General features: G+C 37.7%; 1 protein-coding gene across 2 annotated transcripts; it reads left to right on the top strand.

Moving 5' to 3' along the window:
• Positions 1–33,267: 33,267 nt before the first annotated feature.
• LOC129747536 (T-box transcription factor TBX20) lies at positions 33,268–136,595 on the top strand. Of its 2 annotated transcripts, XM_055741805.1 has the most exons (7): positions 33,268–34,396; positions 52,993–53,177; positions 60,392–60,522; positions 105,632–105,917; positions 116,070–116,314; positions 116,475–116,486; positions 134,800–136,595. In XM_055741805.1, the coding sequence occupies exons 1-7, from the start codon at positions 34,066–34,068 to the stop codon at positions 135,356–135,358; spliced, it is 1,749 nt and encodes a 582-aa protein (XP_055597780.1). In that variant the 5' UTR covers positions 33,268–34,065; the 3' UTR covers positions 135,359–136,595. The 2 variants fall into 2 exon arrangements, with proteins under 2 accessions (XP_055597780.1, XP_055597781.1); XM_055741806.1 differs by lacking the exon at positions 116,475–116,486.
• Positions 136,596–144,179: the final 7,584 nt, after the last annotated feature.

Here is a 144,179-nt window from a genome sequence, read left to right as displayed (position 1 = left end):
TTTCATTGACATGGCTGGCGCCGTTATTGATGTTCCAAGAGAGAGCATCAGTTTTGTACATTCAGAATGAGCTGCTAATCCCAAGCGCCTTTCTTTTGACCTCTGTGCGAAATTGGAGGCCTCGGTCAATCACTTAGTAGCAATCATTGGTGACGTGGAGCTTATTCTACCGAACCACACCAACAATCGTGGATTTCGAAATGTCTTATTTTCATTGCAAATCATTTAAAAATTTCAATTATTTTAATTTTTTAAATCTGTCATTAAAACTGTTTTTTTTTTGCATTTCGGATTCAACGGTTTGAGATGCTGAAAGCTTTCAATAGGAACTAATAGAAGTTAGGAAAACAATTTTTATGGTTCATCGTAACACTAGTCAAAAGTGTCTCCCAATAAATTCCTTCAACCCCTCTCCCAACCAAAATTGTTTTGCTAGGATGCAGAGGTAACCTCGGTCCTAAAGCACAAAATAGATCTTTTATCCTTTTCTCTTTCTTCCAATCTATCTATTGACTACTAGGACGTGGCCGGCGCCGTTATTGACGTTAAAAGAGAGAGCATCAGTTTCGAGCAGTGTGAATGAGCTGCTAATCCCAAGCACCATTCATTTGTCCTCTGATTAAAATTGATGGCCTCGGTCAATAACGGAGTAGCAACCATTGGCGATGTGGAACTTGTTCTACTGAGCCACGCCAGCGATCGTGGACCTCGAAGTGATTGTTATCATAATATGTTTTTGGAACAAGCAATGCATACATTTTCTACTACCATGCACTTCGGGTTTAACGGTTTAAGGTGGATGTGAGTAGTTAATCAAGCTAAGCTAAGCTAAGCTATAAATTGAGTTCTTACTAAGCAATGGAAACCATATAATATGAGAAAGGCGGTTTTCGTACGAATAATTTGAGGCTTTCACTTTAATCTCGGTAACTTATCGGAAAACTGGAGCGAAATGTAACGCTATTGAGATACCGTAAAACGGGGTAAGATTGATCACTTTTTTCAATATGACTCCTATGAACGTAAAACAAACATTTGATTTAAAAAGCGATTTTGTCTTTGTTAGATATTTGATGCTTTGGAATAACATTGATCAGTCTCTATTCTGACAGTTTTAACGAGTTTTCTTGATCATAAAGGAAGCAAAACACCTTTGTAATATTTAAAAATGCATGATAAACTAAGGCAGTTCGTGTGTTTAGGCCGATCAATAATTAGAATCGAAAGATGTTTAATGATTCTGCATAAATGAAGGGACTATTTTTTTTACATTTCTTAAAATTTTAACTACAAAAAAATGAAATTTTGCCTTTATTTAATTCTCATAGCCCTCTCACTGTTCCCCCTTTAATTTTTTCCTTCAAACTCGACCATTTGATAGGGTTTCTACCCTTTTTTCCTAGACTGAACTTTCCTTTTCCTAGATTGAACTGTCACGTGAATCAACCTACTGCTTCTAAACGCTTTGTTTTCATCAGGAAGGGTGTTTGTTTGCGAGCCTTCGAAAAAATAGATATTTCAATATTTTGTTAGTTTTCCGATAATCATTTGAAATTGAGGCCCTTAGAGCCAAAGGGGTATAAGTGCATGAAAGCTTATTTCGAGAAAACACGCTTTAAAGTTGTTGTTTTTGGCCATTTTCCATATATTTTTCGAAAATTTGCATTTTGCTCTCGAATGTAAAAGCATATACCTAAATATGATTCGAAAAATCTGAAAAATCTGAAAAACTGTAGTGAGTATCAATTCAGCAGCGCAATGAATTTCGTTGTGACGCTCAATGCTTTCGACGTCAAATGAAATTTGCTGAGCATCTCATCGAGAAAAAAATCACAAGTCAGATATGTTTTGGTCATCCCTTTACGGAAATCTTCAGCTATTTTTCTCATTTTCTACCCTACTTTTGTATACGTAATAATTGCTGGTAGTTCAATTTAATTTCCGAATCTTTGGAATTTTTCAATGTGAATTAATGCAATTGCTCTTCACACTTAGGCCGGAACAAATTTCAAATCCTTCTTTTGTCACTCGGAGTTGGAACATCGCGAAGGGGGGGAAACTAAAAAATAATGCGAAAAACAAATAAATTGGAATCAATTGCACGAAAACTTGTATGCAACCAAATTGCATACTATATCATTGCATAAAACCTATAGTAAATCAAGTATTTTTTCTATCAAAAAACTAAATAAAATCAAGAATACAAAATGTGAATTAACTTCCATCTTCCAAAATTTGGTTCTTGGTCTTGTAATCTTTCGGATATTTCAATTTGTATTTGAAATTTACTTAAAACACTTCAAACTTTATTTACTCCCCCCTTCGGTATTTTGGAAATTTTGAAGGGGGTGGGGGGGACAAAAGAAGAAATTGATATTTGTTCCAGCCTTATGGGGCGCCAAGTTAAACGACATCAAACGCTTCGATAAATATATCAATTTACGGAAGCCAGGTAAGGATAAAAAGTTTTTGAACATTTTTAATTAAAACAGATGGATTTTAAAACCAGTTTTTGATTTTGTCCATTTATATTAAAATTCAAGAAACAAACAAATTACTTGCTCATCTTAACACAAAATGTATAAAAGGAAAAAAATAATACGATATTAAATTTAATTTTTCTAGGGCTAAGATTAAACCCCCCCCCCCCATGAGGGTCCAAAAAAGCAAGCGAGGTATTCTACTCTAGACTCAAAATTTAAAATTATAATCAAATTATGATAATAGAGCAAAGATATTCAAGAGTAACTATCTGCACTAAAAACTAATGCAAAAACCTCAAAAATCCATCCCGAGTTTAAAATCTGCTACAGTTTTCAAAACTTTCTCGCTGCTTCATAGACTAAAGTTGTCAGATTTTTTTCAGCACGTATCCGGACAAATCCATGCTGTTTTATATTGAAACCTGGCAAAAGCCGGGTGTTTGATTTCAAAATTGTCGACCAAAATCCAGGCAATACCGGGCAATTTTGGTCAAAACCTAGGAATTGCTCATCAAAAATCTATAAAAAAAAAACTTTAAAAAACCTTTCATGATTATTTTTTTGAAACTTGCTGCAAAAAATTTTGGACGCAATATTAAAAAAAAATTACTTCACAATTTGTTTTTTTAGTTTGATTTAAGAATGAGAATGAAAACGAACCCGGGCAAAATCCGGGCTTTTCCAATGAAATCCGGGAAACGGGGCGGACGGGACCTTTCCTAAATTTCATATTAAATATCCGGGCCAATCCGGTTAAAACCAGGCAATCTGGCAATCTGATTATACAAATTCAGTTATGAATATTAAATTTTAAATCAAACCCATTTTGAAGGTTCTGGTTCCATATTCCCATAACAAAAATTATATTTCAACATATTTTCTTCGTATTTCTGATTCTGTATCAAGTTTAGGATTCTTGATTTTCAGTTCGAGTAATTGAAATTGAGAATGGAAAGCTGCTATAAAATCCTGGCTCAAATTCGGTTTTGCATTTCATATAAAATAAAATAAATAAAATAAAATAAAAAGCTTCTCGAAAATCACATGCATTTTCAGTTGATTTCAAATTATAAAAAAAGAAGAAATTTGTTTTATATTCATATTCGAAATTCTTAACCTTTAAATTAAAACATACAAAACTTCTAGGTGGCGATCCTAAATTGAAAACTCAGATTCAGTTTCATCATTTGAAATTCTTATTTTTAACCAGATTCACGAAACAGATAAAAAATCAATCATTGAAATGATGAATGAAGATTAAACCAGCTCTACAGAATTTAAATAATAGATTCATGAATGAAATGAGGGCTCAAAGGCTTGGATAATAAAGTTCTAATCTAGAAGTAAGATTCCTAAATCATATTTTTTGTACATTTCAAAAATCGAATAGAAATTTGGAAACAGATTCAAAGCTCAATTGAATGAGTTTTTCAATCAACTTAAAATAGTTGAGAAATTCAAGAGAACATGAACTTAAAAATTTGCTTGTCAATTCAATTTACAAATATCATATTTTTAATCAGAACTAGCTTGTACATACAATTCAACTGAAAATCACAAATCTAAAGTAGAATTTGAGTAAATTTTCAAAGTTATAATTCCTGCAAAATATCCCGAATTATATAAAAATAAATCATCCACAAAATTTTTATCATGGAATTGATTCTTCATGAAAACATGACCCTGATCTTCACTTAAAAAATCTGCATAAAATACTTTTTTTTTTTAGTGTATTGTTAAACATTATTAATATTGCAGTTTTTAAAGCCTAATTTCAAACTAAAATCATAAATTTAGTTCAAGTTTGCATCGAACATATTTGATCCGAAATGTTTTTATCTCTTTCTGTTTTTTAGTTTGTAAAATTTTATTTATTTTCATCAAAGGTTAGAATCTTAGAATTTGCAAAAGAGTTTAGAAGATTGGGCTTGTTTGATTCGAGTATAGAATAAGTTTTTTTTAAGAAATTGAAGGCTACCCTCAAAAGAACTTATTTAAGCTCAAATGAAATAACTTTGATCTACCAGACTTTTAAACAAATTCAAAAATTTTAACCAACGATGAAAGCAAACTTCATATTTTGGCTTCATTATAAAAATTTAGCTCACGCTTTAGGCTAAGGACCACTGTTTTAAAGTTTGTTTTTTAAGGTTTTTTTAAATGACACTTTATCATCCTTGTGGCATTCGTGTCTTCTCTAAAGCTACGATTTCTTGCAAAAACTATTAATAAGAACTTAAAAATGAATGATCATCTAGTAACAAATATAATTTGTTTTATTTTTTTTTTATTCGTGTGTTGTTGGGCAAAAAATCATAGGTAAAAATAAGTCACCAAACCCCCCCCCCCCCCTCCCATAAGTCGGTTCTTCCTACGGCCCTGTTGTATATTATATTATATTATATTATATTATATTACATTATATCTATATCTATCTATATATATATATAAAAAGCAATTATCTGTATGTTTGTTTGTTTGTTTGTTTGTTTGTTTGTTTGTTTGTTTGTTTGTTTGTTTGTTTGTTTGTCCTCTATAGACTCAGCCGTCTTAAGAGCTAGAGATCTGAAATTTGGCATGGATGCTCATTAGGACCAGGAATGATGAAAAATGTTTTTAGATTTTTGGACGACCCCTTCTGAAGGGGGTCGTCCATACAAGACAAATATTGTTTTCACGTTATTGACGTTATTTTCCGTCGGATTGTGATGAAAATTTGCACATGAGTGTTTTGAGAGACGAGCAATCGATTACAGTTATCAAATTTAGGGTCAGGGGTTGGCCAAAGGGGTCGTCCATATTCACTGATTAATGTTTTTGCGATATTGGTGTTATTATACACCGGATTGTGATGAAAATTTGCACATGAGTGTTTTGAAAGACGAGCAATCGATTTCAAGTTTCGAATTGCGGATCAGAAGTCGGCTGAAGGAGTCGTCCATACCCAACTTTAATGTTTTTGCGATTTTGACGTTATTCTTCATTGGATTGAGATGAAAATTTTCGCATAGGAGTGTTGAGGGACGCTCTTTTGCTTTCAGGTTTCAAATCTTGACTCAGGGGTCGGCAAAAGGGGTTATTATCTGTTCACTGTTTTTACGATATTCTCTTGATTGAGCATAGAATTGTAATGAAAATTGGCACATGGGAGTTTAACAGAAAAGATAATTGATTTCAAGTGTCAGTTTTGGAATCGTGGTCAAAAAAAAGTCCGTCCATGTTAGTTGCTCACTGTTTTCGCGATACTGTCGTGATCATGCATCGGATTGAGATGAAAATGTTCAGATGAGGGTTATAAACTATGAGCAATTGACTCCAGGTAGCATGTTCCGTGTCAAGGGTCGGCGAAAGGGGCGTCTTTATTCACTGATCACTGTTTTCAAGTTGCTGACGTAATTTTACATATAATTTGAAAAGAAAAAATGGCACAAGGGAGTTTTGAGGAACGTAAAATTGGTTTCAATTATCGAATTTCGGGCCATGGGACAGAAAAAGAGGGTTTCATTGAAAGTTCAGTGTTTTGTGCAATAATTTTGTTGGAGGCAGTTAATTGATACCAATTTAAATGTGAAGGTCAAGCAAAAGAGTCGTGCACACAAACAAATAGTACATGTTTCTGCCATAATGTCTAGATTTTGCAACCGATCGAGAAGAAAACACTCTCACATAAATTTTAATAAAAAGCCATTCAACAGTTTAATTTGAATTTCGAGTAATAGTAATAGTAGTGACTTTAAACACTGTTGAATTTTTTCCCCAAAATTGTCGAAAGAATGTTTCGAATTCATTTTCTAAACTCATTTTGACGTACCAATGATTTAAAGCGAAACGAAGTTCGTACGGGTTCAGCTAGTTATATTATATTATCAATCACTATTATATAACATTATATCACATTACATTATATAAAAATTCGTGTTAAAATTTACATTTAGGGTAGGGGCATCTGGGCATCCTCGTTTTACAAAAAGAGCGGGTTACCGTGTATGCTTGTTCCCGTTTCGAATACTGGACGTTTCTCAATTTATGTCAAGGGAATTTGACATGGTTGAGAAAAAATAAAGTATTCGATTACTAGTTGTAAAATAAGGACGCACCCTCATTTCGGAAGCCTGGAGGGCGGGATTATAATTTGCATGCTATCTTAGTTAGTCAACAGCTGCTCGAGACTTTTTCCCTTTCAACCCTGGATACCGTAAGTGCCTCTGCTTACGATTCCATTCCCTTAGAAGTCTCATTGAGTGGTTATGATTGTGTTGCGTGGTAGCAAAGATGGGTTATTTTCTTTGCCACAACCGCGGCGCTGCCGTAAACTCAAGGTGGATACATACATACATACATACATTTTGCATCACGGCAAATGCACGGCTACGCAAAAAGACTCAAATACCAAATAACACTCGAAAATGAGAAAGTCATCATACGTCCTAACTTAAAATCATTCTGTTTAAGTTATTTATTGACCAAATCAAACAAAATTACAACCAAACCTAGAATACGTGTTGCTCAATCATTAATTGTTATTAACTCATTTTTATTTATATTTTTTCATACGACGTAATCAAAACAAAAGAAATATTCATTTGAATGCAAAAATATCATGAAAATGATTTTTTAAAAGTAAAATAAAAAAGTGCAACCAGATAGAAACTTAAAACCGCTGATTGCATTCGAGAGGGAAAATGATATTATTTCTTCAATATATTATGTTTGGTTGACAAATGCATTTTGATGCAATGCAAATGCAGCTTGGATACCAACCGTTATCATAGGAATTGTTGCTTTATTTACTTTTTATTTTCAAATGTAACAAATCTGTTTCTTAACTTAATTATTTTTTGGACAAATAATTATTTTCTTCAATTATATTAAAACTCTACATAGCGGTGTTAGAATTTCAACTTGAAATGAGTTTCTGAATATTCAAAATAATCAAATAACTATGAAAATTTGGATAATTTATATTTTAGCTTGTTGTGATGCCTACGAAATTTGAAATAATTTACTGGCAAGCAAGTCATTGTGTTTTTATAAAGAGTTTTTAGCTTCGTTATTCCGATGTTTCTTTGTCCATGATGAAAAAACATATATTTGGCATCCACGTTTTCAACAAATTTAAAAGCTCATTACTGTGGACAAAACAATTTTATACAATGCATGTCTTCAATCTCCCGAACACATCTCCAGAAAAAGTACTTAAGTATCCAGTGTAGTCAAACACGAGCCTAAAAGAATTATCGTTGTTTATCCAGTAACATAGATAAACAAAACATTGATTTGCAAACTACGTCAAGAAAAAAGTCAAGAAACTAAGTTATTCACTTGAGACAGAAAAATAATAAATCAATTCCTTCCAAATCCTGATAAAACTCAATTTGTAAATGTACGTTCTTTAGAGAGATGTTTTCAAATGTTAAAACTTGTATTGAAAGGTATTTACTGTGTTATTAAAAGTTGTGAGAAGTTCAGTTTCTTCTGAACTGGAACACTTGTTATAGTTCTTATTTTTATTTTTTCAAGAGATTGCGCAAATATTATTTTTTAATTCTGGCATTTCTGCCGGCGAAGAACTGTCATCTTTTTTAAATCGTTGTCGAATTTACTGGATTGCTTTCTTCATTTTCGAGATATGAAAAATTCTTCTTAACGTGGACGTCTTACCCATAGTTTCCACAGATACAGCTAGAGTTGAATCTACCACCACACATCAGTAGGCGAAGTGTGAACAACAGATGGTTTAAGATCGCGCAAAAAAGCTTCCTTAAGAGCAAGTTCACTGGTGTTGGGGAAAAGTGATAGAAATTTTGACATTTTGAAAATTTTACAACGCATAAATGTTTTCAAGATCTTGGGGCGTTGTATTTTTTACAACACTGTTTCTTTTTCAGCCGTTTGTGATAGAAATATTGCTATTTTTGCATCACAGCATGCGAAAATACAACACGTGTTGTAAAAAAACTAGAGGCCACAGATCTTGAAAATGTTTTTGCATGGCAAAATTTTCAAAATGTGCCGTAAGTGTCAAAATTTCTACCACATTTTCCCAACACAAGTGAACTTGCTTTTAACTTAGAACGAATTTTTCTCTGTCTTGCCTTCTCAGAATGCTGTTTTTTTTATTTTTTTAGCCAAATTTTTAATTTTATGAAGAGATTAATCACGGTAATTTATGTTTGTTACTCTATACTCTCATTTCTTCTAACTTTCTCTCTGTCTATAAAATTTCATAATCTTAAGATGTTATAACTACAAAATACATCACCTTTCACCGATAAGGCCGTCAAATTAAGTAACAAACATAAGTTACGATTATTAATCTCTTCATAAAGCTCAAACTTAGTCTTAATAATTAAAAACATCTTTTTCTTTGATTCCTTTTTTAAACTTATCAGACAAGGCTTCTCGGTAAATTTGGAGGAAGTAATTAATTTTGAATTAAAATATCTCACATTTACCTAAAACTCGAAAGGTTTGATAAGTTTTACAATTATTAAGTTCAAATTGTTTAGGCTTCAGTCTCACACGTCATCCAACATACTTTGTAACATTTTGAAGGGCGATAGAAAACAACATTGTATTGCATCCATCAGCCTATCCAATTCTAAGTTAAACGTTACCTATTCGAATCCGAAAACCGTCTTTAATTTGCCTAATTAGGACCGGTGAGCTTCCATCCATAGGGCGGCATCCACTTTGGGGAAAAACTCGAACTTCCTCGACGATTTCCACAGAATCCGTCCGACCGAAACCGTTTCCTTGATGTTACTTTCGCCTTACTTAATCGTCAGACCAGACAGGCCGCCACCGCCATCAGGTTACTGGCTACTTTAGTCAAATGAAGCCATAATGACATCCCCGGAAAAATTAAGACAACAGGCTGAGACAAACACACATACAACAACACATGATCCTAAACGGTTGCAACATAATTGGATCACAAGGCCCATTCATTCATTCATTGCTGGTTCGAATGATGAGCCTCCTGACTTAAGTTGGCGTTTCGAGGGCCCCAGCCCAGAAATCGGGACAGGTTGTACGTATGTTAAGGACTCACTCTGTGACGGGCTGATTTGGGATTTCGATTACTTTTGATTAACATGTTATACCGCTATGCTAAAGCAGCTGTTTTACGGCTTAATGAATGGGCCGGCGCATTCCAGCGGCTACAAATCAGACAAGATGCCGCGGAACCTGACGGAACGAGAATCCTCCCAAGGTTCGGTCTAATTCTGGTTTCGGGAGAACAAATGTCTTTATACATAGGTAGGTGATATTGCAAGGTAAGGCGAAGGTTGAGGTTTATGAGCCACCAAAAATCAACTTCCATGGAGGAAACAACGTGCGGGGGCAATAAAATCTGCCGAAATTATGGGCCTCATTTGCATCTCTTGTTGTTTTTTCCTCCCGTGAAAACAAAACGTTTGCAACAAAAACTGATCGGCTCGATTTGAAATTACAAAGCATGAGAAAACATTCGGGGTGGGGTCATTCCGGGTTGTTTTTATACATTGAACTTTGTTTCAAATATCCAGATGGAAGCGGCTATTTCCGTCGATTATTGTTATGATGGGCAATGATGGGTAGTCTAATTTGGTTTATTATCCGTTGAATGCCGCATTTTCCCCGAATCCGGATGGGAGTGGAAAAGTTCTCAAACAAACCAGCCGAAAACGGAAAACAAACAAATTACTTCAGGAACTGGATTAACGTGTTGGTCTTAAATGGAAGCCGAAGGAAATAAAACCAGCTTCAAACAGGTGCAATGTTATCGGGGAAATAAATCTTAAACATGCTTAACTTGATCCGGAAGTTATCCGCACACTTTATGAATTGAATGAATATTTAAAATTTCAAACTCCATCAAATTGAAACCTACTTTGATAAAGAAAAACTTTCAATAAATGTTTCATCAGTTTTGAAAGAAATGACTTTGATTGGAGGCTGAAGTTTGACATATTTATTGTCTTTTTAAATACTCTCACAGATCTTCAAATCGATCTATACCGTCAAATGGGACAACATGCAACACTTTTCAACTTTTATGGCTTGTAAATCGTAATGTCCACAGATAATCATACCGCTTTTACATCAAAAGTTTTAAGGTTGGTGGGACATCAAATTGACATAATCAGAAAAATTAGTGGTTTCAGCAGTTATTTTTAAATTTACAAAATCAAGCTATTTTCACCTTACTAAGAAAAAGGGGTAAGTTGCAACAAACTTTGTTATAAATGAAAATTCAATGAAAACGTTTGAAAATTTATAGTTTTTGGTATTTAGTTATGTCATAACGCATGAAGCACCAATTGCAGTAATTTTTGGTTATGTTCGAATCAAGTTTTACATTTTTGTTGTCAAAAATGTTTTTAAGGAAAAAACGTAGTTTTCTGCATACATTTAGAGGTAAAAAATTCTACAAAATATTTTATTATCTTAAATCATGTAAATAAATTTTAACAAACGAATAATGCAAAACAATCATATCCTAGGATATGGAAACGGAATTAATGAGATTTAGTTCTGATTTGCATTTTATAGCATTTTGCCCCAGACAGGTTACTAAATCATAATAATATTAATTAAAAAAATTGGTGATTGTCCGAAAAATATTTTTACACCAACAGTGTTGATATAGGATAGTGAAAGCACTATAAAGTTTGTAGGTGATATCAATAAGCCAATCCGTCATACTGGGTAAAGTTTTTTACGGCATCGAAAAATGTAAAAATTTGTACATCTATTGCTCGATTTAAAAAAAAAATTTATGAGAATTAAAAACTTTTAAAAACTCTTTCACGATGTTAAGAACTACGTCATCATTAATTTGTTATCATTCAATGATAACTTTTTAACAGTATATTGGAATGAAAATTGAATGAGTGTTGTGATATACAAATGTTGCATCTAACCCTGCTTTTGCATGATGCCTCGTTTGACGGTACAAAAAATGATTACTGTCTGTGTGTCTGTCTGTCTGTCTGTCTGATCTCTATAGACACAGAAACTACTGAACCGATTTTCTTGAAACTTGACAGATGGGTGCTTTTGATGCCGGGGAAGGTTCCCATTTCCTATTATAGTTTGAGACCCCTATCTCTCACCGGAAGGGGATCTCCAAAGCAAAATCGAAATGTTTGCATAACTTGAGAACCATCAAGCAAACGGTTGCCAAATTTGGGCATGGGATAGATTTAAGCTACGAGAGATATTTCTTTGAATATTTGCTACCACTCCATTTTTCCAGAGGGGAAATAGGAAGGGTGGACAGAGACTCTCCTTCAATTTTAACATAACTTGAGAACTTGTTATGCAAATATAACCAGATTTGGCATATGATGGTATTTGGATATGAGAAATGTTTCAATGGCTATTTAAGACCCTTCCTTTTTCCAGTGGATAGATTTAAAGGGGGAGGGAGGCTTACAAATTTTTTTTTTTGAAAAAAATCGATAGCTATTCGAGCAAATGGAACCATGAATTCGGAGGATATTTGGACAAAAGAAAAGATTCTATGATTTTTTTAGATTCCTTCACACTAGCATTGGAAAGATATAAAGAGGTGAGGTTGCCCATACATATTTTTGCTACCCTGAAAACTGATCAAGCAAGGGTAATCAAATTTGGCATGCGAGGGAAGCTCATCCCACATTTCATTAGAGAAACATAAAGGGGAGAAGGCTCCCATATATTTTTTTTTCATGACTGATTGAATAATCGAGCAAATGGAACTAAATTTAGCATGGGACGTTATTTCGATACGGGAAAAGACTCTATGGTTATTCGAGACCCCTTTCTGATACCAGTAAATAAATAGGAAGAGAAGAGATGTTGAGAGATAATTGGGATATTTGAGACCCTTCCCCTTTTCCATTGAGTGAAATAGGAAGACGAGACGGGAACTTCATACATTTTTGAGGCATACATATCTCTAGAATTAGTCATACAAAATAAACTAACTTAAGTAGGTGGGTTTTTGGGATGGAGAAATGTTTTTAAGCTCATTCGGCAACTCTTCAGTGAGGAAATTAATAGGGAAGAGGAGGGCTCTCAAACATTTTTTGCCTCACTCGATAACATTTAAATGGAATGGGGTCAAATTTGTGAAAGGAATGTACATATATCGAAAATAAAATTTAGGACTTTTCAGTGGGAAGTTTGAAAAAGAATAGGGATGCTCCCTTAGTTTATTTTTCAATAACTTGAGAAATGATCGAGTAATTTTTGCTTAGAATAAATTGGGGAGCGAGAAATGTTTTCTTGATTATTAAACAGGGGGCCTCCTATTATTTTTTTTTAAATGACTTGAAAATTGATTAAGCAAATGGAACCAAATTTAACTCGGAAGAAGAATTTTATCCAAATAAAACATTTATTCTGGCAAAACATAGGAAAAAAATAATAAATAAATACAGGAATTTTATTTTAGATATGAATTAATGATTGGAAAACAAATTTCAGGACAGGTTTTTAAAAAAGAAAAAAAAATCAGAAAAAAGGTACTAGATAATCTCTTTTGTGGAATTTACATCAATTTAAGAAAGTGTAGCAAAGCACAGCAGGCCAGCTAGTTTAATATAATTTTATCCATTTGACAATAATCAAAAACACCCGAAACAAAGCGAGAAAACAATTAGGTTGGAAACCAGTTATTTTGAAGGTTTATGAAGGTATTAATTGAATTTTTCAATAAATAAAATTTCAAACAGTGTTTTTATAACATTTATAAAAACTTGAACGAAACTTAGTCAAACAAATGATTTAAAGTAGGGAGGATATGTCAATTTAATTTTTAAACAGCAGTTATTGTTTACCCCCGCAATAACAAAAAAGTTATTGCGGTTCAAAGATTGTATTTTGGGCGAAATTTCTCTTGCAAAACGCAATGCATAAAAAGTACTCATTGCGTGTTAGATGACAATTGGCAGCCAAAGCATAATCTTTGAACCGCAATAACTTTTTTGTTTCAAGTCCAATCGGGTTGCAATCTTCGAGTGAAATATTTGTATCAGTTTAGACTTTGCACGGTGTGTTTACCAAATGGACTTAAAGAAAAAAAAATACAGTAACGCTAATTTTTGCATGGGTAGAAAGAAGAGCTTTTCATTTCCACCAAAAATTAAAATATTTGGTCGGTGACCCTCCATACAAATTTTTTTTTGAAAATTTTCTATTAAAAATATTTAAAAAATATACATATATTTTAAGTGCTTTTTAAATTCAGAGGTGCTAGTTCTTTTAGTTCTAATTGTCAATATTTTTAAATTGAAATAGTAGCTCAACAATCATATCCTAAGCTTTGAAAAATTTTGAAAGTTATTTTAAACTATTTACAAAGCTATTAAACGAAGGAAATTGCATAACAATATTTTCTTAACCTAAAATTTAAAATCAGCTGGTAAATCCTGTCATCAGTCTAAGAGGGTAAAATTATCTGAAATTATTAGAATTATTTGAAATAATTTGAATCCATTATCTTCCTGATTGTGGAAAGACTTGAGGGAATTTTTATTTAAAAAACTCAATGAATAAGAAAATCAGTTAATACTAGGAACCGCTATAACTTTTATCTGATAACGCTTATCGTGATGCGATGTGGAGAAGAAACGTTTGTTGTTGATAAGAATTCATAGGATTTTACACATCTCCTGAGTCAAATCTTTTAAAATCTTATTCGCATATCAGACTCAATGCAAGTCACTAAAGCAGTTTAATCTTGCTTTAATTTTGCTATTACTTTCTCTTGATGAAATGATCATTAGAAGCCTGGAGTGTTTTATAAAACGTTTTAATTCTATATTTTAAGCCCAATTTAATAACCCTCTTGAACACTGCGATTCTCCAATTTTGTACAAAGAGCAAACATTACTGTTAAGGTTAAATAATCCTAGCTTCTACAGTTTTCAACCCACTTTATTATTATAATAACCTCTGGTTTTATATTGAATAATAAAGGTTTAAGCATTTTATTTTTTATGGATGAATCCAGTTTAAAACTGTGATAATTTGAAATTATTTGAAAAAAATACATTTCTATCTTTTTGTCAATCTTAAATTTACAAAAATCAACAGTATTATTGGCAAAGTGAAATGCAAATGATCGATTGCAAACAAGCCTGAAACGCGTTAGATTCATCATGGTTTGTTCTTCCAATACTTATTTTAGTTATTCTACTGAACACTGCTGTTCTTCTTTATTATTTTTTAGAAAATCAATGGAGCATTAATGTAACAGTTAAAAAATCGTTATTTCTACAATTTTACACGAGTTGTGGTGAAAATCTCTAGAAATCATTAGTATGAATTATCCATAGAAATCCATAAAAATGAAAACTTTAAGATGGACAAATCTGGTCTAAAATCGTCGATGAAATTGAAACTTTTCCTGGAAAAATAAGTTTTTCATCTTTAATTCTTTAATTCAAGTCCGCTGTGTGCGGATTTCGGGTGAATTGTCGAGTTCATTCGAATCTCGCAGGGGGCTTCGACAAGGTGATGGTCTATCCTGCATGATGTTCAACGTGGCGCTAGAAGGTGTTATTCGACGAGTGGTGGGCGAAATGCGGGGCACGATTTTCAACAGATCCAGTCAACTGATCTGCTTTGCCGATGACATTGATATAGTCGGCAGATCATCTGCGGCGGTGGAGGAAATCTACCGCAAACTGAAACGCGAAGCAGGAAGGATTGGGTTGACGATTAATACGTCCAAGACGAAGTACATGCTGGCCTGCGGATCCGAGACCGACCGAATCCGCTTGTCCAGTAATAACAAGGTCACGATCGACGGCGACGAGCTGGAGATAGTCGAAGACTTTGTCTATCTCGGCCCACTGGTGACCGCAGACAATGACACCAGCCGTGAGATCCGGAGGCGAATTATCAGCGGAAGTCGTGCCTACTATGGACTCCACAAGCAACTGCGGTAGAGAAGACTTAGCCCTCGCACGAAGTGTAACCTGTATACGACGCTTATTAGACCGGTTGTTCTCTACGGGCACGAGACATGGATATTGCTCGAGGAGGACCTGCGTACACTCGGAGTATTCGAGCGACGAGTGTTAGGAACCATCTTTGGCGGCGTACAGGAGAACAGAGTGTGGAGGCGAAGGATGAACCACGAGCTCGCGTGACTCTACGGCGAACCCAGTATCCAGAAGGTGGTGAAAGCTGGCCAAATACGCTGGGCAGGACATGTTGCGAGAATGCCGGACGACTGTCCTGCAAAACAGGATTCCGCTACGAATCCGGTAGGAACAAGACGAGCGGGGGCGCAACGAGCGAGGTGGTTAGACCAAGTGGAGCATGATCTGGCGAACGTGGGGTGCCCGAGAAATTGGAGAATGGTTGCCATGGACCGAGTGAATTTTAGGAATTATGTTCTTCAAGTTATGTCGTAAGACGGAATACTATGCAAATAAAATAAAAATAATCTTTAATTCAAATATATCAACAGTATTTAAATTATTACACAAAAATGAAGTTCAGGTGATTGAAAAAAAAATATTCACCTTCAATATGAGGAAAAGTAATTTGAAATTGATGTTATGTAGCCGAAGATGTACGGATTTCAGTGCAATTACTTTTACTTTGAACTAAATTTTACATTTTAAATTCTATTGAAATCTTGTATGCTGAGATTTATTCATATTTGAATCTGAGGTAAAAGAAATTTAAAAATACCATAATTGAGTGGTATCATCCATTTTTTTTTATCTTAAATGCATATTCATATGCATCTGAGCATACAAATATTGTGTAATTAATTCAAAGAACAAGTTTGAAAAAAAAAATTTTTTTTTTAAATATTTCGTTGGACACCAACCAAAGGATTTTGGACTGTTGTTATGTATGTTTTTTTTTTTAATTAAGCCAGAATTAGTTTTCCAAGATATACACATGTGAATATAAATTTAAGTTACATTTGGATGGCACCAATTAAAACGAGGATATTCCAAATAATATATTTCAAATAAAATTTTCATATAAAATAAGTTTAGCAATCCAAATCACTAATCATTCTAGGTGTTGAAATTTGTTTTATGTTTCAGAATGCCAAAAATTTGAATAAAAATGAAAAAAATAAATTTTAAAGAAAAACATTGCAATTCCATAGCACTGGAATAATTTCTCAGATTGAAAATTTATAAATATAGACTATAAATCTTCAAAAAAACAAATCGTATGGGGACTCACCGACCAAGTATTTTAATTTTTCCTGGAAAGGCTAAACTTTCAATTTCTGAGAAAATTAGAGTTACTGTTTTTTTTTTCTTTCAAACATCTTCTAGAAACACACCGTGTTTGAGAAAATTGTTTACAAAAAATGATCGGCTTGTGAAGAAAAATGTGTTTTTATGTAAAGCCAGTAATTTCTGTTCCTCCCGAGCAAAAATACATTAAAATCCAATTCACGTTCGAGACTCCAGCAACCACTCCCCATGGTCAGACCTTTCTGAAATTTGGCATGTGACCTTCGGGTAAGCTTAGAATAAGTTTTGACTTGGAGCGAGTGAGATTTATCATGTGGAAATCTTTCTCTACTATGATTAGTACACTGCAGTTCGTTAAATTATTAAAGAAAAATGCAAAATTATTGTTATGGTAAAGTAACCATAACTTCTTAAATTTTCAACCAATTTTGACAAAAAATAATTTGAAATCTTCGTTTTGAATTGACATTTAAGATCAATAGAAAATCAGATTTTTTAAATTCTACCATCGACTCTAAAACTTTCGCTGAAACAATTTTTTTTCTAAAAAAAATGCGTTTTGTTTATTTTTTCTATCATAAAGTCACTAATATCAACAATACTTTTGATCCTACGGAAAAATGAAGTTCTAGTTAGCAGATAGCAAATTTATTCACCTGTAATATGCAAAAAAGAGACTTTTGACGTTTACAAACAAAAAATATTTTAAATTGTAAATTTAGAAATACAATCCCTCAAGCCTTTTGTGATGAAACTTAAATATTAAGGCATGTGACAGTAGACTGGCCCAAATTTGTATGGGATGATTTTTACAACATTTTTTTCAACGCGGCACCCCCTAGATTGGTGCATTTAGGTGAAAAAATGACTTTCTGAAAGTTTCAGGTCATTTGGCCGAAGCACGAGCTGGCGCAAAGGACTTCAAATTTGTATGAAGATTTTCAGCAAAATGTATGATTGTGATGAGTTATTTGCAATTGAATGTATGATTTTTTTCGCATTCCATCGATATATCGTGAACGGCATATAAGTGGATTACTAGTACTCACTTGATCGCATTGTCACACAATGAGATAAAAGATAGAAAATTTGTATACTCGGCATAGTTGCAACTTTTTGTTATAAAATAAGCTAGAACTTTGCCGGGGACGCAAATTTTATATATTTTATTCTCATTGTGTGACGATGGTATCAAATAAGTGAGATTATTAGCCCATACAGCCCATTTCATATCAAAGAAATGCGACAATCACACATTCAATTGCAAATAACTCATCACAATCCACTCGTATCGCGTCACAATCTTCTACAAACTTGTTTGTCATTATTTAAACTACAATTCCTGAAATTCTGAGCTTTCTAGCATACTGGAAACATGTTTTAGAACACAAAGAGTGAAGGTATGTCGATTTTCTATACATTTTGCTGAAAATCTTCATACAAATTTGAAGTCCTTTGCGCCAGCTCGTGCTTCGGCCAAATGACCTGAAACTTTCAGAAAGTCATTTTTTCACCTAAAAGCACCAACCTAGGGGGTGCCGCGTGGAATATAAGGATTTTTTTTGTTATGGGCCAGTCTAATGTGACAGGTGTTTACTACTCACAATTGTCAACAGAGAGAGCAAAATAAATCTGTTCCCTAACCATCACATTAAATTTCTAATCACCTTGATGATAAAACAATCGTTATTCAAAATTTCATGATTTCGACTCCTAGACGCAAAAATCTTCCAAATCAGTCATCAAAACAAATACGCTAGAAAGTTGATTAAATGAGTTATCAATAGAATCTTTAAATTATTAAAATGTTACCTTCTTCAATTCAAGCCGGTAGCCGTTGACTTAGACGTTATTTCTTTCGTATCTGGAGGACAGACAACAAGGAGTTTACAGCAGCGAATAATTTTCGAGATTTCTGCCCGTACATTCTGGAGTAACACAAGGATCCGTTTTAGGGCTAATATTGTTCACAACATATATAAACGATCTTCCAAGTGTTGTAAATCATTGTACCCTACACTTATTTGCTGACGATATCCAGCTGTATTTAAATAGTAAAGAACGTTATATTTTAGAAACCTATCGGTTAGTGAACCTTGATTTAGAATCAAATAATGAATCCACGAAGAACAATCTGATGACGTTGAACGCATATAAATCGATTGCCCTTCTTTAACTCGAACCGCTTAGCGCAGAAACGCCGTATTTGAAGTCAGGAGGAAATGAAATAGTTTTCGTGGAAAAAGCTACCAGTTTAGAATTTGTGGTAAACAACAAATTAGATTGGGATAGTCATGTTTTAAATCAGTGTGGTGAAATTTACGGAATGCTTAGAAATTTAAAGCTCAAGTCTTGTTTCCTTAACCAGAACATTAAATTGAAACTTTTTAAGACATTCATTTTGCCATATTTCATCGCGTGTGATTACATTCTATTCTAGAAAACTCGAAGGAATGAGAATTGCATTTAATTCATGCGTCCGTTTTTTAGCTTAAATCGCTTAGATCAAGTTACTCATTTACAACATAAATTGCTAGGTTATTCTTTTCTTAATTTTATCAAAGTTAGATCATGTTCAATGTTCCATAAAATCGTCAATACAAAATATCCTTTTTACCTTTTTAACATTCTTCAACCCTTCAATGGGAAAAGGGTGAGAAATTATGTCATACCCAATCATACAAGCACATATTATAATTGCACATTTTTGTCAGAGGGGTAGTTCTTTGGAATTTACTTCCAACTTTAACAAAACATATTTTAAATTTTAGCGCATTCAAAAAGCTATGTTCAATACTATTTAGTTGAATGAATGAACAATCAGGAAAATTCGTCGAATATTCGAAAAAAGAGAAGCAAACCATTGTAAATTTGATAGTGCATTCCATCAAAACTTTAAAGCCACCGTGGCATTAAAAATGACAATTGTCTTACGCCGCTTTTGATAAATAAACTGAACTAAACTAAACTTCTTAAGACGTTTCAATTGAAAAAAATCCTTCTACCATGTTAAAAAAATATTTTTTTTTTACTTTCATATTTTGTACATTTCCAAATAAATTGGTTTCTTAATTCTGAATATTGTGTTCTGTAAACGTATAATTCCTTATTTTTAATACGGAAAACATTGTTTGTTCATTTTGCCCTTTCCAGACTCCAAATTTCAATTGACGGTATCAACATATATATACCTTTAAATTTCAAAGTAATTAACCTACGCTTGAAAATTAATGAACGTTTAACTTATTTTCATTACTTTTATTTTTTTGTTGTGAATCAATCATGATTTTTGAATTTATCTATGGAAAGTTAGGAAAATGGTTAAAATTGCAACTTTAAGGATTCATTTAAATGTGCATCGTAAACAAAGTTAGTGTTTTGGTAGTGTATTTTGAATAGGGCGAATACACCAAATGTTAAAAAATGGAGTTATCGGAAAACAAAATAAAATTTTTGCTGGAAGCTTATGAAGCAGTCAAACTTTGAACGCGTTTTTCTTGAAACAGTGATGTCGGTTCATTTATTTTAAACGAAATTTTTCTTTTTTTTTTTTTTAAACGAACACAAACACATACAGGATCTCAATGAAACTTGCTGTTTCCTCGAAGAGATTCCTTTTTTTTTTTCTTAACTCTAAGCGTACATCTTTCGAGGATATGATGGCTAGCATCTTACAAATGCTAAAACCACCAACCCACCGAAAGTGCCGTGACCGGGATTCGATCTCATACCCCCTGGCTTAGAAGACTTGAATGCTATCTTCTACGTCACGGGCGGCGGCCAAATTATTGTTTAGGTTTATTTGGATTTTTTAACTGTCGTTTGCAATACTTATATATAATCAAAATAAAATGAATTTTTAGTAAGTTGTTAATGTTTTGGTTTAACTTATGTATTCAAAATAATTGAACAAAATAAATATTCAATTTAAGATCCTCCTGGAAGTTTTCTAATTCTTCCTTCAACAGAATTATACAATCTTGTGAGTCAAAAGATAGTTCAGTATGAATGTAAATATTCATATTCTACGTAATACATTGGTTCCCAAAGAATGTCTAAATACGTATTTTATCATTTTTAATTTAAAATTTATTAATTTAAACACTATTGTATTTTGATCAATATCCATTGGCATATGTACATAAACATTTTGTAAATATTTATTTTTGAAATTATTATAAATTTGGAAACATATTTTTCAGCAAGTATCTGTTGATTTAGAAATAAAAATTGGTTTCAGTTTGCTTTAAACAAACCAATTGAACCTCGAAGAAGAGTTTGCTTTCAAATCTCTCAAAATAAATAAATTTAATAAAAATGTGTCAACTACAGATGTTGCACAGTACTAGGTAAGATTTCTATGAATGGAAATTTTCATAATAGTTAAACCCCTTCCTATCTTGAAGATTTCTTTTTTTCAAGTAAAACTATGAGTTCATGAAATTAATTTTACGTAGTAAATCACTTGTTCCAAAAAAAAAAAAAATAAATTCGTCTCGTTTCCGGCTGTATTTTATACTAAATTTTTCAAGGCCTAAGATATTTCATTCTTCGACACTGTCTGACAATCACGAATTGAAACTTATTTTTAATTTCCAATTTCCATGATCAATTTTTCGCAAACTTTTTGAATTGAAACTCAAATCTTGACAAAAAAAACTCTACTTCAACTTTCATCTATTACTTAATTTCTTATTATTTTTATATGAAAAAAATCGTTTTCATCATAACAAATTTATGCACATGCCAAATATTCGTCAAGAAATCAATTTAAGTCTCAATTATATTATGTGTTTCTTGTTCTTCATCTTCTTATTCGAAAGAGTTTTGATAAATTACACTAAGCCAAAAAAAATCGCATTTTTCTGATGTCCAAAGAACTTTAGACCTGATCAATGTTGGTTCCCTGAAATTTTTGAAAATAATTAAAAAGATATTTTTAAATTGCGACCCAGAGATGGGTCTTGACTCAAACATTCAGTCAGCGAAATTTTTTTTTTTTTTTGTAGAGAAATGAATCCAACCTCTCTTGTAGTAGAATGTTAATACATGGGCCCCGAAGAGGCGCAAGATGTGGGTTCAAGTCTCACCGGGAGACAAGGCGAATTTTTTTCGCATGTTTTTCAACATCGATTTTCTCTTATCTAGTCCCTGAAATTTCATCTAAGTTGGATTCATTTCTCTACAATTAAAAAGATATTTAAGGAAAAAATGGTTTTTCTATTTGTTTACTTTTCTCAATTCTGTGAAATTTTGAATTTTCAACGAAGTATTACGTAATGAAATTGAATTTAAGATATTTTTAAAAGCAAAAATCTAATCTTTTTGCAGACATTAGCAAATTGGAAATAAAAAAAAACATTTTAATTTAAACTTTTTCCAGTAATGTCAGAAATACTTGTCTGTTCAAATTAAAAAAAAAACTGTAAAAAACTGTATAATTTTTCAATTTTCATAATATAACGTCTTTTCAGTATTTTTTTTTCCATTTAAGTTCTCAAAAAAAATTATAAAACTTTTGACATTTTCTAAAACATTTTCTTATAGATTTGGCTTCGTTTTCAACTTTTAATTTTTCTTTTCTACAATCTGTTTTTAAGAAATCATTATATCTAGATTTTTAATGAGGAAAACGTATTTTCTACCTTTAATCTTTGACAATAAATTCAGGACTCAACATTTCAATTGACGGCGGCAACAAAGCGCTAAAAAGTTCAAATTATAATGGCGTTGGAAAATTAATGATCGTTTCACTTACTTTTATTGTTTTTATTCATCTTTATCAAGTCGATTTTAACTTTATGAAAAGATAACAATTTTTTGGTAGTATTTTTGATATCTGGAAGAATTTGGATACAAAAAAGAATTTTATCTCTGATTTTCATCCCTGGCACTCTGAAAATCAAATTGAATTATTTCTTTGAAATAAATTCTTTTAGGTAAAAATATTTTTTTTCCTTGTAGAAAATTCGCATTTCAAGTCGTGATTGAATATTATTTAAAAATTTAGATAAAACAGAGAATTTTTCAATCAAATTTTCAATTGAAAACAAATTGAAGAATTGTTAATTAAAATGATTATAAAAAACATTAATTATCCTTTTGCTTACAAATTTTTTATCATGGTTAGTTTTTAACTGAACCGTTTTTTTTTCAAATTTGGATTTAATTCTTGTGTTTATTTTATCCTTTTTTTTATTGCACTTATTCTTGTGTCCAAAGCTTTAAAATTTTGTTTTTATTCGAAACTTTAATCCCAATTCGATTTTCATATTTCGAAAAACATGGAACTTGAAATATTTATTACAGAATAAAGATCATCATTTTGGATTATTAACCAAAACCTACATGGAAATAACATTGATTTGAAACTTTGAATCTGATAAATTTTGGATCTTATCAGTAAAATTACTTATTTTTCCAAGTTTGATGATCACGAGTAAGAAAATGATGTTATAAATCAATTTCCTTATTTATTATGTATTTTGGTTTTACTATTATTTCCGGCTTAATCGGAACTTCGAAAACTGGTCCTTTAATCAGGCCTGTCTCATGTATACATATATCCATTGAATGAGGTTTTAAAAGTAGGTGAGTTATGAAAAGAAAATTTCTATCATCGTTCCTTCATACCATCGAGCCCACTGTATCTTGTGGCAGTAAGTCGAAAAGCTGCTGGAAATGAAACTGAACATACGTCGTCACTTGGCAGGGTGGCAGAAAATTCCTCATCCTCTTTCTCTCTAGTCTTGACGATGACGATGACGTTACTGATGATTTCTTCCGGTTGTGTTCTGCTCTTAGGCGAAGGGACAGACTAGATGTCATTGAATCCACACTAGAAGCAGCAAGCAGGGGGAATTAGACTTTCGGTGATGAACTAGCGATGATGCTCTAGCCTGCTCTCGGAAGTGATTCATTTACTTCGGGGTTTTGTTTCTTTTCGATTTACCGTATCTTCTGATGTGTGTGGCCTCAAAGTATCGGGGCCTAATAAGGGCACGGAAGCTGGAAATGTGCGTATGGTGCTTCTAAATACCAGCTTCGGTTTGCTCTTGGTTGTGGGAATATGTTACACACCATACTCGAGGAGGGTAGAAAAGGTGCTGCTGCTCAACCAAATAATTGGGCATGTTAGATGGCAGCCGGGAACGATTTTTCGGTCCGGATTGGTGTGGAAAATGATACTCGTCACAATTGGGTGCGATGGAAGTGGAATCTGGAAGAAGATGCTGATGAGATGAATTGTTTAGGTGTCAAAGGAGCGGGATTTTTTTGCTTAACGCAAAACTGGATTTTAATTTTGTGTGAAAAACAGTTTTTAGGTCTGTCCTGTAAAAACTGAAAGAAAACAACGAGGTGGTCTCGTAACATGAAACCAGTATAATATTGACATCTTTGAATAGAAGTCAACCTTTTGACAGTTCTTTGATGACATTTCAGTCAAAGAGCGTTGGAAAGTAATTTTCCAAGATAACCTTTCTTCAAATCTTTCCACAAAAAATTGGTCTGTTTTGCACTGAGTGTTAAAGAAGCGATCAGAACTTCAGAAAATTTTTGATTATGATTTTTTCAGGCATCATAGCTGAAGATTCTAGATTTTTCTGATAATGAAATAAAAAACTTCAATAAAAGCTTGAGTACCCACCTTTTTTTTTTAATATTGTTCCAGAAATTTAAATACTTTTCCTTATGGTAACACCTGATAAAAAATAAAGGCGTTTTTTTTTTTTAGATATTGTGATGTTTTACGTCTATTCCCATCCATTTTATTATGAAATAATACAACTGAAATGTTCGACACGAATGCTATAAGGATAGTAAAGTTTTACTTATAAAACTTGAAAAAAAATTGAAATGTACTGTGAGCAAACAAACGTAGATCACTAGCTCTAACATCAAAACGATTGAGTTCAGTTGAAAAAAAAACTCAAATATTAGGCCGGCTGAATATTTGGCTCACTGAATAGTTCAGCTATGAATTCGACCGATAAAACAAATTGTTTATTTATAAAATTTTTACAATAACAAACTTGTCAAATTTTTCAAATGATGTTGCATAATTTATAAAAAATCAAAAAGAAATGTTGGAGAAGCAACAGCGTCATCAAAAACTCAAGGTTTCAATAAAACATCATCGGCGTTCCGTGAATCTTTCACTTTTGATATTTCCGGATTTCCTCATGAAATCGACAAAGAGTTCTAGATAAATGGGTCCAGAAAAGCAAGTGATGTATACTACTTTAAACTCAATATTTAAAATTCTTAACCAAATTTAGATTATTGAGTAAAGTTATTCAAAAGATCCTATTTTAACTCAGAGATAATACCAACACCTCGAAAACTAATCACAGGTTCAGAATCCTGCTTCAGTTCTTCATAATTTTCTTTCTTGTTGATAGAAACTTGTTTTTGAATATTGAATTTAAAATGGAAATTGAATTAATTCCAGAAGATCTGGTGCCATATTATCAAAATTTAAATTGTATTTCTGTTTCAATTTTTCGGATTCGGTATCCAGATTGGAATTTTTTATTTCCGGTTCGAAACATCATTTTATAATAGAAATGAAAATGTTTTGAAATCGTACAAATTTGGTTTTACATCTCCTCCACAATATGATTTATGATCTTCAAATTCACTAGTCTTTTAAATTTTGAAATAATAATTTTCCAAATATGAAAAATAAAATATAATTAGGAACCATTCTGAGTTTGGTTTGATATTTATTCGAAGTTCTAAAACTCAATTCCTTAAATTCCCGTCAAAATAAGTTATAAATAAGTTTTCTGTAGTATTCAAACAATTGTTCTGTAAAAAATATAAAAAAAACTTTCTTTCTGACCTATTTCTTATTTTCAAAATTTTTTAAGAAACTTTCGATTCAAGTGATGAATAATAATGTTTTCCAATTCTTGGTTAATCTTGTGCTTATATAAGTCATGATCATCTATTTTTACATGTTTCAAACATATCATCAAAACTTTAAAAAAAATCTCTTAAACATTGCATCGCTCGATAACATTAATTTAAAATTATCCAGTTAATATTGGTTTTTTTTCACAAAAACTCAAAATTCAAAAAAGAAGATTAATAAAATTTGCCCGAATTTCATATCAATGTTTAGATACGCATAACAGACATTCCGTGAAATTTTGGAATTAATTCTGAGGACTAGGTAATTATGGAAAGGGTAGGCGATAATCGATTGATATCGCATGTTTTTCCCAAAACTTACAATTTCGGTAATTAAGTTTTTAATTTTTTCAGAGCCTTGATGAAGTTGATGAAAGTTATTTTATGTTTTGTTTTTCTCATATATGGACTGAAGTTTTGTGTTTTTCAGAAAATATATTTATTATTTTTGATCTTATCTGTGATTTGAAATGAAAATTTTCAACCTTGGTCTAGCCGTTCGAGATATATTTGCTATTATATGGATAATCTATTTTTTTGGTTTAAACTCCCTCCATGAGGGTCTCAGAAAAACAAGCGAGGTATTCTACGCTACCCTCAAAATTATGAAATCGTAATCAAATTTCGATGATTGAGAAAGGTTCTTCAAAAGCAACCACCCAGACCCAAAACATATGCCAAAACCTCAAAATCCCATCCAAAGTTCTGAATTCTGCTACAGCTTTACAAAGTTTTCTCAATTTTTTATAAAAATTCATTTCTGAATATTGAAAGTTGAATGGCATCAAACTCATTTTAAATGTTTTGGTTCCATATTCCCAGAGCCAAAATGGTTTTTTAATTTTCATATTTCGGATTCTGTATACAGTTTAGGATTCTTGATTTAGAGAAGCTGCTTTGAAATCCAGGTTTATATATGTTTTTGCATTTTGATTCATGATTTACAAAAATCATATGCATTTTCAATGGTTTGATAGTATTTTTTTCTAAGTGGGTTGATATTTGGCTGAAGTTTTAAAACCTTATTCTTATGAATGATTCTAATATAACAAACCTTCAAAACGACGATGCAGAATTGAAAACTCTTAATCAGATTCACCGTTTGATATTCATATTTTAAATCAGATTCATAATTTAAAAAAAAAAACATTATTTAAATGATTAATTCAGATTGAAACTCACATTTAAAGAATTTAAATTAATAGCTTATGAAAAAAGGGTATTAAAGATCTGATCCGAAATCAAAATTCGGAAATTTTTGTACATTTTAGTAAACGATTTGAAATGTTTTAACAAATATAAAATTCTTAAATTGAATTCAGGTGCAGAATTCAGATTCAGAACGCAGGTTCCAAATTCAGAATATGATTTAGCTCGTAAATGAGTTTAACAATCAAGCTAAAAATATAAAATTGACTATATCGTTGAGGAATTCAAGAGATCACAAACCTTTGAATGTAGTTGTCGATTGAATTTAAAAATTTCAAATTTTTACTTACAGTTATTTTGATTACACAACTCAGCAGAAAATCACAAATATAAAGTAGAATTTGAGTTTATTTTTATGTTGGGAAATTTTGTTTTATGCAAAAATAAACTTATTTTCACTTGAAAAAATGCCTTCCATAGAATGATTATACCTAATGGAATTTATTTTAAATGAAAAATATTTTCCGATAAAGAAACATTCATCTTAAATATTGCACAAAATTATTTGTTTTAAAGGTATATTGTTTAACATTATTCATATGGACGTTTTATTGAATGCCAAATTCCTGTCTCAAATCGTAAATTTGGTTGTAAGAGCCAGATTTGAGCCAAAAATTTTTGATCTCTGATTTTTATTTTTGAAAATTAGATTAATTTTCCTCGATATGGTTAAGATCTTCGATCATGCTGAAGATTTTGAATGATTAAGTTTATTTATTTTTAGCATGGATGAAGTTTCTTTTAAGAATTCGGAGGCTTTTCTAAAAACTTCTTTTAAAATCAAATCAAATAAGCGTTACTTAATTGACTCTTGAAGGAATTAAAAGTTTTTCACCATCGATGAAAGTGAACTCCATAATTTGTTACTTAAGCTTACCAAATATTTGTTAAATTCACCATTGTAAAGATTTTAGGACGTATTTTCTGAAGTTTCGATTTAAAAGTTTAATGTAATATTACAAAAATAATGTGTTTTAGGGTTTTGTTTTATTGATGCATTGTTTGAGAAAAACAAATCATAGAATAAACGAATCACTAAACCTCTCTTCCCCTTCATAAGTCGGTTCTTCTTACGGCCCTTATGTATGATGTGACCAAAATTTTAACTCACGATCGTTGGTTTAGAAAACTTGAAAGCTCCCCTCTTTGCCACGGGCTGTGGCATTTCAGGTCTGAATGTGAAACATTTGGTCAAAAGTTTCCTGTATTTGGACCTTCTTCAAGTTTTTCGAGATTTCAAATGATTTTGAGAAACACTTATAGTAGGTTTAGTTAATTTTCGTTAAAGCGATAGGGGTTTCCCTTTAAGCTTTGGCTTAGAAAATTAATAATTCATATAATAATATTTTTTTGTAGAGAAATGAATTCAACTGTGTAAGAAGAAATTTCAGTGACTAGATAAGATGAAAATTGATGTTGGAAAACATGCGAAAAAAATTCCTCTTTTCGGTAGGATTGAACCCACATCTTGCGCCTTTCCGGGGCCCATGAATTAACATTCTACTACAGGAGACAACCTGGCGTATGAAAGTTATACTGGTCGAGTGTCGAAGTCTATCGAAATGAAGGGAATTGTTCTCTCATGTGATCATCATCATTTTCGTGGTCTATTTCTATTCCCATCATTTCATCTTACGGTAGTTGGACTCAAATTTGAACATTTTAAGCTTGATCTCATCCTTCAACCCACAATCCAAAACAAAATTGTTTGCTATGATGCAAAGGTGACCTCGATCCTAAAGCATGAAATTGATCTTTCATCCCTTTTTCTATTCTCAAAATCTTTCGGATGACTAATAAAACGTGGCCGGCGCCGTTATTGATGGTCAAAGAGAGAGTATCAGTTTTCTGCATTGAGAATGAGTTGCTTATCTCAAGCATCATTCGTTTGACCGTTGCGCGAAGCTGATAGCCACGGAATAACAACCATTGGCAATGTGGAATTTTTTATACTGAGCCACGGCTGTCATCATGGTTTTCGAAATGCATTTATTAAAAAAAAAGAGTGAAACTACAGTGATATCATTAATCGACAATTGAAAGAGCAATAAAATTGTTTAGTAATAATCAATTTGTTAATATTGATTGTTTAGCATTCGGGTTCAATGAATCAGGTGAATGTGACTAGTCAACCAAGCTAAGCTAAAAGCTTTTTATTGCAAATAGCGGTATTACAGGGTGAAGGAAGGATAAGAGTTCAGAGTTTGCTTAAGAGTTTCTTAATTCGCTGTTATTGAAATGATTTTTTTTTTCAGTATCGACATTTTGAAGGGTGATACGGTCAAAATTTGGTCAATATCAACTTGAAGAATTTCTTTCAATTTTGCATTTAAAAACCTGAACACCCCTCATTTTGAGGATGTGTGTGTGTAGAATGTTGCTCTTATTTTGAATTTGGAATGCACTCTTCAGTTGTCAAAATGCCGTCCAAGGAAGAAGAGCAGCGTATCAAAATTTTGCTCGCGCATCGCGAAAATCCGAGCTACTCGCACGCAAAGCTGGCAAAATCGCTAAAAGTTGCCAAATCAACCGTTACAAATGTAATTAAAGTGTTTGGGGAACGTTTGTCGACAGCCAGGAAGTCTGTATCGGGGGGAAATCGAAAACTGGAAGCCGCTGAGACGACAAAGAGAGTTGCCGGTAGTTTCAAGTGAAACCCTAACCTCTCTCTCCGAAATACCGCAAATAAGCTGGGTGTATCGTCTACAACCGTGCATCGAGCCAAAAACGAGCCGGACTATCGACTTACAAGAAGTTAGTGACTCCAAATCGCAATGATAAACAAAATACGACGGCCGAAGCGCGATCCCGGAGGCTGTACACGACGAAGCTGACGAAGTTTGCGTGGTAATGGACGACGAAACCTACGTCAAAGCCGACTACAAGCAGCTTCCGGGACAGGAGTTTTATACGGCAAAAGGAAGGGGAAAGGTAGCAGATATTTTCAAGCACATGAAACAGTCAAAGTTCTCGAAAAAATATCTGGTTTGGCAAGCCATCTGTACCTGTGGCTTGAAAAGCAGCATTTTCATAGCTTCCGGGACTGTCAACCAAAAAACTTAAGTGAAAGAGTGTCTGAATAAACGTCTGCTGCCTTTCCTGAAGAAACACGGTTGTTCCGTACTGTTTTGGCCGGATTTGGCATCTTGCCATTACGGTAAAAAGACCATAGAGTGGTACGCCGCCAACAACGTGCAGGTGGTTCCCAAGGATAAGAACCTTCCCAACACGCCAGAGCTCCGTCCAATTGAGAAATACTGGGCTATTGTCAAGCGGAACCTAAAGAAGATAAAAAAAAACTGCTAGGGACGAGCAGCAGTTCAAGGCAAACTGGCTTTCTGCGGCGAAGAAGGTGGACAAGGTGGCTGTACAGAATCTGATGGCAGGGGTTAAGCGTAAGGCCCGGCAATTCGGATTTGGAAAAGCGGAAGCTTTACTGAAAATTTTTCCTGAATATTATACTAAAAAAAGGAATTTAGTTTGATTTTTTTTAAATAAACGATTTCACCTATTTACACGCGTTTTCCCTTGCCCAAATTTTTACCGTATCACCCTTTAGGTCCAAAGTATGCTCTAGGTCCAAAAACAGCTTTTAATATTTTGAATTTCGCGGATTTGGCGGTGTAAGTTAGAAAAAGTTTAGATTCTGGAACAAACTAATGAGGGTAATTATTGCTTTACAGAGGAAGAGGGGGTTGAGTGGATATGTGGTTATGATTCAGCAAAAAATTAAAAGTAAAGTTTTAGAGTGACAACGCTCTTCCGAATCAGTTTAGTGTGTCCAGGGGTTGTTTGCTGCTGGTTGAAGTTCTTGGTGAAAGACGATTTACGGATGAGTAAAACCAAAAAGTTGCGAAAAGTGGATTTTTTCATCACGAATCGTAAATTTATTCAACAACGCTTGTTGAGTTGGATAATTACATCGATTGCTGAAATACGCGTTTTGCAACGAGTTGCATACACAATTTTATACAAATTAGAAACAGTCCCCTGTAAATACATCAGTTAACAAACAAGACGCGCATCTTAACAAATAACAAGATGTGGGTGGCCATGCCAATGGCTAAAAATTTTTGTTCAATAGGTCGTGGAATCTACTTTTGACACTTAATTCAGTGCTGAAAAGTAGCGCTTTTCGATACTGTTTTCAGTGTCAAAATTTTCATTGTTGAACACTAAATTGTATATAACAGAACATTTTGTTAGTGTTTTCAAAACGGCGTCGAAAAGTGTTCCCTTTGGATACTGTTTCGGTATCTTGTTTCTTCAGATTCAAAAACTTGTTTCAAAAGGGTATTTTGTGGTGTTGTCAAAAATTGTATATGTTACTAGTTGCAAAGCCTGAATAATGCATCACTCGCAGTAATTATTCAAATCGGCAAGCCTCGTTAGATAAATTTAAGACTTGTACTGAAAAATGTACATTTTGTAACTTTTCGCATAAACAATCTTTTTTATTTCCATCACAATCATGAAAAAAGTGCTATTCACGACCTTACTAAGTCAGTTGGTGGATTGGCATTGAAAATCCTCACCGGTGGAACTGTGCTTGGAGTTTGTTGTTGGTCTGGTATCCATGGCCATTGCCTTAAGCGGGCCATAGACTACACAAATTGGCCTGTACAAATTCGATGATTCCGCGTCGATTGTTTGATCTATGCTCGCCCACACACTATACAAACATATTTCACGCGAACACAAATGATTGCTGGCGAAAAAAGCAACAGCAACAAAAAAAACCATCTCCACCCCGGCTGGGAGAATGTTTTGTACAAAATATTTCGATCCCGACCGATTTTACTCCAACCGTTTGGGCGCTCATTCAAGCAGTGCCATACACTATGCAAATCGTGCTCACAGCGACAAAATTTCATCGAATTTCATCGCATTTGTACAAATGTTGTGTAGTCTGTGGCCCGCTTTAGACAACTTTAACTGTATCAAATGAGCTTAAAGCTGAGCTAATCAACAAAAAAAAGATTTCTAAACAATATTATGCTAAACTATATTCTCTAAACAAACGTTTTTGGGTTTTGTCTATGTAAAAACTTGATTATTGTCTTCACTTGAGAAATTCAAATCAATGGCGATCTAAAGCAATCTCCATGTGTAAATCTATAGCGCCTTTAACTTTTTACAAAAACTCCATGTTGAGAAAATTTTATTAGATTGAGAATATGTCCGTTCATGATGATAATATTGTGATTTTTTCATTTTATTAACGCTTGTTCCATATCTATAAGGAAAAAAAGTTAAATTCATGTATTTGAGCTATAGAAATAGTTTAAAAGTATTTCTTAAATATGAAGAAAAATAATTCTTCTCAAACTGTTGCTCAGTAAGTTTTCATAAACAAACAACCAGATACGATTGTCGACTCCAAATTTCCAAGAAAACATCTCCAATTTGAACCATGTGTGTGATACGAAAACCGAATCACCCTCCAAATCACCACTAGTTCTAACCTAAAGCACCCACCACCACCGGAAAGCGATGCGACCATCGATCATCGAACAGCTCATCCGCGCGCCGCGCATTACCAATTTCCCCCGAAAGGAAACCAATTCCGTTTAATTGGAAACTGCTTTCCATCAGCATCAGCACCATATTAGGGCACCGTATCGGCCAGAGCGAGATGGCACTACTATCACCACTAGCTGCATGACTAGTCTGTGCAACTCCCGGCAGTGGAAGGTAATTTTTTCTGCTGCGGTTTCACGTCTTTGGCCTGTCACCAACAACCATCGCACCATCGTCATCGTCATTGACACTCACTCACCACAACAGTGTTCCACAACACTCATGCAGAAGAGTGGCTGGAAGAAGGGAGCAACCATTGGAAACCCGGGGGCGGGTAAGCGGGACTGATGATGGTGTAAAGTAAACACACATCGTTGAGGTTAGTTCCGTCCATTGGAAGGGGGTTGGTGGGTGCCTGCCGGGGAACTCATCACCAACACCAATCACCGAGGGAATTTGAATTGTCGGTGGGTGAGTTCTCGGTGGGATGGGTTAAAGTTGCAGCTCACTTCCAGTGAGAGTCTGGGCGCGAGTGTCCCACCATGGATACGAAACGAGTGACTGCGCGAAGAGTACTTCAAAAAGGACACGAAACAAAATGGTAGCAATGAGAGCGGTCACTCTTAGGTCAGATGAGATACGAAAAGAAAAGTGCTAGAGATGAGTGATTGTGTGTGTGCGGGTTTTTGCTTTCTTCTTTGTGCGGATGTTCGTCGAGCGAACTGGTGGAAAGCCGGCAGCAGCTCAGAGCACAGTTGGCTGATGGACGGGAGAACAAAGCAACAAAGCGCAACTGGTTGTTGTTGAGGGGCGGAGCTTCGGTGATGCTCGCTGAGAACAGGTTTTCAGTGCGGTGTACTTGTTTTGCTCCGGATTGCTTCATTCTCACTGCATTCGCATGGGCTGTGTGGCGTGGCGTGGCGTGTAGAACCGGATCGATTCTCTTTTGCTCGGTTGTTTCGTTGGTGTGGTTTGCTGTAGGAGGTTTTTGTGGTGTTGGTGTTCGATGTCGGTGTGTGTACGGCAAGAGGAGGGCTAACGATGGCAAGCTGCTTGTCAGTCTCGTGGAACCAGTTGCAAGGCAGTTGAAGCGATAGCTCGAGTTTAGTTTCGTACTGTTCGCCTGAAGGCTCGTACACCAGAAGAGGTCGTGTCGTTGTTTCGTGTAAGAAATCGAAGTGTGTAGTAGGAAGAAAGGAAGAAAGTGATACTAGAATCTGATTCATTTTTTGTTCTCTTGATGGTGTAACGGCGCTGCTGTTCTCCTGTCCGTGTTGATTACTGTTGTCCTCACGGGGTGTTTAGGTGAACACAGTTGTTGCGGGAAAAAACTAGCGTACGGAGGTTCGTTTTGAAGTAAGAGCGGAAGGCGTGAACGTTTTGCACAAATTTGCAGTAACCCGTCGGTGTTTTTCGCGTGCCTTCAGCAGTGACATGGTGTCGGATTTTCGGTAAAACTTGGAACAAAGTGTTTTCGGGGGCACAATACCCCACAGTGTGTGCGCGAGACGGCGGAAGATTGTGATAATATTTTTCGGAAGATCGGTGTTCGGTGAAAATTGGTCAAAATTGAGAGAATAAAACGAAAACGTGATTCCTCTAGTGAGTTAAGTGGCAGCTCGGGCAGTACTTCAACCGGTCACAGCGCTACCACCCCAAATATAAGTAGCCAGCAACTTTCGGAAGCAGCGGCGGCCTACCGGAAACAGTTGGCCCAGCACGAAAGGATGCTTCTTGATACGCAGAACAATAACACCAACAGTCATCACCATCTCAACCATCTGAACCTGAACCACCATCACCATCACCTCGCAGCGGCAGCGGCGGCAGCGCATAACGGCGGAAGTGCCGTTGCTGGAGCCAACAACAACCACGGCAGTGGACCGATGATGACGGCCAACAGCCGGAATGTGGCCGCTTCGGCAGCGGCCCTGCAAGCGGCGGCTGCAGCAGCCCTAACGGCGGCCAAAGGCGCCACCGACTTCTCGATCGCTGCAATCATGGCACTGCGGGAGGGCTCCGCAAGTCGGAGCCCTCTGGAAGCAGTATTCGTAAGTGGCAAGTTTGTTTTGAGATTCCCTACTAATTAGCCGTAAGTTGGTTTGGGTAGATAAGAAGTGTGATGCTTAGGGGTCAAGGGATTTAGAATCGAGATGCGTTGCTCGATGAGGGGATTCCAAGTATAACTTTAATGACTGATACTGAATTGGTGTAAAAAAGAGCATTTAATTTTATGTATAAGAAATTTCGAACATCCGTTTGAAAATTATGGCTCAACTGTACTTCAGCACTCATCTGTGATGATGTTAACGCATAAAGGACCGCAAGAAATCTTATGATATAGCTCAGTTGGCAAGTCAGTTGCTTTCAAGTCGATGTCCGTGAGCCCAAGAATAAACATCGATCACAGTTGTGCCGGATAAGTTTTTCAATGTCTGTCCGCCAACTGCATCGTTGATATAAGTCGCGAATTATATAAAGATGTTAAAACGACTATCATCGAAAAAAAAAAAGAAATCTCAGCCAAGAATCACCAAAATTCGGCATACTATATCTCAGAATCAACGGGACCAAATCCTACAAATTTGTTATCTTTAAGTTAATAAAATTTTAGTGTTTCATTTGAGTGAATAACTAAATTCATAACATTTGAGTTATGTTTCTTAGAATAGGACACTAGCCGCATGCGTAAATCCAAGAGATCTCGTATTTGGTCTGCAAAGTGCTTTAATTCATCTACAAATTCGACGTCATTTATCACTTGGACAAATCAGCTGCAACTGCTGGAGTAACTAGGAAAATTGATGATAATACTTTACTTTGATAACATTGATTTCTATTATAATTCTTCCATGAAGACTTGAATTTCAAAAAATTAGAATCCTAACGTTTTAATTGAGTTCCTCTAGCATTCTAGATTTATTCATTAAAATTGTTCAGTTTCACAAAATTTTATCTATTTCTACACTTTTCAACTATCTTTTGAAGGTTTCGGAACCATTATAGAATTTTTAAATTGAAATGGTCCTTCTTCATGAACTATATTTTGGCATTTTCACCAATACCTGGAGGATATTTAAATGCTATTTTCAAACGGTTTTATTTGAAGAAAAGTTGCATACAAACTTATAGATGTTTGTTTAGGCTAAGACAACCGAATAATTTCCTATAAATGATAAGAGAAAACATTATAGATTTTTTGAGTAACTCAAAGTGTGGAGGAATTACGAAGAATGGATTTTTACTAGAGCTTTGTTTATGTTAAAGTTATGATTTGTTGATCACACGTGATCCATCAATTTTATTTGGCATAAGCATTAAACACATTTTTTGAGTTATTGGAAACTATCAAAATTTTCTTTGATCTTTTGAAAAAAAAAAATTTAATTTAATGCAATTTAAAAAAATCGAGGCGTTTAGCAATTTACTTACTCGAATTTGAATGTTGCGTTGCGTTGTATATAAACAACGAAAATTGTTGTCGTTTGAAATATTATTTCTCTGGACAACATGTTCTAAATAGATCAAGACACCAAGCTTAAAACTAGTAAAAATAGCAGAATATGAGAATATTTGTTTGTGTGTATTTTATCAATCAACGTTTTGAATCTTTAATTTAAATTTAAATTAAAACAAGAGATGACAACTGGCAAGCGGCGCTTCGAAGCAAACTTATCTTATATTACTTGCTAATGTTTAATTTTTGGGAAAGTATTCGATACAGTTTTTCTTGATTGGTCTGCAACTTTAGGTTTCAATAAATTTTTAAAATTTTCACTGTTCATGTAATTAAATATGCTTCAAAGCCAAATTACTTCAATGGGCACCCAAAACTTCAGGAGCTGCCTATAATTTTTAATGTTTTCTTATTGAAATATACTCCAGAACAAAATTTATTTAATAAGAAATGTCAAACTTTCATTAATTGATCATTTATGTCGACTGAAAACTGTAACATTTTCATTTACAGGTACAATTTCCACCAAATGGACCATAGTTAATGGAAAATTCTAAACAATCGGTTGTTTTTTTTTTTCAAATTAAGCGCATGAGAGTTTTTACAGCCAATTTTTGAGTCATTAAAAGAAAAGTTCTTCAAATTAATGAAATTGTTGACTAATCAAAGAAGATTCTAGTATACATTTAATTCAGGAAGCATGTTTTGAAATTAGTTTAAGGAAAATAATCAAAACTCATATTTTAAAATTCGAGAAATTGATTTACTTCTTTTAAGTTATACATTCCCCAAATTTCCCAATTTAATGCATTGAGGATTTTTTTGTGCATCCTACAATCTTTCTTATTCCAATTTATTCATTTATGATATAATGTTTGGCTTTAGTTTGGAATTTTGTTTTAAGTTGAACTTCAATTTCAATATTACAGATTTCCCTACGCCCTTCTAAGCCGTTGTCTTTACTCTAAGGACTATCGACAAAAATCTTGTTAAGCTTAGTTTTAAAGAAGGAAATTTGTTAAATTTTCTGAATAAAAAAGCAAAGGATCTATAAATGTGTATTAAAAAGTTTAAACAGAAGAAACTTGAAAAAAAAACAAGATTTAAACAAAAAAATCTAACACTAGATACGGTTTTGTTATGGAAAACTGTTAATTAATATTTATTATTAAAAATAAATTGTAACTAGTTTTCCTGAGTCATTGTTCAATTTTATTATCAATTTTGGATTTCACTTTTTCCATAAGGACTTCAAAAACGATTAATCAGGTAATAAGATTTTATTTTATTTTTTTTTTGCTTCATTTGAGAGGTTTTCAGCTACAGGCTGGTTCGCCTCTAAACTAATACGAATTTGATTTTCCTGAAAACAATCAGACAAAACTTAAGAATAGCAAATCTTTTAAGAAGTTTCCACTACAACATTAATGTTTAGTTTATTTTCGTTTAGTGTACTAGTATTTTCAATGTTTAAAGGCACTGACTGATTCTGCGGATGAATTTTAACTTTTTTTTTAATTTTTCCAGTATTTTTAAAAGTAGAATTCATTGACAAATGCAGAAACGGATCCACGATGAAGGTTTCCGAAAAAAAATTCGTGTGTTTGAAAAAAATCTATTATTCTGTGATTTAACTCCAAAATTTTGTGAAAAGATTCTGTAAAGTTTTAGTACGATTTTCACCCGGAAAAAATGGCAAATGTAATTATTTTTTTACATTTAGTATGATAGCAATCAATAAACAGTGTTAATTTTTTTACATTTTCAAGAATTTGAGTCAGAAATCCATAGTAATAAGTTTGAAAATGTTCACACTACTTCAAAAATCTTTGAATTTTGAGAAAAAAATCTGTGTTCTGAGACACGGGTTCTGCAATGAAAATATGCTCAAAATTTTGTGCAATTATAGAACATTCTGTGATATCGGCAACTTTGAACAAGACTCTTAAATCCTTCATAAATTATGTTGAATTCATTGGATTTTTTGTTTCAGTGTCAGACAAAAAACGGAGGAAAAAGTTGTTCAGCAAAAGCGAACAGTTAAAAATCTCTACAATAACTTTAAATTATTTCAACATTCAGGAAACACCAAAAGTGTGCTTTGTGTGTACATCTTGTTCAAAATTCTTATTATTCTCTGTCTTGCGTTGAACATATTAAGTCATATTTTGACTTGGGATTAGACTTTTGACGCACTGTTCTACTCTTAAGATTTATATTCCCTAAGTTGTTTTCAAATTCTGTTGTTGAGTTTTTTTTGTCTTAAGTGATTACTATAAATTAGAAACTCGTGGTTGAAAAAATCCTGCATAAGCATTTTTTTCTTCTATTTGCACTAGAAGCTTGATTCCTCCAAAAAAATCTTTCAAATATACTAAGTTTCATAGCATAAAACAATATTTAGTATACAAAACCAAGAGTTCAAGCCGAGGTAGCGTAGTTGTTAGAGTTCAATTCATCTACGTCAATGTTAATGAAATCGAATCCCGTTCATGGCATACATAGTAAAAGGTTGCCAGAAATTTTATATAGAAACCTGGCAAAATCTGTGCATTAGATTTCAAAATTGACGACCAAAATCCGAGCAATATCCCGGCAATTTTTTTCAAAATACAGAGTATATAATAAGGTTGCCAAATTTTTTTTTACTAAGTGTCTGGGCCGGAAAAATCCAAGCAATTTTATCTCAAAACCTGGTGAAATTCGGGCATTTGATTTTAAAATTGTCGCAAAAAATCCGGATAATATTTCGAAAAATTTGTTCAAAACCCTAAAATTCCTGAACAAAAATCAAGAATTTTTTTTTTAAATATCTTCATCAAAACTTATTGACAGATTTTAAATCGTATTTCAGGCTTGCTGGAAAAATGTTGTTTTGAAGGCATTAGTAAAAAAAAATTAACAACACTTTTTTTTTATTGATTTCTAAATAAAAAGAATGAATCGGGCATTTTTCAGTGAAATCCGGGCAACCGCACCGGCCCAGACCATTCCCAAATTTTGTATTAAATATCCGATCAAACCCGGATTAAACCGGGAAATCTGCCAACCTTTACATAGTTTTCTTTCAGTGGATTGGTGGTTTAAATATTTGTAAGATGCTTGTCATTATATCCTCCAAAGATGTATGCTAAATGCTAAGGAATTAAAGGACCTCTTCAAAAAAACTGAAGTTTCACTGAGATCCTATATGTGTATTTCATTTTTGTAATTTGAAATTTCTTACAAATTCGAGTGAAACATTTCTTTTACCAATACTTTTCGACTGTTATTACATCTTTATTCAGGGACATCTATTGTATGTTTCAAAAGGTTTTGGTAAAAATTGAATATTTTATCAAATTTCACGATTTTTCAAATATTATCGTTAAATGAACGTTTTGAGTTGTTTATGAAATCAATAATCCTTTCAAGAATATTTTTTTAGTATTGAACGCCGATAGAATTAATTTCAAAACAAAACTAAAGAATCAACTGTTTAAAAAAATTAAAGCGTTTGGATATTTATTTTTTAACTTGATATCGGAAAAAGTTTTCAGTTTCCAGCAAATAAAATTGAAAATCAATAACTTATGAATTGATTATCCGATAGATCCAAGAATGTATTTTTTAATGTCACATTTTAACAATATTCATAGCAAAAAATGTAATGCACTTAATAATTGAATTCTGGGGTGGCCCAAAATTGCACTTTGTCTAGGATTCTGGAGGCTCAACCTTTAAATGATGGCTTAGAATGTAAAAAATAGGCTTTCATATGGTGGGAGCTCAGAAAAAACGGTGTTCAGAGGACTCACTGATTCGATTTTGGAAGAAAGGCCATTTTCGACACTAGAAAATCCTCTGATATTGAAAAAGTATCAAACTTATGACTTTAATATTTTTTCAATTTTTCTTTATAATGTAAATTTTCAACTTAAAATTTGTTTGGACTTAAAATTTTTATGCCTTAAATTTAAATTACGCAATACATTGATTTATAGTCTGAAAAGTTTATACAATCCATACAAAATATGAACTTTCAGATTAAGGTTTCAATCATCAACGAATTCAAAAGATGCGAAATAACATGAAATGCAACTTTGCAGAAGAAAGTATATAACTTTAACTTGTTGTTCTATAATTATTAAAATTTTCTGTAGGAAAAAGTCACAATTTTCAAACTTTTGCTAGGAATTGCTTTGAATTATGATGTGGATAAGTTTCAAGCAATCCAAGATCCAAATAGACTACTCATAACAAACTTTTTTATCTTTTTAAAAATTTAAGAGCCACGTCATAATTTGAGACTTTTTATAAACTGGAGATCGTTTTACCCATATTAAGGTAACAGTTTGGTGATCGTGTAATGGATATAAAAAGGTTTGCCATATTGATCGTTTTTATCCGGGTTTTCCCGGATGTTTAATACAAAATTTGGGAAAAGTCCGATCTAGTTCGGTTGCCCAGATTTCATTGAAAAAAGCCTGTGTTATGCCCGGATTTATTCACTTTTTGGCCAAATTAAACCTAAATAACGAATCGTGTAAGAATTTTTTGAAATTTATGTGTCCAAAACGAAATTTTTTTCCTACAAGTTTAATAAAAATATTTAAAAAAAAAATATTTTAAGCCTAAAATTCGATTAAAAATCTTTTGATGAGTTTTGATGATAGAAATTAGTTTTCAAGTTTTTTTTTCGATTTTAATAGAGTATTGCCAGGGCTTCGACAAAATTTGTCCGGATATTCACCAGATTTTCGGACACAAATTTTAAATTAATTGCCCGGATTTTGGCAGGTTTCTATGTAAAATAGCCTTTATCTATATGTTCGACTCCGTGTTGAAAAAATTCTGGCAACCTTAGGGTATAACCACTAAATAAATTTAAAATAAAAGCTTCAGAAAACTTGCCATGGTTCTTTTTGGTGTTTCAAGAATCGATAAAAAGATGAATGATATAAAAAGTAGGAATCTTAGATTGTCGGGAAAATGGTCGTTTTTTCAAAAATCGAACCAGTGCGACCGCTAAGCATCATTTTTCTATGTCGTCGCGATATAAAACTTTTTTTTTCTTACACCGTAAGCTGTTTTTTGAAGGTTGAGCCCCTAGAATCCCAGAAATTCTGCAATTTTGATCCACCCTTTTCTACACTTGAGTCATGAGTACAAAAGATTTTTTTTTGATAATTTATCACTTGCATAATTCCTTGTGGATTTTTTGCTACGTTGTTGGATATGACAGTAGAATGAATTTAAATCCCCTCTGATGAAATTTTATTTTTAATAAAAACAACGTTTATTTTATCTTGATGATGGCTCAAAGTTTGATTGCTCAAAGCTAGGAGCAGTTAAAAAATCAATAAAGTCATATTTTAGTTTTTTAGCAAACTATTTTCCAGGAAGATGAAGTTTGCCTTTTAACATTTTTGTTGCCAATATCGTGATAAATAAAATATCTCCAAATCGTGACATGAAAGTAGAGAGACCCCACCTCTATCATTTCGCAAGGAAAAAAAAACTCATAATTTTCAACACCTTTCAGCCGGGTTCGGCCCTTGATTGGTTTTGATAACAGCAGATTTGCATAGTCATAATTGGAATTGGTCCAACCTCCGACCGACCCGCAACCCTTTCTCGATCCAATCACCACAAGTTGAGTTGGGATTCGTTGCGTGGTACAAGTTAGTTGGTGGACGCCCGCGGTACATGGCGACCGTGACACGCCGCACCGGGCTGTGACCGGGTGTATGTGTGCGGTAATTGAATTGTGAACTGGTGCCGTGAGTGTGTGTGTCACCAAAAGCCCACACGGGACTACCCGAGAACCCGTTTGATGACTGTTGTGACACACACAACTTCACGCGCGAAAGCATTGGCGGTATCGCGTTTATGCTACTGTTGCTACTGCTCTAATGATGGTGATAATCTATATTAAATTAATTTATACTGCGTGTGGCGCGATGTTGTGCTGCGGTCGACGATTGGCCGGGATGGTTGAGTCTCAGAGGACCATCATTGCAGAGGGACCCGAGGGTAGTTGTCATTGCTCTGCCTTCTGCTAGAGTTTGGTCAACTACCCAATCGTAATGACCCGTTTGGTTCATTAATGTTAATCAACAGGTTTTTTTTCTGCCTTCCTCTCTTAGAAGACTGCTCGAAGACAGCTGAAAACTGTTAGATTTAGGCTTGCTCGTGTTTGAATCAACTAGCGGAAAGCTTGGAGGAATCCAAGGTATCACACATTTGGAGGAGTTGCGGTTCAGGAAATTTCCACAAGATTTACGCCTTTTCCTCGTCCGACAAACTTTGACCTGGAGGAATTGGTGAGGGAATTCAGCTGCAGGGAAAAGTCACCGTTCCTACTAATCAGCAAACAATGATGGGACTGTAGCGAAGGCTTTCAGACTGAGGTTTCTCGAAGGTTTTTTTTCCTTTCCTACGATCCATTCTGGTTGGTTTCTTTCTTTTTTTGGAACGCCTCCCGCTTTGAGGCGAATTCAACAACTCTCGGACAAGTTTCCACAAGACTCGAGCCAGCTAGTCAGTTAGACGCCTCGAAGCGTGAAGATGAAAATGATAACTAATTAAGACCAATCACAGCCGATGATGGCGGAGCACTAGTTGGTTTAATAGAGTCGAGTTAACTCCCCCGAAAAAAAAAATAAAATGAACGAAACTGGAAAAAGAACTAGCAAACTTAGCAGTGCGTTAACGGTTTAGTCATCTATCTTCGTGAGATTGTTGGCGGGTGCTATCTTATCTGGGCTCTAATCAACTCAGATTCTGTCACAACTGTTTTTTTGTTAGGGATTATTCGATTTTTTCTCCGAAGAATTACTCATTATGACATTATGAGTGTAATTTTAGATTTTGTTCGAAGAGACTTGTGCGTTTTTAAGCGACGAACCCCAAGGACAATTTTTCATAATTTTTTACCTCCGAAACATTCGAAAAAAAAAACTCCTCATCAAACTACAGCCTCAAGAGTGGTGTGAACAATTCACACTCAACTACTTCAACGTTGAGAAACGTTGAGTAGTCCGTGAGTAGGATCCTTCTTCTGATGGAGTCAAATTTCACAAAACTAAACCGAACATTGAGAATGGTGAGCAAAAAAAAATCGAAAGAAAGCAAAAACTGAACGTAAACAGCCGGCTCGCACAAAATGCCAATTTCGCAAAGTGTATGTGCGTGCTAATCGCCCATCATGAGAGGTGGATCAACATTCGTACATTTCTTCGATAAAGTTTTTGCCACATTTTTTCTGCGTTTCGGGCCCTGTGAAATGTTCCCCGAAGCTGTGGATTAAGCCATTGATAATTGAAGTCCTTTCGAAGAAAAATGAAAATGTTTTTCGATTAACTTTCAATTCAATTGTGATTCAAGTTTCGAAATTCAGTTTAATTTTTTCTATTGAATTTTCAGAATTTTGTTTTTTAACTTTACTATTGATTTTTCAAAAGAGGTACGATTGAACCATATAGTCAAATTCTTCTTAACTGAAGTTCTGAGTGTTGAAATTTTTTAGCCGAAAAACAGAAAATTATTTGGCTGATAATCTGATTGGTGCGATTGGTCCTAAGATTTTGATATTTTCGAACGAGCTTGAGTGAAAGCAATATAGCCGTTTAGTGAGCTTTTTCAACATTTAACGTCCAGCCTTACTAATGTTCTGTATCTTTAACTTTCCTTTCGGGGAGAGATCAGCCCTAGGAAGTGTCCTAATTTGAATGCCACGAGGCGCAATTTGACTTTGAATGTAGGAGAATAAAAATACGGAAGTAGCAACAGCAGTAGCCTGCACTTCTAATGTCTCTCATCGAGGTAATTATAGCACTCTGCCATAGTGAGGCAAATTTGCTTCAACTAGAATAAGAGGAACTCCGGAGAAAGTCATCATCTTCCGGGGGCCACCGCCAGATGGGCTGCCAAATCGTCCTTTCGGGTTTCCTTTAGGGAGAAAATTGCCGTCTCGTACCGAGCTGCTGCTGATGAATTGTCTGCACTTTCGCCCGATGATGATGATGATGATGATTACGCTCCTGCTTCATCCATCCAAACTGGGAAGGAGCATCACTTCAACAGTGTAGGGATATGGTTAATGGCAAAATAATTGAGGAGTTGCTGGCTAGAGTCTGCTCGGAGTACTCGGCAAGAGCAGTAAATTTAAGGGCCTTCAAGGATTTGAACAGATGTTTTGAGAAAAACTTTTGAAATTTTTCATCATCAAAAGTGAATTAAGCGTTGATGACAACATTTTTGCATTTCTACATGGGTAGAAAATCCGACTTTATACAATATTTTTTTCAGACAGTCTGCCTTTGTGGTTGACTACTTTAGAACAGCTAGAATTTAAAAAAATAGAAATATAGTTGAATCTACTATAATCTATAGTTGAATCAGCTATAATCTATAGTTGAATCTACTATAATCTATAGTTGAATCTACTATAGTCTATAGTTGAATCTACTATATCTATATCTATAGTTGAATCTACTTTATCTATTGTTGAATCTATGAAGTCAACCATAAAAGTACAGTTGTGTTAACAATATTCAAAGTTGAATGCTCAAAATCAACCATACAATTGCAGTTCAATCTATCATATTTCCACTTAAATGCAAAACCAACCAAATTTAAGCACTCAAAAAATATCAAACCTCCTAAAATAATCAATAAACCTGACGGAAGATTCACTTTCGTCACATTCAAGTTTAATCAATCGATCACCCTCCCAACCCGTTCAGGTGTGAAACATTCTTCAAACGTGCTGTTCAGCAATTGAAACCTTCGACAGCCGCCATTGCCCGAAGCTCCAACTTCAAAGAAAAACCGCCGCCGCCGCCACCACCATCGACTATTTAGAGGGGCTTCTAGTAGAGCAAAGTGCTACCGCGTCGTGGAGGGGTGCGTGCGTAAATTGAATATCCCAGAACAAATATTGCTCCAATAGCAGCAACAACCAACAAAAAAAAACATTAACACTCACAACAAGCAAAAATCGCTAATTTAACATGCTAGCCCGAAACTCCGGTTAAGTGAAATTCGAGTCGGGCGGCTTCCTTTGGGCAGTCGGGCGTTGAAAATATTTCCACCTCGAAGTTTCCCTCCATACGTAGTATACATTCAAAACGGGGGAGGGTAATCTTGAGCAGCCGTATTCCGTTTTTACCCCTTTTGTCGGTGAATGTTTATGCATTTGCAAAATTGAAGCACAATTTTCGACCCGAAGCTTAATACGCAGGAATGTTTTTCGGCTTTGATCCGTTTGGAAAATTATGAATCATGTTTGCACCGAGGTATAGAAATTTATCAAACTCAAACCCATCAAACAGGGTGGTTTGACTTCGAAGCGGCACCATTTTCTTCATCCGAAAGGTGTGCGTTTCGATTAGTGCTCTAACAAGTTGTTGAAAATTTGTTTTGGTTTGCCGCCCACCAGAGAGAAGTGCGTTTCGGTGTCGATTGATTTACGATTTTATTGGACTATCGGCGGTAGATGTTTGCTTTTAATGATTCCCTCGCCAAATGAGTTGCTTCTATGCGGATTGATACACCACTGCATTGGTTGTTGTTGTTTTTGCCCTTTTTCGGCGAGCTATAATTAAAGTGTTGAAAAATCATTGCGATCCGAGCCGAGCAATTGAAAATTCAAGTAGCAAAGGAAAGAAAACTACTCTCTATCTTTAGACGGATTTTTCGCTTCGGGTTTTCCTAAGAGGAACGCCAAGGATGGTTATTACAGCATTGTTAGGCGGCTTAACTACATCGAAACGGTGGCAAAGAAGCAGATTTATTACCATTCGGTAGCGCAACATGTAGCTTGTGTTAACAAATAAGCACCTTTAGGTCCATTTGGACCGATGAAGATACCGAAAAGTAACAGCTTTCAATCAGCTGTGAAGTTGTTCAATTTGCGAAAAAAAAAATTTACACCTTGAACAGAAATTAGACTTTTCTCGCATAAACTTCTTTCAGACCCTAGTTTACCATTTATGCTGATCTATTCATGACAAAATGAACATGAAAAATATACTTATGTAACTTTTTAGTCTTCAAAGTACCATAAATATGATCAGAAATGATAACATTACATTCTAAATTCTCACAAGTACGCATGAGCAAAGTCCTCATTAGAAAAAAGTCATTAGAAAACTAAGCTGTTGATTATCAAAAATATGATAAGAAAAAAAAGCAGTTGTTAAAAAACTATTCCTGGACATCTACATGGTAACCTTTATGAATTTGTTTGAATTTCTTCATTAAAACTAAGAAAATCTAAGGAATGAAGAAAATTTTACAGATTGTATCAGCTCACATGTTTTTTTTGAAAACTGAAATCTAATATGTTTCTGCATATATTTATATATGTGGAAAATTCACCATGTATGCGCGTTAGTGTATTCTTAAGGTTATTAGTTCAACCAATCTTCAATGAAATCAGCACATACCAAGGTTGCCATTATCACAGAAAAAACTGTAATTTTACAAAATTTTTAGCAAATTTTCTACTAACAATCTATGTCACAGAACAAAGAATTTTCTACACAATCCCAAATTTCATAATGTTTTTAAAATTTTGTACGTTTTATTAAAATTATAATTTTTATGTCTTTAAAAATTTTAGATTTTTTACCTTGAATTGAAAAAAATATGGAAAGATTTTTAATGTTTAATGATTTTTCTGAAGCAAAATGTAAGGAACACCAAATCTCTTATGACTTTTTAATGAGATTAATGGATTAGTATCACAAAAAACTAACATAGAATTTTTGGGTAAAATCACAGAAAGTCAGAAAAATTTCTAGCAAAAACACAGATTTTTTTTTTCGACAACCTTCGCACATATCAGGTGTGTCCTGGAATGAGTGTGCCTCATTTGTAGATCGATCAAACAGTTTCGCTACCGTAAAAAATTCATAAGATTTCCAGTATTATGAATCTACGACAGGTATTCCGCACTCGTGTAGATATATATTTGCCCTGGCAACTGATTGAACGTTTCTAATAATCTATCTATTTACATAAACAGCAATTTCCGTTTGTTTGTGTGTTTGTCTTCAATAGGCTCAGCCTCCTTAGGACTTAGAGATCTGAAATTTGGCATGGTGCTCATAAGGATCAGGAATGATGAAAAATATTTTTAGATTTTCGGAAGACCCCTCTTGAAGGGGGTCGTCCATACAACACAAATATTGTTTTAGCGATATTGACGTTATTTTACATCGGATTGAGATGAAAATTAACACATGAGTGTTTGGACGGATGAGCTTTCGATTTCAGGTAGCAAATTCAGGGTCAGGGGTCGGCCAAAAGGGTCGTTCATATAACATGTTCACTGTTTTAGAGGTATTGACGTTATTGTTCATTGGATTGCAATGAATGTGATGTGATGAAAATCTTTAAACACAAGCTAGACTTCGCACATTTCCTCGAACATGACTCCTAAGCTTCTGCACAGTTCCCATCATTTTCACCACTCGGGGCACTTTGGCGTATTTATGTTTTTGGCACATTTGGCTTTTGTACCATCCTAGTGCGTCTTTGGCGTAATGACATGATGCCAAAACGAGCCAAAATATGACGGGTCCATCATGCTGCTTGATCATCGGCAATAAAGGCTTCTGGAGGCATTCCTTCATAAAGTTCTGGGTGTTCATTGTTTCCGATGTGAAGTATGGCCTAGATATTTTGCCGCATTCGTAAATTGCCTGCCACACCACCACCTTTTTGCCAAATTTTTTGGTGAAAATGAATTTCTCCGTTTCGTCCTTGCGTACTGTGAAGTATTTCGGCCCAGAATGGGTTTTATAGTCTAATTTCGCATAAGTTTCATCGTCCATGATAATGCACCCGGAACTTTTGCTAAAAATTGAATAATCTTGCTGTTGGTTTGACAGAAGCGGCTTGATTTGGGTCCCTTTTAGGTTTGTTTTCTGCTTCCGGTACGTCTTGAGCCCAAGTTGCTCTTTAGCACGCATCACGTTAGACGTCGAAGCCCCGTCTTTTCTTGCCACATCCCGAACGAAAACCGATGGTTCCTGTTTGTAGGCATCCCTGACCTTTTTGTCGATAGCAGGACTTACAGAACCGGATTTTCGACCACTCCTCGGTTCATCGTCAAACGTACAATGTTCCAGTTCCAGTAAACAGTTTTTCTTACCGCTCCGACGTTCACAACCTCTATTTTGGCCAATTTTATCAATGAGATCCCACTCACCACTTATGCACGATACTTTTTCTCTTCTCCGCAGTAACACAAACTAAATATTTTTTTGATGTCATCACGTACAGAAAAATGTAAACAAAAGGACGCAGCCAGTAGTATTCGAAAAAAAATAATTTATTCAAAATGACCGTTAACATTAGGTATGCTTATTATTTCTGGAACAGTCTATTTACCTTAAATTTAATCAGTTTTCCTTTTTTTTCAGTAAATTGTCAATCCTATCCAAAATGTGGAGTCTTCTGCTCAACCTAATGAATCTCTCCACTATTTTTTGCCGAAAAGCTTACTTCTCACGAATTAATTCAATTGATCTTTGTTTGTACTTTGAAAAGGATTCCGCTTCATTGATGCACATTTTAATTAACCATGTTGGCACTTCTTTCTTCTCACTGTCATGAGAGAAAACACTTATGCTATGCTATGCTATGCTCTGCTATGCAATGCTATGCTATGCTTGATTCTATGTTTTGAGTAATATTGAATGAGAAAAAGGAGGAACTGGAAGCACAATTAAGATAAAAAAACAATACAGCTAGATATTTTGATCAGCAATTGAATCTAAAAAACAAAACTTCATTTGATAGCTCTATGCATTTCAAATTTCAGCGCCGCATAATAGGCCATGATTTTCTTCTCGCAGATGTATTTACGATAAAGGACGGCGTCGAAGCCCGATTGGGGTTAAATTGGGAAGAATGACAGCTTGCTGTTAAATTACTTAAAAAACAAAAAAAAAAGCGAAGCCACACTATTTACAAAAAATTACGTGTTCCATATTATCTGATGAATCTACGATAAAACCGAAATGTTATCACCGCAATTCGTGCACTTCTTAAAAAAAACATTCTTATCTGAAAATTCCTCAACATTAAATTATCATTCACATTATACATAAAAGTCAGTTTAATCTATCTTTAATCAGCGTTTCTAGAAAATTCAAAGCATTCAGCAGAGACTCTCTGAGTAGAGAAAAAAAAATGAAAGGCACACGATAAGCTCTCGAAGCCACCCCAAAAACCGAAATCTGAGATGCTTCTGTTAAAAAATTTTATTCAAAAAAGACGACAATATTTTCGATCACACATAGATAAAAAACCAAAAATCTACTTTTTTAACGTCTTCTGAATAAGCACATGGTGACCGTTATAAACTTTCTTTATGACTGACTCATAGAATAACCCTATTGATATGAATTCTGATAAAAGTTCCTAAAACAGAATATATTTCGGTTTTTAACAAAACTACATGAATACAAAATCTGCGTAAAAATATTTGACAACTGCGCAGAATACTTGGATTTAAAAAAAATTGGATGAAAGACATACACAAACCCACTGTGAGCATCAAAATTTTCACTTTTTTTTAATGAATTAAAGTAAAATAAAATCTTAGCAAAAGACGTGTTTTTTTAAAGGAAAAAAAATTGCTTGATGCCATCACAGATCTTTTACTAATGTGAACGAGAAACTTTCCTCCTGACAGCAACCATTTTTATAATATTCAAAATTGACATGACGGTTGAAAGAATTTTTTTTTTCTAAACTTGATAGTTTTTCAGAAAACAAATGATTTTGAATATTGTTATACAAGAAAATTATGGCTGACGGAAAATGAGAATTTTAAAAATGAAATTTTGCTATCAGTTTATCTATCATTTAAGAATTATTTCGTCAACAACAATTATTCATCAGATTATGTTGTGAGACGTAACGTCATTAAAATAAAAAAATAATGACGTTACGTCTCACAACATAATCTGATGAACAATGTTCCTCCAATTCACTTGATCCATGGCAACCGTTCTTCAATTTCTCGGTTATTTAGAGTGTTTATTTAGGGAATTCACGTGAATTTAAAAACAATTGGGATTTCCTGTATTCCAAGAAACGGTTGGAAAATCCCGGTAATCTAACAAATCTAACAAAAAGAGCTAAATTTTCAAAAATTAACCCGACCTTAATTGAAAAAATAGTCAAGTTCAAGAAGGAAGATGATCGCTAGATTATGATGGTTTTTTTTTAACATGGTTAAAATATTGAATTTGAGAAAAAAAACATTTGTTTTACTGGGAACCCGTTTGTTTAAAGTATTACGTTAATAAATATGCAACGAAGGAACGACACTATTTGAAACTCATGGACTGTTATCTGAAAATTTCACGAGATTTGCAGAACCTTCTGAAGTTTAATAAACCAATTTCTATAAATAGTGATAAATTTTCCTAAATTTTCTCAATGTTCTGTAGAATAATGCAGTAAATTTTGTTGTCAAGGCACTAACACACTCTTTACATTGAATTGAATATTGAATTCATATTTTTCACTCTATTTATTGAATTCATATTTTTGAAGGGCTCAGATTTATTGAGTGTGTGTAATTTTTTTTCGTATTATAAGCTGGTTCCAAATTTTGAGCATAATTCAATTTTTTTTTTCAAATTATTTCAATTGATTAAAAAACAATTAACAATTTCAAACCGATTTTTTTTGTTTAATTATTACTACATAATTCAAAATTCAAAAAAAAATCGTATTTTGGCATTTCCTAGTTAGACGCTTCAGACAGCATACATTAAAAAAGTAACTAAATTTGGTGAGTAAATTCATGTCGTTTTTTCAATGAGAATAAGAAATAATAAATACGAATCAAAATCAGAACTGTCACTCGGAGAATAAATCAAAATTTGATCCTTCTCCTTTAGGAATTTTTGATTTTTGTTACCGATTTGAATACTGAATCGAAAAATTAGAATTTGAATTCATAAAGATTTCCTTTTCTTATTAAGTTGAAGAAAAAAAATCAGATCTTAACCAGATTGATGTAGAAATCAATTCTGTACATTAAATTCTGGGTTATTTTTCATTTTAATTCAAGTTTTCCATTAAAAATCTTATCATTTTACTCCATTTCCAAATCAAAAAGTTTGATTAATGACTACAAGGACCAAGTTAAAGATTTTAATGGCCAATAAATATTGTTATTTAGATTTCTTTGGAATCCAAAAAATTGTAAGAAAATACAAGCAAATGCCTTGTAAAAAAAACACATTAAAGACTTAATAGGTCTCAGAGAAAGAATCTTTTTCCGTTTGATAATTTAAGACTGTATTTTCATCCAGGTTAGAAGTAATAATATAGTCTAGGTTTTTTTTTTGAATTTATGTGTTTCTTGTAATTGTTTTGAATTTTAAAACTAAATTTCATGTAACAGAAAATGAACACTCTTTTAGTTGTTTTAAATATTTTAGAGATCCTCAAAAAATTGACTGACGATCCATTGCATTTGTGCCAAGTGCGCCAATTAACGAGTATGAGGTGTTTCACTGATTGTCAATTTCTAGAAGAGGACTTTCAGTTTAAAAAGCTCCAATGTACCACACAGATGAAAAAAAATCTAAAAAATGTCAAACAAATTTGAAGCATATGCAATATTTAATATCCTTTTTTGTAGGATTTGTTTAATAACAGGTTTGAGTTCGAATCGTAATTTATTTTTTTTGCTCTTCAACAAGTCTTTGAAACTGAGATTAAAATAATAAATGTTTGGGTTATTTAAAAAATTTAAGAAAAAAAAATTGACCACCAGATCTAAGATTTTTTTAAAAAGGTGTTTTAAAGTTGTAGGTTAAGCAAATTTTACCAGATCCTGTCCCAACTTAAGTTAGTTAAATTAAAAGTCGATTAAGGTAAAACCATCAATTAGGGTGTCGTAATCCAGAGAATTCCGGACACATCTCCCTGAAACGATCCTTCCTTCCAGTTTAAGTTTGTTGATGATTTCAACGTCTTCGGAAAAAAAGTTTTCTTAATAGAGGGAAGTAAACAAACAGAAGAAAAAAAAACCAGCAGCAGCTGCACCAAATTTGGGTTTGGAACATCGTCCGGCACACGCAAAATTTTGCAGTCCAACTGACTGACCTCACCCGAATGGCATTTTTCGACGGTATCAATGACTTTTTGTAGGTTGATTTTTTTTTCTTTGGTTCTTGGATTCTGCTCTAACTTCAACCCCTCGGTTTCTTATGAGAGCAGCTCCGGGTGTTTCGATGTGTATTTTTTCAAACGAGATGTTTACACAAAGCGTTAGTTTTGGCTGTCGAGGAGACTCCTTCGAGGATGCTTGCTGCCGGTTTTTATTTTCTGCTATGTGTCCCGACTTTTTCGGTGCCTGGTTTTCCTGAACATTTTGCCCCAATGCTCTTTTTTCGGTTGCTTTTATTTCTTCCAAAAACCGAAAAATCAACCGCCACCACCTTCAGATTGTGTTGTTGTTTTCTGTGTGTAGTTTACTGAATTTGAGCCGAGCTTTCAATGGTTTTGATGGTTTCGAGACTCGGTGAATGAGGTGCGGGCGCCTCACTTAAGCACACATTCAGAAATACACAAACACACACATTCGCTCGCACGCTCAATTCATTTAATTGTTTCACGCCTAATTTACATGTTAATTTAATTAATTCCTCCAACCGACCGAATGGAGATTTTGTTTGCGTTTCTACGCGAGGCGGTTGTTCCATGATGGTTAAGTTCGCTGGTGTTGGTGCAACCCTTTTTTCTTCTTCCTCCCTATGCTCCTGTATTTCAGTGCCACAATTTGGTTAACTCGCGAAGGTCGCTCAGCTTTGGACCCTCGTTTGAATGGAGAAAAAGTGGTGGAAGTTGGTGGAAGCCGAATGGAAATTGGCATAAATTTATACCCGCTTGTTATTTGATTTATTTAACATGCGGTAATATGGCGGCGCTACAGCGGAATAATTAATTGCGCTGCCGCTGGTTTTCTGTTTGGGGAATTATTTTTCTCCAAACGCGCTCGTCGTTTCGACATAAATAAGTCAGAGTGAGTAGAGTTCATACGCGCTTCGCGCGAAGCCCGCGGCTAGCATATAGATAAACAAATTATCAACTAGATAAGAGGCCTGTGCCCCCCTTAAAAGCGTATACAAACAAATCTAATCGAGCGCCATTTTGTTTCCTCCCCTTTTTGCAGATCCCCCGCGTTCGGTTGATCGTCTCTCGCCGGAAGCGGATGACGAAGTGGACGTCGACGTCGAGGAGTGTTCCGATTCGGAGGAAGCGTCCCGGTCCGGGCAGGAGCGCAATTCGCACTCCCGCGCAACGGCCACCCCCAACAGTGTCTCGGACGAGGAGCGGCTGACACCGGAACCAGCTTCGGTAAGTTACTCTACATTTCAACCTCTCATAAAAATACCCCCTCCACCCCCTCAATAACCTAGTTCTAAGTTTTGAACGATCCTTAAAGATGAGACATCATCAACATTTGGACATTGGTCCTTTGGCACATCCATAACATAGTCTGAAGCCTGTTGCTTCAAGTCTTCTTAGCTAGTGGGCATGAGATCGAAAACCGGTCACGGCATACATATTTAGTACCGTCAACTGGGGCAACATGCAACAATTTTCAACTTCAAAGGCTTTTAAAATCTTAATGCTTACAGATAATCATACCTCTTGTACATCAAAAGTTTTAAGGTTGATGGGACACCAAACTGACGTAGTCAGAAAAATTATTGGTTTAACCAGTTATTTTTAAATTTACAAAAACATGATATTTTCACCCTACTAAGAAAAAGGGGTAAGTTGCAACAAAATCTGAAATTAATGATAAATCAAATGGAATCGTTTGAAAATTTATAGTTTTAAATACATTTGTGATGTCATGACGCATGAAGCACCAATTGCAGTAATATTTGGTTTTGTTCGAATTAAATTTTAAATTTTTTCTGACAAAAATGTTTTTAAGAAAAGATTGTTAATCTGCTGCATACATTTAGGGATAAAAAATACTACAAAATATTCTGTTATCTTAAATCATGTAATAAATCTTAGGATGGATAAAATTTTAATGTTGACAAACGCATAATGCAAAACAATCATATCCCAGCATATGGAAACGCGATTCATGAGATTTAGTTCTGATTTGCATTTTGTTGCATTTTGCCCCAGACGGCTAACTGAATTATAAAAATATTTATTTTAAAAAAATTGGAGATTGTCCGAAAAATATTTATACACCAACAGTGTTTGTATAGGATAATGAAAGCAATACTAAGTTTGTAGGTGATATCATTAAGCCAATCCGTTATACTTGGTAAAGTTTTTTAAGGCATCGAAAAATGTAAAAATTTGTACATCTATTGCTCGATTTTTTAAATTTTTTATGAGAATCAAAAATATTAAAAAACTCTTTCACGATGTTCAAAACTATGTCTTCATCAATTTGTTTTCATTCAATGATAACTTTATTACAGTATATTGAAATAAATATTGAATGAGTGATGGGATAAACAAATGTTGCATCTAACCCTGCTTTTGCATGATGCCCCGTTTGACGGTACATTTTCTGTGAGTTGGTGGTTTTAACATTTGTAAGATGCTAGAAATCATAACCACGAAAGACGCACGCTTAGAGTTAAGAAAAAGGGATCTCCTTTGAGAAAACATCAAGTTTCATTAAGATCCTGTATGTGTTTGTGTTCGTTTTTTGAGTAGTTTTTTATGTTATGAAGTTTTTTGGTTCAATAAAGCATCAATTTGAAACTTGCATGTATTATCTTGATGATGCAAATGTTTCTTTTTGATTATGATTTTCCGTTTTTTTTTCGTAAGGTTAGTGCTCCTACGTTGGAACTAGAGCCATTTTGTTTGCATAGATTCAAGACGCTTCTATGCAAATAATGAACTCTTATTCTTTCTTTATTCTATCATACTGCTAATCAAAAAAGTAATATTTCTTTAAAGGTAAAGCAGACAGCTCAATTATTAAGAAGCATTTCGAGAGAGATTATGAATAAATCACATTATTTAACAGGTTGAAACTAATTTTAAAGGAAAACTGTCATTGCTGTGATGAATATGAAGTTTACTATTTATGTTTCCTAAATTAATAGAAAATCGTTGGAAGAAGAGGTAAATGGTCCAAAAATAGGACATTTTCAGCCATGATGTTCCATTGTTATTTAGACCTGGCATTAATTGTTTCAATAATTTCCAATCAATTAAGGTGCATGAACATTTCTAACAAGTTAAATCAGTTTTAGGAAAATAAGCTAAAAGTAAACACAAAAAACCTTCTAACTATTTTGCAACTGAGAAATGTACTAATGGAGAAAAAATTTGAGATATATATATATAAGAAACTATGGTGTTCATTTTAATCGTTAGAATCCCTAATATTAGTTCATATTATTTTTTAATTCAATATAAAATATTAAATTAGCTTTTTGATATTTTTTCGAGAAATCTATCTTTTTACTGGCATTTTAGACCTATGTATGTCCAATAAAGAATACAAGTCCAGTACCAAACCAGGAACAGTAGGTTCGAAGTTGGAAATTTAAATCATCCATATCTGTGTAAAGCAAACCAAGGATAAAAATTGTCATTGAAACTTGCAGATAAGACCATTAACTAGGCATGAGTTTTGTCAAAACCACAAAACGCCCGTTCATGTATGAGAAAAACATGGGTTTATAAAAGTCACCGCTTAAAGGTTCCAAAATTGGGCAACTAACCCTACATTGAGATTTAGAAAGTTTGATATCAAAGAATATCACATTCGAAGGATATTTACATTTATACAACAACACAGTTTTTCATTGAAACTCTATTGATACTGAATAGAGAAAAAACATAACAAAAACAAATGTTGAAAATAAAAATTCAAAAAATTATGGGATTTTTCACAAGTTACACAGTATCTAAGGCTTAACAGCTTTCTTTTGAGCTAGAATATTTCGCATATAAATATCTATATGTGTCTCTTAATTGTCATTGTGGCAAAAAAAAGCAATATAAAATTCATTTGATAAAGAACAATGTTTCTCAGAAAAATTTGTAATGTTAATTCCGCTTTTAGATCACCATTAGTATTTTTTATCGAAATATTTTTATATATTTGAATCCGTAACTTCGTATCCTGATGTTCCAATATTCTGAGAATAAATTTCAGAATATGTGATATTACCTCATAGTTTTTTATGCGATATCGAGACTTCAAACGATGATTACCATTTTTCTGACGTTATGTCTTGAACTTGTGATTTTTTTGAATTAAAATAGATGTAACAGGTTTAAAATTTCAAAACATTTACGACATTGAAAAAAAAATCTTAGCTTTTCATTCAACCTTTTTCATTATCTTGATCGTCACCTTGATATGCCTTTAAAAATTTTTTTTTTTCTATTTTGAGGCCAAAGTAAACTTAATCAAACTGAAACTTAAAATTGCCTCTAACCCCATTTACAGGAAAAAATTGAATAGTATAGATATTGTGAGCGTTAATGAGATTGTAAAGAGACTCATTAAGAAAAATAACTATGTGATTAGTTTTTTTCATTTGATCGTTTTTCCAATCTACTTTAGCAATTCGAACCTTGATGAATACGTTTTGAACTTATGTAAATTATTAAAAAATAAAGAAAAAAATTTGAATCTACGAGTGTTTTATTGAGATTTTGGCATAGTTGGTCATAAGTTCCTAAAAGCAAAACAAAATGGCAAAATAAATAGTTGACTTGTATTGAATTTATCTCCTTAGAAAAATTTGGTTAAATTTGCTGGATAAGTTTCCAAGCCATTTAAAATAAATGTATGAGGAAACATTTCTCGTATCCATTCTACGTTTTTTTTTCTTTCATATCTCAAGTTATTAAAATAAAAAAAAAGTATGGATAAGTCTAAAACCATAAAAAATGTGGCCTCATTAACCTAAAATATTATCGATTATATAATTTGCCACAAAAATAAATAAGAGCGGGGTGCCTTTTTTCCATTACGATTTTGCCTAGATAATTTGTAGTTGAATAATGTAAAAGTTCTATATAATTACTCTGGCTTGAGTTTTTATACATTTAAAATTGTTTTTTTATCCTAACTTTCGGAAAAAATGTTCGAGAACTCACAAATTTTAAAATAAAGTGTTAAAAAATTTAAGAAGAATTTCAAAGGTTTCATTTTGCATTAACTTAAAATAACTTAAATAAGCAAGTTATAAGATAGTTGTTTAAACCAGAAACATTATCATTTTGCCGTTCAATTCAAATTTATTTTCTACTCTTGAAAACTCGATTATTATATAAGATTTAAGTATGAAACCTTATTTCTATGAAACCAGTTAAATATATTTCCTGCTTAATTTTAACCTGAAGATAAAATACAAGTTTTTCCACCAGCAAAAATTTATTAAAAAAATTATTACATTACTATAACATTTGAATATTTTTTAAGTTTAAATCTAGATATTTCAAAGAACTACATTTTAAAATGAATGCAAACTCTATTTTATAATTAGGATTTCTTTTGGTTTGCGGTTTAAACTAACTGCAATATAAAATTTTCATTTATAATCTTGATCAGAAATATGAAACTACGAACTCCTGCTATTTGGATCCTTAATAAAACTCTCACATTGTTATTTTGATTATTATTATAAAACTTATGCACAAATCTGAATCTGAATTTTTAATCTTTTATTCCGAGTCTAAATCCTGCCTTTTGATCTTAGGCTCAAATCTTAATAACGAATTAAAAAAAATTAAATTTTCGTTCTAGACAATAATTTACTGTTTAATATAATCCAAAAAATCGTAATTTGTTACAGAGCCCTTAACCGGATATCTCGTATAAGAATTCAGAATTTCTAGATATGAGTCTGAAATCTTTCTTCAATTATTTATTCGGAATTCAACTTGTGAATTTAAATGAAAAGGGGAATATAGACACTATTCCAATTCTGCATCATCATTCTGAAACTTTCTTAGGTTTTTATTCTATATAAGTTAAAAATAAAAATTACAAATCCATTAATCCAAATCATAAAAAATGTTTATAACATCCAGTATTTTCCTTCACATTTCGAAATGATGAGTTTCAAAAATGGAAAATGCAACTTGTTTAAATTTGAAATGTAAAACCAAGATTCGAATGTGTCAATGATGAAAAACAGAAATTCAAGAATAATAACCTGGATACAGATTTCGAAATCTTATCACAGACATCGAATTTTAATCTTTAGCTATGAAACCACAAAATCTGGAACAATTTTAATGATATTTTTCAGTGAGTATCAAGGCCGTGCAAATTCGGGCTAGTTTCCTAATTATCTGCCAATATCAAAATAGTTCAATTAAAAATTATGAAGAAAAATATTTAATTTTTTTTAAGACACGCTAGTCAATTTCAAATCATATTTAAACCCTTTAATGCATTACTTTTTTTAAATGACTCAAATAACGAAATTCAACAGGTTTGCAGTCGTTAATTTGAGTATTATAAAAGTTATGGCCCATCGAAGATCGAAAATAATTTTTGAAATTCTTAGTTCATTTCAATAAGATTTTGCTTATTTCTTCAAAACCTTGTTAATTGGGTGCAGGAAGGTGTTTGTGATTGAATAAGATCAAAAAAGTTTGTAAGAACTTGCAAATCTGAAGAAAAAACAACAATTTTCCAAAAACTATTTCTTTCAAAAAAAAAAAATATGATTTTTGCAATTTTTTCGCATATTTTGATCGATCTATTAAAAAACCATAGGCTGATTTCTTTTAATCTCTAAAATATTTTTTGTGAATACATCACTCAAAAAAATTTAAGCGTTTTCGAGATATTTTGATTTTGATTTGTGTTGTTTTAAAGCAACACTATGCATTAAAGGGAAAAGCTTCCAAAAATTGTCAATGTTAATATTGTTAAAACTTACTGAAAACGTAAGGAAGCAAAATACATAATTCCAATTACTCAATGTAAATATTTGTATGCTTTTGCACGAAAAGACAAAATCTGGACAATCCGACAAACTAAGTATCATATTATTGAAATTCAATGTTTGAGACTAAATTTCTATCAACAAGTGAGAAAATTTTTGAAAAACTAATTCGGACCTGGGAGAAGATTTCGAAGATTTTGATTTTAATTCTGAGTCGAGATTATTACTCTTGAATCATATTGGTCGTTCATCAATATTTGATTAAAAATTTGAAGTTTTGAGTTTAGAAGACAACATTTCGCTTGGAATTTTCGACTCTCATGGGAAAGAGGAGGGTTAACCCCCTAGAACCCCCTCGCTCCTACGGCCATGCCCTCCCCTACAAAAGTTAGTTTTGTTCGTATGACTAATTCCATATAAATGCACCAAAAATGTATGTATCTCTCACCTTCTCTTCCTATCTCACTCAACAAAAGAAGGGGTGGTTCTCAAATAATTATATAAAAAATAACTCCTATCAAAATATAATCTCATACAAAATTGAATGCCTTTTTTTTATTTACTCTCGACATTTAAAAAAAGCTATGGTGGGTCCAACCTCTTTTCCTTTTTTTAACTGGGATCAGGGAAAAGTCTCAAACAACCGTAGAGTCTTTTTTCCGTATCCAATCATCTTCTTATGATAAATTTAGTTCGATTTTTTAGATAATTGTATTATCTACAAAAAATTATACGGGAGCCCCCTTCCCCTTTCTGTTTTTCCAAAGGAAGATGGGAAGGCCTGCAAACCATCTTGGAAACATTTCGTTCAGCCAAATAACCTCGTATCCCAAATTTGATTCCCCTCTCTTGATCAGTTATCGAGTAATGTTAAAAATGTATGGTCCCACCCCACTTTCTATACTTTCAATGCCAGTCTGAAGAAGTTTCAAACGATCATAGAACCTTTTCCCATATCCACATATCCTCCCATCCCAAATTGGTTTCATTAGCTCGAATAGTTATTAAATTATAGGATGAAAATTGTATAGAAGCCCCCCTCCCTCATTTTTAAAAACTGGAAGAAGAGAAGGGTCTAAAATAATCATTGAAACATTTTCGTATCCAAAAACCCTCACATTCCAAATCTGCTTCCATTTACTTGACAAATCTCTAGTTATGTTTAAAAATCGTAAGAGAGCCCCCCTTCAATCTTCCTATTTTCCATCTGGAAAAAGAGATATTTTTGCCAGGAATTTACCTCTCGATGACATTCTTCTCTATGGAAAAGGAAAGGGGTGCCAAAAATTAATAGAAATATTTCTCGTAGCCGAATACCCTGTCATGCCAAATTGGATACTATTCGCTTGAATTGTTTCTCAAGTTATGCAAACAATTCTGTTTTGCCTAGGAGACCCTCTCTCTCCTTCCAGTAAGACTCCTCTCTCCAAATCTTTAACAGGAACCTTCTCCGGCTTCAAAAGCACCCAACTTCCAAGTTTCAAGCAAAATGGTCCAGTAGTAGGTATCCGAGTTTCAAGGAAACATACAGACATACACAAATGCATTTTTATGTATATAGATGGCCTGAATTTAAAATAAAATTCTAAATATCTTCAAAATATAGAATGAAACAAATTCTCAATTTAATCCTTTTTCGTTTTTCCATCTCTCCCTTCCCAGAAACGACCAACGATCGTCGGAACGTGCAACTCGGACGATCTGCGGCCGGTTCAGTGCCACCTGGAAACCAAAGAGCTGTGGGACAAGTTCAACGAGCTCGGCACCGAGATGATCATCACCAAAACGGGACGGTAAGTGTCAAACTTCGAATGGAAGAAAAAATCCTCTCTAGGCGACACTTTCTCGCTCTTAAGGGGTGTCAAATCGACTGTTGTAATTCCGGCCTTAGAACAGAGTCAGAATTTTTCAAGTGTTTGAAATGAAGAGTATCGGAGCCTTTTTTTCGGTCGAAAGGTTTCTACACTTTTCTTTTCGGGTTAAGGGATTAGCTGTAATATTTATCACGTGCGTGTCTTTCGATAGAGAGGGTGCCATAAATTATGGTCTAAATGTCCTGTTTTGGGTCGGGAAAAAAGTCATCGAAGCTCGAAAAGTGAGCATCAATTTTAACCGGATAATGAGGATGAGTGATAAATATCTAACGTAGTTCTACTGTTGCAGTGGAAGATAATAAATGGAAAGGCATTTGGTTGGTGGTATAATTAGGAAGCGGTTTCAGTGAAAATCATTCATGGTGGTCCATTTTTTCCCACCGATCGCGATCGGGATATTTTCTTGGTGAGATTTCTCATCGCTTTTCTCTAGGGCATGAGCGTCTCACATGATTCAGCGGTAAATTGAGCCATCAAAGCGTTTCTCTAAGTGTTTTTTCTTCGCTTAGTCTCTCTCAGAATATTATTGAATGAGAAAAAAAAAAGACTCACTCTCGACCAAATGGCTATTAGGTAATGATCGTCCAGTAGCTGTCATCGAGAATTGGCCGATTATTTCTCACCTCCTGTACCATGAGTTGCAATTTCGTCTAATCGTTCAAGGGATCATCTATGAAAAACGCTCCTTCCCAGAAGAAAAAAAACCGAAGAAATTCCATTCACTCAGATCTCGCGGCAACCGCAATTAGCTGTTAGTGATCCAAAGGAAATGTGGCGCTATTAACGGAGCTCGATCACATAAAGATCACACTGAAATCATTGAGCAGGAAGAAAAAAAAAATGGATAAAAACAATCAATTTGAAAACCCCGGCAGCAGAGCGATTGAATTGTGCTCTACGCTCAATCAAAGCCCTAAAAGTGGTCCGATGATTGAAATCGATCAAACCGGCCCGGATCGATTTCTATTCATAATAACAATAATAATTAAAGGGGGCGCCCTCTTAAAGTGGAAGTCGTGAGCCCCGGAACAATTGAATGAAATTGAGAGGCACACCAGTTGAGTGCAGTGCAGTAGTTTAATTCTGTTTTCTCACCCAACTGCTTCCCCCCTTTTCGATGTTTCTTTTAATAAGCTTTCCACCTTAAAGTTGTTGGTACGAACCACACATTGTTGCACTTTAATTTTCGCTTCAAGCGATCGTTATGCTTCTTGGCGAAAAATGTTTTTCCATTAATTAATAATCCTACCACTTGCAGTCGTAAGGGTGGCTAATTAGTAAAAACAATTAAATTATGTTCTAATCTAATGAAAACATTATTTTCGTGTTCGCAATTAGCAGATATGTGCTACAAACCGAGCAACCTTGAGGCGCGAACGAACTGTTTGGAAGCGTTTGGCATGCGAAAAGTTATTTTTAACAACAATTTGTTTGGAGCAAATCGCGGTACAAATTTGACCTAATAGATTTTTAATTAAAGCGGCTTAATCAGGTGAAAATGAAGGTGGTATTTTATTTAGTGTTGTGTCACGAAATCATCCAATTTTAATTAAGTTTTCAACATTTTATTGATTGAAAAGTTTGTTCAACCTTGTTTGATAATATTGCATCTTAAATTGGGAAGAGAAGCAATTATAGTAACATGATTGGTAATTTAAACTCGTGTACCGTAGGGTAATCGGTTAAGTCCACTGATTCTTCAACCGGAAATTAATCAACAAATGTGTGTTATAAACTGTGCAACCTAAGCAAGAGGATCGTTTATCGTTTGTTCTGCAAAATGCAATTTAAGTCATCTTATAAGTTTTTAATTTTAAACTACGAATTATATCAACAATAAAGATGGTATTTCATTCAGTGTAATGTTATGGAACCATCTGGTTTTGTAAATTTTTCATGAATAAATCATAGAAACGGTTGTTGAATCTATTTATGAAAGTTGAACAACTGTTTTCATGAAAAAAAAATCAAGAATTATTCCAATGCTACACAAATTGTCTTACCTAAAATCTGCAAAAAATTACATCAATAAAAGTTTAGAAAATCAATTCATTAGCGATTGTTGTCACACTCTTCACTTATCGTATTCTTCATCCGAGAAAGTACTCATTTCTGAATGAGTAAATGAGAAACTACCCAGCAAACATAAAATCGTATTAAAAATGATAACTCAAGTCATAAAACATGTTACTGCAAATCGGAATTCCAACTAACGCGAATAAAAGGTCGTAAAAATCGGTACTCGAAGTCGGATTAAATGGTTTAAATCGGATATGATCAAAAGGCCGCCATGTTTGCAGATTTTGAAGACAATTTCGTTCCTTTTTTTTTCTCCCACGTGGTTCAAGTAAGAGAACAGCTTTGTTGCTCTCTCTGCGACCATCAGTGCAACCAGATTGCAAAAAATCAGATGGTGTATTTGCATGAATTGCCCAATGACAGAGGCAGCAAATATTGTCGCTGGCAACGGTTCGCATGCATTGAGAGAAAAAAATTGTGCTCTCTTGCATTCTTTCAGTATGTATCTATAAGGTGTCGGATATCGCCCGAATCGTATACTCTTATCGCTTTAGCCAGAAATTTATAATATGTATGTATATTGCCTCCACTTTGGTAGGTAAATGCTATTTTTTCGTGTTTCATACGATCTTTCTATAATGTATATGAAACGTATAACAAAGTTGTTGAGAAATATACCTACTAAAATGTTTGCTGGGTACTCGTTTCTGTGTGAATATTCTGAGCTACCCACTTAGAATATCTGGCAACATTGCTGAGTTACCATGAACTCAGTTTGAGTTGTTAAGGTTTAGCGTGTGATGATGTAAACATTTGTACCGTGTTTATCATCATCACCTGTCATCAAGATTCATCGATCTACTGTTCGATTGCGAATTGATCAAACCATGTGGAGAACCAAAACAAACAGTGTTTTGGTTCTACTCGGTGCATTGGGTAGTTCCGATCCACAAAACGTTGCCCTGTCGGAAGATTCGAACGGTGAGCTTCAACAAAAACGTTCCGGATTAGTTGAAAGATACAGTGTTGCTAAATGAATGTTTTGAAACAACTTCTGCTCCAGTTTGTAAGACTAAGTGACATATAATATATTTTACTTAGAAGGTTTCGCCTCTCATAAAAAAGTCGGACTGCCTGGAGGAATATTTTGAAATTATCCCACTTGGTGCCTCGGGTTTAGTTAACCGTCAATCAGCTCCAAAATCAAAGCAAATCGTCCGTATTTATGGAAATTTTCCCTTTTCCAAAGAAATTCAATCCAGATTTCCGCTTAACCTGTGCTGCAAATTGCCCTGAATGTCCTCTGTGACAGGTGACCTTCTCGCTTCTGCAAATGAGCGCAAATTAGAGTAGGTAGTTCACACATATTCGTATGTTTGTGATTCTAGCTACTCTTCCAGCTAGTGCACATCACCTGTGCATATGACGAAGGCACCGTTCCGTTGCCTTCTTCTGCCTAATGATGGAATTGCATGTCCGCTGTCATAATCGGGTTTCCTCGAAGCCGATTTCGTCCCAAAGGGTTGAGCGTTTTTTTTTTGTTGCTCTAAGCGAGGGCGGATTTGTACTGACAGGTTTGAGCTCGGTGACAGTTTTATCGGGCGTTGGCGTTTGGTGTTTCTTCTTTCTAGGTTTACTAGTAGGCGCCTACCCCCTCTGGGAAGAAGGTGGGTGCAGTTCCACCCCCACATCGACCAGGTGATTATGTGCCGATAAATAACGATAATGTTCTAATTGTTTGCTCTGCCTCTCTGGTAATTGCCAGGGCCAGGGCGCGACGAAGGAAAAACTTACTAGGCTCCGAATGCAAAAGTTGTTTCTTGCCGGCGAAGGTGCTGGCGTCACTTTTGTTAGACGTCGTCAACCGAATCGGGGTGACGGCGGGAGCGTCTTTCATAAATAATGCGTGGAAATTGTTGCTAATGATTTAGGTGATTTCTCTTCAACTTTTCCGGCGAAAGTAACTTGCTTACTTGCTGATTCACACACACACAATATTGGAAGTTTTTGGTGCCCGGTGATGGGTGATGGATTGGCCAAGGTGTATTCCGATGGAGGTGGTGACGGTAAAACGACCTCGATAATGGTTCTAATGGTTCCGATGAAAGCGGAACACCTCTTCCGACCACCCTATTGCATACATGGGGGCGCTTTGGTGTTCGAGTATAATGATGATGGAAAATTTCTTTTTCCAGCTGCTGCAAGCGGCTAATACTGTTAACGTGGTGCAACTTTGCCGCAGCTAAAACGATTTCCTGCGAATTAATTTGTGGCAATCAACCGTTTGAAGTTTGTGTTGGTCGTTGCCGAGGGAAAAAATACCAGACGTTGCCCTACAACAATGTCTCGTTTCGTTAAAACTATACAGTGTTTCAAATTGTTAGATATTTTTTAAAGAATTTCTGTCCTATTACAGTTGATATCCGTAGAAAACGAAGGAATAAAACTTGCTCTAGACTTTCGACTCTTCGCTCTTGACTTTTGACCCTTGATTAATTGTTCTTGACTCTTGACTCTTGACTCTTGACTCTTGACTCTTGACTCTTGACTCTTGACTCTTGACTCTTGACTCTTGACTCTTGACTCTTGACTCCTGACTTTTGACAAATGTCTCTTGACTCTTAACTCTAGACTCTTGACTCTTGACCCTTTCTCTTGACTTCTGACTCTTGACTCTTGACTTTTGACTTTTGACTTTTGACTTTTGACTTTTGACTTTTGACTTTTGACTTTTGACTTTTGACTTTTGACTTTTGACTTTTGACTTTTGACTTTTGACTTTTGACTTTTGACTTTTGACTTTTGACTTTTGACTTTTGACTTTTGATTTTTGACTTTTGACTTTTGACTTTTGACTTTTGACTTTTGACTTTTGACTTTTGACTTTTGACTTTTGACTTTTGACTTTTGACTTTTGACTTTTTACTTTTGACTTTTGACTTTTTACTTTTGACTCTTGACTCTTGACTCTTGACTTTTGGCACTTGACTCTCGACTCTTGAGTATTGACTCTCGACTCTTGAATCTAGACTCTACACTCTTGACTCTAAACTCTTGACTCTTAACTATTAACTATTGACCCTGAACTCTGAACTCCCGACTGTTGATTCTGAACTCATGATTTGGGACTCTGGACTCTCGATTCTGGATTCTGGACTCTGAACTCTGAACTCTGAACTTTGGACTCTGGATTCTGAACTCTTGACTCTGGGCTCAGGACTCTGGACTCTGGAATCTGGACTCTGGACTCTGATCTCTGGACTCTGAACTCTGGGCTCTAGACTCATGACTATGAACTCTGGACCCTGGACTCTGGACTCTGGACTCTGTACCCTGGACCCTGGACCATGGACTCTGGACTCTGGGCTCTGGGCTCTGGACTCTAGACTCTGTACTTTGGACTCTAGACACTGGACTCTGGATTCTAGACTCTGGATTCAGGAATCTGGATTCTGAACTCAGGACTTTGGACTCTGTACTCTGGACCCTGAACTCTGGACTCTGGAATCTGGACTCTGGACTCTAAATTCTGAACTCTGGACCTTGGACTTTGGACTCTGGACTCCGGACTCTTGATTCTGAACTCCTGATTCAGGACTCTGGACTCTGGGTTCTGAACTGTGGACCCTGGAATCAGGACTCTTGATTCCGAACTCTTGATTCGGGACTCTGAACACTGGACTCTGGACACTGGACACTGGACACTGGACACTGGACTCTGGACTCTGGACTCTTGACTCTCGACTCTTGACTATTGACTATTGACTCTGGATTCTGAACTCTGCACTCTGGACTCTGAACTCTGGACTCTGAACTCTAGACTATGTACTCTGGACTCTGGACTCTGGACTCTGGACTCTGGACTCTGGACTCTGGTCTCTGGACTCTGGACTCCGAACTCTGGACACTTGATTCTGGACTCTGGACTCTGGACTCTGGAATCTGGACTATGGACTCTGGACTCTGGATTCTGGACTCTGGGCTCTGGACTCTGGACTCTGGATTAAGTACTCTGGACTCTAGACTCAGGAATCTGGACTCTGGAGACTCTGCACTCTGAACTCTGAACTCTGAACTCTTGATTCTGGACTCTGGACTCTGGATTATGAACTCTGGACTCTGGACTCTGGACTCTGGACTGTGGATTCAGGACTCTGGATTCTGAACCCTGGACTCTAAACTCTAGACTTTGGACTATGGACTCTGAACTCTGGACTCTGAACTCTGAACTCTGGACTCTGTACTCTGTACTCTGGACTTTGAACTCTGGACTCTGTACTCCGGACTCTGTACTCTGGACTCTGGACTCCGGACGCCGGACTCTGGACTCTCGATTCTGGACTATGGATTCTGGACTCTGGATTCTTAACTCTGGGTTCTGGATTCTTGACTCTGAATTCTGAACACTCTTGACTCTGAATCCTGGACCCTGGACTCTGGACTCTGGAATCTGTACTCTAGACTCTGAACTCTGAACTCTGTACTCCGGACTCTGTACTCTGGACTCTGTACTCTGGACTCTGGACTCTGAACTCCGGACGCCGGACTCTGGACTTTTGATTCTGGACTATGGATTCTGGACTCTGGATTCTAAATTCTGGATTCTGGATTATTGACTGTGGATTCTGAACACTCTTGACTATGAATTCTGGACCCTGGACTCTGGACTCTGAACTCAGTACTCTGGACTCTGGACTCAGGACTCTGAACTCTGAATTCTGGAATATGGACTCTGGAGTCTGAACTCTGGACTCTGGTCTCTGGGCTCTGGACTCTGGAATCTGGATTCTGGACTCTGAACTCTAAACACTGAACTCTGAACTCTGGACTCTGGAATTTGGACTCTGGACTCTTTAATCTGGACTCCGGACTCAGGATCCCGAACTCTGGACTCCGGACTCTGGACTCTTGATTCTAAACTCTTGATTCTGGACTCTGGACTCTGGATTATGAACTCTGGACTCTGGACTCTGTACTCTGGACTCTAGACTTAAGACTCTTGAATCTGAACCCTGAACTCTGGACTCTGGACTCTAGATTCTGGAATTTGGACTCTATATTCTGAACTCTGCACTCTGGACTCTGGATTCTGGACTCTGGACTCTGTACTCCGGACTCTGTACTCTGGACTCTGGAATCTGGACTCTGGACTCTGGACTCTGGACTCCGGACGCCGGACTCTTGACTATGGATTCTGGACTCTGAATTCTAAATTCTGGATTCTGGATTCTTGACTCTGCATTCTGAACACTCTTGACTCTGAATTCTGGACTCTGGACACTGGACTCTGCACTCTGGACTCTGGGCTCTGGACTCTGGATTCTGGACACTGGACTCTGAATTCTGAACTCTGGACTCTGAACCCTGGACTTTGGAATTTGAACTCTCAACTCTGAACTCTAGACTCTGGGCCCTTGACTCTTTATCAATCTTCAGTTTTTAGAGTCTAGTCTTCAGTCTTCAGTCTTCAGTCTTCAGTCTTCAGTCTTCAGTCTTCAGTCTTCAGTCTTCAGTCTTCAGTCTTCAGTCTTCAGTCTTCAGTCTTCAGTCTTCAGTCTTCAGTCTTCAGTCTTTATTGATTACTTTTCAGTCTTAAGTCCTTTTTGAATAAGGTTAAGATCGATTTGAACACGTGTTTATCTCAACCGTAGCAGCTGTGCCACACTTTTAATTCGAATGACAGCTTAGTTCAAATTGAAACCCAATTCCAATCCCTCCCAGAAACAGACACAATCAAAATACAACTCAAAAGTTCGATTGAGCGCGTGTCCAAACCTAGTCGAAACTCGCGACCGTAACAAAATTCCGCACAAATCAAATCAAACCTAATTATAAAATCGAAGAAATTTGAACCCCTTTCAGCGTTTTTTTTTTTTTTTGTTTAAACGCTTGGCAAACGCGAAGAAATACCACTATTTCTTCCCAAATCATGATTGAGCTATGATTCATTTCCCCAGCACCTTCTCTCGAAACTGATCAGCGGATTCGGGGACCTCACAAAGATTGTTGAGTTTTTTTTTTTTTTTGGCTTTTAAGAAAGACACCAAACTCGGCAAGTTTAACGGAGTTCCAAAGCCGAGTTTCGGATTCGAATTGGCGTAAAGTCTCCAGTTACCCTCCCCGAAACGGATTATGACAAACGGTTAAGTTGTTGATTGCCTTTTTTTTTTGGTCTCTCCTAACTGCCATTGGGACATGGAACTTTCCGATTATCGATTCGACAAGTAGTAAATTATGCAAATGGCCCCGTACGATAGAGGATCAGCTTCTCCGGGGGCAGCTGCTGATTTTTGGTGTTTTTTTTTACGTTCGTTCGACGAATTCTCTTGAAACCAATCGAATTTCGGAAAAAGGTGTTGAGGTATTAGCTTCGATTAATTTGTCCAGCTTGCCGCAATCCATCTCTTTTCGGAAATCTTTGACAAAATGTAAGTTTTTATCTTCACAAAATTGAGAAGTTATCCTCACCCAAAACCAGCTTGACCCACGATCGAGTTGTTGACAACCTTTTCGGGTGACCCTTTCCACAAACAGTTCAGTTCTTCCCAGGGGTCAACCATAAATCATCTCGGGGACGGGTGTTGTCACGGTTTCCCTAAAAACTGTCAATAACCTTTGTTGGGCACGGGGAAAAATTCTTCGGGTTTGTCACGCAAGCTCCGGTGCAACTTTATTGCCCGGTCTGGCCCGTCGTTCTGTCTCGGATAACCACAACAAGAAACAAAAAAAAACACCAAAAATCGGACTCAAGCCGAAGTATCCCGGAGTGTCTGATTTGGCCACATGACTCCTGGGTGGTGCTGATCCCGAAATCGAGGCGCAACTCCACGGGGAGCAAGGCTTAACTCCGGTTGGGTTCCATCCGTTTTAGCGCGTTTGCACTCAGAGAAAATTTTGGTGTTTTCTATTTTATAGTGTAATTTTTGGGACGAATTTTTCGGAGTGAATTTTGTTTAGTGTATCTTTTGAGGCTGAAATGAACGAAATGGATCTGGTTGACTCATTCCAATTAACACTTTCGGTCATGTTTCGTGTGCTAGCCAACGCGATTTATCGTTTTGAGATATTTATGAGAGCTGTTGGCGACTTGGAAGTTGTTCCAAATGCCTACCCTCATGGGTTAAGAATTTTATAAAGCTTTGAATCGACTATTGAAGAAGAGGAAAGAAGCTCAACATAGTCAAACGTTTTTGTTTAAACGTTTGAACACCTATAGAGAAGAGAACAAGAGCAAGCTAACAAACTCAGAAAACACTTTCATATAAAATATTACAATCATGTTTTGCTTATAACTCTTTTGAAAAATTTCAAATTTTTTAAAAGAATTCTAGTTCTTTGGGGGACATATTTCTTGATCAGTTGAACCTTAATTGAACTAAATTGGCTGGCTCAGTTTCGCTAAACTTAGATGAAAAAAAATATACACACACAAACGCACAACCGCACATTTTCTCACTACTCACTAAAATTTTCAAAAATTTTAATCGTTCTCCGTAGTTCTATCAAGAACAATATTTTGCAACTTTCGAACCTAAAATGCGCTTAATTTGCTGACTCAGTTCCGTTTGAATCACACGAAAAAAATGGACGCACACACAAATACACACACTTTTTAGAATGGCAATCGTGATTTGCTCATAACTCTTTTAAATTTTTACTAATTTAGGAAATATTTGATCATTTGGCAGAGGACACTATGTTGCATCTTTCAGACTTATGTTTGGCTAAGTTGACTCGTTTAGTTCCGCTAAGATCGCATAAAAAACGTTTGCACACACAATCAGGGGCATATTACACAGAACGAACCTACAAAGTAGGGTTTTAAAACCTCTATCAAAATCATTTTAAGAACATCATATCACAGCAAATTTCATATACAAGTACATCCTATCCAGAAAGATACTTGTAAAGTGTCATGTAAACATAACGTCCAAAGCGATTTGCATCGCCTTCAATCATTCCAAGGAACAGAGGCTCCTACAAGCTTCCAGACCACCCACCGAGGAAGTTTCCCAGCTTGCACTTTTCAATTATGGCAACTGTCAAAATCGGCCGACCACCAAAGGCAACCGCAAAAATAGGCCGACAGCTCCAAAACGAAACTGACAGAAATGAGACAGACCCCGCCTACTCCGATCGCAGCAAAAAAAAAACAAAATCCCGGAAAAACTGCATTCTCTCCCCGACTGCTGCCACTTTTGAACCGATTGCTTTGATTATGGCAGGGCGCATTAGCTTTGCCATAAACTTCAAGGGGCACTTTATTAGCCGTCACCTTTTTAGAATGTCTCAGAAAAATTCCTAACTTTGGCCCTTATTCTGCGCCGCGCGTGACGTGATGATAGTCGACTCACCCAAGTCACTTGATTCCAGTTGTCACTTAAGCCGAGAAACGTCACTCAGATGAACTTTGTGAGTTCTTACTTTATTCTCGTAGTCACCCTGGGTGAGAATCGTCGCATTTGCGTGACGATTTTAGGTGACAATTGTCGGTACCTTTTCAGGTGGTGACGAGATAGAAATTTAATAGAAATTTCATTGTAAACGGAGAAGTTAGGCTGTAAATATTGAGTTTCACCACAGTATGATAGTTTAAGAATCAATAAAGAAAAATTCACTTTCATATTTGAATTTTTAAATTTATTCATACAGCGAAACAATTTTTTTTAAGGACGTTATTAATAAGTTCAAGCATATAAAATTGGGCGAAGGTTAATTTTATTTCACTGTTAATATTCAACATGATAAAAAAAAACACTTCTATAGCACTTCACTCCATTTTATTCGATTCCCGTCGCTGAGGGGAAATTTCACTTGCACCGAGTAGTGGTGATTTCGGACAAATTAAAGGTTCGGCTTCGCAGTCCTGCTCTAAACAATTCTTCCTCACTCGCAGTATCCCACGCCTTTCGCGATGTCCCGCGATAAAATCCGCCTTTTGTGACCCGGCTGGTTGAAGCAGCAGCTACGATTGTTGTGCTTTTTTTGTTGTGCTTTTCAATGCGAATTCCGAATTCTGCGTTTTCACTTAGGGCGCACAATAATGCCCGTTTTTTTTCTGTTGGTTGCTTGCTATCACCTTACGACCCGTTGGTGACCAGTTACAGACCGGAATTATCACAAAAAACATGGAAAATTAGCTCGGAAAATTCGAATTGCGAGCCAAAAAAAATCAATACAGAACAAATTCTACCATTTTGACAGATGTGCTCATTCGGTCACTCACCTAGAATGAACCTCTGTCACTTTACCCGTATCGACTCCGGGAATAAGGTGACAAATCTCACGGTGACTCCGAGGTGAGGTGACAATCATCACGTCACGCGCGGCGCAGAATAAGGGCCTTTGTGTTTTTTCGAAACAAAACAATAGAATCACCGTTCAAATTGAATCGAAAATTGAAAAAAGTCAAAGTGTCAAATCGATAAGTGGCTTAATTTGCGGAGGTCGACTAGCTGATTGTGAGAATCGACCCAGATGGTTTCGTGGAAAAACCGTTTTTTTTTTATGGGAAGCAATTTTCCTGATGAACAAGACGTCTGTCAACCTTCAAAAGAAGACTATGAAACTCTAGAAAGGTGAGAAATCTTCTTGCGGCATCCCTAGACCCCGATGTGAGTCAAATTGTGATGTTTTCGCCAACCGACAACCGAACAATCGTCAGCTGGTCCCGGTGACAGATTTTCCCTGCGAGCATCAGCTCTTCAGCAAAACCGACAGCAACTTTGACAGCCGAGGGGTCCATTATGCACCCATTCTCTCATCTGTCAATCAAGGCACGATACGACTTGCGCGACAGCGTCGCGACTTGAGCTAACGACGAAAATGACGCGATATTTATGGCAAATCAAATCTCGTCGGCTCCGGACAGCTTTCGGAAGCAGCTTCCTTCGGCAATTAAATCCCGATCGTTCAAATCCCACGTCCGTCTCAGTGTGATGTTGTTATCCCCTTATGGTGAAAATTACTTTTTTACTGGTGTGGTTCCGAAATCTTGGCGGAAAACAATAAGCTGCCAGGCACCCAGATGATGACGCATAAATTAGGCCTCTATTCATTCGGGGCCGGGCGTTCGGTTTTGTCTTCGGGAAGTTCGAGTATCAAATTTTACGACTCGGCTCGCTCGCGCAGCAATATCAACAACAACGGTCATCGGCTGGACCCCTCGTTCGTTGTTTTTTCCGCTCTTCTTTTGTTGATCGCTAAAGCTGAAACTGCCACCGAGGCGATTCCGCGATGATGGTGGCAAAAGTGTTTTATCTCGATTTAATTGATTCAAATTATTTTGTCGCTTGTCGATTGCCGGATCGATTACAAACGATGTATGCCCATTGTTGGATGGTTGATGGAATTGATTTTTCAAAAGCGGTTCATCGGTTTAGTGTTTAAAAAAAAATTCAAATTAGTACCCAGAAACCATAAATTGTATAATGGATTTGTAGAGGTATTTTAAGCAATTTGACAAGTTCGCAACTACAATTGTTTCTTCGGAAACATTTGGCGTTCAATTTTCTTTTTAACTACCTTTTGCGATTATCATAATTTAGAAAATATTTTTCGTTGAATTATTGATAATTTGATCACGAGTAACTGCTTCACCTGAACTCATCACCGGATGATGACACTAGCAAATTTTCACCGCGAAGCCACCGGAGGCGATCGCCAAACGATCATCGCTGCTAGGTTTTAACAAAAAAAAATTGAGTCATTCTGGAGACCACCATCACGCGACGTGTCGCGACATGTCGCGCGTTTACCTCCTCGTTTCCGCCATCCCTCAAGGCGATTGCCAGGTAACGATCTCGCTCAAGCGCTAAGCGTAAAGATGCCTGCCTGCCTGCCTGCCTGCGCCTATGCAGCGCGAGAAATGAATTCATTAACATTTTCCCGTGGCAGCCTGGACATTCGCTTGATCGTCATAATTTATTCAATTGAACGCAATAAAAATTCTCCACGTTCCCGCGGCCACGTTTTTCCTTACTTTTGAGAAAGTGCAGTCCAGCTGCAGTCCCCGAAAAACGGTGCGGCGTGTGACAGTTGTGGAGTGGCCGTCTTGGGTTTTTTTTCCATTCATGCATGATTGCCGCCACCGTTGAGTAGCCCCTTGACGAAGCCGATCTCTTCCACTTTCTCTCCCCCTCTCTCTCTCTCTCTCTCTCGTCACGATCGTATTTGGTTTATGAATTGATTTTTTACGATCGATCATAATCGAGCAGAACACGAAGAGGAGCGGCTGCTCGGGTCTCCTCGATCGGCGGCGGTAATAATCCGTTGCTTCCTTCCTTATGAGTACCTCGGCAAACGAAGGTTGAGAACTTGCCATTGTAAATCTCCCGATCCGGGACGGATTTCGATCGCCCATGCTAAGGTGATCATGCGTCAATAAAGCGATAAACGTATTTACGGGTCTACGAAATCGACGACCATATTTGGGTGATGTTCGATCACACCTTTTCGACCGAAGTGGTGTTTTGCCACCACGCTTAGCTTTGAGCTTTCCTCCTTTGGTCGACTTCTTATGTTGAGGTTGAAGTGTCTAGAGAAAAAAAACCGGAGCATGGGATTACTTTTTCTTTAGCGTGTAATCGCGAATAGCTTTGAAACAGGATGAAAAGATCAAGTGGAACATCTTATGGGTTCCAAGCAAGCATCGTTTGTGACGTGTTCCAACCATTTAGAGTCAAAAACTACTTCTTTTGAAAAGATCTAGTATTCAAAGTTTCATTTATGAAGTTTTTTTCTGTTAAAAACCTCCCACTGTAACATTCTCTTTCTACTTTTTCTACGATTTTCTTACGAAAATGACCAATTTAAAAAAGCTATACAGCTTAACAATTTGTTCCAGCGACTATCTCTTAGCGTTATCACTATCGCTGTTTAAAGACTCTAATTAACAACAGTGTAACTAATCCCAACCTGTCAATTATCTGACGGAAGCTTCCGCCCGTTTTCGAACTTTCACACGCTTTGTTGTTTTGATATCATCTCAACTTTATATTTTATTCTGAAATCGAACAACATTGTTGCCTCTACTGTTGTGAATAGTTTGATGTTTCAATCCCTGCTGGATCTTTCAACCCAATCTAATATTACTCGTAACTTCTAGTTAGTTGAGTCAAACTATGAGCAATTATTCTTAAAAAAGAATCGATTAGGTTTTTAGATATTTTGTCACAGAAATTAGTTTTATTACAGTTTATTCGGACAAAAAAAATAACCCTGCTGATGTTATTAGATTTTCATGAATCAAACATTTGTATTGCGTTTAAATCGATTTTTTGCTTGCTAAAAAAACAAAATATCTTTGTTTTTGAATTTCAATACGTATACAAGACGTAAAAAAAACACTCAGTTAAGATTCCGGTAGACCCAGTGCAAAATGGCGAGCAATTCGTTTAACGCCTGCCATCCAAGGTTTCCGAGAAAAATCTGTGTTTTGACAAAAAAAGAATCTGACTTTCTGTGATTTTACCCAAAAATTTTGTGATGGTTTTCTGTGACAACTATTTTCTTGAGTTTCATTGAAAATTCATGACAAATTGGGTCTTTTTTACATACGATAAGCGAACCCAATAACCCTTACTAATATTATCATATTTTTATAATCTAAGCTAAGAAATCCGGAATTCATATTGCCATCTAAAATTAAAATTTCGGAAACACGTACAAAATTCAAGAAAATCTGTGAAATCATTGAATATTCCCAAAATTCTGTGATCTTTTACACAGCTTCTGTGATGAAAAATTACTCAAAATTCTGTGAAATTATAGATTTTTTTGTGATTTCTGCAACCTTGCTGCCAAAATAATGGCGGAAGCCGCCCAGACAACCAGAAGTCGTATATTATTTTACAGATTATATCGTATGAATGTTATTTAAACTCATTTTCGTATATCTGCACCTACAATGTGCGGCCCATGCATATCCTTCATCGTATTTAAATGCATTGCATGTTTTTATTACGACAATTCGTATATATGCACCTATAATGCGCGTCCCATGCATATTCTTTATCGTATTAAAATACATTGCATGTTTTTATTACGACAAAATAAACCAAATCAAGAATATATGTGCTAATGTACCTGTATGGCCTCCAAAATGATACGTTTATACTGGTTTTGCTGCATTATATACGAATTGTTTACACTTATATTTGCACGTATATTTGTGTTGCAAATTTAATATACCCACCAAATGGTTGTCTGGGCGGGTCCGGTGTACAAAACTTTGTACTGAAAAGCCATACGTGCTAACGCCAGTTAGAAAACTGCATCAGTTTAGTTTCAATTAATCTTAAATGTTCACTGAAGAAGAAAGTAAGTTGCTATTGAAATACCGGTATCTGAACTTTCCCTATACCGTGGTTGAATTAAAGGGAATCTTTCGATTGCTTTGATTCAGCAAATTTAAGTTGACCACTTTTCTATCCGAACAACTTGCAGATCTTGAAATGGAATATTTGTCATAATGTAAACTAAACCATATTCGAAAGAAATGGATAAATTTAAGACTTAAATAGGCGGAGTTTCGTTGAAGTATTCAAATGTTTAGTTGTCAAGTAGAGCCATCCATATGTTTTACCACATTGGGAAATTATTTGGCGGTCCCAAGAGAAATTTTGTTCAAAAATAACAACAAGATTTTCAGCGTGGTCTACAAACGAAATTTCTATTCCATCATTAAAAAGTTTAGGAAGTAAGACTGTTGAAGATGACTTCTTGATGAAAAGTGCTTTTGTTTTTCCTGGGTTAATAGGCAGAAGGTTATCAATAGCCCACTCGTGGATTCTTGAAAGATCGTGGTTCATTTTAGCACCTAATTGCTGTAAGGAAGAACAACCATCAGTTCTTGCGTATGTCTGAACATCATCAGCAAAAAGATGCACTGAGCAAAACTTCACAACAGAAGGAAGATCGCCTATGAATACCGAAAACAGAATAGGCCCAAAATAGAAACTTGAGGAACCTCCGAATCAATTTCTGAGAATTCCGAAAAAAGAACTTTGAAATAAACGGATTGCGTGCGCCCTTGAAGGTATGAGAAAATCAGTTCAGCCGCAAGTTTGGAAAAGTTGTAATTATGTAAGATACGTAAATAATCTTCTTATTGTTATAAGATAGAGCCCAACAGATGTATGAAGAGCATAATAATTCATGAAACTTTGTTGAAGACACCAAACATCTATCTCTTGATCTTAAAGTTCTACGAAAACTTGTTTTCAAGAAGTTAAGGTGGTCCTATAAAAATCAGTTTTTACGTGGTAAACAGGGAAGTATTTTCTCTTTTTCAGCCAATATGTCACACTCACAGCCTTCTTTTAAGTGAATATGTGAGTTTTGATTGCTTGGTCTAATATTGAGACTCAGTTACGCCACAGCTGTAATTCTCATTCGCTGGAAACTTTTTGGACTCATGTCAAGACCAAAAGGTAGCCTTTCACAATCAATATACCGCCAGATAGAATGTTGATTTGGAATTCCGGTAAAATATTGATTTATTGGGTTCAACTGAATAAATTAAATTAAGTAAAAAAATCTCATTGTTTTGCAATTTTTTTTTTCAAGCTATTTTAGTCTGCTCAATGTAATCGAACGATTGCAAAATTCATCGAGCGCAAAAGCAACCATCGTTACGCAGCGTCACCACCCACGCTTTTGTAACCGGAAAAAATATACGCCCAAATTCGTACTCGTTAATTTGCTCACTTTCGGCGGCAGTTTTCCACACCTGTTCGACTTAGAGGAGTTCCGATTGCAATCGCGCTACGGTGGACAGTCACTATGGTGGTAATTAACCCGTACGTTTTTGGCAATTGAAACGGCGTTGCAACTTTCTCGGCCGAAGAAAGGTTAGACCACAGGTTAGACCTTAAATGTTGGAAAACGAAAAATCAGATAAGCACCAGATTGCGGCTTTGGAGATTGCTTTCGAGCGATAGTGCGGCGTGACGTTACGTTCTCTCTCTCTAATGGAACTCTTCGGTTTGAAACTGAGGCGACGCGTCAAATCAACGCGTCCGTCGAAAAAGGGTGCATTTTAAATGTCATCGCCTCCATTTTCTTTTCAACGGAATGACCTGCCTGTTTTCGTTTTTTTTTGGGTGTTTCAACGTGATTTTTAATTAGCCAAACTTTAAAACCTTAAAAGAAAGATGAAGACAACAACGTCGACAACGGGTCCATAGCAAGGGTCAATTTAATTCAATTCCGGGGTTGAGCCAAGCGGAAACAGTTGGTTGCTGGAATGTTGTAGTTTCACACAGCCGTTTTAAGTGGAGTACGTTGCTTCCAAAATTCATAAAAACGTCTAAAAACAAGCAATTAAAGCGTTGCGTTAGTTAAGATGCCTAAGCAGCTCGAGGAAAATTCCTTGGACGACGGGGACCCCAAAACTCCCCCAACTTTTGAGTTGGAAGCCAAAGAGGAGCGATGGAGATAATTTACGAGATCGCGGTGCGCGCTGAATCACATTTCAATTTTCCGGTGCCCGGAGGAGGCGACTCAGCAAAGCTAGGGCGTGCACCGTTAAGCCGGTTGATGAAGTCGTTGATGGCACTGTGTCGTTGTGAGAATCGTCTTGTTTCTCTCTTTTCCGTAGTGGTACGCAATTGGAGCACTAGGAATGGGTGGGGAGATCATTATTTTTCGCTGGAAATAAAGCCATCTCTTGAGGTGGATTTTTTTTCTTCTATGAATGATAGAGTTCAATTCGCGGAGTTTTTTTTCCTTTCGTGGACAGACCACAGGGACGAAGTTGTTAGCGATCATTAGATGCGCTATTCATCGCCTTCCGGGCATGGTCGAAAGGAATCTATTTAGGACCATAAATCGTTTCAATGACGTGTGACCTTTTTTTCTCGCTTCGACTCGAGAAATTCACACAAAACCAAAACCCGGGAAGGCGTCTTCGGATCTGTCTGTGTCTATTCAGACCAAATGTGCTATGTTGTGCTTTTGCCAAAGACCAGTGAATAGAATTAACAAACATGTCGTTAAGAGGTCTCGCTTTGCTCTCTCTTTCATACTTTCGGGGTAGCTTCCGTGTTTGGGTCTCGTTTCCGAGATGCCGCACGCAGATGTGTGGCATAACATCTAGGGTTTTTTTTTCCTTCGAGGGTTTATCTTGTCGGTTGCGTTTGAGCGGAACGATTTTTCTTGCTCCCAAACAAGGCATGCATGACCGAGCAACAACCGATGAAGTTCCTCGTATGAAAAGGACCACCCACGCCCTGGTGGCTTCTAAACGAAGCCAATATTGCCCGGCCACCGCCACCCGAGAGTTTTATCCGGGGTACGTGGTAGCAAAAATTCGACCAACAATCCACGGCAAGGCGACGGCAGTTGGCGAAGGCGATAAATATGCAAATCACTATCATTAAGTGGCTGCTGAATGGAGGTTGCCACAACAGAAACCACCTCCCGGGACCGAAGCCCGGGTTCATCGATTCATTCATCAGCCCGGAGACCTCTACGATTGGAAGTTTGCGGCTCTGAGCTCCAATTGAATGATCACCCGACGAGAGTCGTTCGACTAAATCGTGCCATTACCTTATCTGGCACGTTCGGCCAAAACACAACAGCTACACAACAACAACCGATAGCTAAGCTGCTGCTGTTACTTTTATCTTATCTCGAGCCAATACCGAAACGGGTGTAAAACACACCTCAAGAAGTTAAGCGGAAGATACTCGCTCACCTGCTCTGGAACTTCCCGAACCCGAAGAGATCGCATTAAAGAAAAATGTTTTTATTTCGACTTTAGAACTCCGATCGGCTAAGCCGAAGGAGAGAGAGAGAAGGGGGAAAGCTCAATAAAACGAACACCACATTACACATCACTCGAGCAACCTGGACCTGGAATGGACGACGAAGAGCGGGAATGAAAAAAAAACTTCGGAATGAAGGAACAAAATACGTTCTTCCAAACCTCTTACGGGACTCTTCTGGTCGAGGTGGGTTTTGAACGCAACCAGATCGTTATCGCGAAGGGGGCAGCGAGCGGTCAGGAAGCAATAAATGTAAATGCAAACTAGTCTTTAGCTGTACGGTTGCAACTTTACATGCGCTTTTACAAGGCAGCACCGATGCGAGTGAGAGATGGGTAGAGAGCGAATGGGCGAACGAGCGAGGGAGCAAGCGAGCGAACACGAGAGCTTTGGAAATTGAATTCTGACCTGTCAGTTCGATTTGGGCGAACATGCGTTTTATGAGCCCTAGCTGTAGGTAACCCTAAGTATTCCGATGTGATTGATAACGGCTCGATGGAATTGGAGGATTTTTTTGTAACTGCCCGGTTATGGATTGGACCTTAACTTGTTGCCTGAATGGAGCAAGGTGCGTTTCGTTTGATTTACAGATGAATGTTTCGGTTTTGACTGTTGTTGTTGTTCGAACCAAACTCATTTTGTGGCGACCTTCCTGAGTTTGTTTGTTTTCTGCAGTTGAAACGAAGTTATATCATTCGTTTTGCCTTCGATTTCAACTATTGAAAGCCATTAGTGAAGACACGCATTAACCTTACCTAGGAAACATTTGTTTTCCATTAAGAGGTTCGGGTTGAAATATGGAGAAGCCAAATGAGATAATTAATTTAGGAGAGTTTATGTAGAACATAAATGTTTACTTTATTGCCGCGTTTTCCTAGGAGAGGAACTCACCTGTTTGCGGAATCGAATAAATTCATAAGCTGTCGCATTCCGGAAAGGGTTTCCGTACATAGATTGGCGATTTCCATGTTTACAAGTTGCCAGCTAACAAAATAAATCGATAATTACCAAGGGTTTGGATTATCTTCTTTAATAAGATATTTCAAGAAGTTTTTAGCTGTATATTTTGCTCAGTGTTTTGGCAAATTTTCAGCAGTAAAAGAGCAAAAGCTTACTTAGATCCTGTAGAAGAAAATCGATTTGATAAGTTATTTCAATAACAATTTTTAATGGATTTTGGTTTAGATTTTGCACGAAACAACAGATTGCTCTTCCAACAAGTTTTTTTTTGTGGGATTTGTTGATTTTCACAAATTTTTGATATTTTGTACATCCCGAGAACTTGTTGCACATGAAACTTGATTTGATGTTGAGTTTTCATGAGACACCGATGGATGAAGAGTCTGGACAGTAGAGTGCCAATTTTAGACTTTTTGTAAGCATTTAACACGTGAGTCGCAAAGCTCGTTTTGGTAGTTTTACTTATTGGGTCCAATGAAATTCTCGAAGCGTGAAACTGAAGATAGAGAACTCCAAGAATTAATACGCGTAGCTAAACTGAGTGGCTAATTTGACTAAGTCACCCGTTTTTTTTTTTTTTTAGAGTGACGGGGTCTCTCCGTCACCCAAATATGGGTCCCATGACGACGAACATGTTAAATTGGGAGTTTGAAATGATCAGGTTACCTTTTGGTTTAAACAAGACTCCTTGCAGTTTTCAGCGTTTCGAATCAAAAAGTCGCCACTGTCACTCTTTAGTAGCACACAATGCCTAATAATCACGTGGTTCAAAACGTTCTATGTAAGAACCAAATTAAGATTCTTTGATCTGAAAACCACAATGACACGAACGTTCTAATTGATGACTTAAAAAAGTGTTGAAGATTTTCGTCTTTTGGAAGCAGTCATTTTTCCCACTTGACCACCCAAAAAGATGACCGGGTCAACCTTCATCACACGCTTGCCTATTTCCGCCTAAACCTCTTCAGCAAGAGAGGCGTCAAAGCTCATTCCGGAGACCGTTCCGTTTTCTGGCAGATTTCTCCCATCACCGTGATGGGTGGCCGATGTTGATGGCCAATCATCATTTCCTCGGCGGCTCCGAAACCGATGATTTTAACCTTCATCCATCGAATGGTTTTCCAACACCCGACAAGAAAAAACCCGACTAATTTCGTCAAGTGTGGGATTTTTCGGGATGATGATTAGACGTTTCGAGTGATGGCAGAAACTGTAATATGGCACGCCAAAAAAGTTGCCCACTCGAAAGATCCGATACCAACAAACAAACGCCCGGTGGATGATTGCGTGTGGCCGCCGCAAAAAAAAATACTGTTCAAACACTTGTTTGCGCCAACAGGACGGATCCTGAGGCCATTGATGAGTGTGCGTGCGTGTTTCCGAGCAAAAGTGATAAATATGAGCCCATTTCTTTGCTCGTTCAGCTGTGAACACACATCTTGCGCCCGTTTGGGTTCAGGCACTCTTCTCGGCCAAATAGCCGGGTTCGATTCGGCGTAAGAAGCTGCTCAACTTAACTTAGCCTTCTCCTGTTGAAAAGGCAACCTTGCTGCAATCATCCTCAATGAAATACTGAATCCCAAGTCTTCCGAAAACAAGAAATGGGGTGGAAAAATTAACACAAAAGCCTAAACTCTTGAATACGAATCGTATAATGCCACATTTTTACGGTTGTCCGTTTCTTTTTGAGCCCATCACGTCGTCGTCTTCGCTCCTCGTTGTCTGGTCCGGAACGGAACTCGGCAGGTTTTCCGAGGAGTTGCTTTGTCCCAGCGAAACCCAGAAGTGCCCGGCGGGCGGCCCGATTGCCCGGTTTTCTTGTCTCTCTCCCTGTCTTCTGCAGCCGAACCTTGTAGACCCACGGGAGGCTCTTGACTCGTTGTAGTCTTCGTCTTAGTCCCCTGGCAATCCAGCCCGAATGGTGACAATATTTATCCCTCACCTTACCCGATCCCGTGGCGAAGATGTTCTTGTCGTTGTTGCCTGGCCAAGTTGCTGCAACTGCATCCCCGCTGCGTGTCAAGGTGTTTGTTGTTGCGTTTTGTTAGGGGCAATAAACATTTAACTCATTTAGGCCCACAGCAACAGCAACCACACTCGAACGGCTTAAGTCGTGTCCCCTCGATTGTCGTCGGTCCACGATCTTCCCGGTGAAATCGAGAACCGAATAAATAATAATTAATTGAAAAATTCCAAATTCTACCGATAATACGATTACCCCGATCATCATCAGCACCACCACACACACGGGTTGTTGTGAGTTATCCGTGGTTGTTGGTTGAGGCTCTCTCGGATAAGTCACCCACAACACCCCGAGCGAGGCATCTTCCCGAGACGATCAGACGCGACGACGAGGTAAAGTCGAAACAAATGACCGCAGTTATTTCCCGGGATATATTTGTACGGCTATATTGAAATGTCAAAATAACCATTTTTCTTATCGCGTTTCTCTCTCTCGCGCATACGCGCGCGCTCGAGCCCGTTTCGGTTTTCAGCGATCGCGGATTCGATTCCGAACGCCTGGATCCTTCCTTGGTTCACTCACTGACCCCGTGAGTTGGAGGAAAGAAGTCTCGCCACCCCGCCAGCTTAAGTAGATGTTTATTTATGGTGAGAATACACCTTTTCAGTTGATTGTGTAATTAATCTAATCCCTAAGGGATCACGTCGACAACGATGATGGTCCCGAACGATGGTCCAATGTTGTTGTTGGGTTATCGTCGTTGGCCGACGGTGGTGGTCGATCGACGCGCATTGCCATTTGATTGATTTCTTGGGTTCGAAAGCAGCGACTTCTTGATGAACCCGAGGCTATTCAGTACTTTTTGTCTCGAGTAATCGGCAAATAATTGAAGCCATTTGTCAGCGTGCTCTATCTCTCTCTCTGGCTTCGTGCATTTTGCGTGATCGAGAGTGGCGTCGATTGGGTTAATGGTAATCATTTCTGGTGGTAGAGAAATTTCATCGAACTTAATTTGAGTGCCTCAAAACACTAGTCTTTGTTGGATTCGGTTAGTCTCTCGCGAAAAATTACGAATGAGCTACGGAAAATCAGAAATGAATGGATGCATTCGAGAACTTCCGGTTAGTTGTCGCAGTAACACTGATGAATTTTCTGACGTATGCCTGTATTTGCTTATCATCCATTGTGAGTCAGTTTTACTAGCTCTCAGCCAGAATAACATTTAGCAAAAATGAGAACAAAATTTATATACGCGAGTAGCATGTTTACACTTATCCTTTCATGTAACATAAGGTAAGCTATTCCTCTTTTTGATATCGATTTCAAAGAATTCTGAAAGCACAGTAATTCTAAAACCCAGGGTGATCGGAATCAAATATTAAATAAAAAATATGCGATTAGTTGTAAGATATCCTTCTCAATCTTAATTCATAAAATAGGGGTATGCCTCATGGAACAATTATTTTGTTCAATAAAAATAACGCCGGATGTTTCCTGGAAAGGATTGTCTTGAGTTTTCTTTATATTGGATGGGGATCCCTCTTTTCTTTGACGGAAGTGGCCTTTGTGTACTTAAATTATCTGAACATGCATTTTCACAACATTTGATGAGAATAGCTTGATTGAATTTTCCACTTTTTATTGTATCTTACGGTTATTTTATATAGTAGCCCACCCTCCCTTGAGTGCGACGAACTCAAAACTCGGCAGGTACTATTCTCTACCAAGAAAACTATTCGATGCCAAATTCCCCATCAATCGGCCCAATAGTTTCTGTGATCTTGAAGAACACATGTACAAATTGTCTCAGTTTTTAAAAAGATTTAGGTGATTTTTAATAAAATTCTTACAACGATTTAACGCTTTAAATCATTTTTATAAAATTTTGCCATGAAAAGATAAATATTCTCTTGAGTGAATTACATGTGCTCATTAATGAACTTGAAAGTTGCATATGTACGTTGTATATGACTTATTTTGCCCTAATCTCATGAGTGAACTATATGTACTCAAAAATGAACTTGAAAGTTGCAAAAGTGATTGACATGTACGTTGTAATGGACTTCACTCACAAAAAGGGCACAAAAGTACTCTGAACGGGACTCACTAAGTCACAAAAAGTGCCTGGCTGGCTTGCTTTCTGGTTGGCCGGATGCGCCTGCAGGTATGCTACGAAATGATGTCACCCCTTCGAGTTTAAGTTACGGCTAGAACAACATCTTGGCGGGGTCTTGTGGTAGCGTTTTTGATTGTCACCATGAAGGTCGGGGCTCGATCGCAAAGCTGGGAAAGTTTTTTTTTTTTCAATAAGTAATTTGAGAGACCACTCTGATGTATAATCTTGGAAAGAAGCAACCGAGCAGCAAATTGAACAAATCTCGGCAAATTGCAATTTGAGAAGGTTTTACAAACTGATGCTTAGGGTTAAAATCGAAATAAAATGAGAGTTTTTTGCTCGTTATATGATTTTTTGGAAGCTGAATTAAAAGGCCGCTGGAAGCTGAATAGAAGGTCATTTGGACTTGTTTTGGAACTTGAAAGTATCAATAAAAACTTAAATTATGAGCTACATATATCGTACTTCAGATCAAAGATGGGTCTGAGTAAGCCTTTTCGTTCATGTTTTATAGGACTGTTGGTTTCTTGGGAAGGTTCTGATATTCCGTTATAAACTTATGATTTTGTTTGAAGGTACCCTAAAAAACTTGATAAACATGGATAGTTAGAATCGTGTTAACACGTTCGTCGCCATGGAACCCATAAACGGGTGACGGCTCTCTTACTCAAAATAGCCGCTTAATTTTTCGCCAGGCGTTGTTAATCTTCAGTTCTCTCGCTTTACTTTCGCGCTCCGAGATATTTTTTGGGAGACGAACGTGATAAGTGGTCTCCCAATGACCATTTCTGTTTCAAAAATATACCGTTCGGTTTCAACAAAAGTCCTAATAGCTTTCAGAAGTTGATAAGTAATCTATCTCCTCGTCAGTCGTCTGGATACGGGTTCAGAAATCAAAATTCTCAACACTAAGCTTCAGTTGATTTTATCTTTCTTCCAAAAATTCTTATTCGGGACAAACACCCCAAACAATTTCTCATGATTCTCCGTATAGAAATCCACCAAGAACCAAAACAAAACTCCATAAACTATCCCAACTATATTTAAACTAGAGCGTCTAATGAGGTCCTAAAATTGAATTATGGCCTCAAACCCTCCTCGATTGGCAATAAACTTCGGAAGAAAAACTTCAACATAAATGCCGTAGCAGATGCTCAATTTAACACCTTATGATCGGGGAAGATCTCTAGCTGAATGGCACAATCGAACCTTTTAAGAGGCCATTTAATTAGTGGTGGCTTTGGAAGTTTCGCCTTCAAGTCAGTCAGACCCAGACTCGGGGTATTGATTTTGACAGCTGTTTGTTTACATAGGCAAAGACCCGACCCCGTCAGGGTTTGCCATTGTTTGGAGTGGCCCCTTTTTCGGTCCAATTAAAAGCCTTCTTTCTTCGAGGAAAGCTAAAAGTGACAAAACCGCAAGGAAGGGACGGAAAAATGATTTATTCCGGAGTCGTTTCTTTTGTTGCGGCGGGTTTTTTTTCTTCTGTTTCTTCTGTGTTGAGCCAAAAGTTGTTCCAGGTAGCACGACGTACGTAGGGAAACACATCTTGTCAGAAGAGGGAATTGTTTGGGCGCGAGATTTTTTCCTAGGAAGGAAACAACGAGACGTCGATTGTTTTCCACCGGAAGAAAACGACGACGGGCAGGGAAAAATAGGCAGGCCCAGTGACACGCAGTGAAGGTTTTCTGTGAAGGTAGTAATAGAAGAACGCTTCCCTCTTCTCGGTGCGGCTCTCTTAATTTCCATTTATTTTTTTGACAGTTATGTTGTGTTTGTTGTGATGTTTCTCTTCAATTGTGTGGTTTGAATGGCGGGCTTAAATGGGGCGTTGCTTGTGAAACCCTCTGGGAAGTTCATCATCTGCCGTGTTGCCTTTCCTACCAATCGAGGGACAATCTGAGACGTTCCCGGTAAACAGTAATTTCGGTCAGATTTCGTGCCACCACGCAGAGCCATTCAAAGGGTTTCCTTAGTTTTGAGTGGCATCAATTATGGCGGTCGCGGCATTTGAAAATTTCATATTTTTTAACACCGTTAAACGGTGACATGTTCGATCAAAAGAGGAGCGGCCCGGCCTCGCTCGGATTGATCTTCCCACACAGGTTTGTTTTTTACCGTTTTATTCTTTGAGTTTTGGGGGGAAAATATAGACGCTCAAACATGTCATGGATCCCCTGAATACAAAAAACCAAAAACTGCAACAAAGTATAAAGAATTCCTCCGTTTGTAGAGGGGTAGAATATTCGATTTCGAAAATTCAATGGCGATTGCGCCCACTCTCTGGGGCAGCCGGTGCTGTGCGGGGAAGTCAACAAGCAATAAAATGCATCAAAACGATGGACGACGTAATTTAAACTGACAAATGACATGCCGGATTTATGAACGAGAGCGTGCACCACTCTGTTTTGTTCGGCAACAAACCCCGGGTTCGAATAGAGAGGTTAAACGTTCCTCCAGTCGTCAGTGGCATTCGGCAGCACGGAATTGCTGCTGCTGTCAGCTTCGGTGGTCGCCATCTTTCTTTTTTTTTCGGGTTTGTTTTGGGCCGTGTCGCGCGCGTTTTCGCGCACTGTTACCACAACACAAAAGCGCCACCCACACTCGACGGCACACAGATGTGTGCTGCACTGCACATTTCCAAATTTCCCAACCCACCGAGGGGAGCGAGAGAAAGAAGAAAAAAAAAACACTCCCAAAGCAAATAATTGAATACCAAAGCCGGTACGGCGCACCCGAACAAGGTATTAAATTTTAAAATTGAAAATAAATTTCCTTTCGGTCAGCGTTCGTTTCGAAAAGGGGGTGGACAACGCCATCGGTGCACTATCGATTGCCGTTTTTCCGGTTAAACCACCGGTCATAAATTTTCCGGACCAGGCTAGGCCGGTGACTCTCTTACTCGATGGTGACCGGCAAGGACACTGAAGCCTAACCTTAGCAGAAAAGTGGAAAAGTGCGAAAAAAAATGTGGCGGCGGGTGGGAAAACAATAAAACAAGCGCTAAATGGGTTGTCATTTGTTGTCGTTTTGCCTCGGATCTCTTTGGAGCAAACCGGCAGGTTTGGGTCGGTGCTGGGCGGTGTTGGATATATCTCAGCGCCCACCCTCCCGTTCGGGAGTGCAGCGATGCGCGACGAGACGCCAAGCAGGACGAGGATGCGACGTGGGTGTCAAATGGGGCGCTAGAGAAGGAAGATTTTTCCGCCCAAATGTTTCTGATCCTCTGAAAACGTGACAAACAACTTCGACAGCTCTTTAGATTGTTTTGGGGACTGGTACCGATTTTTGCTTGGTGGCGGCGACTTTCTGTTTTCTGATGGAAAAGATATGGAAAAGCTTCAAAATCGTACCATATTCATCACTCTCTGGAAACTGTTTGGACTTCTGTTTAGGCCAAACGGTAGTCTTAATGAATAATAATTGTCATTAGACGGCATCCAATTTAATCCAATCATAATGAAAATTATAAAAAAAAATAGAAGCTAGGTTCTCACTTATTGGTTTAACATAAAGTTGCCAGATTGCTCGGTTTTATCTGGGTTTGCCCGGATATTTAATGAAAAATTTGGGAACAGTTCGGCCCGACTCGGTTTACATAGAAAAATGCCCGGACTTTGCCCAGATTTATTGATTTTTTAGCTCATCAAACAAAAAAAAATTGTGATGGATTTTTTTATGCCTCCAAAACGAAATGGAAGGTTTAGTTGAAGCCTAAAATACGATATTGAATCTGTCTATGAGCTTAGGGGAAATTTTTTTCTAAATTTTTTTCTTGATTTTTATTGAGATTTCTGAGTTTTGACAAAGTTTGCCTGGATTTTTTACGGGTTTATGGTCGTTAATTTAGAACTTAAATGACCGGATTGAGCCTGGTTTTATATAAAATTGTCCGGATTTGTCCGGCCGGTATACTTGATGAAAAAATTCTGGCAACCTTAGTTAAACACCTTTTTGAAACAAACTTGTAACAAATAGCTTTCCGATCACTTTTGACGTACTGTTGTCCTTATAGAAAGTTGCAACTCAAAATAGGAAAAGGTGGTATAAACGAGCCTAAAAGTTCCAAACGTTTTATTTTGATAATGTTACAATGTGAAAACGTTAATTTTCTCTTTAGAAATTCATATTATTATTCGCTGAAAGCTGTTGGGACTGATTTTTAAACCAAATGGTACCTTTATGACCACAAAATAACAATTCGGAAACTTCTGAACTATCAGAGAAGGAATTTGATTCACCCAGACTCCTCGTTTACCGGTTTTTCATGAAAATCAAATATCAGATCAAGTTTTAGTTTCAAGAAGTTTAATTTTTAAAAATAGTAGAAATTCAACTTTACCCGAAAAGTTTGTTTATATGAAAAAAAAACGATCGAGTCGAAAATTACGAAATGATATTTATTATTTTAACGATAACCCAGGTTTAGTGTCTAGGATTGATTTTCGGTAAACTATTCTGTTTTTTTCCGTTTTGAAAACTTACTGAAAAACACTGAGCGAAATATTCCTTTAGAAATCGCATGAAATACCCAATAAAAGCAATTAAAAAAAAATCCTAAAAAATTTCGTTTGCTTCACCAAAGTTTTCCTTCATTATTTGCTGAAAATATTCCAACGAAAAAAGTTTAAAATTTGCTAAAGTCTAGTCAATTTTCGAAGAAAATAAGATCAGAAATAGTCTGTACGAATTCAAATAAAAGGCAAAAGTGAATGAAATTACTTCTCCTTTAGTACTATTTCACATGTCTAAAGCTACCAAGTTCCAGCTTATTGGATATGGGTTCACTTGTTTCATATGATTGAAATTGACAAGCAACAGCGATAATTGCGCATCTCCAACAGAGTACACTCTCACCGCACCTAAGGTAATCAGTTCATCACGAAACCTCCGAAAATGATCTACAAAACACATACGCCAACAAAATAAGGTGATCGTGTGTTCCCGTTTCGGGTTAGGCCAGTTTTTTTTTGCTCATGCTCACACTTTCGACAACTGATTCGAGTCGAGATTAAGTCAAACAATGAGGAGCCGTCAAACTGACGAACAGCAAAAGGTGTCAGAATACATCAACTCTTTTGCGAGCTGTGCCGATGTCGATGCCGACGGTAATTTTCAATTATCGCTATGCATATGCTCACCGGTAGATGAGCAAACTGCATTTTCCGTTTGTTAGTTTCTTCTTTCCTCACTTGAAGGTGACAGCTGTGGGTGGTTTGTGACGACGATGGCGACCGAAGAAGGGGTGATGATTATTCTCCACCAATTTTTACTCTGCGTGGAGCTGATGCACGATGGATGATGTTCCGTGCCAAGAGCATCATCACACAACCACCAGAGAGCGCCAGCCAGCAAATGTAACGCTTCGACAATTATGATGATTGAAACAATTAGCGCAATGGATGGATGGATGAAGATGAGTGTGTACGGGAGAGAGAGCGCGCACGAAACCATACCGAAAGCTCCGAGGGGCTGCCAAATAGGTTTGCTGGTTGTCGTCAGCCGACCCCTAGAGGGCCACCGATGGGTGTGAAGCGGAGATTGCCAACAATCGTATTTAAATGATTCGTTTAACGATCGTTATTAAAATAAATTATTGATCTCACGGCTACCCATCACAGCGTTGAGAGGTGTGTTTGGAGAGAGGAAAAATTGAGTGAGCTCATGATGAGCGAGCAGCACAAAAAAGGGGGGCAACCGGAAACCATGCAAAGCGGTTTCGATCAGTAGCGGAGTGGAGGATGTGCAATTGGAAGAGGTAATAACAGTAGCTCATAACGAGGCGGAAATTGAAGGCTGCTTCACAAGTTATTAAAAACGGACTTCAAACATATCTGTCACACGGTCATGACGCTGGCTTGGGGAAAATTCACGCCCGGTAAATTGTTGCGGTGAATGAAGTGAAAAATTAAAATCGCCACACCGAGCTGAGCCCAGGTGTGAATAAAGCCTTCCGATGTTCTACATTGAGAGGGTGTTCCGACATGATTGTTCTTTTTCGTGGGTCATTGATCTTAACGCTCGCTCGGTTTAGGGTTCTCTCTGGCGGAACGGATTAAAGCCATCGGGCCATAATCTTTAAAAACCAGTTCAAAACATAGCATAACGATTTGTAGGAGCTACATTAGTCGAGTTTCCAAGAATTTTGGGCGCTTCGTTTTGGTCCGCTAACCAAGGGCATCTTCCAACTGGCGCAGTCAGTTGTCAGGACGAACGATGATAGCTGTCAAAGCGAACGCTCGGTGGCGCCACCACGCGAAACGGTGCCGAAGTAATATGTCGAAACCGCACCAGCCACACATTACCGGGCCCAATCACGTCCAAAACGAGAGAAAACATAAATAATGATTGCCGTATACACATCTCGCGCTTCTGCACTGCGCCAAGTCGCTCGCCCAACGGAACCAAACAACTATGAAAAGGAGGCATCGAGGGGTACCCCAACAGCAGGTAGACGGCGAAGAAGAAGCCACAGCAGCAGCACCTTAAATAATCATAAATTTAACACTTGCATCTTCTCGTGCAAACTCGATTCTACCGCAACACACGGTGTGATGCAAAAACGGAAAGCCTGGAATCGAATGCAAACAGCAGCTCGCTCTGGTGGGACTTTTGCGAACCCGTAGCTGCAATCGTAAACTTGCGATAATAAATAATAAATTAATTAAATTCCATCAACATTTTGCCTCGCGCTTTTTTTTATCGCTTCTGGCGCGTTGAAACGACGAAAAATTGGATGAAAGGAAGGAAAGCGCGGAGGAGAGTTTCAGCAACCACCAACCACAACTCTTGGCGATGCTGGTGGCACCGGCACGACAAATATTTGTTTGCGCGCCGAAAGTGGCGACCCCCTGCGGTGTTGCTGCTGCAACTTTTTCCTTTCGAGGTGCACTGTTGCTGCTGATGCAGAATCGATGCGTCTCGTGCAAAATTGCTCGCAGCAGGTGAGAATTCTAACAAGTTCCGAGTCCGGCCGGAGACTGACCCGGCTCACCGGCGCGGGACGATGACGCAATGTTCCGTTTTTGAGGTGGTCTCCCTGGATTCGAGCCGTTGTCATCCGGAATTTCTTTTCTGATGTAAAATTTTGGGTATTTTCGTGACATTACGAATGGAAAAAGGGTAGTTTTAACCATAACATGTATTTAATTAAAAATAAGGTAGATTCAACTATATTTTTCTGATTGATTTTTATTTATGATTGATTGAAACATCCATATTTATAGTTGAAATCAAATTAACGTATACAAAATACAAAAAAAAACAAACAAAAAAACGTTTGAGCAAATAAAGCAATCTATTTAGAATCGCAAAATCGTTCGCTGAAATCTGTTCCGAATAAAAATGCTCCCCTAACACGCATTGGCCAGCCCAACAATCGAGCACGGACTGACCGGAAATGACTGTCAACCCCCGCGGGAAATGTCGAAAGGACATCCTTCATTCATTCGACGGTCATTTTACCCGGTCCACACCGAATCACGATTATGACGATGATGGTGGTGGTGGTGGTGGTGCTCGGTGAAAATTTACGATCTTTCTTCGAGTTTTAGGTTGATGTTGGTGGTCACCCATCGGACCAATAATCATAACCTCGCTTATCGGGGTCATAAAAATCTCACTGCTGGATTTTCTTCGTTCGTTGACCAAAAACGAAATACAACGGGGAAAGAATTCAAGGAGTTTTCCGGAGCCCGACGATGGTCATAAATCTAATTTAATAAAATGTCCACCACCCGGTTCTTTTTGTTTTGTTTGCCGTGCAGCGGCTTAATATCTCAATCGGAAACTCACTACTTTCAGTTCAGGGAATGGCCGGTCGGCCGTGCGTGAGTTATTAAATTAAATCACGTGAGGATTTCTGGTCCGGAGTGGGTATTATTTCGGGAGACGAAAATGTCGCCGAGTGCGGCCGTCAAGTGGTGGGCGTGGTGCGTTCCCCCGTTTTTTTTATATTAGGTGAAGATTTCGATTTTCAACAGCTTCGGAATCAAGTCGTTCACTTTAATAGCTTGATATGTATGAGGATTTCATTCTAAGGGAATGACGTCACACCGAGCTACTGACGAAAGTAAAAACTGAGGTGAGAAACAAAACAGCGAACGAATTAAAAGTCATTCCCCGTCACTACTGGTAGGTTTGTTCATCGACGAGAGATTATTATCTGCAACGACGACAACGAACGGCGGCTGGCGAACAACAACAACAAGCCACGCCGGCCGGTTGTAAAGTTACTGGATATGATCTACCGAGTCCCGAGTCATCGTTACGATGAGTGCTCGCAGCTCGGCTTATCGCAAATTATCGCACCTGGGTGCGAAAGAGGGTCACTGTTTTGTCACATGCTTCCCAACGTCTGCCCTGTGCCCAAGGAAAATGGACAAGCGAGCAAATAACGAGAGCGGCTAGGCGGCGGCGGCGGTCTCGTACCTTGTAATTTGCAATTCGGTTCAATTACTGGCGAGGACAGCGACGTCAACCCGTTGACAGCTAGGCTTCGCAGAATTGACGGTAGCAAACACGCGATCTGGGAGGTCCTGGCCCAGAAATGGAAACGCTCCTCATTGATAGAGGTGTGAAGTGCGAAAATATTCGAAATTCTTTCCCCCGGATTCTTCGCTAGTGTCTTCATCAACGCCTAAGTTCCCGCTTTCCTTTGGAAGGCTTCTAGATGTCAAGGCCCTGTCTCGAGCACTCCCATCAAAGCCCCTCGATGTAAGCTAATGGAACTCTGCAACAATCCAGGACACGCATCACTTACCTCTTGATTACCCTCTGCGCTATACAGGCAGCGGCAAAGCTACGCACTTACTCACTCATTAGTTGATGAGATAGTTGCAATTTGGCGTTGTTCATTGCGGAAATTGCATCGCCACGCCGCGGCAAACCGTTCTACCCATGAATCAAGAAAATTGTAATTTCTTTCCGATGCCGGAGAGGCAACAACAGCAGCAAAAAATGGACTCAACAACTCACCTGTTCGTTCTCAATTACTGTAGACAAATTCCACAGCAAATACGATAACCTGATACGGAGTTGGTACCTACTTTTTAATATCAGAAGAAGCACTAGCTTAGGGTTATCAACGGCCGTAGATTTCTTTCCTAAAGTCATTTTCAAAGGGTTAGCAACCCTACGCCAAGTTTGCAACAATAAAAGAGTGCGTTTCTTGATCGCCCCAACAATAAAAAAGAACAAGAAACAGAGCGGCCGCAAAAAAAGAACTCTTCGCCTAACTGCACTAAATGAGTAGCTAAGGTGATAATGAATCCCGGCTCTCCCGATTAGCAATTCAAATCTTCTCCCCCTGCCTTTCGGAGTAAAAAGTGCTACCCGCTGAAGGTACAAAGCAAAAAATTGCATCATGTCGTCGCGCGGCGTACTTTCTTCCCCGCACACCCGGAGCGGAGCAGTTTCCGTCCGAAACTGATGATTTAAGCCCCTGTTGCTCTCCCCGCCTGGTCCGTCGCGCTTCAATTTTGGATCACCTTAACGAACAACAATTTGCACATGATTTTTGCCGCTCCGCTAGAATGAACTTCGGCTCACACATGCACGCACTCACTCGCCAACCTTCTTAGGGTGGTTCCGGTCTTAAATTAAACGAAAGCAAATGCCAATTATTATGAGAATTGTATCAAGTTTGGGTTCGATCTGGGTTTGATAAGATTTTTCGAAGAGTTCCCGGAATTTTGGATAGCTATTCGGTGTTGTGTTGGCAGTAAATTGAGCTTCAATTGGAGAGACCCCCCGTTTTTTAATGTTGGGCAATTTGTTCTACATACACGCAAATTTAAGATAGATTTAAAAAGTGTTTTGGCGTTAAACTGGGAAAATTCAGATGGATTTCATGACCTTTGTCGGGCCACAGATTTTTGTAGAAAGTGATAGTACAATTTATTTGTGGAGTGTGTATCCCCAGATTTAGATATTGAATCGAGCCTTTGTGACAAATAAGACAAGAAGTCAGGGTTGCCAACTTTTTTCAAATCAAGTACTGATGAAATTAAAATCAGGATACGCCAAAGTAATGATAATGACCTTTTTTGTGTGGGTCATCTCTCCACATTTTCATATCAGCAATGGTGCCAAAAGCATTTCCGTACTACTTATTTTTCATCGTATTCGCGGCAAAATCAGGCTTAGTCTAAAAAATCAGGAAAATTCCTCAGACTGAGCCTTGAACAATCAGCAAAATCCTGAAAAATCAGGCATATTGGCATCTCTGCAAGTGGTATAAATGTTTTTTGAGAGAAAATGCAAGACCGAGAGAATTGTGGTATAAATTCCGTTAGGGTGAAAAAAAAATTAAAGAGCGGAAAATCAGATTGAAGAAAAAAGTTATAAGTGAAAGACGCTTTCTAGTGAAACTAAAAGTGGTAAAAAAAAACGGTGCATTTTAAAAGATTGAAGCAATTTCACCGAACACGACAGTTTTGTTCCTCATCTAAGACTTCCGACATCAGTTAAGTACAGACCGTTCTCATGGTACCAAGAATTTTTCTTTTCTAAATTCTTGTTTTCTTCACAGTTGAGGACTCTTGAGAAAAATGGTTTAGAAAATTGATTATAAAAAGCTCTCAAACTTCCGTAAACCTTTTGTTCCATAGTTTGCCTAACTTACTTTGAGTCAAGACTGAATGGTCAGATTCGGAAAGAAGTCAACATTATATTTCACTTCCACAGAATTTTGACGACTTTTTCCTCTGCCGAACCACATATAAATAACTGCAATTGATATAATATTGACCTAGACTAACTCCGTTAACACACTTTTCACTTCTCATAGTATTTTAATTTAATGATTAATGGCATTTCGGTAAACTATACATTCTAATAGGAAGAATTTCAAATGAAAGTAATGAAAATTATAGACGGATAGATTAGATTAGGAAGCATGAAAGGTGTTGATCGGATCGGAGGCCATGGCCGATCGGGGTACGAAAAACACGTGCTTCGATCCATCGTATCTTTGTATAGATCAATGCAAAGTCAGCCTATCGACTTTGCTTCTTCTAGACAATAATACGATGTGGGTCAAATGGTCTTGTGCGGCAAGAAGTTTTCTCAAATCACGCTCTTGGCTCATTTTCAACACCTTTCATGCTTCCTAATCTAATTCATCCGTCTATAATTTTCATTACTTTCATTTGAAATTCTTCCTATTAGAATGTATAGTTCACCAAAATGCCATTAATCAATAAATTAAAATCATAAACCAGCGGTGATAAACTGTTAACACAAAACACTTCTCATAGAAAGAAATTTGTTTCTTGCTCAAGTAAAGGGTGATACGGTCAAAATTTTGTCAATTGACAATCGGACACGTGTAAATCGGTGAAATCGTTTATTTTAAAAATCAAATTAAATTTCTATTTCAAGTTTTATTAGTATAAAATTCAGGAAAAATATTCAATAAGGCTTCTGCTTTTCAAAATCTGAATTGCCGGGCCTTACGCTTAACCCCTGCCATCAGATTTTGTACAGCCACCTTGTCCACCTTTTTCGCCGCAGAAAGCCAGTTTGCCTTGAACTGCTGCTCGTCCTTTGCAGTTTTTCTGGTTTTCTTTAGGTTCCGCTTGACAATAGCCCAGTATTTCTCAATCCTCAATCTTTGGGAACCACCTGCACGTTGTTGGCGGTGTACCACTCCATGGCCTTTTAACCGTAATGGCAAGATGCCAAATCCGGCCAAAACAGTACGAGACAACCGTGTTTCATCAGGAAAGGCAGGTGACGTTTATTCAAACACTCTTTCAAGTAAATTTCTTGGTTGACAGTCCCGGAAGCTATGAAAATGCTGCTTTTTAAGCCACAGGTACAGATGGCTCGCCAAACCAGATATTTCTTCGTGAACTTTGACAGTTTCATGTGCTTGAAAATATCTGCTACCTTTCCCCTTCCTTTTGCCGTATAAAACTCCTGTCCCGGAAGCTGCTTGTAGTCGGCTTTGGCGTAGTTTTCGTCGTCCATTACCCCGCAGTCAAACTTCGTCAGCATCGTCGTGTACAGCCTCCGGGATCGCGCTTTGGCCGTCGTATTTTGTTTATCATCGCGATTCAGAGTCACTACCTTCTTGTAAGTCGATAGTCCGGCTCGTTTTTTGGCTCGATGCACGGTTGTAGACGATACACCCAGCTTATTTGCAGCATCTCGGAGAGAGAGGTTAGGGTTTCACTTGAAACTACCGGCAACTCTCTTTATCGTCACAGCGGCTTCCGGTTTTCGATTTCCTCCCGATCCAGACTTTCTGGCTGTCGACAAACGTTCCCCAAACACTTTAATTACATTTGTAACGTTTGATTTGGCAACTTTTAGCGATTTTGTCAGCTTTGCGCGAGTAGCTCGGATTTTCGCGATGCGCGAGCAAAATTTTGATACGCTGCTCTTCTTCCTTGGACTGCATTTTGACAACTGAAGAGTGAATTCCAAAATCAAAATAGAAACAACATTCTACATACACACACCTTCAAAATTAGGGGTGTTCATGTTTTTTAAATGCAAAATTGAAAAAAATACTTCAAGTTGATATTGACCAAATTTTGATCGTATGACCCTTCAGTTCAAAGCAACAAAAGCGTGAAGTTTCCAAACTTATTTTCTTCTCGACATGGATAATTATGGCAATTGATCCACTTCATTCCAATATGTTGGCGCAATACATTTAAGCTTTGAATGAAGATAACCTGAGTCAGAGGGAAGCTACACGCTCCTTTTTTCAAACTCAAAATTGAGTTTGACCGAGGTTCAAAACAAATTTCAATTCATCTATGAATTTAAAGCTAAGATGCCTTTTTTCTCCTTGCGATGGTTTAAAACGGAGCTCGAAACGCAAACTCAAGACTGATCCCTTTGTTTTCCTTCGGCGGGGAAGAAAATCTGAGTTCGACCTTACGAACTAAAAATGGATCCTTATAGGACTGAAAACATTTAGCGAGTTCACTTTGAACCGGAACAGCAACCAACGAACACGTCGCAAAACTTTGTCACCCCGGAACAATTTAACTGTCCCGGAATTGTCCGTCATTGTCATCAGATGCTGATAGCGGCTTGGAATGTCCGGAAACTTCCAGATGTAACTTCTAGGGAAGTGACATCCGGAAGTTTACTTTGTTGTTTTGACCGAAAGTGTCAAAATTTTCGACCATGAAATGTACCGGAAAATCAACATTCGGTTCCACAAACTAGTAACCTTCCTTTATTCCCCTGGAATTAAACAGCCCTCGAATAAAAATATGTTTTAAATCGGCTACCGAACAAAGTATTGAGTCTGCCTATCAGAACTTAGTTTTGAGATTGCTCAGTCAAACTCAAAGTTGAGGACTGACACTGAAGTGCTATTTTCGGCTAAAACAACTTTGTTTTTGATTTGAAAATAGGAGCGTGTATTTATGCCAAAAGCAGTCCTCTCAACATGATTTTGCACTATTTGAAGCTTTCCTACCAATTTTTTCCAATTTGCATGTTTTATCAAACAAAATCTTCATTTAACGCGTTAAAATCTTTTGGAAATTTTGAGGCTGCTCTCTCAATTCACTCATTTTTTAAGCTGTTCTCTAGCCTCATTTTATTTTCTTATTTTTTGGGCTAAATTTTGTCTTTTCAATATACTTTGCTATACAAGTTCAACTTGATAATTCTTTATATTTTTAAACTGTCCTCTCAATTCTTTTTTGTTCTATTTACAACCTGGCAAACATTAAATGGCATTAGAAATGACAGCTCAAGTCGTTTACTACGTTATTGCGAATCACAATTCCAGCCGAATTCGAAAAAGGTCGTAAAAATGGTTACTTAAAGTCGGTATAAATCGAATATGATAAAAAATCTGCCATGTTTGCAGCTTCTGAAGACGATTACGCTTAATTTGTTCTCCCGTGTGGGCTTCAAGTTAGAGAACAGCCTTGTTGTCGGGAGACTGAGATAAAGAGAAAAGATACGTCAATGATCACACAAATTGTGCAACCAATGATTGAAACTGTTTTAAATTGTTGCCAACTGTGCAAGAAAATGAGTAAATTTGAGTTAAAATGAGAGAAACTCAAAAAGTTTTTCAAGCTAAAGCGTTTTTCGCCTAAAAGATTCATCTTAAGTGTCTTCCATGAGTAAATTGTTACACAAATTACATCACCCTCTCAACTTTGAGTGCATCTAGCGACACGACTCCGGCCACCAAGCACCACACATCGCCCGGTTTGTTGTTTGTTGCGCTGTTATTGCAGCAAGTAATGCATTTATTTTTGTTTTGCTGCTGCCAGAAAATTAGCACTGCAACTCATTATCGTGATCGGAAAGCTGTGAACAAGCTGTTTGTGTGAGAAGCAAGAAGCAGAGCAAACGTGCGCGCGATATTGAATTGCTTCCAGTTGAGTTTTTTTGTGAGTGCTCTCTCTCTCTCTCTTTCTCTGTTTCTCGATTCCTACACAGCCTATAACCGTACTTACTGTCTGTCAGTGCACTCATTCATGAAAGGTCATTTACGGTGAAATAGTAGGTATAGTAACGACGCTACGCGTCTGGACTCTTTTTTTTGCACTTACTCTCTCTCATTACTATCCGGGACCGGTTTCCTGCGGGATAATTGAAGCTTTTAAACCCTTTTTTTTTTGAAACATCTATCAGGTTCGGGTCGATCTCCGTGCCGAGCGAGCCTCCAGGGACCATGATTGATGAGATGTTTGTTTTTTTTCTCCTTCCGCTGTCTAATTTTATATCCCTATCAGCTCTTAGCGACACAAATGTCAAACAATTTCATTAGAACTCGAACCTATCCAGTCCGGGCAATCATGCTAATTAGATTCCGATAGTGCGGACCGCGAGTGGTTCGGGGACGTTTGTCTTCTAATCGAACCCAATTCTGCGCTCCGATCAATAAAATATAGGTACCCAAAAAACGCTTAGGAACCATGCTCTCGAACAAGGAAACACCTCTAGCACCCTGAAGCTCTTAATTAACAAAGGGAACAGCCATTACGGGGCATGTTTTCTGACCCTTCCTCGAGGTCTTCCGCCGGCCACCAGTCGGTCTCCCTATCAAAAACACCTTCCCAAAATAATAACACGAGACGAGAGAGGAGGAAAACAAGGAAACATGAATTTTTGAAATAAATAACTCTTCCCCCGGGTGAGCGGATGAGCAAAATTCGGCGAAGAGTGGGGATCAAACTGTTCTCTCTCCTAAGAGTAGAAGAATACGCACGCACGCACCCTGCAAAGGAATTTATTACACCTGAACTTCCCGAAAGAGAACTGGAGAGTGATGAATATGCGCGAACCACCCAGAGACACCCTTGTGCGATCATGAGATGATCAAATTAGCGTGATAATTTTTCGTTCGTTTCCTCTTTGGATCCAACAAGAAAAAGAGAGAAAAGCCTGCGAGTCATTGTTTTTTTTCGCTCGAAATAAAGTGAGGAAGTGGGCTCCTTTTTCCATAATTCCAGAAAGTTGTAATTTATCGGAACGCTGAGCGCGACCTCAGTTCATTAATAGAATTTTTATCGTTTACAATAAATATGATCGGTGAGCAATTATGCTCCACGAATACAAATATTTCCTTCTTCGGAGGACTAGTGGAAGCGCAGATGTTGGCATTCTTTTAATCAAGCGCCGGAACACAATGCTGTTTTTAATTGTGGAATGCACATGCTGCTGCTGTTGCCCTCTTAGCCGAGAATGGCCGTTCATCATCTTGGTGGCGCGCAGACAGACAGATGAATGACATTTAACATTCAAGTGTAATGGTACCGGACATAGGTTTTTAATTCGATTTCCAGGTACCACGCTAATTATCAGCATCAATTAGTATCGGTGAAATTTTTTGCGGGGAACTTTTATCAAGAACTGTTAAAGCGTTGAAAAAGGTGGGTTCGCTAATTGAATAACTTGATAAGCTGTGCTAAATGAGTCCGGTTCATTTAGGTTGTAAAGTCTGGGTAGGTCAATGCAAAAATGCAGTGTTCGGAACTGAGGCGTAAAATTTAATTAATTGGATAAAAACTTAAACATGGTAAAGCTTTATAATATACATCAAATGAATTCAGTGAAAACATGAATTTCCTTAAACTTGACTTTTTTATGTGAAATTGAATCTAAACCATGAATAAACAGCCAAACAGTCAGTCCGACAGTCAGTCAGACAGTCAGTCAGACAGTCAGTCAGACAGTCAGTCAGACAGTCAGTCAGACAGTCAGTCAGACAGTCAGTCCGACAGTCAGTCAGACACTCTTTCAGACAGTCAGTCAGAAACTCTTTCAGACAGTCAGTCAGACAGTCAGTCAGACAGTCAATCAGACAGTCAGTCAGACAGTCGGTCAGACAGTCAGTCAGACAGTCAGTCAGACATGCAGTCAGACACTCTTTCAGACAGTCAGTCAGACACTCTTTCAGACAGTCAGTCAGACAGTCAGTCAGACAGTCAATCAGACAGTCAGTAAGACAGTCAGTCAGACAGTCAGTCTGACAGTCAGTCAGACAGTCAGTCAGACAGTCAGTCAGACAGTCATTCAGACAGTCAGACAGTCAGTCAGATAAGCAGTCAGACAGTTAATAAGACAGTCAGTAAGACAGTCAGTTAGATAGTCAGTTAGACCGTCAGTTAGACAGTCAGTGAGACAGTCGAACAATTAGTTAGACAGTCAGTTAGACAGTCAGTCAGTCAGACAGTCAGGCAGTCAGACAGTTAGTCAAACTGACAGTCAGACAAGCAGTCAGACAGTCAGTCAGACAGTCAGTGAGACAGTCAAACAATTAGTCAGACAGTCAGTCAGACTGTCAGTCAATTAAACAGTCAATCAAACAGTCAGTCAGACAGTTCGTCAGAGAGTAAGTCAGACAGTCAGACAGAGAGTGAGTCAGACAGTCAGACAGAGAGTCAGTCAGACAGTCAGTCGCACAGTCAGTCAAACAGTCAGTCAAACAGTCAGTCAGACACTCAATCAGATAGTCAGTCAGACAGTCAGTCTGACACTCAATCAGATAGTCAGTCAGACAGTCAGTCAGACAGTCAGTCGGACAGTCAGTTAGACAGTCAGTAAGACAGTCAGTCAGACAGTCAGACAGTCAGTCAGACAGTCAGTCTGACAGTCAGTCAGACAGTCAGTAAGACAGTCAGTCAGACAGTCCGTCAGACAGTCAGTCAGACAGTCAGTCAGACAGTCAGTCAGACAGTCAGTCAGACAGTCAGTCAGACAGTAAGTCAGACAGTCTGTCAGACAGTCAGTCAGACAGTCAGTCAGACGATCAGTTGGACTGTCAGTCAGACAGTCAGTCAGACAGTCAGTCAGACAGTCAGTCAGTCAGACAGTCAGTCAGACAGTCAGTCAGACAGTCAGTCAGATAGTCAGTCAGACAGTCAGTCAGACAGTCAGTCAGACAGTCAGTCAGACAGTCAGTCGGACAGTCAGTCAGACAGTCAGACAACCAGTCTGTCAGAAGGCAGATAGTCTGTCAGACAGTCAGTCAGGCAGTCAGTCAGACAGTCAGTCAGAAAGTTCGTCAGATAGCCAGTCAGACAATCAGTCAGACAGTCAGCTAGACAGTCAGCCAGACAGTCAGTCAGACAGTTAGTCAGACAGTCAGTCAGACAGTCAGTCAGTCAGACTGTCAGTCAGACAGTCAGTCGGACAGTCAGTCAAATAGCTTGTCAGACAGTCCGTCAAACAACCAGTCTGTCAGAAAGTCAGTCAGGCAGTCAGTCAGACAGTCAGTCAGACAGTCAGTCAGATAGTCAGTCAGACAGTCAGTCAGACAGTCAGTCAGACAGTCAGTGAGAAAATCAGTCAGACAGTCAGTCAGACAGTCAGTCAGACAGTCAGTCAGACAGTCAGTCAGACAGTCAGTCAGACAGTCAGTCAGACAGTCAGTCAGACAGTCAGTCAGTCAGACAGTCAGTCAGTCAGACAGTCAGTCAGTCAGACAGTCAGTCAGACAGTCAGATAGTCAGTCAGCAGATAGTCAGTCAGACAGTTAGTCAAACAGTCAGTCAGACAGTCAGATAGTCAGTCAGACAGTCAGTCAGACGGTTAGTCAGACGGTCAGTCAGACAGTCTGTCTGACAGTCAGACAATCTGTCAGACAATCAGTCAGACAGTCAGTATGAAAGTCAGTCAGTCAGACAGTCAGATAGTCAGTCAGCAGACAGTCAGTCAGACAGTTAGTCAGACAGTCAGTCAGATAGTCAGTCAGACAGTCAGTCAGACGGTTAGTCAGACAGTCAGTCAGACAGTCTTTCAGACAGTCAGAAAATCTGTCAGACAATCAGTCAGACAGTCAGTAAGACAGTCAGTAAGACAGTCAGTCAGACAGTCAGTCAGACATTCAGTCAGACTGACTGACTGTCTGACATTCAGTCAGACAGTCAGACTGACTGACTGTCTGACATTCAGTCAGACAGTCAGTTAGACAGTCAGTTGAACCACCACAGTTATACAGTAAGTTTGACAGTCAGTCTATTACTAATTTGATATTCTTCGAAAGCACTATGTATGCTGTTAAAAATTTAGAACAATCCGTATTTTGCGTGGTTCGAGCACTATGAGTTAAATTTTCACCATTACACTGTTCAAAGTGCTCCTCATGGCTGGTGGCCGCCAATTATGACATTAAACACAAAAACAACGCGTGATGTTTACAGTTTCCGTAATCGGTTCTTATCTTTTTAGCAGAACTGTTAACTTTTATTTCTGCTTTCAACGCTTCCCAGCGCGCGTCGTCGTTGCCACAAGACAGCACTCTGCCTTTAATTGCTTTAAAATTAATACATTGTAACCATAGTTGGAGCAGTTAGCGCTATTCACATGTTTAGCATAATTTATGGAGTAGCGAATCAGAAGTTTTATGATCGTGCGGAACACAACTCCGCGATGTCCTCCCCGCTAATACACACATTTTTCGATAACAGAAAACGATACATATATTAATTTTTCCCTTCCCTGGAGAACGACGTTCATCGTACACACAAGCGCGCGTTTTTAGGAGGCACCCAAAGAGGATTACCACCAGATAAAAAACGCTTTATAGCGCTGCTCTGCGAACCGCAAGAGATACAGGAGAGCTGTTCGGGTGCTATAATTTAGTGCTTTGATCGGCCGGACATTTATTGCCCAAGACGCAGCAGCAACAGCAAAACTGAACCAGTAACTTTACACACAGGGCCAACGAGAGAGAAAAAAAACAGATACTTTGTAATCAACATCAGAGGTACAGGTTGGGAGTTTCCTTGGGTGATTGTCCCAGAAAGAGCGAAAAAACGATCCCATCGCACGCACCTGCCGGTTATCGATGATTACCGAAAACATATGTTTCGGGCCGTCTCACTGAACCGGGTTTAGTTCCGATGTTCTATTTATGGATGTATGGAAATGAGGCAGCACTTCATATTTGTCACTTTAAACCTGGTGAGGTTATCAAAATGAAATTAAAAAATAAGGAAATTCACATAGCGGTGTTTTAGGGCTTTTTTAACGGAAAACCCCGTTTAAGCGCAGAAACGATAAACCCGCTAAGTTCTTTTACGGGTGAGCGTAGTTTTTGCTCTATCGATGCATAAGAACCGTACCGCCTATTAGCAAGTGTACGGCCTTGTGTACACTTTCGAATGCCATCGATCATCGTCACCGGGGCACTTGCTGCGAGGTGCAGAACCTGCCATTAGCAACGGTGTTCGTTCCTTCCTTCCCGAGTTGCTGCTGCTGCTGCTCATTTGCATGCGGAATTGTTTAAACGGCTGTAAAATGTGACATTAGCATAATTTCGGGCGACTAACGCGCAGCCCAAGTTCATGGATGTAACGTTTTAATCATTAACTTTTTTGTTGCTCGATGCCGCCGTCGCTGCTGTCGGCCTATCGGGTAATTAGCCGAAGGACGTTAAGCGGTTTTGATCCTTGAGACATCTGCCCGGCGCGGTTGGATCAAAGTAAATTTTGGCGTCCGGGACAAGGGTCAGTCTTTTAATTAAAAGTCACTTTCGATACCGGTGTATGGCTTAAAAAACAAACTGATAAAAACCAACAGATGTCGCCAAATCTAAAAACAGTCGGGACAGAGACCGAACTGACAGAAATAATGACAAGTTGAGGTCGGCGCGTTTCCGGCCAAGGTTTCGTACGGGATCCAGTTCAAACGGCAACAATAACAAAAACAGAAAAAGAACGACGAGAGTTCTTCTTCTTCTTTATTCTGGCTGCACTTCAGCAGCTCGTTTCTATGGGACCGATAACGAGATCATATGCCCAGCATAAACGACGAGAGTTGACGTGCGAATGTGACAAATTTTTATTTCGCAACACGTCATGCTGACACGGGCACAATTTCCGGTATCTTTCTTTCTATTCTCCCTGCTGGAATGGAACTGTCACACAGAAAAAGAGAGAGAAAGACCGCGCGAGAAAACAATCGCCTGACGGCCAATTAAAGTCGTTTGTTTTGTTTGTGCTCGTCGCGTCGTTGGAATTGTTCCCGGGAGGTGTTTGGCTTGGATTTTGAGGCTGGGTTCCTAGCACGCGTTTGACAAGTGCGAACTCCATGAACACGAGTGACAAATAAAAATGGTGAAAACACTGATTGCGAGCGCTTTGTGCAACTGTCACTCATTGGGCGATTGTTTGTATTGTTGACTTGAGGAAAAGTCGAAAATATGCGGAAAAAGGTCGTTAGTTGACCCATCCGGAGACAATTGGAACAAAGGAACAATTATCAGAAACCCTTAAAAGAACAAGAATGATGAAGTGTGATTTTCGTTAAAAAGCTAGATCTAAAGAGATTTTTTTTTTCTTGAAGGTGCCAACACTGTTTATTAGACTGAGTCGATTTGGGGTCATTTTCGAATTTCTCAAACCCTGGGGTCTCAAAAGCTTCGTTTTGGTCCAAAACTCATCCATGATTTCTTGCAGAATTTTTAAGTAATGTTTACATGAGTAAATTTGGACCAAATTCCAACGAAGGAGAAAGCCGATGATGCGCTCCAGATACCCTTTGAGACGAAACATAACCAAAATCTACGCGATTCTGTCAACACGGAGTCTCCTAAACGACACTTTATTAATGCGTTCATGTCATCACTTATCTGGTCCAGGTTCTGGTTCCAAAAGACCATGGAATTTTGACAGTTCCCGGTAGCCGATCACCCGGCGCCCACTTGCTTTCCACGGTTGATCGATTCTCACCGAAAACTCTCTTTTCTCCTTTCTTTCATTCCAGACGAATGTTCCCGACCGTTCGGGTTTCCTTCTCCGGGCCGCTTCGCCAAATAACCCCGGCCGATCGGTACGTGGTGCTGCTGGACGTGGTCCCGGTGGACAACCGACGCTACCGTTACGCGTACCATCGCTCGGCTTGGCTGGTGGCCGGCAAGGCTGATCCTCCTCCACCACCTCGGCTGTACGCCCATCCGGACACCCCGATCGGGGCGGACGCCCTCCGCAAACAGGTTATCTCCTTCGAAAAAGTCAAACTCACCAACAACGAGATGGACAAGAATGGGCAGGTAGGTTAACAAACAAATGAAAAACGAACGATCTTCGGATGTTTGCTTGCTCGTGCTGTAATTTGATACGATCCTATAAATCACGGAACGGGCCATTCGTTTCGATTCGTTTGTTCGATTGGTGGGCGACGAAGAGTGGCAGAGGCGGCGCCATGGGTGGGTCGTTCGTTGTTGCGCGATCGTTGTCGTTTGATAAATCGTGTATCATTAGCCCCCCATTCGTGTAGAACATGAACTTTGGTGTTCGGTTTTGTCGATTCGGTGTCGCGCTCGCTGCAGAATGATTTACATGATTTGGAACTGTCAAATTATATCAACTTGATGGGTGCGTTTTTCCCGGGAAGCTCGATCGTCGTGTGCTAATGATTTCTGTTGCTCGACAACAACACAAATTGGTAAGCGTATTGGTTTGGAGATGGATCAAATTCTTGGAGCCAACTTTTCGAGAAGCGCTCCCGCTGCAGAACCAGAAGTTTCTTTCGTCAGTTGCATTGTTCGGGTTTTTGAGGCGCCACCTTCCGGACGCCACCCGAGATTTGTCTGGGTTCGCGTCTGCTGCTCCTCTTTGTTTTGACAGACGTATGACAAGTGCATATTGTGACACGATTCATTAATCTTCACCGGCCAGAGTGCTTTCTTTTCAGCGTCTCGAATTGTTTTTAAAAAAAGAGAAAAAGAACGAGTTGGAAATTATGAAGTGCGATGATCGTTTCGTGTTATGAAGGTCATAAAAACAAACAATATTTTAATGATGGCACTCGCTCGGTTTGTTCGCGTCCGTTTTTTTTTTGTTGAAAGCCTCCTGGACGATGACGATTTCCATAATTTTTCAATAATCGTAACTTTTTCTCCAGTGAGTCGGAATGAGATTACCTTCTAAAGGTGTGAGAGGGTCGTCCAATTTTTCTGGGAGCGCCACGTGCAGTCCTCGGACACCTTAGCGGAGGAAAATCAATACCGACATCAGAGCCGGATTTAGGATTCGGGAGCACCTTCAGCAATGCTTTCAACAAGTTTTTACCCACTTTTTACTCGTTGAGTCTGGAAACCAACTGGGAATCCATCGAAAGTTCTCCAATGAGAATCCAATTCCAAGGTCACCGACTAGAAATTCTTTGGAAGATTGTTAAAAATTCATTAGAGGTCAACGATAATCTTTTAAGAGGTCGTCGAATTATAAGCGAAATCCTTTGGAAGATCATCTGAACTTCATTGAATATCATAGAGAATCCACTGATCACACTGACATGACACTTAGAACAAAAATCCGATCATTTTCTGTCTGTTTTTGCCACCTATCATCGGTATTGTGAATTTTGCAAAATTTGACTTTCAGTTTTAGGGAAAATTTACCTGTTTAGTCCGATTGAATCGTCAAAATTGCCTATTAACCTTGAAAATTGGGTGGCACTTTACAACTGTGATAGCATTTCATCAAAAGCGATCGATGCGCACTCTGAAATCGATAATGTGTACTGCCAGGAAAAATTATTCAACAAACGGAATTGAGTGTTCAGGAAGTATGGCCATTGAAGAATCCTTTGAGGGTCATCAAGAACCCCTTGAGAGGTTGTCTAGACGAGATTCTATTGAAATCTGAATTCCACTTAGTATCGTCGAAATTCTGTTGGATGTCGACAAAAATCCATAAGAAAGTCATCGAGAATCTTGTGGAGGTAATCGGAAACTATTCAGAAATTGTCGAGTCAGGAATCCATTTGAAGGTCACTGAGCTGCTTCAAGATTCCATTGGAGGTCGTGCAGGTCACCTCGAATCGATCGAAGGTCGTCCAGATTCCATTAGAAGGTCATCGAGAATCAATAAGAGGCTGTCTCTGATCCATATAGAAATCATCTAGATGGGAACCCTTTAGAAGAAGGTCGAAATTTTATTAGAGTTCGTTCATTAGTGAAGGAATTTACTGGAAAGTCTTCGAGAACGCATTGAAAAGTCGTTGAACCTTGAATCTTTTAAAAGGTGTTCGAGAACCCACTAGAGTTCGTTTAGAACTTATTGCAGGTCATCGATATTCTATTGGAGATCCACTTTTAAGAGAATCGTTGAGAATCTATTGAAAGGTCGTTGAACCGGGAATTTATTGGAATAACGCCAAGAAAACAATCCATTGACAGGTCATCAAAATTCTATTTAAAAAAATCATCTAATCATCATTTCGGAAGGTCGTTTGATAAAAAAAGGAAGGCCTTCTAACCAGAAATCCTTTGACAGGTTGCCATGCCATACACTCATGATCATGAAGTTAGGACTCCATTGGAATGTCCTTTAGCCGAGAATCAATTGGAAGATCGTCGGGACTTCATAGGAAAGTCTTCAAGTAGGGAATCTATTGGAAGTTCGTCTAGCCAAAAATCCCTTGGAGGTCATTGAGTTCACATTTTCGTAGGTGTTTACAGGTTCAAGTCCTGCCGATGAGCCGTTGTATCTTTTTCGAAAAATTCATGATATTTACGGCTTATGTTCTTTCGTTCTTTGATAGCTCATGTTTCTCTAATTCTTTCCATCACCTACGAAAATTTGATTATTTTCAGGTACAAAGATGTACCCCAAGCGATTTCAAAACATCAGTGTTGATGTCATTGAGTTTTTACTCTTTTGGAAGGTTTTCTAGCTGGAATCCTTTGAAAGGTTGTCCATTCAGATATCCATTGGAAGGTCGTTGAGCCAGAAATCCCTAGGAGTTAATGAAGTTGGAACACCATATGATGATCTTCTTGCCGAAAATCCTTTAAAAGGTTGGCAAGCTAGAAATGCCTTGGAGGCCATGCAATTGAGAATCCATACATTGGAAGGTCTTCAAGTGGGAAATATTTAAAAATGATCTCAAGCCATAAATTCCTTGGAAGTCATGAATTTGGGACTTCATTGCAAGCCGCGAACCACAGAAAAGTCTTCAAGCCAGAAATCCTAGGAGGCCATGGAGTTGTTATTCCATTGGAATGCCTTCTTGCCGGAAAGGTCATTGAGCCAGAAATCACTTGATGATCATGGATTTGGACTCCATTGGAAAGTCTTCGAGGAAGGAATCCGTTGCAAGGTTATCGAGTTATAGGTCCAGTTAAAGGATGCAGGGCGAACTATCCAATGGAAAGTCGTCAAGCCAGAAATCTCTTCAAGGACATGATCCTTTAATCCATTGGAAGGTCTTAAAGCAGAGAATTCACAGAAAGGTCGTCAAGCCAGAAATCCTTGGAGACCTTCTTGTCGGGAGTACTTTGAAAGGTAGTCAATCAAGAAGTTGGGTCTCCATTGGAAGGTTCTACGTGGGAATCCCAAGCAATCCCTTGAAGTTCCAGACATCCATTGGAAGGTCGTTGAACCCGAGATCCCTTGGAAGTGAAGTTTTAACATCATATAATGACCTTCTTGCCAAAAACACTTTGGAATGACTTGGAGGCCATGTCGTTGAGATTCCATACATTGGAAGGTCTTCTAGCCGAAATCTTTTAAAATGTTCTCGAGCCAGAAATGCCTTGGAGGTCATGAAGTTGAGATTCCATTGGATGGTTTTCAAGCCGGGATTCCACAGAAAGGTCTTGAAGCCAGAAATCCTTTGAGACCATAGTGTTGATTCTCCATTGGAATCTATCCGGGAAGGTCATTGTGTCAGAAATCTCTTGAAGATCATGGAGTTTGATCCTCATTGGAAATTCTTCGAAAAGGGAATCCATTTCAAGGTTGTCCAGTTATATGTCCAGTTGAAGGATGTCTAGTGAACTATCCATTGGAAAGTCGTCAAGCCAGAAATCCCTTGGGGGACATGAATTTTTAAATCCATTGGAAGGTTTTAAGCAGAGAATCCACAGAAAGGTCATCAAGCCAGAAATCCTAGAAGATCTTATTACTGGGAATACTTTGAAAGGTAGTCAATCAAGAAGTTGAGTCTTTATTGGAAGGTCATCTACTTGGGAATCCCCAGCAATCCCTTGGAGTTCATGAAATTGGAACTCTATTAGAGGGTTTTCTAGCCGGGAATCCACTGAAATGTCACTGAATATGATGTCCCTTGGATGTCAGAAAGTTGGAACTTCATTTGATGATCCAATCCATTGGAAGGTTGTCGAGTCAGATATCCATTAGAAGGTCGTTGATACAGAAATTCCTTGAAGGTAATGAAATTTAGACTGAATCCCTTTGAAACTCCAATGGATGGTCTTCTAGCTGGAAATCTACTGGAGGTCATGAAGATGGGATTCCATTAGAAGGTCTTTCCTTGTAGGTCAGAGGGTTTTGACTTTTGTTGAAACTTACGGTTTCCTATCGGTTCCTTCCGCATCCGGTAACAGTAGCAGAAGATGTCTGCTGCCACGAGCAGAACGCAAACATCGTTTGTTTTGGTTCCTCTCGCTATGTCCGATTGATGATTGCTGAGAACAATAGGATAGTGATGATTATGACAGTACAAATGTTTACATCATCACACGGTTAAGCGAGACTACTTAAACTAGGTTCGCGGTAACACAACAATGTTGCCAGTAATTGTGAGTAAAAATACTAAATAACTCATTGAGAAATGAGTACTTTTCGGTATAGGGAATTTGAGAGGTGGAAAGTGACAAATAGCTATCGCTAATGTAATGGGTAGTTATTTAAAGACTTGAGAATCAAACGTGAACAAAAGATAACTCTATTCCACCACTGAAATTTGCATCTTCAACAACTCTATTTGCTGGTCTTGTAGCCCAGAATCCATTGGAAGGTCGTCTATTCAGGCATCTTTTGATGGGTCTCAGAGCCAGAAATCCCTGAATGGTCTCGATGAAGGTCGCGAAAAGTTAAGCTTGAACGTCTCTCATATCCCCTTAGATGCGCTACTCTTAAGAAACACCTGAGACACTTGTCCTTTTCAGAAAAATCCCTTGAATTCGGTCCTGACTAGAGTACTCAAACTTCTCCAAAGGGACGAACACGGAAAGCAACCAAACGAGTGTGCCGAGTGGAATATAATTACACATCCATAAAGACAATAATTTATACTTCATTTACGGAAAAATTCCGTTTGTTCAGGCTAAATTGTGGGCCCACTCACTCGTCGTCGTCGTCGTTGTCGCGGGGAAAGTGAGAAAAGCAGCGCCATTTTCACTTTGTTTTTTTTTTCTTCATTCCTATTTGAGGAGGAAGAAAAGGTGCTTGGGTGCGCGCCAGGACGGAACCGGGAGTCATAATTTGTCGGCTTTATCGAGCTTTTCTTCTATTTTTGACAGCTCCCATTCTCACTCGCTTTCGTTTGACCGTGGTCGTCAGCCAGCCGGCTGGCCCAAAACAGTGTCCGGGGATCGATTTGCATAAGGAAATAATCCTTGTTTTATAACACTCACTTCTAGGTGCCAGGATGTTTTCCTCGGACGAACACACAGCAAAGTTATCGTAACGACGACTTGTAGGCCGGTGGCTACAATTTATTTTTAGGAACTAGCACAATCCAAATGCCATTTTCGCGACTTAACACGTCCATGGTCCACAGAAAAAAACACTACATCGGCGGCGGCTAGTGCTTCCGCACAACTGTCATCATGGCGGCTAATTAGAGCATTGCCGCCTCCGTCGGATTGCCACTTGCGCAAAAAACCTGTTCCCAATTAATCAACTTCGGGGCCCACTTGGTGTTTTTATACCTACCTGCCTACCTGAGTTGAGAGATGATGGCGTAGACCGGTTGTTGTCAATCTCGCGAAGGCCGAGCGACGTGTTGATGTTTAAAAAGCCATCATTAAATTGACAGAGACGTCACTCGGCGGGCGAGGGACCCCCACTCAATACTGATTCGATAATCGAATGAGCTCCACCAACATTGGACCAAACTAAACGCAATTATTCGTCCTAAAGAGTCGGCGGGGCGGCTGAAGCAGCTGTTTGGTCTTTCCGTAATTTGTAGTTTCCCCGACTTGTACAAGGTTATGTTAAAGTTGCACTTTTTCGTTTCCAGTCTCGTCCCCGTTCTTACCTCACAGCGGGACTGGGTCATATTTTTATAATTCGTTGTCACACACCTTGTCCTGCGTTCTGCTGCATGCCGCCACGGCGAAGTAGAATTTTTTGGTTACGCTTGGATCGGTTGTTCCTACTCGATAAAAGCGAATTATGATAATGAAATTATGCCCCGGCAATCGGGACGAAGCAGTAGACCCCTCTCCAAAAAAAAAGGATACAAAAATATGATCGATTTTGACAGCTCTCGCAAGGGTCTTTCGGATCGAAAGCAAAAGAAGTCATTGACTTCTTATAGAACGGTGCTTAAGGATTTCAGAATCGTTACCTGTATTTTATAAGAGATTAAGATTACTTTTAAGATAATAAATTAAAAATTGTTGATCCTTAGAGTGAAGCTTTTGACCATTCAGAAGATATGATCCTGATCAAGAAAGGTTAAAAAGATGTTACCAAGATTTTCAAGTGGTTTCAAAGTGACTCTTTTTATCAGTGTTTTGGGCGATTGCTTCTTACACTCAAGAAAACAATCCTTTAAAAATCACTTGAACAAATTACTAAAATTTCAATTTCATATTTTGGCAAGGTATTCTGATTTCAGATTCAAATTTCAGATTCAGATTTCAGATCCAGATTTCAGATTCAGATTTCAGATTCAGATTTCAGATTCAGATTTCAGATTCAGATTTCAGATTCAGATTTCAGATTCAGATTTCAGATTCAGATTTCAGATTCAGATTTCAGATTCAGATTTCAGATTCAGATTTCAGATTCAGATTTCCGATTCAGATTTCAGATTCAGATTTAAGATTCAGATTTAAGATTCAGATTTCAGATTCAGATTTCAGATTCAGATTTCAGATTCAGATTTCAGATTTCAGATTTCAGATTCAGATTTCAGATTCAGATTTCAGATTCAGATTCCAGATTCAGATTCCAGATTCAGATTTCAGACTCAGATTTCAGTTTTGCTAAAATTCCCACAATTTTTTTTAAGAAAATGAGACCTATGAATTTGGATAAAAACAAAATTAGTTTATTTTTTTATCATGATTTTTGTTGAGTATTTCGTGGGTTTTAAACCAATTTGCCCAGATTTTTGGACAACAATTTCGAATATAAATGCTTGCATTTTGCCAGGTTTTTGAATAAAACTACCAGGATTCATCCGGCCCTTATAGGAGCTGAAAACATTCTGGTAACCTTATGTTATAATGATAACAAGTCTCGTCGAATGTATTTCTTTTCTTTTAAGATTTTCTAATGTCAAATCTTGGATCTAAACTTTTTGACACCTGTAGAGGAGTTCAACAGTTGACTTGTTTCTTCTCGTTTTAAGTTTATGACGGTCGCCATGTATTGAAGACCAATTTTACTGACGAAGCATTTGAACGTTTGGAAAACCGTCAAATAATACATTATGATTTCAAAAAATCTGTTTTTTTTAAACTCCAATGATGATTTATTAAAATCCAAAGTAAGAAAACTTGTTTCACCTAACAGTCTTTACTGGAAAAAGGAGGACAAGAAAAAGGAGGGCGGGTAAAAACTCACCCGTATAAATTACGGTTTGATGAAACCCCGATATCGATTCATAAGTGGCTAGGATATACAAACGATACAGAACGACACCTCCGACCGATATCAATAGGATAATAACACTAATAGAGAGCGAGATATGAACAATCTCCGGACAGAAGGGGAAGCTTTGGGCAAGATTAAAAACGAATTTGCCGAGCTGGGTAGGACCTGAACAAATGGGCGGATTTAGCCAAAACGCTAATCTGAAACAATCTTTCTCCCTCGGGGAGATGTCATCCGTTTGTTTGTTGTTAAATTTATTTCCACCTCTTTTTTGTGTTTGGTTGCTTGTTTCTGTTGATGTTCCGATTTGCCGCCGATGCCGCCACAGTTGTTGAGATGCCTCCGGCCAGGTTTTCCCCCTCTTTCCTCGTTGTCTCTGTTGAAGGAAGTTTCGTAAAAACATTATTAGCATTGTTTGCCGTGTGTTTTTTTTTTGTGTCTTCTCGATTGCGGCTTCTCGAAACACCCTCACTTAGCTGCGTTAACGTAGCGCCCCCGAGGGGTTGTTGTTGGAAGCAAAAACTTTGTACATAACCTCACAATCTAGGTTCAGGAGGAAGAGTGCAGAAAAAAAGACAACAAACAACAGCATGTCGGTCGGGACCAAACACGGGTGGTTGGTTTTGTACATGTATTTATGTCACCCTGAAGAGTCCTCATCCCTGGATTGGGATCAGGAACAGGGATCCGGAACTGGGAAGGAATAGGTGAAAAAACAACTACTCGGGCAGGGTGCTTGAAATTGAAGAGGGTTCTCGGATGTTTTCTCGAGCGACGGCGGCTGACGGTGGCGTCGCCGTCGTCCAACGAGATGATCTGCTAGTATCGTCGTTGAACGCACCACCTTCCTCGGGAAGGGAGAGGATAATTTATGGACGGCGTTTTTATTGAGACATTCCGGATAATTAGTATGAGGGCGGTACCCTCTTTTCGAGAAAAACTGTCACCCTCGTCGCTTTTCCTATGAAGTGTCGTCGCGCTGGGTGTGGGTGAGGAGGAACATATAAATTAATGTAATTTATACCGGTACCAGACACTCAGTTTGCCCCTTTGACCTGCAAACGTCGGAAAATTGGTCCGAGATGTGTAGTCTAATTGAAACGGTTGACTAAATTTGGGCCAGACTGGGACCGACAGAAAATCAATCAAACTAACACCAAGTTGCCGGAACACGGAGATGGAGCCAACTCTCCTCGGGTTGCGACACTCTCGATAACAGATAGTTTTCAGTCACATTTTAACACGTCCATGCTGCCGCCGCTCAACGCCACCCTCTCAAAATCCTAATGGTCATGGTCCGGTGGACTTCAGCATCCGGCATTCTAGGCACCGGTCGAATGCAAAACCACAAAGATTTACCTCGACCTCTTGCCGTCAGGCAGACGAAAAATGGCTCCGGCACAAAGTTCAATTTGTCAAGTCCCGTCCTGACGCCGGCTTCGCCATAACGCTTCCTCCATCACGAAAACCGCCACCATAAAACGGGCCACGGTAGTTAAGTTTTGTGCAAAATTTTTCACAGTGTGACCATCCGTGCCATCAACAGCGTATTTTATGCTTCGTACCTAATTTATCAAACTAACACCTCCTCACCGTCGTCGTCGTCGTCGTCGTGGCGCGTTTCACACATTCAACACTGCCGAGTCGCGAAGCCATTTTTATGCTAAACACACGCTCTATGTATACATACCCTCCTCGGGAACCCCCTCCCCCGCTCGAAGACTCCCCTCACAAATAAACAACACAGTGGGGAGCCACAGTTTACTGTGTGTGTCCGGAGGAAGTTTGAAGACATGCGCCCGAACGGTGTGTTCTAATCTCTTTCACACCAACACACCTTCACGCCAGGGCAGGTCGCCATGACAACACCCGAGCACCAACACACCCTCACCAGGGCAGCATCCTCCCACACACTGTACGAAGCGGCAACAGCAGAAAGGATTATCTTACGACCATGGTCGACCCCATCTTCCTCCCAAGTTGTTTCCAAGCGCCTGGATGGCTGCTACTGAAACGAAAACTATCTGAAGAAGAACGTGGCTGACGACAAATCGATTCTCGCCCTCGCCTTTCGTTAAAGCTTTTCACAGTTCATCTCCACCTCCTGGACCCCCGCTCCCCTCTCCCCACTTGGTTTTTGAATCAACGGGTGTTGGTGACGATGGTTCGTTTGGAAATGGAGACGTCCTTCGTCCTTTTTCCCCCGTCGGCGTCTCCAACGCCTTGGCACCTAATCGGAAACGGAAAACATTGTCAGCATATAGAACGGTTCATTTTCAACATCTTTAATTACCCTGGAACGAAGCCCGGAACTCAAACGAAGTGTATAAGGGAAGAAGCATCTTCGTTTCGTCAGGCATAAGCTAACTAATTTGTGAATATTTAGGATCTCTCTACTCTCGAACTGCGTTCGATTATCCCGTGAAACCGTTAAACTCGAATGACGACGGCTCAAATTTTGCGTCGGAAACATATTTCCGGCTGTTGCCGGTTTGAATTCAAACTGCCACATTATTGTTTCGGATTTGCATAAATTCAGGCGTCTCGCCATATGTAAACAAAACCATAATCCCCATTAACTCAAATTTAACAACCCTTCTCTCTCTCTCTCCTTTAAACAGATCGTTCTCAACTCGATGCATCGGTACCAGCCGCGGATCCATTTGGTGCGCCTGGGGCCCGGTCAAAACATTCCCGTGACCCCGAAGGAGCTGCAGGACGTGGACCACAAGACGTACGTCTTCCCGGAGACGATCTTTACCGCGGTAACGGCCTACCAAAATCAGCTGATCACCAAACTGAAAATCGACTCGAACCCGTTTGCCAAGGGTTTCCGGGACTCCTCCCGTCTAACGGATTTCGATAGGTAAGTTGCAAAAGATAGTTTAAAAAATGACAAAAAAAAAACTATTTTAAAAAATCGAAATTTTAAATTCAACGAACAAGTTTTTTATTGCCTTAAAACTAAGTTCTTGCAAGAAAAAAAATTGATGCATACTCACGGTGCCCCCTTTCACTATTTTCAGTTTTCCGGGCATGTAAGTATCCGATTTTTTAAAGAAAAATATGCATCAACTAATCAACTGCTTTGAAACACATAAAACACTTAATGCAAGCATACTAACTATCATTTGCTTTTGCTTTGTTGTATTTTTTTTGGATACATGTATACATTTGAACAGGTTTGTGAGAACTACTGAAGATTAGGACACCAACTCGTTTATTTTCCCTGATTTCGCATGGTCTTATAAAAATTTCAGAAAGCCTACAATAAGGCGCTCCCAAAGGTTTAAGGACCCTTCTATTGAGGAATGGTTGCTGACAACAAATATCCTTATTATTCACTATAATTTATATCACTGCAAACCACATATCTGTTTCTCGAATTGGCTAAAATTAATCAAAATTTAAAAATAAAACTCACGAGATGGACTTGTCTACACTAAAAATTTCAAATAATGAATCAGCATTCATGGAAAAAAAATTTAAATTTGGGGCTTTTATAGTAAGGCATTTCATTTCTTATTTGACGACCAAAAATCCGGGCAATATCCGGGCAAATTTAGTCAAAACTCAGAAATTTCTTAACAAAAGTCAAGGTAAAAACATTGAAAACAATTATTTTTTCATTAAAATTCGTACACACGAAAATTCATAAAAATCGTATTTTAGGCTTCGAAAAAACCTTTCATGATTATTTTTTCTAAATCTGCTCATTTTTTTTGTTTGGGTGGCTAAATAAAAAAAAACTTAAAACACAATATATTTATTTTTTTGATGTACCAAATAAAGTGAAAAAATCCGGGAAAACTCCGGGCATTTTTCAATGAAATTTGGGTAACCGGGCCGGGCTGAACTGTTTCCAAATTTTGTATCAAATATCCGGGCAAACCCGGATAAAACCGGGCAATGTGGCAACCTTACTTTCCAGCCAAAGGGCTATTAGTGCATGAAGACTAATTTCGGGAGAACAATCTTTGAAATTACTGGATTAGGCCATTTATCAAAAAATTTTCGTTAAGTTTTTTTTTTTTCAAATGTTAAAATTAGTAAATAAAATTCTAAATATCCTTAAAAAGCCACCGAATAATTATTTTATATTTTTTTATTAAAAAAAATTTATAATTTTTTTTTGCATTATTCACTCAAAATGAATCATTTATGCACTTTTATTCCTTTGGTTTTGAGGACTTCTTTTCTTCTGCTACAAACTTCATAACCATAAGTGAATAATCTCAATCAAAAGTTTAAAAAGGCTAACCAAACTTTTGAAGCTTTCATGGAAATCGAGGGCCAAATTTGTTATAATGATGAAAATAAAACAGCCGAATTTTCAAAAAGTCACACAATCATTTTGATTTACATTTTATGCGAACCCAAGCAAGGCCGGGTTTAATCAGCTAATAGAAGATGAAATAAAAATTAAACATCATCATCAGGCAGGAACAAATATAAATTTCTGTAAAACCGAAAGGGGAAACAAATAAAGTAGTAGTTTGCATATTCAATTATGATACGTTAGGCATAATATTTGATACTCTAGTAAGCTTGCCAAATTTCCCATTTTTACCCGGACTTGCCTGGATATTTGATACAAAATTTTGGAATGGTCCGACTCAGCTTGGTTGCCCGAATTTAGTAAAAAACTAACCTGGATTTTACCCAGTTTTATTCACTCATTTTTCAAAATTTACTGAAAAACTCAAAAAAGAATGATATTATTCTTTTTAATTTTTAGTCCAAAAACAAAATTTTTTGTGGAAGAGTTTTCATAACCATCAAAAAAGGTTTTTTTTCGAATGGCTTAAATACGGTTTTAAATTTGCTGATTTGCTCCAAGGAAGAATAAATTTTTAAAATGTTTTTCTCCTATGGTTTCGCTTAATATTTCCGGGTGTTTTTATTTTTTGAGAAAATTTTCCGGATATTGCCTGGCCATTTGATGAAAAATGAGAAATCAATTGCCCGAATATTGCCAGGTTTATAAATGAATTGCCTTGATTTTTCCGACCTGGATGCATGCATGAAAAATAATTGTCTTCAAAAACACTTTACTCAAGTTAATTCAAGTTGATTTTATAATGCTAGGCTTTGAAACAATAATGTATCGATCCTAATTTAGGCTGGTATTGGATATTAATATCATCATAAGAACATTCTCAAATTTAAGGTTGGCGAAACTGCGGTGAATCCGTGCACCCATGGTGGATATGGTGCTACGATCAAATTTGATCTAATTAAGTTTGGCTTGTTCTGTTCTTAGCATCTTCTCAAAAACTCTTGGAACTTCTCAGATTGTATTTGCCTTTTCCACGGAAAAGAAATGACTTTTTTTTTCGAGATTTTAAACCCAATGGGTTTATTTATCCCGAGTGTATGACTAATAAACTTTAAATCGCTTTTTGTAGCCTTTCACATGGATTCAGCTGGATTATCCACTTAGAGATGTGTTTATTTTTGAGTACATAACTATTTTTAAGCCTTTTGAGCTTAACTGGGATACAAAATTTTCATGTCCTTAGTCCCAAAATATTAGTTTTTACTATGTACCGAACCTCCAAAAAAAAAAAAACGACACTTATAATCAAATAAGAATTCAGTTAAAAATTTACAAAGTTTTCAATTCAGACATCGCAGCTAAGGCAGTCCTTCAAGCCCTTTGGATGATAAAACTACTCGAGAAAGAGTAGAAAAAGGATAGAATTCAATTCCTCAATAATATAATAGCACAGTTTCAAACGATCCTCGTCCGGTTAATCTGAACTTCGAATAAACTGGTCATAAACCGTTTTTTTTTCTAACTCAACAAAGTACTTCAATTCAATGTAAACGACGATTGATTATAGTACTTCATCAGAGATAGTTTAGGTAACTTGCGGTCCCAATCGATGGGAACGTTTAGCGAAATGGGTCACCTCTCTGGGACCAAGACTTAGTGATAGATTAGCCTGTCCTTACCCGCCAATTATCACGTCTGCGCGCCACCTATAATGACAACCGCGCGCGTAGCGTTGCGTTGCGTCATTTTTCAAAACTGTTTCACGGATAATTATTTATAGGTTAGGTTTTTTTTTTCTCCCTCTCTCTCTCTTCTTAGCCTAAGGGCATGTACGCACTTTTCGCGCACAGGTGCAGGCGAAAGCTGGGAACACGGCGTCGTGTTTAGCATAATTAACGCGTGATATGAATAAATTGTGAACATTTATGGGTAGCTTTTAAGGTAGCGAGAGCGTTTTTAGATGTAACGGGTGCGGAAACGCTTCAGGTAATGTTCCACCGGGCGATCGGGCAGCACAAGTATAGAACACTCCTTTTTGATGTTGCAGTTTTTTCCTTCGTTTGATGGTTCTCTATAATAACGATTACAGGGAACAGGTAAGCCTAGTCTCGGGAATCGACCTGTGATGTAGTATTCCACACACCAAACATGTAAATGGTGGAATGCTCGATGCGGTTGATTTGCCACGTACCTACCCGTCTCGGAAAGTGTCGGAGTTCTACTTAGCGACCAAGTAGAGCATAATTTTTAATTCGAAAATGGTGCTGTTGCAAATTACGTACCAAGTGGGGCTTCGAGAGGGGTCAAGCTAGCAGCACCATCTGTGGGTCGGGAGCGGAAGCTTTCCCGGAAAACATGACTTGTGCGCTGAAGGAGTTAATTTCATTATGAAACAGTGTGGGGGCATGAGGACCTAAAAACTTTGCACGGACATTCCGTGCCACAAGGCCATCATTGAATGACGACGACGAAGAGTTGCAGCAGTTCGGCGGCAAAATCGTCCGCGTCGGTCCCACCTCTCATTATATCTCGCGAACGCTGCGCTTCCAAAACTCCGAAAAAGTGTTGATTACAGAGCGGCATCTTTCCCGTAAACTGTTTATTAACGTGGTGCGGAGGCCCCCAAAACTAAACGACCGCTAAAAGTGGCCGCGTAATTGTTTCGGGTATCACAACACATCCCTGAAGACTCGAATGAGTCTGCTCGAAGGTGCAGTGCGAACATGATGGTCCTGACCAGTTTTTCGGTTGTCTTCACCAGGCCAAAACGCGCCCAAGAAATCGGAGCAAATTATTATGTTCCCGTGGCCGAGGACGACCCAGAAAGAGAGTGGAAAAGTGAAGTGGTTCCTGGATAATGATTGATAAAGAAAAAACGACGCCCGTACGTGAGCTCTTCTGGGTGGAAACTCTTCAGCCGGTCCTTCGAGCAGGATAATTTATACGAAATTGATGAATTTTAATGCCTTTCTCGGGAAAGATTGTTCTATACGCAACGGGCAGTTTGCAAGTGTCGGGCAGTTGTTCCGAAACATCGAGAAAGGAGCTGATATGAAGACGTATTACTTTGCGTTCCGGAGGTTCGCGTAATAATTTATGATTTCGGAGCCCGGAGCACCTTGGCGGGCCAGACAGCGAGACGCGGCCGCGTTTTGAGCGGCGATGTGTTACTTCTCGGTGTAATGGCATTACCCGTGAGCGATGCTGCCAAATTTACGGGTTTCGTAAATGTGCTACGGTGATGTTGTCGTCTTTCGGTTGGAACTTGACGAGAACTTGGACGTCGTCGTCGGTCGGAGGATTCGGTCAATTGAAATAATTGCTATGCAGAGCTCCGGGAGAACGGCAAGCAGTTCTTCTTCGCAGCAGATTCTCATTAATCATCCGTTTTTCGTCAAGGTTTTCACCGAACGGGACTTTTATGCGACGACCATCATCAAATTAGACTAATTGTCGGTTTCAACGGCGAGGATCCGGGAAGGTTTCGAGGTGTTGATTATTGGGATCGGAGCCGTTTTCCCTCGAACAAAAAAGGGATAAAAGGTGCCGACTGACTCCAAGGGTTTCTCGCTAGTGCAGGCGGTAAAACACATCAATTCTGATTGGAGCACATTGACACACCCCCTGTCGGGAAGCTTTCATAAACGCGTTGATTTCCGAAACGCCCAATTTTCACGCTACGACTGCAAGAATGTTCCGTTCCCGGGTCGGAAACCGAAAATTACTTTTTTCGGTGGCCAGGCAAAAAATGGAAAAGGCCAAATCACCATCGTTTCAGTGCAATCAATATGACGAGTGCTACATCAGCGATAAAGCACCACTGTTTTGAGAAAGATTCGGGAAGAAGGAAACAATGACAGAGTTATGACATCCATTCGGTAATTTTTGTATCACAAGTTTTATCTAAAGCGAAATGATCGTTCGTTTAGCCTCGGTAACTCGAAGCGATAAAAGCGCCCCTTCAAGTGAGCACTAAATGCACGTGTAAATTACCCGAAGCTTACGCTTTTCCACGCTAGAGAGTCACCCTTTTGACGATTTCGCACTTTTACGAGGCAGCACCGTCAGTCAGCCAGTGTAAAAAGCTGTGTGCAGTAGCCGCCCGCCTGCCAGGCTGTCAAATCTTGAACTGTCACGCCCTTGTCGAATTTTCGGCGAAATTTACACGGTATGCCGTCGTAAAAAGATTTTTAGTAGCCCATTTACTCCCTCTCAATTTCCGCATTTCAACATTCATCGACCAAACGTCGTCCTCGCTCGTCTTCTTCGTCGCCGTCATCAGCAGCATCGATGATGATGGGACCCGATAAAAAAGGATGCCCATCGTCGTGGTCGTCATCGTAAAAGTCGTCGATCGATCCAGGCCCGTCGTCCCTTTTTACGAGCACCGCATTCGCGCTCCTGCTGACAGCGATGAATAGCACAATTCTCCTTCAGTCAGTGCCTTCCGTAAGGTTGGTTGGTACCATGAATGGATATCGCGCATCACTCCGGGTTCGGTGGATTTTCCTCGGGGGCATACATCAATATTCCCGACACCAACCGCCGCTCGGGAAAGATGAACTCGCTAGCTCTCGCGGTCTGTAATTATGGACCGAAATGCCGACGGACCGTCACCCGAACACCATCACCAGGAAGGAATCTCTTCCTGGATTCGCCCATCCGGCCAACGGCGTGCGGGGCGGTGTAATAATCATAAATATAACGCGATATTAACAGTCGTCATCTTCCGAAGTTCCCCCCTCCTCCTACTTGAGAAACACCTCCCCCTCAAAGTTTCCTTTCCAATCACCGCCTAGCGAGTGAGACGCATCAACCAACTATGTACAAACCTTCATACACTGACTCGACTGACTGAGTATTGCTTCGCGCAAGGTCTTTGATTAATGGCGAAAAACTAACGCCGAAAACAATTATTTTGCTATAAACCATTTTTGCCCTCCCGCCCCCTCGAATGGGCGAAATTGTCGGAGCGGGGAGGGGTTTGTGAGAGTGCAATTTTCTTTCACACTCTCCTCATCTGCAAACCTCTGCCCGAGAAAGAGAAGAAGGAGCGAAGATTTACGAGCAAAATTAGCGTTATTGATTGCAGATTCGGTTTTCGGACGTATGTAAGTCCTAAGTATCGCTCCCTCCCTTTGAGTAGTTAGATGGGTTGTGTGGGGCAGCGTGTGCGCGTTGCATGCGCCATTTTGGAAAAAAGTCGAAGTGCGTCTTTGTTTGTAAACAAACACAGTTAAGAAAGAAGCCTTAACAAGTTAGTGGGTCAGTTAGCTTAGTTGATTTTCGTTGCTAATATACTTGAAATTAGCACCTTTAAAATTCTACAGCGACGATTACGGCACCCCTCTTACTAACACCACACAAAAGTGAAAGTGAATACTCGGCAAAAAAAACTTTATGAGTTAAATGCCTTAATAAAACTACTTGTAAATAAAAAAAATTCTGCTGGGCATTGAGATACCAGGAAAAATCCACTGGTTGCCACAAGCCTAAAAACAAAACTTACAGCAAGGCAAAGAATGAACATTTATCCTAGAAGGATGAATCTGCAATGGATTGATTCACTCATGATGAACCTTTTTCGCCTTTCTTTTAGAAAAGTAAACAATTTAAACATGTAAACATGTCATGTTAGCAATCGATTTGTGAGAACAACAATTTTTTTTTATGGATTCTTACTTTCGTTCCAAAGATTTTTATGGTTTGATCTTGATAAATTTCGAGGATGTTTGTGTATCTGTGTGTGCATGTGTAAAAGTTCCTTTTTTTCACGTCTTTCAAAGAAAACTGTGATATACAATTTTGATGGGATTAATCTCAAAATATTTGAACATTTTTCCTCTACAAAACCTCCTAATATGAGAAACATTATCGAATGTATATCGAACTTTTGGCGACTTAAATTAAGTTAACCAGCAGTCAAAGTGCAGAAATCACTTATCTAATGCCGTTTTCGTTTATCTCCACTCGCGCGGGGCAAAACTTTTTCTGAATAAACAAACAGAATCGTTACCCGGGACGATGCAAATATATGGTTGCTATACTCACCCTTATGCTTACCCCCAACACTGACAACTTTTACGGGGTGCAATCGCCTGCTTGAGGTTCAAATCTCGAGCAAAACTAGTGGACTTCTGAATTCATAACCGAACATAATAACAGCAGTTAGGGCAAAACTCGTGGGTAACTAGGTTGCCACTGCCAATAAACGGAAACACTATAAGGTGATCAAAAAAATAACATAAGCTCAAGAGTTTGAACACAGAATTGAAGAAAAGCATCCAAACCATCGTCAAGAATACCTCATCTGGTTTGTTTTTTATTGTAACTCTGAGTTTTCCACAAATAAACAAAAATAATTTGCGATTTTTTTATCGGATATATGCCTTATGCGTTAAGCGTATATTTTTCAAAATTCGCTCATAGAGCTCCGCTTTATTTATTTTTTTCTTAAAAACTCTTTTAAGTTTTAATCATTCTGAAAAAAAAAACTAACAAGCTTTCTGAAAGGTGACATTTCCCAACATATGAGCCTAATTTGACGGAAATCGGCTAACCTACGTGCGAGAAAATCGTTCTGAGTGGTTTTGCCACGCACACACAGAGCACACACTTGAAAAAAATGTTTGTGTAATTTCAAATATTTTGACGGGTACTCTATGAAAAAAAAAAACTTTGATTCAAATATTAGCATTGAATGTATTGAAATTTCGAACCAGAGATTCAATGAATGAGTCAAGATTTAACCTCCTGAATTAACCCACATTAAAAATTTTAATCATAATTTTAAGTTTTTGTGTGGATTAGTCCACCTCGTGTGTGTGCAGTGTTTTTAAACACCATTTCTCATGTTATGAATTTTCGAGATTTTTTATGCTTTGAATTTTTTTATCAATTGTTTTAAACAAATCTCTATATTACATCCTCTGTTTCTCGATACCTATTACCTGAAATGCACTTGATTATCTTCTTTGAATTAGATCATTTTTTCAATTTCCATTTTATAAACATTCACCGAATACTGATTCAGAGCAACAAAAGGTTACAAATAGAGATTCAATGTAACAATCTTACCCTCTCCTGTCTCCACATTGCGAAGGACAGAGTATTATTAACTAGTCAACCCCCATGTTTTGAACAATCTTAAACTTTACTCACAAACACAGACCCTCATTACAAATATCATCTCAGCTTTAATCTCAATTCCGTTTTCTGACCCAAACCTTAAGCTTGAAAATGTTTTTATGATGATTTATTTATCCAATACCAGCCTTAGTTAGGATTGCCACATTTTTTTTAAAAAGCCTAACATTTTATTAACATGTTAAAGTATTTTTTAAGACTTTTATATAAGGTTGCCGGAATTTTTCGTGCACGCATCCGGGCCGGAAAAATCTGGGCATTTTAATTTAAAAACCTGGCAATATCCGAGCAATAGATTTAAATTTTTTTTTTATCCAAAATCCGATCAATATTCGAATTGGAGGTAATCTCACGTCTGTATTTTAAAATTACGCATGATTGACACCTGGGGATGAATAAAAATATAAGTTTATAATCCCTAAAAAATGCATGAATAACATTTTCAAATTTTGTTTTAACAACGATTGAAATATCGTCAATTTAATTAAGGTGAAAAAAGGGAGAGGAACGTTAAAAAAAAATTTTCTGTTTGGATGAATTAAACTTTAACTGTTTTCACGACTGTTTGCCAGTGTATGGAAACTTCAAAAAACTGTGACAAAACACGCGGATAGAAACGACAAAAATTCTTTGGCGGTTGCATTGATTGGATCTCAATAAACAAAAAATGTATGGGAAAAAAGAGAAATTATTCATGTTAACTCCTTAATTCAAACAAATGTTTAATATTTGAAAGTTTTTTTTTAACTATGTATAATGAGAAGAAAGAAGTGATATTAAACAGGTTAAATCACAACTGGCTTACCGGGATTGAGTTTTTTCCTTCCAACCATGTCGCCGCTCCTTTGTTGTAGAACTACAAATTTCGCGGATTTTTCATTACGTCGTATGAAACATCTTAAGAATTCACAGAAAACGGCTGAAAACGTTATCGAAACAGCTTTAAAATTTGTATTTTACATATAGAATATTTTGTCCAGGCTAAAAATATTATAAATGGAAAGAAGTTGCTACTAGTTAATGTCAATTGTGGTTTGTTTACGCAATAAATACTCAATCGTAGTAGGCCGCAAATTTAATGTGCCGAATCTGTTCCTGTATTTTGTTTCTTTCAGCAAAGACAAGTTCTAGCTCGTTCCTGATAGCACATTTTCTTCAAACTCATCGAAAAACTGATCACTTTTTAAAAATCATTAAATCAGACTTCGTTTTCTGAACCCCCGTTAAAAACCGACGTTTTGATAACTTGCACATTTTACACCGTTCAAACAATAACTCGCGAATGTTCTTAAGCTTCATAAATTGAGCAATAACTTGCCGTTGTTTTAACTTGCAAATTTTCAAAAATTAAATATCCGTCCAACATTCACACGAATGTTTTATTTTTTCCAGGAGTGATTCAATATGTAGCTCAAAATGACACAATTTTGCTTCACTACACTTTTTAAAAAAACTTCTGTTGGGAAAAACAAGAACTTCAAAATAAACCAACCAAATGCGACCGCGGAAAAATGCGACCACTCTCCAGCAAGGCCAACTAAGGACTCGTATTTCTGCCTATCAGTTTGTAACCTTAAACTCCAACCCAGAAAGTTCGTAACCTGTTCACGTAAAAGGAAAGAGCAAAAAATTTTGTAAGAATTTTTTTTGAATTAATCACGAAATCCCGAGTGAATGAAAAAACAAACCCATAAAACGTAATGTACTGTGAAATTATCACTTACAAGTTCCTAAACGGTAGTTTTCATCTACTAAACTGCCGATAATTAGCGATCTCTAACTTGTCATATCATGAAATGGCTTCTTGGCATGAATATAGTTGCGCTGCGTTGCGCATATTCTTCCATGCTTCAGCAATTGGCAATGAGCACTGTTCAATTGTAAATGCGTATTGCATTTGTTCGTTTAAAAGCCAGGAAGTATTATGAGCTGGTTTTTTGTTTGCCTATGAGCTCACCGGAAATACTAGCGAGTTTCTAGTTCTCTGCTTGAACCCCATTTACATACATAAAACCGCCTAAAGGTAGTCTCTATTCTATGCTTGCCTGAAGGTCTATTTTTTCCTGATTGAGCCGTCTACATCTGTGAAGGTAATCACCCAAAGGGCTTGGAGGGGTGGCTTCACTTTATGCATCCATTAGAAGTTCCCAGTTTGAGGATAAAGACTTGAATAAACCTATCCGTGTTGTGTTCTTTTTTCTTTAAATTCTTTTTCTAAAATCTGATTAAGCTGAATTTTGGTTCTAATAACGACATGTTTCACGTAGCCTGAATCCTAAACTGAATTATACACATAAATTCTTAGTCCTGGTACTTTTTATGAGTTTTTACTTCTTGTTTTGGGAGGTTCCGTAGAGGAAAGTTAATCTGACATTTTGAGACTAAGCTCATTGGGATTTCATAGCCCAGTTTCGATTAAATGATGTGAACAAAATACATACATACAAAAAGTATACAGGCATAAAAAACCCATAATAAATAAGTTATGTATGCAATTTATTGACTTACAAAACTTTCTATAAAAAGGGCAAAATCATTTCAAGAAGTGTCCAGGTCCTGTTTGGATTAGAGGAAAATTTCAATCCTTAGAGGAAAACTATTTTTCCCATCGTGTGCCTGAAATATCAATAAACTCTTAAAATAGTATGAGACCCGCGTCTCCCACCAGTTTGGGAGATACATCTCGCAAAATTTTCGATTGGCTCAAGTGGAAACAAAACGTTGCCAAACAAAATGTAATGCCTTTTGTAATTATAGGTTTCTAAACGGTAGTTAACATCTACTAAACTGCCTACAATTAGCGATTCTGAACTTGTCATATCAATAAATGGCTTCTTGGCATGCAGAATTGCGCTGTGTTTGCGTGCGAACTACGCATTTTTATCAATGCTTTAGCAGTTGGTAATGAGCTCTGTTCGATTGTAAATACTCATTCCATTTGTTTTGTAAAGGCCAGGAAGTATTATTCAGCTGATGAGCTTGACTCGCCTCTTGTTTTTTTTTGTTCCTTTGAACTTATCAGAAATGCCAGTAGCTTTCTAGTTCTCTGCTCGAACCGTTACAATTGATAAAAACGCTTGAAGCTTGACTTCTCGTTTTTTTTTCTGCTTGAGCTGTCTATTTTCGTGAAGGTCAATCGCTCAAAGGGCTTGGAGGGCTGACGAATCTCCATGTACACAATATTAGTTCCTAGTTTGAGTTTAAACACACATTTGTTTAAATAATTTTTTGTTGAGAGCAAATTGAGCCTTAAAAGCTGAATTCTGGTTCTGAAACTTATTTGTTTCGCTAAGCTGGAATCCAGAAATGAATTTGAAATACATATGAGTCCTAAACGAAGTCTTGCTATTTTCTATTCTATTGAGTATTTAATTCTAATTTTGGGAGGTTCTGTAAGGGAAAATAAAAATAATATTTTGGCACTAAGGGCGGCAAGACTGCGTAACCCAGTTTCGCAGAAAAGACGCGAACAGAATACACACGCACTCTCAAGTACACAGACATTTTTGTGAATCAATCAACTTAACCGAGAAAACAGTTGCCTACAGAATAAAATGAGCGAGAGCGAGTGTGTTGAGGAGAAATCTGAGAGATAACACAGTTTTTTGGTATGCTTACAAAAAAAAGAAAGGTTTCTCTCTGAACGCTATCTCAATAGGTGCCAGTTGTTCTGATTTTTCAGAATTTGTCCTGATTTTCGAATGTCTGTCTTAATTTTTCAAAAAAATTTTTAATTGTACTAATTTTTGAAAAAATTGACTTCAAAATGTCCTTAATTGGCCTGGTTATTTATTTTTATTAAAGGAATTTAACACGCAGAGTAATCCTTTCTTAATAATTTAAGCAAAGCTTCATGTAATATCTTTAAACCTAGTGGTGTCCTGAAATATCCAGATTTTTTTCTTCGCATTTAACATCACAAAACGAACTTGATCTAAAATCTTTTCAAATTAAGGATCCTTTCCGCTGAAAGGTTAGCTTCAACGGTTTTTACTTCCTTCCTCCGTTTCGACTGCTTCTGAGTACCAGGTAGTACACTAAACGCTCACAAACACGCTCAAAAAACGTGCAGCAGCAAGAAGGCACTAATTTGTTGTACACGAGGTGTGAAGAAATCTACACCTCTTTCTTCGCCTCTGGAATCATCTCCCGGTATCGCATCAAAGTGCTTTATCATCATCACCATCACCGTCGTCGTCGTCGTCGTCATTCCTTCTCCGAGCCTTTAATCAGCAAATCGCCATCGGACCAGCAGCAGCGTCAGAGCATCAGAAAAGTTGTTGCATCCAGCCCGTGTTGTCTTTGGCAACCGTTAAACGCAGCCACCGGGACGACTAAAACCGTCGTTGCAGACAGACAGGCATCGTCGTCGTCCTCGTTCTGTATGAGCAAGCTCCTCGACTCTTCCTCACACATTTGTTTGCCCCGCTAATACGGCCGAGACCTTCAACACCCTAGCGGAAAGCTGCGAGAGGAGCAGCGAAATTGCTGCATCAGTATCCCCAAAACAGCAAGTTTCCAAAATTGAACACGGACAACCGTCCGTCGTTGAGTATGGAGAAAATCGATATTTCCACCCCTTTTTTCGTTTTGTTCTACACTTTTCATCGCGCGCGGGGCATTCTCCGAAAAACTCACCGCGCTGCCTGCCCGATATAGGTACTATTCATTCACAGGACCCAACCAAAAGGGTCCAACAATCGAGAGAAGCAAAGAGAGAAAGATGCTGCACCGGCACCGGCAAAAGGAGTGATGTTGTGGTGAGGTGGCGGCGGCCCTTTTGGCTAATATCATCACGCGCGGCACCGGTGCAAATTACAGGGCGGCGTTTCGGGCGGCCTTTTGATGAAAACGCGACTTCAACAGCCCAACCAACCGAGGCAGCAAGGTCGGTCCCCGGATTCGAAACTTGACCATGTGCTGCTGCTGCTGCTCCGGTTGAAGAGCGATGAGCCCACAGGCTCTCGATCTGGTCCAGCCAAAACGACGACTTGGACGATGAAGATGGTGTTGATGATGATGATGATGCTGATGATATGTTGGAATTTTTCCGGACACTTCTCACCGTCGTCGTCGTCCATCGTTTTCGGATGCTGGTGGTTCATCATCATAGTCATGGGTAGCAGCGATCGAAACTCGGGAGGTGGAACTCGGATGCACCGGTTTCCCCGGTTTTAATTTATTTATGAACGTGTGATATTGAGAACTGTTTTGTTTCCGATAGTTGTTGTTTTTTTTTGTCTTCTCGCGGTTTTGTGCTGCAAGGTGGACTGACAATTTTCTTCCGAATCGATTGGTGCGGAAAGATGTGTCTTTAATGCGATTAGTAGTGGGTTTTGTTTGAAGTTGTTGACTAATTTTAAGACCATTTAAAACGTGATTTGCCACTCTACTCTATTCTACTCTACTCTACTCTACTCTACTCTACTCTACTCTTCTCTACTCTACTCTACTCTTCTCCACTCTACTCTACTCTACTCTACTCTACTCTACTCTACTCTACTCTACTCTACTCTACTCTACTCTACTCTACTCTACTCTACTCTACTCTATTCTACTCTACTCTACTCTTCTCTATTCTAATGTACTCTGCTCAACTCTCTACTATTCTATTGTACTCTACTCTACTCTACTCTACTTTACTCTACTCTACTTTACTCTACTAGACTTCACTCTACTAGATTCTACTCTACTCTACTGTTTTCTACTCTACTCTACTCTATTCTACTCTACTCTTCTCTACTCCAGTCCACTATACTCTATTCTACTCTACTCTACTCAACGCTTCTCAACTCTAAGCTACTCTATTAGACTCTACTCTACTCTTCTACTAGAGTAGAGTACTTTTCTCTTCTCTACTCTACTCAACTCCACTCTACTCTACTCTACTTTACTCTTCTAGATTCTACTCTACTCTACTCTTTTCTACTGTACTCTATCTACTCTTCTCTACTCCATTCAACTATACTCTACTCAACTCAACTCTACTCTACTCTACTCTACTCTACTCTACTCTACTCTACTCTACTCTACTCGACTCTTCTCTTTTCTACTCTGCTCTTCTCAACTCAACTCAACTCTACTCTACTCTACTCTACTCTACTCTACTCTACTCTACTCTACTCTACTCTACTCTACTCTACTCTACTCTACTCTACTCTACTCTACTCTACTCTACTCTACTCTACTCTACTCTACTCTACTCTACTCTACTCTACTCTACTCTACTCTACTCTACTCTACTCTACTCTACTCTACTCTACTCTACTTTAGTCTACTAGCTTCTTCTCCACTCTACTCTTTTCTACTCTACTCTACTCTATTCAACTCTACTCTATTCTACTTTACTCTTCTCTACTCCAGTCAAATATACTCTTCTCTACTCTACTCTACTCTTTTCTACTCTGCTCTACTCAACTTTACTCTACTCAACTCTACTCTACTCTATCCTTCTCTACTCTACTCTACTCTACTCTACTCTACTCTTCTCTACATTATTCTACTCTACTCTACTTTTCTCCTATTCTACTTTACTCAACTCTACTCACCTCACTCTACTCTACTCCACTGTACTCTACATACTCTTATTTTCTCTACTCCACTCCACTCTTCTCCAGTCAACTCTACGAGTAGAGTAGAGTTAATTAGAGTTAGAGTAGAGTAGAGTAGAGTAGAGAAGAGTAGAGTAGAGAAGAGTAGAGTAGAGTAGAGTAGAGTAGAGTAGAGTAGAGTAGAGTATAGTAGAGTAGAGTAGAGTAGAGTAGAGTAGAGGAGAGTAGAGTAGAGTAGAGTAGAGTAGAGTAGAGTAGAGTAGAGAAGAGTAGAGTAGAGTAGAGTAGAGTAGAGTAGAGTAGAGTAGAGTAGAGTAGAGTAGAGTAGAGTAGAGTAGAGTAGAGTAGAGTAGAGTAGAGTAGAGTAGAGTAGAGTAGAGTACAGTAGAGTAGAGTAGAGTAGAGAAGAGAAGGGTACTCTACTCTAGTAGTAGAGTACAGTAGAGTAGAGAAGAGTAGAGTAGAGTAGAGTAGAGTAGAGTAGAGTAGAGTAGAGTAGAGTAGAGTAGAGTAGAGTAGAGTAGAGTAGAGTAGAGTAGAGTAGAGTAGAGAAGAGTAGAGTAGAGTAGAGTAGAGTAGAGTAGAGTAGAGTAGAGTAGAGTAGAGTAGAGTAGAGTAGAGTAGAGTAGAGTAGAGTAGAGTAGAGTAGAGTAGAGTAGAGTAGAGTAGAGAAGAGTAGAGTAGAGTAGAGTAGAGTAGAGTAGAGTTGAGAAGAGCAGAGTGGAAAAGAGTAAAGAAGAGTGGAGTAGAGTAGAGTAGAGTAGAGGAGAATAGAGTAGAATGGAGTAGAGTAGAATAGCGTAGAGAAGAGAAGAGTACTCTACTCTAGTAGTAGAGTTGAGAAGCGTAGAGTTGAAAAGCGTAGAATAGAGTAGAGTAGAGTAGAGTAGAGTAGAGAATAGTAGAGTGGAGTAGAGTAGAGTAGTATGGAGTGAAGTTGGGTAGGGTAATTAAAGTACTTTAAAGTAGAGTATGGTAGAGAAGAGTAATACAGAGTAATCCACTCTACTCTTCACTAATTTACTTTTCTCTACTCTACTTTTCTCTACACTACTCAACTCTACTCGAATCTACTTTACTCTGTTCAACTTTACTCTACTCTACTCTTCTCTACTCTACTCCACTCTACTTTATTCTACTCTACTACTAGAGAAGAGCACAGTAGAGTGGAGTTAAGTAAAGTATTATACTCTACAGTAAAATGGAGTAAAGTAGAGTAGAATACTCTATGCTAGAGTTGAGTAGAATTGATAAGAGTAGAGTAGAGTAGAGTAAAGCAGAGCAAATTAGAGTAGCTATATTTATTTTAAAATTCATGAATGCCATGTCATTTCAGTCAAATCAGTTTTAAAACCAAAGGCTATTCAGCTCGATGTTGTGTGTGTATGTTTTTGTTCACACCTTTTTAGCAAAACTGGATAGATCTATTTGGTTGAATATTACCTCAAAATATTGGGCATTTTTTCTCCTACAAAACCTCCCAAAATGAGAAAAAAAAATCAAAATCAAAGCTATCTATTGTTTATGAATCTCGAACCCTAAAAACATGGTATTATTTTATTTTGTTTTTTCGAAGCATAACAGCTCCTCAATAGTTTCTTCAAGAATTTCCATCTTCACGTGAGAACAGAACGTTCGCAAGTTAATCCAACCAATTATAAAATGATAATGAGTTGGCAACGCTGCCGGCTCCGGTAAGTTAAGCGGCTGGAAAACCCAACGGCCCATGTGAAGGCGTAGCTTAGCAATATGGCACACGCAGCCAAACGCCTCAGCTAACTAAGATAAAACTTAAGACTAGCTACAAATGCGCGGTTGAGTGAGCAGCACGTAGGCGGGGCGCTCTAGCTGTTGCCCTAACTGTTTGACTTCTACTTGAACGATGACGGCTTGATTGATGGCAACTGAGCGAAACATGGCGGCCACATTCCTTTGCATGCACACAATCGTTCGTTGGTGTCATGAGCGTTTGTAGAGAACATAAATCAAAATTTGTAGCCTTTTTTGCCCACTTCACACATATGGGAACTGAACTGGAAACTTGTCGAGGGTACTGTTCGGAGGAAAAAAATGTGCCAAATTTGGCATCACTGCCCGGTTGGTTGCTTCACTGGAAATGGCTCCAGGGCACGCAAACATTTTCCCACCGAAGAAAAAGTTCCTGGCTTTGATCTTCGCCGACTACGCAGCGCAGACTTCACGATCATGTACCGTACTTCATCATCGAAGAGCGAAACTCGTCGAACTTTGGTGGACATTTTCCGTTGTTGTGAGGAACAAACGCTTCAGGTGTCATGCAAATTCCTGGAGACGCGCTGCACTCGGCAGCTTTTCTTGTGTGCGACGACGACGACGACGCTTAATTATCATATTATCATCCAATTTAACATTCACACCACTGGCTGACTGACCGAGCGAGCGAGAGCAAGTACCTAATAAAAAAAAAAACACTTCCACTGGGTCAGAAGAGAAAAATAACCTGTCAGAGCACGGCTCGATGGCCCTAATAGCCGCTGAAAGGTCCAAACATGGTCATTTGAGTTCCCTCGGCACAAGTGCACTTGCTATGATGCTAAGGGACCAACTCGAAGTTCGAAGTTTCGGTTTCCGATCCCCAGCTTCCTCGTCGTTCAAGGTCCCAAAAACCAAACCGAACTGCACCCAACAACCTAGCAATCAACCCCGGTTTGCCCCGCATCATCCTACCCTACCTTACCCTTTCCGAGGGTAATTGTGAAACGGCGTTGATGATGATGATATGGTTAGGTGTGAAGTTACTTTTGATGGAACAACAACAACGGAAAAATAAAATCACGCAATCGCTCTTTGGCTCTCTCTCTGCCTCTCCGGGTTCGACGATGTGTGGAGGGACGCGTGATAAGTATCCCCAGAGGGTCCACCGGGACCGGGCATCAAAAGGAACCGGCACACAGCAGTTCAAAGTCGGTACATGTTTGGTAGCCCGCCCCGCAAAATTATACCGAAAGGACTCCGGTCGAAGCCGTTGTTCTTTATTATTGTTTGTTACCCACTTCGTGCGGTACTCGGGACTTACACGAGGAGAGACGCGACGAAATCGATCTTTTGTTCCGATCGCTGTTTTGGAACCTACTCCTTTATCTTTTTTGATCGGTTTCTCTTTTGTTGGTTCGTTGATTGTGTGTGCGCAGTTTTGAGCTAATTGACGCCTCCGTTTAGGCAATTTCTAATTAGTTTTTAATAGACCCGAGCTTTCTGCGAATCGTTGCTTCAATTTTTCTCTAATTTAAAATTAAAATTGTCGAAAAAAGTTGTCATTGCCTAACATTTTATAATTTGTCGAAACTATCAACAGAACAATTTACTAAATCTGTCTCTTTCCTCTTCTCATTACAGGGATCCAATGGATGCACTTTTGCTGGAACAACACCTTCGATCGCCACTTCGCCTCTTCCCGGATCCAATAATGGCTCAGTTCGGAGGTGGCGGTCAGGATCCCGATGGTGCTCAAGCGGCTCTGCTGGAAAAAGCACGCCAACATCTCCAAATGTGGGGACGTGCTGCTCCCTACGGTGATCTGCTGATTCCTCAGATGTATCAACGACCTAACCTCGGTGCCCTCAACCTGGGACATCTCTGGCAGAGCCAGTGGCCACCACAAATTCCTCCGGGCTTCCTTCCAAACGCAGCAGCAGCTGCAGCAGTTGCCGCAGCCTCAGCTCCTCCTCCGCCGCCACCTCGTACTACTCCTCCACCAAACCAACCCCAAATGACCAGCCCAGCCAGCTCGGCCGGATCTCCGTCACCAGACCTCCGGGTGAAACACTTCGGAACCCGATTCAGCCCTTACCAAATACCCCAAGCTCATCACCATCCCTCTGCACAAGGTCATCCCCCCTCCACCATATCAGCCCCACCCCATCAATCCCCATCCCCCAGAAGCCCTTCCAACTAATCCTCAACCCAGGCGCTTCCAATACCCAAAAACGAAATGTAACTAATTCAAAGAGGCTTGTTCAAAACACTCAACCGACGTAGTTGATCCGATTTCCGAAGATACATAGAAACACACACACACTCAGTATTATCATACATCATCGAATGAAAGAGTTCATAAACTTAAACAGCTTTTTCTACCACCAATCACATACTTACGCGATATAGAAACCCTCAAGCCCATCTGTAAATAGTTCATCAATTAAATTTAAAACACAAGAAAAATACTATTAAATTAATCCCATAGGGGTATTATTTATTACACACTATCATTGAAAGGAAACACTCACCCCGAAAAAAACACATTCTAGAGTATAACTATCGAAAAAAGTGAAAAAAAAAACAAACAAAACTCCGAGAAGCGTAGTGTTTTCAATGTTGCAATTTTTGACGTTCTTTTCTGTTTTTTAGTAAAAAAAAAAGTTCCAAAAAGCTACTTCCCTCAAAATAAAATGGAACCAGCTAATGGCGGGTTCTGTTTCGTCCTGAAGGGAGTAGTTCAAATTGTTCTGTAAATAGCTGAACTGTTTTGAGTTTATTGTAAAAAAATAAAAAAGAAATTATCGTAACCGAACTGCTTTGGAACATAAAAACACACACACAAACACACTCGAATACATCATTAGTCTAGCAAACACCCTTACCTACTGTGTACGTGAATGTGAGCTAAGTTAGTGTGGTTAAAACTAATTATGATAAAGATAATAAAATTATGAAAACAAATGAAAATAAAAAAAATAAAACAAAACGATGCACAATGCAAGTGAAGATTCCTACTTAGAACAATGTTACTTATAATTACCTTCATAAAAACACAAACACAAACACTCGTATACACATTCAAACACATCAAACAAACTCACTCAAAGGAAGAAAAGAAAGCGCAAAATATTTTGATTTGTAAATAATTAATCAATGGAGGCAAAAAATCATAATAGGAACTATTCTTTCCAATAAAGGTACTACAACAGATCACGAGTTGTTAACAGTAACAAAAAAACCAAACAAAAGGTGGATATTTAGATGGAAAAGCCAACGAGGAAAGTGCGCAGACAAACATACATTCATACAAACTCGTAGATGTATTTGATAATAAAAACCATAAATCTGAATTGGAAAGGTGAAGAAACAAACGAAAAAAAAACACACAGTGAAAATCGATGTTGTATAGATGAATTTCAAAGCAAAAATAAACACTAGTACTATTGAATATTATTCAAAAAATTTAAGAATGCTGTTGCTTGGGTTTACTTATTTTGATGACATTCGATAACATCGCCATTGACTATTAACTGAAAGAAATACCAACAAATATGCAAACGGTTCTAGTTCATATCGTCATTTTCTTTTGTTTCTTCTGATTCTATTTGCCGATGCATTTTTTAGCACGACTCGGGACTGCCTAGTTCCTATAATGGTCTAGGTACAGATACTATATGACCAACGTTTCTGTTTATAGTCCCTTGAGTTTAAAATCATTTTATACTCCTTAGAGATATTTTGCATTCTTTTATCCTCCGTAGAGTTTACCATTCTTTTTTTTGTTTTTCGTATGTTAACATTTTCGTTGTGTGTGGGAGTGTTTCATTTTAACGTCCGTGAGCTTACACAATTTTTTAACCTAGTTGGAGGCGGTGGGATTCGATCCCCGATCATCTGATTACAAACCAGACATGCTAGACGACCGCCTCGTCATATTCTTCTAGGGGAAATGTCTGTTCACTCAGTAATTACTTTGTTTATTGTTCGGATCACATATTGATCCCAATGCAATGATAAGACTTAAAAGTAACATAAATATAAAATAAACAAAAAAGGATGTACACTACACAGTTCTCAACATCGCTAGAATTCTTCTTTTGAACATTATATCTTGAGGTATCTAAATTGAAGAGCTCTGAAAAACGGTTGAATGTCCTTCAAATACCAATCAGGGCACTATTGGCTCCATATTTGTTCTGGCGAAGAGGAATGTGAAGCTGAAGGTTTCGAACTCTTAGTCCTGAATAATGGGGCAGTCTATATTCGAAGCCAGAAGATCGGAAACAAATAATGCTCGAATGGTAGCTCGCTGGGCTGGGAGCGTGTCCAAGGATATGAGGTAACAACGATTCTCGTATCGTGGTAGGCGGAACGGATTTCCAATTCAAGCGCCTCAAACCGTAACACATAAAGCGTTTTTGGATGGCCTCGATTCGATCAGCACCATTCTGTTAATGGGAACTCCATGCAGCAGATGCATACTCCAAGGTTGAGCGCACAAGGCTACAATTGATACTTTTCAGGCAGTCCTAAATGTCTTCAAAAAGTCTTTAGTCACGCGAAAGATAAATCACAAACTTCTCCATGCTTTGTCGACTGCATAATAAGTGTGCGTCTTAAACTCCAACTGAATTACACCCAAATCATTGAGGTGCTTTGCTCCAGCAATTATCTGCTTTCCAAGAAAATAATCAGCAGTTACGGGAAGCCGTTCATGGGAAAAGGTGATGACCGAACATTTTTTGCGGGCAGTTATAGTATAGTTCTTCGCACCATTTGACAAAATTGTCTACCTGTTGCTGTAAAAGTAAAGTATCTCCAGAACATTTTATAGAGTAGAAAAGCTTCGAATCCAATCTAAGAAGGATCCGTAAATTCCCATGTATGATGATGTAAATGTCAATAAGTTCGTAGTCGTAGAGCGCTTGGGCATAAATCCATGTTGATCATTACAAATATATTGCTTGAAAAACGAGAAAAGTGGGTCATACATAACAAGTTCGAACAATTTAGCTACGGCACACAAAGCCGATATTTCTCTATAGCTCTTTAAGTGCACTGTAGTGAGGTGATAAGGGAGGGAAAAGGGGAGGAATGCTCCTTTTATTTTTTTTTTTCAAAACTCAAGAACTAATCAAGCAAATGGAGCTTAATTTGGTATGGGAGGGATTAAGGAATATCGGAAAAGAGGTCTACAATATTTTTTATACTGGAGAACTTTTTTTCCGGGATTTTCCGGGTGGTAATATTAAAAAGTTAAATGTATTTTTATAATCATCCGAATTGTCATAATTTCTGGCAGCATGCGGAAAGCAGACGAAAGAAATACTGAAGCGGCGAGGATTCACGAACGATTTCTCCGGAACAAAATACAAATTATAGTGGTTACCATCGAGTTCAGTATGGGCATTGATAAGCCGGACGTGCAGCTGATCATCCCCTATGGTTGCTTCAAGAATCTGAAGAGTGGGCCGAGATTGCCTACCTTCATGTTGTGTTATGTTATGGTTTGAGTTTTTTTTTTAAATGTAAAAATGAAAAATTATTTAAAAAAACACAATTTTCCTACTCTTCTGATAGCTTTCACTTCGGAACCTAAATTAAAGGTTCTGACCCACCTGAAAAAGAAAAATCTATAAAACTTCCGAAACTAGATTTATCCTAGTTGCATATATTCTTATTTAATTTTTGGCATTTCGGCGAGTTGTGAAAATTCAAGGAAGAATATTTAGAAAGAACATGAAAGTATTATAGGTGGAAAGATCAAAGCTAGAGCGCTTTGGGTAGAAGAAATTGAATAGTTGGTGAAAATGTGATCATGTTCTTTCTAAATATTCTATTACACAATACAATTCACCACGATGCATTTGGCAAAAAAAAGTAAGGCATCGGATGGATAATATCGAAAACAAAAGTAGCAACCATCCGATGTACCTAAAAAAGTAGCACGCATCGATAGAATTGGCTTAGCAATAGAACAGCACATGTGAGCGCTGCTTGGGTGATTTTTTGCCCGGTCGGACACAATCTCATGTGTTCGACCCGTCCGTGTTTCAATGTGGGTAGGAATGCGATGGGTTTCTTCATCGCTTCCTATCAACATTGAAACGGCGCGCGGCAAAGAATCACGCAAGTAGTTCAAAAGCTGTTCACAAAACAAAAGCCCTGCTCACATTTTCACCAACTATCCAATTTCTTCTACCCAAAGCGCTCTAGCTTTGATCTTTCCACCTATAATACTTTCATGTTCTTTCTAAATATTCTACCTTGAATTTTCACAACTCGCCGAAATGTCAAAAATTAAATAAGAATATATCCCAGCGGCGATTAAAATAAGATAACATAGTTGCATATATGAATAAAATCAAATAAAACTTACTTTTAATTCAATAATCCACAATTATTGAATCGACTATAAATGTAATTGAATAAATTATTTTCGTATTATAGAATAAACAATGTACGTACATTTATAATTGAATAAATTATATAATTATAGTGAAACCTATCATACTTATGGTAGAATGAATAAATTCAATTAAAAATATGTAGTAGAATCTATGATATTTATAGTTGAGTGCGCAAAATCAATCATATTGATATACTTGAATCTATTATATTTATTGTTCAACACACAAAAACAATCCGATAATCTATTGTATATATATAGTTGAAAGTTTGGTGTTTACAGTTCGTCGAGAATCAATCAGAAATATGATTGAATTAAAGTGGATTATTGTTTAAAATACTATCGTTTTTTCCGTGCTCTCTCCTTCCAATCGGGAAAAAGTAGCGAGTGGGGAGGGGGCTACTTGAATATTTTTTTCATAATACTAGATCTAGATTAGCAAATTTAACCAAATGTGTCATGTGGGAGAGTATGTGGTATAAGTAATGGTTATATCATCACTAGCTGATCCCGTATGAACTCCGTTTTGCTTATAATTTCTAATTTGTGATGGATGTGTGTGAATGGTATTTAGAATGCATTTTCATGACAATATTACATAAAATATTAAACAATATTTTCAAAGACTCTTTTAACTGACCGTCGAAAAAAACATCCGTTTACAAATTTCAATCTTGATGAGACGCATTCTCACGTAATTATTGCAAAATCATGAAACAGTATTAAATCACGATAGGATTGCCCGTTCTGTAAAACTTTCGTGTATAATTTTTTGTTTCGATGCATAACAACGAAATTTAAAAAAAGACATACATTGTCTCAACCGAGTTGGGCTTTACAGACTGAACAAATAACGTGAACAACTTAACTTTAACATTTTACACCCATTACCAAGAATCGAACCCGTGTCATCAGTGGACCAGGCAGCGATAACCGTCTTACCATGCTAACCACTCGCCCGATGAATAACAATGTCAATATTGCTTAAAGAGTAGAGAGAGAGAGAGAGAGAGAGAGAGAGAGAGAGAGAGAGAGAGAGAGAGAAACCCCTGGTCCCTAATCCTAATGTTAGAGCATTTTCAAAAAATCGCACTCAATGTTCAAAGCCGATCATCTCGGCATGAACCAAATTTCAAAATTTGAGTTGCATTAGAATCCTTATTCTTCACTTCTCAAAACACCATTAAAAGTTTTTGTGCAATAATTTAAGAATGAACTTTTAATTAATAAAATAGACACTTAAGTTATCGTCCAAGAGTTAGGGATCACCCCTCAGTATGGTGTATCGGCCAAAAGTTTGGGATCATTCTTTTAAAAACATGCAAATTTATCTCAATCATATCTTTCTCATCTAACATCGTATTGTAGGTCTGAAGGGTTCATTCGGAAGCCAAGGAATTGTTGTTCCTAGGCTTGCTAGATAGCCCGGTTTCACCCGTACTTACGGATATTTGATACAAAATTTGGGAGAAGTTCAGTCCGACCCAATCGCCCGGGTTTTGTTGGAAAAGCCCAGATAAACTTTATTTGAGAAATCAAACAAAATTGATTTAACTATTATTCAGTTTTTCGCCCTGGAATGTGCAATGATCACTCCAAGTTGGTACTGGTTGGTTGAATTTTATTTCATTCTCCAGCTTCTGCGCGCTGAGGAAAAAGAGCTGATTTTCAGTCCGCAAACCACTAATTAACATTCATTCAACAGTAGTCCCCAACAGTAACAAACATCAATGATAGAGTAGAACAAATGTAGCCAGGTTAGTATATTTGAGCGATGAATAACATTTCAAAAGCAAAGACGAAACCCGGAGATCGTTGACAGGATAGAATTGAGGATTTTTTTCTTTTGACGTTGCGAATTCTTAATTATTGCTGAAGCTTATGTGTGCTTTTGTCCAAGATGGAATTGTGGCAAATTGTGGCAACCAGGAAAAATACAATAACCACGACAACCTGTTTCTGCAGGTACCTGTGCTGCAAGGTGCCAGTTTCATTAGCTGCAAATGTTGATGATTACGACGTTGGTTGGGAGTATGGGCCGATGGAGATCATAATCGAAGCCATTCATCCCCCCATTCCCCGTTACATTCGAATGCTTCCTCAGTTGCGGAAAAAAGAAGATGGCATCAAAGTGTTGCTGGTTTGTACCTATGAGCCAGGCAAAAAGCGCTGGTGATAATGTGTGAATATAACGGAAATGGAAATGATTGAAAATTCACTTTTATGTTGCACTGATAAAATGTGTCAGTCGAGAGCATTCAATATCATTTTTATAAGAAAATCATGTTGAATGATTATGGGTATTGACCTTGGGTACACATGTTCACTTCAATTATGTCGTTGTAGATATTTTCTAGCACCCCTTGCTCGGAAGTTTTTCCACATGTTGCTTTTAAACTATACCTGACATTGTAGGTTTCAAAACACATTTTATCTATAAGTTGAGCAATTTACCATGGATTCACCGACATTCATCCAAAATCAACTTTTTTGCATGCTGAAGATAACGAATAACGGCTTTTAAAGTTTAGAAAGAAAATTTGTCTTATGTACATGGTTCTTTACTATGGGCGCACGGATTCATCACACTTTAATCAAATATTGCATTTTTTCGAAAAAGTATTTTGAAAAATCTTAATTGAATCCGTGTACCCATAGTGAAAAACCATGTAGATAACACAAATTTTCATTCTTATCCATAAATGCCGTTATTCTTTAACTTAAACATGCAAACAAGTTGATTTTGGATGAATGGCAGTGAAACCGTGCACCCATGGTAAATTGCTCTACTTATAGAAAAATATGAGAAATTGAAGAGTGGTTGAATTTTAGGGATTATGTTCGTCAAGTTATATCGTCTTAGGGATTCCTTTGAAAATAAAATTTAAACTATACCAAACTCAAAACCATGTCTCAACGTGAACAGTTTTTATTTCTAGTTCCGTTTTATTAACTTCTGGAAAAAAAAATTAATCATATTTTGAATTTATATATAGAGTTATTAATTATTATAATACAGTTGTTTCCCATCGTATATTTATCTGATTAGATGGTTATTGAATGAACATCTACGAAATTGGAGAACGGTTGCCATTGACCGAGTGAATTTTAGGAATTATTATGTGCATCAAGTTTTGTCGTGCGATGGAAAACTGTAAAAACCAAAAATAATGAATCAACATTATAAAATTCATATGTTGATTTGTTTTTCCTAAAAAGTTATTCATTTGTTAAATATTGCATTTCAAATACCTATCATATGTATCTGATTTGCAAGCAAATCCGATTTAGGACTGAACGAAAACCCCTGGACACAATCATTCACCACAAAGTATACAAACAAATCTTTTCTTCAGCATTTTAAATACAATTTTTAAACAATTTTTTGTTTTTTGAAACTGTTAATTTCCACATATCAAGTGACATTTAAACTAATTGAAACATTTTCGTTACCCAACGTTGAGAATTATTTGACTCTATATAATTTACTGCGGCGAATTTTCAGCCATTCCGTGCACCAATGTTGAAATATCATTAAATTTACTCAGTTCCATAACTAATGTCTTCAAATATAAATGAATAAATACCAAATTAATAACAATTTTACTCATACTAGTTCAGAAAAAAAATTATTACCTAAAACTACTCAAATTACTCGTATTGCATGTATTAAATCTAGAATCACTTTCACAAAACTCGGAGAAATTTCGCCAAATTTTGACAGAAAGTTTTATTATACAGTTGAGCAACAAAACAAACGAATAAAATTGGGAGTAAAGTGCTTGAAGCGCATCACAGCGGTCAATCCGGGAACTTTTTCCACATATCTTTATGACTTCGAAAATCACTAATTTTATAACGAATGACACAATTCTATCTACCCTAAATAAACTAGGGATCTTTGTTTTGAATTAAGATTGCGGATAAAACTAAAAGAACGCGAAAAAAATGTATCTTGTTTGTGTTATGGGGGTGTGCATTTTACCAGTCATTTCGACTGGTCACGGTCCGAGTGTCCATGGTGAAATTTATTTCGCTTATCAAAAGAGCTAGAGAAATAAAAAATACACAGGTTTGTAGAGATTTAAAGTGCATGAAAAGTCGTATTTTTGCGAATTTTTAAAGTGAAATTTTTAAAAGACTGGAGCGGCCTTTCTAGTTTTAACAATCAGTTTCGTTTTGAGTGCATTGCTACACATCCAAAAAATGCAAATAAAAAAAATGAAATTGTGAACAGGTTTGATTTATTTATTTTTTAAACTAATTTTATAAAATATAATACGTACCGCTAAAGTTCCAAGGGAAAGCTTTAAACGTAGATTTTGCACTCAAGTTTTCTGTATATAGCCGAACAGGTTGTTCGAAGAAAATTTAGGAATTCATTGAAAACAAAAAAACATATGAACCAACAACCCGATTTATTGATTTGTTGAAATTTGTATAGAAATAAATCTTTCTAAGCAGAAAAAGGGTTTACTTTTAAAAATCGAACATTCACTTTGTTTTTATTTTGTAATTCCAGAAGGTTTATAACTTTGTTAAATCTTATGCCAAAGTTAATAGTAAGGTTGCAATTCAAAATAACTCGTTTCATTTGTTTATAATTTAA

Source organism: Uranotaenia lowii, chromosome 2 (assembly GCF_029784155.1).
Source record: "Uranotaenia lowii strain MFRU-FL chromosome 2, ASM2978415v1, whole genome shotgun sequence".
Lineage (NCBI taxonomy): Eukaryota > Metazoa > Arthropoda > Insecta > Diptera > Culicidae > Uranotaenia > Uranotaenia lowii.
Note: the sequence above shows the minus strand (reverse complement) of the source record. Positions and strands in the feature narration are given on the sequence as shown.

Coding starts and splice junctions, on each gene's coding strand:
- LOC129747536 (XM_055741805.1), top strand. CDS start 34,066: ATGCTTCTTGATACGCAGAACAATAACACCAACAGTCATCACCATCTC. Junction 53,178..60,391: donor TGACACCGGAACCAGCTTCG/GTAAGTTACTCT, acceptor CTCCCTTCCCAG/AAACGACCAACGATCGTCGG. Junction 60,523..105,631: donor ATCATCACCAAAACGGGACG/GTAAGTGTCAAA, acceptor CTTTCATTCCAG/ACGAATGTTCCCGACCGTTC.